At 37.3% G+C, this 144,179-nt stretch overlaps 1 protein-coding gene across 1 annotated transcript; it reads left to right on the top strand.

The window, feature by feature from the left end:
- The first annotated feature begins 69,146 nt into the window (after nt 1–69,146).
- LOC113234010 lies at nt 69,147–143,372 on the top strand. The gene is made up of 2 exons (XM_026469237.1): nt 69,147–71,999; nt 143,268–143,372. Exons 1-2 carry the CDS (start codon nt 69,147–69,149, stop codon nt 143,370–143,372), a joined length of 2,958 nt encoding a protein of 985 aa, XP_026325022.1.
- Nucleotides 143,373–144,179: the final 807 nt, after the last annotated feature.

Below are 144,179 nucleotides of genomic sequence, written 5' to 3'. Positions count from 1 at the left end.
GGCTACCAATACTTAAACTTTACAAGCATTCCCTATCTAACAAATAAATGATTTATGATTCTTTTTTTGAGTTAGCTAATCTACTTACTGTTATTACTTTCAACATCGACTTTCACCAAGGGTGTGCCAGTTCTATTATTGGAAGTTTCCAGAACTTGTAAGTTTGTCACTTTTCAAGATAAACATTTCACAATCAGCAGTTGTAGATCATAATTTATGTCCGTTTGTTCTCGTCAAACGAAAAGTTTTGACATAAATGGTAAATATTAGTTTCCGGATTTCTCAGCGAACCGCGCGGCACGTAACTGATAGAGTAACACCGACTCTAAGCAACATGTGAAGAAAAATATGAATTCAAAGAACCGTTCACGTTGTTTTTAGCTGCAATAGAAATGTGCAGAAAGCACAGTATTGCATTTTTTTTATAATACCAAGTGATGGGACGAACAAGACGGCAGCTTGGCGGCAGAAATAAGTAAGCAATGGATAATGCGTGAAAAGGATTATATCGGTTTCGATCCATGTCACAATATAACTAACTTATTCGCATGCAGGCAGATTTATGAAAGACAACCTAAAACCTTACATAAAACTAAAAGGACACCAGTGTCCTTGGGATAATAAATCCACATGTGATCATACGTCAAAAGTGTTTTTATCATAATATGAAAGTCATAAAAATAACACGGACTACATGAAACAAATTCTGTAATTTTGCAGATGTGTCTTTATTCTATCAAGTCGCAGCTTAAACTTAAACTCTAAAGTCTATTTTCATAAGCTTTGTTCTTTGTGTGAGTAACCACGCGTCACTGAGTGCGCAGTATTTGCGCTGCGCAGTTGTTTGCGCAAACCTCTTTGTTCCAGCGGCCGCCGCTGCTCGGGCGCTGGTCAAACAAAACAGTGACTAACGGTGGCTAATTAACTACGTATTAGTGCTTACACATTCCACCTGCAAATTGACTATGAAAAGGCTTAGCCCTCTGTTATTTAATTGTGTATCTGTATTTTTTACGAGCCCTGTACCCCACCGTAGGTGGGGTCGGGCTCCGCCTGCGGCGCGTGGTCGGGTTCAGTTTACGGGGTGTGCTCATGCTCTTCGGTGGCACAGCAGTTAGTACTATGGGCGCTTGATGAGGAGGTCGATTCCCGATTTGGGCCAATTTAAGAAACGAACATTTCTAAGTTGGTTTTGTTCTGAGTATTCTGGATTATCGTTGTTTTGGTGTTCATACTACAGGAAATTCGGCAGTAGTGTGGCATTTTTTCCCCCTAAATACTTCTCTTTGGCATAGGTTTCAAGAAAATGGAATCTAACAGATATGGTTGAGATACAACAACGCTATAATAAGTATCTCATTTCCACTACATCGGGAAGTATGCCTTACATTTTTATAATTGTGAGATCTTGTACTCGTAATCTATTACGCCGTCGTACCTATATATATACCTCCATACAAAGGCGTGCGGATGCTTCGGGCTTCGCCTTCCGCGGTCCTCGGCCTGCGGCATCGGCACTTAGGACTTTGTTTTAAAAAACAAAATTTTCACCCCAAATTATGATGCCATGTCATTGTCAGTCGAATTAGAAGAAATTTGTATCTATCGCCAAAAACAGTTTGTATGGTAGCCATATTGAAAAATGGTGAAAAATAAATTTTTACCGCTAATTATTATTAAACACTCATAAAGACCCCGACATGTCCATTTTCAATCGAATTAGTGCAAATTTTTATCTGCCGCTAAAAGAGTTTGTATGGCGGCCATATTTGAAAATGGCGAAAAACCAATTTCGACTACAAATTATTATCTGGTACTTCTAGAGGCCTCCGCATGCCAATTTTCAGCCGAATCAGAGCAAGTTCGTTTCGGCAGCCACTTTTGACGAAAAAAACACTTATGTGACAGCCATATTAAAAAATGGCGAAAAGAAACTTTTGACCCCAAATTATAGTTAAGGACTCCTAAAGACCCCTGCATACCAATTTTCAGCAGGATCGAAGCAAGTTTTTCTTCAGCCGCCATTTTGAATTCGCTTTCTTGTTTTTTTTTAACCCAGGCAGTTGACCACTATTAATCTCTATGACATTCCTTAGAGCACCTGTTACCTATCTCTAATAGTTTCTGTGACAGAGACTTTGAAATTTGTATGGCGGCCATCTTATTTATTTGAATTTCGTACATTTTTTGCTTCCGGCGGAAATTGACCAGGGTGTACCTCATAAAAGTGCACAAATATTCCCTCCATATATTATAGTTTTTGCAGGCCGTTGATCACTCTTTTATATTTTCCACATTTAGGTCTTCTCATATTTGATTCTTTGCTTTGGATTCTATTCGCGTACAACGGTATAATTATCTTTTGTCCACCATATATAGTGAGTAAGAACTTGTAGCTATATACATATGTGTGTGTGTATTGTATATGTATATATATAATGATGACCTCTGAGGGACAAATATGGGATTTTTTCTAAATTGGTTCTGGGGGCCTACCATAACCTTTCTAAAACAGTCTTATTTCAATGTCAGCATAAAGTAAGCTTATTGTAATAATACTCATTTTCGTACCATGACGAACCTATCAACTAAGTTATGTATTATTGCTAAAGTGACTGCAAGAACGAATGATTTCCCAATATTATCTATTCCTTACTAAAAGTAGGAAAGAAATAACGCTATATGAAGTGTATAATGCCATCTCTTTCTTTTTTGATGTTCCGAATCGTATTATCGTAGTATAATGTAAACGTACTTAATATTATTTACATTCAGAGAATTTTAACTACCAAAAAAAGAAAAGTATGTAATAATGAAATCTATTAAAATTACGTTGTTCCATAGTGTCAACTGTTAGTTTCACTTAGGAGCATATAGATGGCGCTGTCATAATTTTACAAAATAAATATCGATTATGCCACGAAAAGTCAATGTAAGGTTAAAATAATATTGTTTTAATAGGTTGTGGTAGGCCCCCTGGTTCAGTGTGGCATGTGTTGCAGACTTTTTTACATGTTAAGGTCGGCCACTCTTTACGTACCCCTCCACATTCGCTCTATAAATTTATGTCGTTATTTCCATGACCAAAGCATCAAAGCATTTCCATTTCTATCGTGGTGAGTACGTCATCTCTCACACCGCAGCAGTATCTCAAAATCAAACTCATATATATCTTCATTTCACAGGTCTGCTTACAATGTTCCACATTCTGTCTTTGAGACTCCATACAGCGCAACGCTCTCATTTTACACAGTATTCACTTTACTTTCATACTTTTTCTACCATGTCCAAAATAGCTTACAGTGTATCAGTATTGAGACTAGCATACCGGGATGCAGAGCCAGATGCGTCTTATTTGACACGTTTTGGCTTCCCCTTTTTTTTCATGATACCTTGTGATGGAATGACTAAGTAGTGCTCATGGTGATAAGCGACACGCTTACCCATAACACCTACAAAGCCATTTAGAGATTTAAATCGCAAAGATCTGAGGGGCACTACCATCATCCTGAGACAGAGAGAGAACAAGTCTCATGTGCCTGAAATTTCACAAACTTCCTTACTCTTCGAGGCCGGAATGCAGTAATGCTCACATGACTGCTTGGTGGCAAAAATAGGTTTGGCGGCAGTACATCTCTGGACAAGCTCTCTCAAAAGGAGTTGTACAGTTTTTTTTTAAATTGATTGACTATCTCTTAATCACTACTCCATCCCTGTAGCAAAGATAGGATCTGCGATAGAGCGAGCTCGCCCAGAAAGTGCCTATTCAGTCGCACCTGGAAGATACTCTGGTTATATGTCGCAGGTAAGGAATTCCATTTCTGGGATATAAAAATGATGAAAAGCGCTTAGTACTCGGGAAGGGAATAACGGCCAAGTAAGGATAACATCCCGATGTCTACTGCTAATATTCCGGCTTTTACTCTTCGTTCATCATCACAAAAGCCTTTACACTTGCCAACTCTTGTTAATAGACTACCCAATACACTTTTGTTTTTCATTACGCTGTTCTTCATTCTGTCTCCATTACTATAGTAACGATTAAAAGAGATGTTTTATTCAATTTTATGCAAAATTCGTGCCAAAGTTTTACTATTCAATTTAGAGAACCCTTTGGCGGAAAAGTTTTAAAATAAACATAGCGATCCCGTAGATACTTTTGTTGTGAGACCGATATGCTAATCGTGGGCAACTTGCTAGACAGGTAACAACGTGCGTAGGCTGTTGGGTGAAGTTTGTCCTGAGTCCATGCAAGTGTTGTGATGTCGACGATCTGTCGACTTATCGATACCTAGTGCAGTTGCTATTAAGGAAGGAAATGATAATTTACCACGCGCTGGTAAGATGTGGATTGATAAACTTTTTATGGCGATCTACATACGTAGTCGAGCGGCTTGCACACCGGTTTTCATGATGTCGCAATCTCTGGTTCCGGATTTGATCCCCAACCGCGTCAGTGTAGAAAAACTAACTTTTCTATATTCTATCGGGTCTGAGCGTTTGTGGCATTGTGATATTATACTTGGTTTGTGGTATCGTCGTAGTTTCCAATTCCCATAACACACTTGTGTGCTTTAGTTACTTCGAGATCGGAGCAACGTATGCGATGTTGTCTAATATTTATTTTATATTTATTTTATATTTATTTTATATTTATTTGCATGACTTTTTTTGTTATTTTCATTTACGTAAGCGACCATAAACAATAAGCTTGTAGCCCTCTTACTATATCGGAATATATTAGTATTTTGATAATCTTTATCGTATTTTTTCTTTTTTTTTTAAACTTAGTTACAAAGAAACTACTAGCCGCGGTGCTGACAGCGTTGGCAACCAAAATATAATTTTAAGTCAGCAATTTTTTTTACCATACACGTATTATCTAGTATGCTAAGGTTATAAGCATGGGCAATCAGTCACACGTCACTATCCTGTCCACGCATAGGTAATGTAATGTTTGTGCTGGCAGCCGAATACCTAATTTGTCGTCATTTGCATTAATGCCCTGTACCAATATTACGGTTATTAGCATCACTACATATCTAAGCACATTATAAGTAAACACAACACTATCCGGGTCGTGTTTAAAGGCTATATTTGATTAACACTAGCTTTGTGACATTGTTAGTGAACTATGATCCATATGATCTGTACTTAGGTTACAAAGTTGAGTGAGAAATTAAAGTTCTTGACAGGAGAGAAAAAAATTGCGTTAAAAGGGTTAATTTAGTTTAAATTACGATATTTAAATTTGTTGCAGTGTATTTTAAATTTGTTGTGGTCTATTCTTTACGTTGAGACTAAGTAATTAGTGTTATAATGTGGGACACAACATTTATTGTATTTATTTTAATGAATAATAAATGAACTTAAAAAAATGGCCGACAATTTCTAATAAACACCTTTTTACTTTATTTTTTGAATAGCTTTATTTAGATAGAATAATATAATTGTAGCTTTTGCGAAACATGGATACCGTTAGTGCATTCCATTCTTTTGCCGTATGCATCACAATGGAATATTCTTAACTTCCTAGTAAACCGCAAGAGGAATGGTCCTGCACATACTTTTCAAAATGCGTCTATTAGAAAAAACTGCCCGCTTTTCAGTGGCTGTCGAGACGTAGAGCTTCAATTTCGTATGAAAATAGATGCCGATTTATTATTTTGAACAATTATTTTTGCTCAATTAATGGATATCTGGTAAAAGTGAGTGGTTTTAAGACTAAAGCGATTCCATGTCATGGAACTCCTACACTTTCGATTCAGTTTGACAAACCCCGGGCACTTGCAAATGAACTCCATTTTCTATCCAAAATGATGCAAGAGGCTATTGAAATAAAAAAATATTCTAATCAACAGGACTTTTCTCCGCACTCAGCACTCAGCTTGGGATCCACTACTTCCTCTGATGAAAAATTTCGACTCCCGGTAGGATCAATTTGGAAAATGACTTTTCTAAATTGGTATTGGTCCGGGTTTTCTGGGAATCGCCCCGGAGTGAATTCCGTTGCTCTGGTACGGATTTCCTAGTTTGACACTAGACAATTGGTGTGGTTGTGTGGCCGTTGTGTGGAAGAAATTCCAACGTGATAGTACATTATTCAAAAACTAGTGGTGATACTGAAACAAGTCTCGTTTACAATTCTTATAAGTTGAGTGTCAAGTGAAACTTTGCACTTTACAGAGCAAGTTGTTAAGTCGTGGAGATCGGTCGTATCCGAGACATTTTCTTTTTGGATTTATCTCTCTGTAATTGACAAGTTCTGCATTTTTAGAGTTGCAAACAGGCAAATATTGTTTTGTTCACATAAAGTTATTATGTCAAGGCTTGCGCTGTTGTTTCATAAAGGAAATGAAAGTTTGTTTTCAGATCTACTTCGTGTATATTTGTTTTTCAATCAAACCAACGTTACGGGTCATTTACAAGTTCACGGCTGACTGAGATGGTAAAGTCACCAGCCAGTTATAAATGTCTATAATTAATACAAACCACCTTGTTCTGTAGTGTAGTCACAAAAGTGATTAATTAAATACTTTATTTTTAATTTACAATAGAGCATTCCGATTTACGCTGCTAAATAAAATGTTTTGGAAAACGTACTTTCAAAACATTTTATTTTACTACGTGGTTTTTACTAAACTAATAACTAGCTGTAGTGTTATGTCTGCTTGACATTTTTCATCAGAAAATACTGGAATTCCCTATTGAAATTGGGACATTTTTTGATTTCGAGAGCGTCTCGAAGCCATCTTGAGTAAAAAAATGGTAAAATTCTTTTATGTTAGAATATTATTTATTTTCCAATATTATAATAATTTAGAGCTTTTAATTTAAGCAATATTTTCTTTTAAATACAAAACATGTATTACGTTGATAACGTCGAAGCTGGCGGTCCAAAAACGAAAAAAAAAAAAATTTTACGATAGGCGCATTTCTAGCTTGTTTCTGGACAAAGGTCTCCCACTTGGAATTCCCGCTCTCCTTATCCTTAGCAATCTCCGGTGAGTCATTCGAGAACGCGTTTAGGTTGGTCGACGGCCATCTTGTAGCATCCACTGAGTGGCAGTGTGGTGACAATATGTCCACCTCTCGGCAGCATACGGCAGATATAAACTCCCCGTTCCATTTTCATAATTCATTTATTAATTGCAATAAGGTGGTTGATATGGTGTATATTTAAAATTTTTCAGTGCGTAAATATGAATCCTAGTTAGGGTACCGCAACATAATAAACATTCATGTTTCATAAAATGTTCTAAACGAAAAGCCTTAAGGCGCTTCCTCGAGCAAATGACCTTGAGCATTCGGGGCCCCCTTTACCGCACTACACCTCTACAATCTTTCGTGAAAAACGTGGTGGTTACGTTTTTTAAAACAAATTTTCAAGGATTCCGATTTCTAATAACAGGTGGTTCACAAATTAAAGATGGCGGATGTTTAAAATCGAAATTATTTTTCTGTGAGAAGTTTAGTTTCTGTGGGGATGCCAAAAATAACAGGCTCAGATTTCAAGATACTGCAAATTTTTCATCAATTTCAATATACTTACATATCACATGTATGTATGTATTAGATAACTTTTACTACTTTACTAGTGTTTACCTATTTTTAAAATTTGCCTAGGCTTCAACAAACAAACTCAAACTAAAACTAAAAATTAGATTTTACATTACCATATTCATAATTAATTACATTTCATGTGTCCATATCTTTAGTTAATTTACTGTTCTCTTGTGTTTATTATGAAATATAACAAATAATTGTATTTTAAAACATTTAATTATTTACTTAAACTAATGTTTTATTTTAGAAAAGCGGATTTTTTGTCTACGTGTGTTTCGTACCACAAGTAAACAAATTCCATTACAGTCACTCCCAGAAGACGCCCAGTCTTCTTCAAGAAGTCTTTGTCAAATTCACATTATTGTGAAATCAAAACACCCACTTTAATACAATAGAAATCTGTTAGCAAGCGATTGTGCGTGTCGCGGATTGGCCATGTCGTGTTTTCCTCGAGTACGGGTTTTGGGACTCGCTTGTTTTTTAGCGTCGCCTTTTGCATACTAACCAGTCCCTGGGGCTTACTACGAGGAGCTTCGATTACTTTGACAGCTCTCTACCGTGTCTATTTTTTTACATTGATAAGATGTAATTTGCACCAGTGTGCTATAACACAGATCATGCGTTTCATTAGTTCTGTAATAGAGTTCCCTGTAAAAGAATTGGCCCAGGGAAGTACTATCGCCAAGCGGTAAAATGAACATTTCTGCGTACCGGTTTTAAAGGGTAAAGGTGCTTGATAAAAGTACTTTACGTTTTTTAAAATTATTTATCCTTTAAAACGTATTACAAAACACAACACACACAACAATGTTTCTAGTCGTATTTTTAACCACTTAGGTTCGTAGTAATGCCAACTGTATCCACACAATACATATGTTCAATTTGCTAACAGAAAAGTGTTGCTAATATTTAAGTAATTTGCCTAAATAATCAATAATTAACCAAAAGGACTATACAGAAATTGGATAAATATATCTAGAAACAATCAAATTTATCACAATTGATAAAGCTGTTTTTAAGTTTACCTTTTATATTAGTGGTAATTCTAGCAGTAACTCGTTTATTAGTCGAGGAATAAGGTAGGTAGTTCTTTCGCCGTACACATTATTCGTGCGCCTCGTCCGCAACCGGTCGTACGTCTAAAGTTGTTGTTTGTGATGTTAGTAATATAGTCGACGGAGGTTGTTCGTATTTTAAAAATAACCCTGTATAGATTGAAGTCCAGACAATCTGATAACACTCGAATCAGCGTCTGTTGCCACAGCTCTAACAACTGAGCTGCAGGCCGAATCAGCAGAACATTTGGTGAATTTACAAGCATATGGGACTTGTTAACTTATGTCTTAGGATGACGGGCTGGCGGTGCTTTCAGATCTTTGCAATTCAAAGCTCTGAGTCGCACTGCAACTGTTATGGACAGGCGTGTAGCTTACCACCAGGTGCACGTCCCGTCACTTGATATTATAAAAGAAAAGCAGATCTTACGTAACGTAAGACAGAATATGGCCCCGATGTGACAACAGACACTGGTTCGAGATCAATCAGATCGAAGGAAGTGTTCTTTGTGTTTGTTCAAGCTTTGTTTTAATAATAATAATAATTAAGTAGTGAAATATCTTTACAAAAAAAAATGAACACAATGATACTAAAAACACATGAAATAGTGGTACCCTATTTGACCTACTGCCTCTCAAATAGAGACCGGTGGGCGGGTTCGGATCCGGACTCACACTCAGAGTTTCTCATAATTTATGTGCGTAACCTGCATGTCGAAGAAGGTTCACATCGTTGGAAAATGTATAAAGTCCCCAATCCGTGATGGGCCAGTGTGGCGGACTGTGCCCAAAACCCACGCCTGGGAGAAACCGGTGCTCAGCAGTGGGACGCATAAATCGACAGACGTATTAACATCATGACATTTAATAAAAGTAACATTAACTTTTAAAGATTACTTTATTTTGAAATTTGGTTTTGTCGAGAATCAAGCGAGAAAGTATTCTGTGGTTAGGGTGTCGTCGTATTGATAACGCATTCAAACTGCGTGCAAATGCGATGTCCCGCGATCGATTCGCACCAATAACTGATGCGTGAGGGCTTTAGCACCAATCCACATGTAGCTCAAGCTTAAACTGTATTTGTCAACGTGACTATGTTTTGGTATTGCCATCGACTTATCTACATAATTTCTTTTGTATTATCATAGCATTACATGTGCGAATGCTTGATGATGATCGGTTACCAAAGTTAACTGATTACTGAACGCTCCTGGATATTAGTTTGGAGTCATCACAGTTGATTGGACGTATGTACACGTTATAATAGACAGGGGCTGTGATTTGATTTCTTCTTTCAAATATTATCTGCATTAATTATTATGTCCTCATATACCTATATCTACGAACGTATACCTATGTATACGTTCTAATGATATATGTAGTTATTATTTATGTATTTACTTTAGTGATGAGTAGCGTATTTATTTAAAACGCTTTCATTACGAGATATTCTTTGGTTGCACCCCCCTTTCCAACTCTTAAATTTCTATCCTAAGGTTGCTTGGAAGAAATTGCTACTTAGCAATAAGGCCGCCTGTTGTACACTGGCTTACTCTGTGATACTTATATTACAGTTCTGTGTTGCCATTGTAATTTTAATGTGCATATCGTCATCTTTGAGTGAATGAATACCTCTTATGTGATTTGTATGTAATTTTTCAGGACGATGATGAAAATGTGGTGTAAAATGTATACGCAATAATTTTTGTAGTTATCATTTTAATTAGTTAAATTATACCTACTTAATTATACACTTTATTTATACCGTACTTATACAAGAAGTTTACAAGTTTTTCTTCAACTAAAATCAGCAAAAACAAACTATGTCACAAACGCGAATGAGTATAGGTAACCACGTGGTTAAGCGGTTTCCGTGCTGGGTAACATCAAAAATTCATATGAATATCCGTTACAGAGTCATCATCGTTGTCAACTCATTCATACGACCCACTGCTGGATACGGATCTCATCACAGGCATGGGTTTAGGCCATAGTCCGCCGATTGGGGACTTGACACGTTTTCCGAGGCTTGTGAACCTTTTTCGACGTGCAGGTCATTAAGCACGATGTTTTTCTTCATCGAAAACCGATGGTGAATTGCAGATTAAATTTCGCACATATCGCACCCCTCATGGAAGAATGGCATAAGTGAAGTTACGTCAAAAATGTTTATTGCTCCATATAATATTAATCGATAGAGTTACAAGCATTGAAGAGATGTGGGTTATATTTTTCTGTATCTTATTACTTATGCCATTCTTCTGTGAGGGGTGCGATGTACATAATTTCTAAAACTCAGAGGTACGAGCCCGGATTCGAACCCACGGTCTCTTCTTGAGAGGCGGTAGGTCAAACCATTAGGCTACCAAGGCTGCTTTTATATAAATAAATTACTCCATTACTCTTAGTTTAAGTAGTTTCCTTGGCCTTAAAATTATTGCAAGTGAAATTAGCAGTCTGCAAAGACATTAATTTAAATTAAATATAATACAATATTTTACTTTCATTGAATATCATGAATGCTTTTACTATCAAGATAAAACGCCTACCACTTAACTGAGATGGTTCCTGAGGTGGGTGCGCGGATGGGTGGAGTGACAGTTTGCGTAACAGATATGTCGCGCTGCACACGGAATAATTTCGACAAGATTTTTCTGACGATATCCAATAACAAATTGATTGTAAAAACTGCCTACCAAATTAGTCAGTTGTTATGTGAAACGATAATAAAAAGAAGCTGATTCTTTGATAATTGACATGAATAGACACATTTGGCCATTTTATTTTAAAATTTTAATATTTTAAATAAGTTAAATTTGTACACTTCGTTGTTCGTAGATTTTGTATTCATTTGTTGGTTGGTCTATGGGTATTGTTGTAATAACATCGATTGCTCGTACTTACTTGAGAAAATTTTGATGTGGACTTCTTGTTCAGTTCACCTGAAAAGAATAAAAAAGACCGTTACTTATGTATGAACACATGATGTGGATTAAAATATATTTTTCACCTCAGCAGCTCGAACAAGGCTATTTTGCTGTGTGAAATCAGTGAGCAAAATCTTATTTTGCTCACTCCGTGAGAAAAAGTAGCTTCTTGCTTTTTAAGTGGAGACTTGTCATTTAATGCGAAGGGGTCTAATACAAATTCGACATATTTCAAAATCAGTCGCTCCGTCCCTTTCACTTCATTACAAGAAAAAGGAAAAAGAAAATTATGGTTTATTCGTACTTCGATATTTAAGCTACATAGTAGACCCCCACAAAATGGCTGAACGAGTGCACGTTCGGAAACTCGTCAATTCATCTAAAAGATAAATTATGTGAGAAATACAAATACGATTTTATACTATGATAATTTAGTTTTTACAATTTTCATTAAAAATAAAGCAAGTGTTGCAATAAAAATATGCTAAATTTATAACGTCAATTAAAGATAACAATATTTACAATGTGTGATTTCAATGAATACAAGCGAGAACGTTCCGGAACGCAATAAATAAAAGCGCGCTTTCTTTTTTTTTTAATTCAAAATTTCTTATTTGCTTGCGATAGGTACTTCTTTGATAGTTAATTGGATACCTACCTACGTAATAAAATAGAAAATATGAGCGATTCCAGTGAAGACGACAATTTTTTAACTCCTCCAGAGTTAGTTGAAACTGTTAAAAATGCTGAACTAAGTTTCTTGCCTAGTAAATCTCGTGAAAAGTACCTGAAAGTCTACGAACATTTTCACAAATGGAGGCACGAAAAGGGCGCAGGAAACACTATGTCGGAAACTGTGCTTCTGTCTTATTTCATTGAAATGTCGCATACAAAACAGCCGTCAACGATGTGGAGTATATATTCGATGTTGAAAGCTACATTACAAACTAAAAATAACGTCCATATAAACACTTACGCAAAGCTGATTGCGTTTTTGAAAAGATCGGCCGTCGGCCACAAATCAAAAAAATCGAAAGTTTTCACGGCTGCTAATATTGAAAAATTTCTTAATGAAGCTCCAGATTGCACTTTCCTAGCCGCAAAAGTAAGTATTGAATATTATTACTGTTGTCGTAGCGTTATATTTTAATTGTTAATACAATTTGGACTTTGGTAGTTATGTTATCAATTTCTATCAACATAATTATACTTACCTACTTAAATGTGTTGTTTTGGCGACTTGTATTGGAACTTTATGGTTAAAAATAACGCTACATATTATGAGAAATCCACGTTTAAGACTGCTCTAAAAGACACAATACTTATTGACGTTTTATTTATGTTTCAGGTCATCCTTATCATTGGAATAAACGGAGCATGCCGCTCCAACGAGTTATTGAATCTAACTCCTAATGCCATTGAACAACATTCCAGCGACCTTCTTTTGATTAACCTGCCAAATACGAAAACAAATATAGACAGGTCGTTCGTCGTCCGTGAGGAATACGCACACGTTGTCCAGAAATATAAAGCATTGCGCCCTCCCAATACGATCACAGACCGCTTTTTCATACAATATCGTAATGGAAAATGTACGCGGCAACCGATGGGTATTAATAAAATAGGAGCGACTGGACGAGAAATCGCAACATTTTTAGATTTGAAAGAGCCGCAGCTATACACTGGCCACTGCTTCAGGCGAACATCAGCCACTCTTTTGGCAGATGGAGGAGCTGACCTCACAACGTTGAAGCGCCATGGCGGTTGGAGATCAAATACAGTGGCTGAAGGACATATCGAAGATTCAATAGAAAATAAATCAAAAATCTGTAAGCGTATTATAGATTCGATAAACCTAAAACAGACTTCGCATTCTTGGGCACAACCTAGCACCTCCAGTGATGCGAATCATACCCAAACCCGCCCAGAATCACCAACTTTTACGGTGCGGGAAGGGTCACAATCCAGCTCAACTCATAATGAAACCTCGACCACTACTCAAGTAGCAAACACTACGACGATTACTGTTCCAAATAAAACAGTAACTTTTAATCTACAGAATTGTACAAACTTCACGTTCCACTTTTAATTTTTTGTAAATTCTGTATTTTTGTAAATATACAATGATGCATTTGCTTTCATGACGTGTTTTTATTACTTGTCCCTTTAGTATATATATATGTTCTCGCTGCTGAGGTGAAAAGTTGTATGTATCACGCGAGAGCAAAGTTATTTTGCAGCTCGTATTTTTGAGTCCCTCGCTTCGCTCAAGATTCTAATTCTGAATCACTCGCTACGCTCGTGATTCAACTATAGAATCTTTCGCTTGCTCAGGACTCAAAAACAGCACTCGCACCAAAAAACGACTTTGCTCTCTTGTTGAACAAATAACTATTAATGCCTGAGTACGTCTCTGGGTGGCTGGTATTTTTCGTCTCGATGCGCACTTAAGATTTAAATTAAACTTTACGCCTTTTATGTTAAAAACGGTATAAAATCCAAAGTATCCAGTTTGATATTCATTTATAAAATACCTCTTACTTGTAATATTACCGATAATCGTCTGAAATAAAAATTATAGAATTGTCTAACCTGTTTTAATTAATAAAGACACTCAATTTTTTCTGTAGTTGAAATCGGACATACAAATTACATGGGAAGTGTCAAGTTATGTCTTAGGGTGACGGGGGAGTGGCAGTGCCCTTCAGATCTTTGCGATTTAAAGATCTGAGTTGGACTGCAACTGCTAGGAAAGACGTATCGCTTACCACCAGGCGCACGATTTGTTCGGCCCGTTCGCAGACGAGAAATTTCTCGTTTGTGGTCCCGTTAATTGGTAGTAAAAAATAAAAAACATAAATTCTGTGTGATTGGTAGTACCAGAGACAAAACTTCAAGCAGTAGTCCATAATCGTTAACATTTGCTTGAAGACTGGTCGTACCAAAAATTAACTGGTTATGAATAAAAAGTAACTTTTTACGATAAGGTCGCAAAAAGTTTTGGTAATGCGATAGACACAGGGGTAGGAAAAAGTTTAAATTTTTTATGAATGCTTGCTAAAATAATCTATAAACATGAGTTGCTACTAGTGTTGGGTCGTGACCTAAAATATAAAAATATCCGTATAGAAAAAAAATGTGAATATTTTTTTAACTTTTATAAAAGAATAACAGTATCCGGTGTTGGGGCTACTTGTAAGTAAAAATTACTTGTGTTAGAAGACTCGCTTATATGAACTTTTTTATCTATATTTTTACTTTTTTCCTAAACAACGTTTTGTAAAATTTCCACCACTTGAAATTTTTCAGATAATTATCCCACTTTCTTAAGACTTATGACTTAAGTAGGACGACAACTATGGTAATATCAATTTAGATTTGGACGATGAAATACGATTTCTTTTATACATTCACCACAGAGGCGGTAAAAAAAGTTGATTGATCCATTAGTACTTCGACATGTTTGTCAGGCTATGTATCAGTTACGGAGGGTGATTCATTCCCACAGTATAGATATTTTCTGGTATAGGGAGTAGATGGTTGATAATTTTGAGGGACTAGTTCGTATCCAGCCGGATTGGAGGAATTTTTGTTAGTGTTTGACCTTTGTATTGATAATTATAACAAACTGTGGAGTAATTTCGCTAAAAATATTTGAGTACCATGATGATGAAACAGCCTGACATTCAAAAAAACTTGATATTAGATAAATTATCTAATTTATCTAATTTATCACGCTCTCAAATTGGCGAAAGTCAAAAGTAGCATTTTTAGGAAACTGGCAAATTAAATAAATACGTACCAAATAAAAACGAATGTATATTTTTTCATATTGAATAGATTTTAGTCATAATTGACCCCAGCAAAATAGTACATTTTTAACTGCCTCTGTGGCCCCGGGTTCGATTTTCTGGCCGGGAGAAATATTTGTATGGCCTACATTTATTTCTATTGTAAGTTTGAGTGTAATTTGTGGTAGTCTATTTGTATGTCGTTCAGTGCGGGCTATGAGTGTGTGCGTTATTATTATTATATTTGGCCAATGCCATACACGTTACTTTTTTAAATAAAGTTTTGTCAGTTTTCCAAAAATGTTACATTTTCAATTACGTCAGTTATTGTTGAGAGTGTGATATTTTTTTATTTTATTTTTAAAGTAAGTATTTTTTGTTCTCCCTTTTTTACGTATTAGCTGCTATGTACCGTGTGGATATTGGTCATTCGTACTTGTTTTGGTTCTCACGAGTTAGTTTAATTTGTAAAAGTGTCAATTCGTAAGTCACGACGTAAATTTTAATTCGTTTGTGGTGAGAGTGCCGATCAATTAATATCAACCTTCATGAAGAAGGAGTGTTCGCCTCGAGGTGGTGCCCATATTGCCATATTGCGCCACACGTCGCCAACAAGTGCAATTCGTGTAAATTAGTTATTTAGTTTTATATTATATTGTTTGACAGCCGCCTGATTCTGTTATCCGGTGGCGTAGTCAAGAACATCAGCGGGCAACTACAAAATAACCTTCACAAAAAAAGAAACCGCCTGACTCTCTCTTTTGTTTTTAAGTGGTATTAAAAAGTGAAATCTTTAGAAAATTGAGATAGTACCGGCGGCCAGTTCACAGTCGATTTGTTGTTCGAAATTAGATATTTTTAAAAATGAAATCTAATACGATCGTCACTTATGGGATCGCTGGCCAGCACAACTCCTGCCTTCGGCAAACTCACGTCACGTTTTATTAAAACTTTGTAATCAGCTACCCCATTCAATACTAGTTATAATCTAAAAACTTATAGATATTACTCGAATTGAGATTTGATCTCACTATTGTAATCTGTCAAAACGGCCATCTTCGCGAGCCGGTACTGTGGTTAAAATTAAATTTGTTATGGAGTTTGTTAAAGTTTTCTTGCTTCTGTGTCTAAGAATACTATTTTATGTACGTTAATATTTAAGGTCTATATTTATTTATTATTTATTTATAAAAACACAATGTCAAGTTACAGTAACAACCAAAACGGTTACATGCTAATTACTTATACTACATACATATTTGATGCGCTAGGTTTGCTTTACAAATAGTTTGTTAATGCTGTCGTAAAAGATGTCAGCATCCTGGACCTAAGCGACCAGACAATTTAGCGACGTGAGACCACATTTCATATATAACGCACACAATCGGGGTTATGATTGTGTGCGTTATATATGAAATGGAAGGGAAACCCCGTGTCACGGGTGCCATGGACAACCACAAATTACACCCAAACTGAAGAGAGAAATAAATGTAGGCCGTACAAATATTTCTTCCGGCTCGGGAATCGAACCCGAGACGTCTGCGTGGCAGACCAGAATGGTAACCGTTCGGCCACTGAGGCAGTCGATTGTATAAATCATAGCTGCCTGATTTATATACGTAAAAATTATGTCAAATTTAATTTTCTTTAGAAAGTGTTCGTTACTCTATAAATATTCGCTTCTGTGCTTAAAACCGTTCTTGTTGTGGTATATTGATAAGTAATTAACTGGGCTTCAAAGTCGGTGGTCCGATGAGATAGAGTTCCACTGTTTATGACACCCGGCGCAGGACTTGCTTGTCGACGACGAGCGTTTGTTTACATTAGTTTTACTGCAATGAAATGAGGCCATTATGTGTGTGTTCATTTTACAGGTTTTGATATGGCATATCGCTAAAGACAAAAAACTTGTAACGACGAAAAAGAAATCCCCGATACTAAATAGTTTAATTCAAAAAGTAAAAAAGTGCAATTGACAAAAAACACACACTCTATAATATTATTAAATTCTCTTAATAAACGCTCATGGTGAAATTTGCAAGCCATTACGTCCTGCACAAAAGACATAAAGTCGACATTCGCAGGTACTCTTCATCTGCTCCACGGAACCTAAAAACAAATGCCGATCACATGTCCCCTCTTCCCCTAACCCTATTAACTACCCCAATCGCCCCGCCTCCCCCCACTTAGCAGTAATTAGCGTTAGCATGCGAAATTAACAAGTGACGCGCGGTAATGCAGTTAGAACGGGCACGAATTAAGTTATGTCCCAGAGATGTAGAGATAAGTACCTTTTTACGTCATTATTAGGAAGGGTAGGGTAATGAGTTTAATTAATAAGATGACTTGGATAAGATCGGTTAATGTAAGGGGACTTGGCAAAGTGTTCTTTTTATTTTTCAATTTTGATAGACAGTTCTTCTTATCGTATCGATGGCATGCACTATAATCCTTGCCATCGTGCTGGAAGGTTTTGCCAACCGGCGTAAAGTAGTCGCTGATTGTTGGTCAGGGTGCACCATAAGCACAAGAAAGGAAAGAACGTAGTTTGGGGTGGGATCTGTGTAGAAACTGTAGCCCCGTTCAAATTACCCGCTAGCGCTGCAGCCGCCTGGCGGCCGCGCGACAGTCGCGCTGCGGAAGTGAGACCAAATTTGCCCATGCCTTTTTTATCCAGTCGATTGGAATAACTGGCGGAACTGCTATCCCATATTGCAGGGTGTTGTTTTACATTCTCTATAAATTCTCCAATTCAATTTACATTCATCGCGGTTAATTTGAAAAATTAATATATACACCTTACTAACTGTGACTGCAGCGTGACTGTGCGGTTGTAGCGCTTCTAGAAATTGTATGAGAAGTGATATTCGCGCGGCTGCAGCGCTGTTACAGCGCGTCTAACAGCGGCTAATTTGCCCTGTATATATTAAAAGCATATAGTAAAAGCGCTCTAAGTCCACACAGCGAGGACGGCCGGGAACTGAAAAAATGGCATTGCGACTTAACAGCCCTAGGTACCACGGGCCAATCTCCTCGCAGAGAAGCTTTAATTTTTTTTATGGTGCTAATTAACGGGAGGAACAAGTCATGCATCTGGTGGTGAGCGACACGGCTGTCTATAACAGTTGCAGTACCGCTCAGAGTTTTCAATCGCAAAGATCTGAGGACACTGCTACCCTAAGACACAAGTGGACAAGTCCCATGTCTCTGTAATTTCTTCAACACCCTTACCCTTCCAAACCGGAACGCACGAATGTTCGCAAAACGCTATTATTAGAGGCTTTGGAAATCATGAGCGTCTCTCGAACGATTTTTGTAATTATAATGGTCCACACATAATCCATTTTTTTAATTGAATTTCTGAAACTGTAGGTTTATTTACTTTGATGAATTATTACAATGTTTAATTATAATTATCTTTTTTGTATCCAGTTCTTAGGTTTCCGCGATTGTTACACATAGGAAATGAAACTATTTTTCCGGTTTGATTTTCTCTAGGATAATTAAAAAATTAGATATTTTTGCACTTTACTCCCGCTACGTAGGGCTATATTGACGTACTTTTAGAGCATGAGAAGTAAACAATATTAAATACATACAAAAATATTAAAATCTATATTGCATCCAAAGCGTTTAGAATGAGAATAAAAATGGTAGTTTAAGCGCGCTTTGGCTGAGGTCCAGCGGCGGCAGGTAACAAAGGAGGCCAGTTCTGGAGCCAAGCCAACCGCCAGGTGTTGGTGTTCCGAAAATGTTCTGGAAGTTTCGTGGTATGTTGAGGATTTAGTTCGCACGTACAAAATTAGGTCGTAAGTTAGAACAGATAGCTTGAACTGTCTCCATGGCTGAACGGTCATGCTGGACTGCCACGCAGAGAACCCAGGTTCGATTACCGGGCCAGGAGAAGTATTTGTATGGCCGACATTTATTTCTCCCGTGAGTTTGGGTGTAATTTATGTTTGTCTATGTGTGTGTCTATGGCACTCGCGATACAAGGTTTCCCTAGTGTGAGAGTTACTATTATTATTTACTTTATTCTTCTCAGCTTGTTAGCTGGTTTGAACCACATTTACGGACCTAAGTCAAGTAAATGCAGTATGGCGTGTATCTACGAGTGATCCTACTTCGTCCTCTTCCATCTTCATGAACTTTCTGACGATGCGGCATGTTTTTAAAATTACAGCCTTTTGCAAGGTGATGTAGAGGCTTTATTACCTTAATAATTAAAGGCCACGGACAAGATGATTAGGAATAATGCCTGTTGTGGAAATAACAATTGGGATAACATATATTTATAATGGATTATTATTATTATTAGATAACGACTGCTGTTTTAGAAGTTGAAGTCATGTTTACGGATCTATGTTTCCCTAATAGAGTGTTAACCTCATAGACCTATGCTCTGCATTGGATCATTGTGAGTTGATCTAGAGGATTGCTGGGATGGCAATAATTAAAGATATACCACCAGAAAGTATTATGAGCATAAAAATTACTTTTCGAAATCTTTTATCTTCTAATGTCTTTTCTTTACGCCATTTTAAACAGCCTACAATCTTAATAGGCGGCAATCCGATTCCGGTTATGAATTATACGCACTTCGTAGGGCGGGCGGTAGAGGCAAAGGGCGGGCAGTTGGGCATAATGCACTTAACTAGACTCGCGAAAGGCCCTGGTTTGGGATAACGTCATTATTACAGGAAAGCAATGATTTTTGAGAGTAATTTTGAGAGGTGTAAGAGGGATAGAAGATCGACTATACGTTATGTAGGTCCTCTATGATGCTATTAATCTACATAAATTGTCTTGAGACAGGTATTCAAAACTGATCTCACACGGCGCTGCAATGTGAGTTGGAAACTACAGTAACGCCCTGCCTGTGATTGCACAAGAGGCGACGATGTCGCGTTTGACATTCGCCATACCGTTGAAACGTGTAGTTTGCCATACCGTTGAAACGTGTAGTTTGTAAAAGTTACTACACTGTAGTCTACATGCCTCTTCTCTACTGCTACTTGAAAACAAAATAATTTATATGAATGGAAACTGGTTCCAAATAAGTCCAACAGTTACTTGACTAAGTAGAGGCGTTATAAACCAGAGTGTTCTTTTAGCAGACGACCAATGTTGCGTACGTAAGACGCACTCTGTTTCCGGAATGAATACGAAAAAAATCAGCAAGAAGTAAGAAATGAATTTATTGTTCCTCAAAATATTCTCCGTTAGCGTTAATGCATTTTTTCATACGAATGAACCAATTTTGAAAACATTTATACCACTCCTCCATGACAATTTCTGATACATGTTTTTAATACTCTTCGACAGCTTCTTCAGGTGATGAAAATCGTTGACAGCGTAACTAGTTCTCAATTTTTGGAAATTTTATTTATTTTTATTTATTTTTAGTCACAAGGTGCCAGGTCGGGATTGTACGCGGGATGGCACATAAAGTCAACGTTGTTCGCCTCCAAAAATTCATTTGTCTGTCTGGCCGCGTCAGAACTGGCATTATCGTGGTGCAAGATGCTACGACGTTTACGGTTATTTTTACGGAGTTTGTCAATAATTTCCGGCAAACAAATGGTCGTGTACCAATCACTATTCACGGTACAACGATTCTGCCCAACAACGGTAGTCACGTGTCCAGTTTTATTTAAAAAAAGAAGCAATCATCCGCTTAGAGGCACTTTGCACGCGCGCCGCTTTGATATCGGCTCATCTCGAAAGACCCATACGCTCGATTCCTGCTTTATTTTGGGATCGTAACTATAAATCCATGTTTCGTCACCTGTTATTATGTCCCATACCAAATTTGACGCCTCCTCGTTGAATTTGGTAAGCATGGCAATGCACCAAGTGACGCGATCCCTTTTTTGAGCCTCAGTCAAATTGTGTGGGATCTACCGAGAGCACAGCTTTTTCACACCCAAATGTTTGTGTAGTATTGATTGTATTTGACTAATGCGTATGCCTTAAGGTGCCCGAATCTCATGTTATGTCACATGTCTGTCTGTTCACCGCAGTGGACAGGCGACCATCACGAAATTCGTCACTGATATTCACATGACCGCATTTGAATTCTGCAAACCAGCTATAAATAGTCGTCTTGCATGGTGCTTCATCTTCAAAAGCAGTTTGAAGCCGAGCGAAGCGCCGCTAAGCTGTTATATTAAATTTAAAGTGGTAAAAAATCATACAACTAAAATTTTCACGAGTTAAATCCATGGTGATGTAGACAACCAATTTTTAAAATGACGCCACAATGTAAAAACAATTGACAGTTAGATGAAACAAACTGTATTCCACAACCAAAGAGTTCCATTTTCAAATGTTGTAATTACTTTTTAAATATTGTTTATGTAAGTGGCCAGTTCCGGAAACTTATAGTGCGCCTTATGTACATATATATTGCTTAAGGATCTAGCAGTTAACTAAATGATGTAATTAGCGAAGGCTCGACCAGTAACGGTGACCCCGGGGACCCTCCTCGGACCGTCATATAAATATGTTACGAGATTACCATGTTATCTCGTTGTCGGGATTTGTTTTCATTTACGTAACTTAGTATTTTATTATTTGCAGGCAGTTTAGACACCCGGCGCAAGCGACCGGCCTGCGAGTGCACGAAATCGTTGGAACTGGGTACGGTATCTTTGGCGTAATAAGGCCATAATTTCAAAGTTACACTTTTCAAGGTTTTAAGATTCTGTGAACAAAGTTATTCAATAACATTTATCATCCTTTAATTCCGCTTTCACTTTTCCATCGTCCGGGGACTAGATGTAGCTTGGCTTCCACTCCCATGTTGTGGATATTCCAAAGACTCGCACGAAGCGTTACGCTTCCACATCTATATGGCGAACGCTTATGGAGTGGAATTCTTTGTCTACAGACATATTCCCCGAACGCTATAACTTGCGCCTTTGCAAGGCGAGAGTGAATAGGCATAGTATACCCATACATACATAGTATGGGTGTGCATGCTCCATCGTCGACCTCATCGTCACTTTCCATCAGGTGAGTTGGAGGTCAAATGCCCACTTATTCTATTATTAAAAAACATAACAAATAGAAGAGTTATGAAATGTCACAAGATTATGTCCATAATCAATTTTTTTATCATAGTAGTTAAGTGACTGAACGAATAAGTCATGTGCCGGATGGTAAGCCACATGCCTGGCCATAACAGTTGCAGTGCCACTCAGAGCTTTAAACCGCAAAGACCTGAGGAGTACTGCCACTGCGCCTGTCACTCTGAGACATAAGTTTACAAGTCCCATGTGCTTGTGATTTCACCAGCACCACTTACCTTTCAAAACTGAAACACAGTAATGCTGACATCACTGCTTGACGGCAGAAATAGGTCAGTAGTCCTATGTGCAAATGTACTTTTGATCACACGTGGCGGTGTTGTACAAGGGTACGAATTATTTGGTGGACTGAAAGAATACAATTTGCACAACGTCAAAAAATATATTGAGGTTTTTGGAATTTGGTCTCACATTTTATATTCCAATTGATTGCACAATCTCATATAATTTATAGGTCGTACTTCATTTACCGTCATTGGCAGCCGTCGCCGAGTGCAGGAAGTGCCACATTTTTAGGCAAATGACAATTGTCGCAAATCTCGCTTTTTCACACTCAATTAAATGCACAAATTTCCTTCGACATATTTAACCTTTTGTAGCTAGGGTTGTCTCTTCGTAATTTTGTAATCCTGCAAGGGGTGTGAGGCGTTGTGACGCAATCATCGAATCCATTTAAAGTCTTTTTCTTGTTGTGAATATTCGTTTATCTGGTATACCTAATACAAGTTACCAGGTAAAGTTCCACGTAGACTTTTCCAGTTGGACAAGACCAGCGGATGCCTATCAATAGGTAAATATAAATAAATACATACATATTAAACAACATCAACATACGTTGCTCTGATCCCAAAGTAAGTAAGTAGAGCACTTGTTTTATGGAAATTGGAAACAACGACGGTATCACAAACACCCAGATTCGAGACAATGAAGAAAAGTTAGTTTCCTACGTTGACCCAGGCAGGCATGGAACTCGGGATCTCAGAGATGGCAACATCATGAAAATCGGTGTACAAGCCACTCGACAACAGAGCTCGTCAAATAGGCGAGTTGATGGTGTGCCATTTTTTGTTTTGAAGGAGATTTTGCAGTTGGATGCTGATGATCTTGGCTGAGCTATCAGACAACAGTGCAAACCGAGGGCTCATAACTAGAATTCACCAGAAGGGGTTGCTGTAGAATCTGCGTTGCACACGCTGAGCTGGGGATGTAATTTCAGCGTAATCAGCGTAATGAGGCGTTCTTCAACGTCTCATTACAAAAAGCTGAGTGGTGACCGTTTTGGTAACAAAATTAATGTATGATTGTGTTTGTTTTGTATTATTTATTGTAAAATGTTGCCAAATAAATTATTTTTCTTTCTTTCTTTCTTTCTTAATTTAGTGTACAGTGTTCTGTAATGGGGCGAGTGATGTGGTCGCCAGGGTTGTAGTCAAAGGGATTGTCTGCCACAATATTCGGATCTTAAAATCACGATTCAGTATTTTGTATAAAATGGGTCAACGCCATCTAGCGGATTTAAAGGTAACGACAAAATGGTCACTGTTGGTTATGGCAGTCTATTGTAAAAAATAAGTTTTTTACAATCCTTCAAAACAATAATTTTTAGTGCAGTGTGCATCAGTGATCAGTGAATAATATTGTACTGCATTAACTACGTCACAAAAAATGATACATTTTTGCATACGTTAGAAAATTAGGAACAAACATAACGTACATACAAAATATTTGGTATCAGCAATATCCAAATGACAACAGGCTTACTGGCGTGCGTTTTTTAGTTTAGTTTAGTTTAGTTAGTAGTGCGTTTTTTTATCAACCGATACACTAATAGGACATGATAATTGTGTTCAAATTTTAAAAACTTCTCCAAAGAGTTGCCACAACCCTATTAATGACAATAGCAGTGCATAGATTGCATTACGCGATACACATCGCGTTCTTAATGCGAATGCGACTGCGAATGCGATCAAAGCGAGATGTGCACAACAATACCGCATTAGCGTCCTTTCACGCGACGAATCGTCTTAAATTGTAGCGCTACTGCAGAGATTTGTGGAGACCACGTATCCATTTACATCAGCCGTTACGATATTCAAATTCAATTCAAATCCCGAACAACGAACAACAATGACTTGAAAATTACAAAACTGATTATGTATTATAAAAGTATGGCTGTACTGTAACATAAAACATCTGTTATCTATAAGCTGATGCCATTAAGGCGGAGTGCTCTAGTCTTTGTCAAATCAATTACTACATTATGTTTTAAAGCTTAAGTATAAGTAACCAGTAGCGAAAAGGGAAAATTTTAAAGGGTATTAAATAGGATTAATATAGCACGTCTGCCGGAAATGCTGCAATGCAAGACATTCGTTTCGGAATCAAGTTCTTCGTCGTATAGGGGCATTACCACACAACTCAGCAATTATGCACAACGGAACAAAAGAGACCATTAATCAAAGAAACATTACATTAATCATAACCAAATTCTTGCCTAAAGGTATATAAAGCCGTATATATATGCGATCAAACGTTAAAAGTTTTTTTTTAAGAACACCAAGTGACGGGATGTACAAGTCGTGCGTCTGGCGGTAAGCGACACGCCTATCAATAACAATTGTAGTGCCACTCAGAGCTTTAAATCGCAAAGATCTTAGGGGCACTGCCGCTGCGCCCGTCACCCTGAGAATAAGTTGACAACTACCATGTGCCTGTAATTTCACCAGTGCTTTTATGACGGTCATAAACATAATACTTGAACTTGAGCTATGCCGATGATACAGTGCTCCTCAGCCCTTCGATCAATAGTCTGCGAAAGCTACTGGCGCTGTATGAGCAGTATGCTCAGAACTACGGCTTAAAATATAATGTCCCGAAGACAACTGGTGGTCTTTAAGGAAGGGGTCCGGCGAACGTTCCGCCCGTGTTTTTAGATGGTGCAATTCGCAAGTGGAGAGGGTGAATAAATTCAAATACCTTGGGCACGTGCTAACGGAGAGTCTAGTTGATGATGACGACATAGAACGAGAGCGGCTGTAGCCGTCCGGTGCAACATGCTCGCGCGCAGATTCGCGCGGTGTAGTAGTGATGTCAGAGTGACGTTGTTTAGGGCATATTGTTTATGGTTAGGTTGTCTAAACGCGCGATGAGCACCATTAGAGTGCAGTATAATGATGGATATCACATTCTAATGAACCAGCCGAGATACTACAGCGCATCGAGCATGTTTGCCGAGGCCGGAGTTCCTGATTTTTTCGCAATAATAAGATCTCGCGTCGCCAGCTTTTGGAGCCGTCTCCGTGCGTCTGACAACAGGATTCTCCGTACTCTCTGTGAGCATGTGCACAATTCCTTTTTTAAACACTGGATTTCCGTGCATCGTGATGGAAATAACAAATGACAGGCTTATCTTATAAGCGGTTTGTATTGTATTTTATTTTTATTGCTCTTGCTTTTGCTTGTGCTTTTGTTTTTATATATAATTGTAATTTATACTTAATATGGGTATATGCCTGTCAATAATGAATTATTATTATTATTATTATTATACGAACTAGGTACATTATCGTTATCGTCTAATTTCGTTCGAAGAATCTTTAAACCTCTCTCATGAAAAGTTGTCATTTTTGCAGATGTGGCCATCACAGTCAGGGTGTGAATTATTTGCTATTATTAGGCACAAATGAAGAAGCAATGGGCACGCGCATTGCGACCGCAGACGACATTTTTTGCGGGCATTAAGTCTTGTTCACGCGCCCTCTGCCTCGCTTCAACCCGCTTTGTCCGACACTCTTATTATAAATATTACAATATGCGAGTGCCACAAGAACAGGGAACAAAATAAATGGCGTAGTGGGCGTGGCGGTTTTACTGCAATTTGATTCTTTGCATTTTCAATTCAATTATTTTGAGTGAAACGAAACGTGACTATATTAAGTGCTTTAAGTGTATTGTGACAGTTTCCGTCTCAATGCGAATTGTGGTCTCGAATTCGCCTTGTGAATTAATAATGCTTTTAACTTATAATATTTTTATATTGTTTTACTAAAGCAAACGTAAGGTGTTTGTTGTATGCTTGTACAATAAGGTTGTAACAATAGCACCCCTAATGGAAGAAAGGCTTAAGTGAAATTACGTCAAAAACGTTTATTGCCCATTAGATACCGAAAAATGTAACCCAGATCCTCTCCAATACTTGTTAATATATCGACTAGTATTGTAGATTTTAGAGTTACAAGAATTGGAGAGGATGTGGGATAAATGTTTCTGTATCTAATGGGGCAATAAACATGTTTGACGTAACTCAACTTAAGTCATTCTTCCATGAGGGGTGTTCATGTCTTCTGCAAATGGTGCCTAAAAGTTTTCTTGTTATTCACATCTTGGTGTATGGTGTATGAAGGCCAGCCACCATTTACAAATAGAATCTAATTAACAGAGATAGGAAGATAAATACACTTAATTACCGTGTCATACCAATATACTACTCTGTAATATCAACACGCCATTTTCGGAAAAGGTAACAATGAATTTTTAATTAAATTTTTATTGAATTGATATTCAATTTTTTTTTTGTGAAATTACTCCACTACTTTGTTATAATTATTAATACAAAGATCGAACATTCAGAAAAAATCCTTCGATCCGGTCGGATTCGAACCGACGTCTTCTTGCATACCGTACTAGACGGTACTATATATACCAACTAAGCCACGGAACGAACCAACGGACCTCACGAATTTTTCTATGTGCTTGCGTCGTGTCTTTGTACTTGGCTTTTTTCAACGACTTTTTAGTCGTAGCGCCATCTATGAGAAAAATCTGTCAAAAGATTTCTATTTATAGGATGCAACATATTTATATAAAAATAAATACTAAATTAACATTTGCTGGTATGCAGTACAGGAGACGCTCAGCCTATCTATATAATAAAATTAATAAGCCCGCTGCACCAAGTACCAAGGAATAAAGAATTACATATATTAAAAAAAAAACCTATTATGAATGCAAAAACATATGTAAGTGGTTGAAATTTCTTAATTATGAGGAAGTTCAGACGCTTCTGAAATCCATACTGTAGTATTCTTAAATATACACTCATACACATATACCTGTACACTCACTATAAATTCCCACAATAAATTTTAACGCTACGCATATAACTCAAAATACACTACGTGACTTTGTACTGCATTCTCTTAATAGATAATAAATATTAAACCCCATAAATATAAAAAGTTATTTTAGCTCAGCTAATTACCAATATTCAATTTAATTTAAGGTTTGAAATGCTTAAATATTTTACATACACTATGATTATACATTAGAAAGCTATGGTAATGGAAGAGCGGACTCCCCTATCACAGGCATTGCTATGCTTAAAAGGAGACGCCTGATGATGATGATATTGTAAAATGTAAACAGTTAAAAAAAAAATATTATTATAAAAAAAACGTAAGGTGCGAACAAACCAGCGTTCCCTGGCTTAGTTGGCTCGAATCCAGCCAGCAGATCGAAGGAATTTTCTCTGAGTGTTCGGTCTTTGTATCAATAAACTGCGTTCGTAGTTGAACGGTTACCATGCTGGACTGCCACGCAGAGGTCCTGGGTTCGATTCCCAGGCCGGGAGAAATATGTATGCCTTACATTTATTTCTCTCGTGAGTTAGGGTGTAATTTGTGTTTATCTATGTGTGTGTCCATGGCACCCTCGATACAGGGTTTCCCTGGTTTAGGGCTATGAGTGTGTGCGTTATTATGTTATTATTATTATAACAAACTAGTGGAGTAATTTCACAAAAAAAAAATTGAATATCATGTTGGTGAAATATCCTAACAGTTAATAAACTTAGTTACAATTTTATATATTGTTTTTACAGGCCAACCAAAGAACACGCCTCTACAGTGTGTTCCAAAAAGGCTTTATGGAGAAGTTTAGGTAAATGTACTTTGCCGATTCAGAGTTTTGCTCATAAGTAAGGAACATTTTTCACTCGTTGCTGCAACCGTTGAACCCAAAGTTAGCGTTAGTTAACGCGATGTTTACGAGCATGTTCATTGCTCTATTAATTTACTCGAAAGCTCTTCGGTAAATTCACGCGAACGCTCTGACGCACTCTGTTTTTAATTTATCGTACACAAGTACTTTCTGATGAGTTCATTGTACCTTAGCTTTCATTTACGTATAATAATGTTTTTAAGAATTAAATATTAGGAGGTACTTTTAGGTACTAGGTGGAGGAAGCCGTGGTGGTCTAATTGTGTGACTTACCGCCTCTCAAGCAGTGGGTTCGAATCCGTGCTTGCATCCCTGAATTTGTGTGTGAAATTTAATTTATAATTAACCATGAGCTTTTTAGGGGAGGAAAACATCGTGCTGAAACCTGCATGTTGAAGAAGGTCAAAAATCCCCAACTTGCATTCGGTCAGCGTAGCGGGCTAAGGTCTGAACTGGTCCTGAGAGGAGACCCATACCCAGCAGTGGGACATATAAGTGGGTTGATGATGATGATGATGAGTTTGAGTTTCGGGTACATTTTATTTGGTTTTTAATTCGGGTCTCAATCACGTATAATCCGTGAAACGAAGCGAAACGTCGCGGTAATTAAAATATGTAAGTCCCGAATAAAAAATCAAATAATGTGTGAAAATCGTTAAAGTTTAAATCAAAGTATCGGGTAAATTTGTTAATTAATAGATTCTGGTGTTACTTTGGGAAGTCATGGAAGTAAATGAATCGGCTACTCCGCGAATCCAGTGAAACTTTCATCGTGCAAAATAGCTGCGTTTGTATTGAATTTTTTTTTAAATAAATAACTGCATGGAATATAAAAATACCTTAGGAAATGTACTATTTTTCCGGATTTAAATCGCGTACATTTGTTTTTACAAACAAACCAACGTTTCCTCAATATAATATATAATAATAATAATAAATAAATAACGCACACACTCAACATAGCCCCGCACTAGGGAAACCCTGTGTCGCGGGTGCCATGGACGCACACATAGACTACCACAAATTACACCCAAACTCACGAGAGAAATAAATGTAGGCCATACAAACATTTCTCCCGGCCCGGGAATCGAACCTGGGACCTATGCGTGGCAGTCTGGCATGGTAACCGTTCGGCCACGGAGGCAGTTATATGGTATATAGTTTCCTAGCCAGTTAGCTACCGTGGGCAAATCTTTGTTTCAGAGAGCACGTGGTGTCTGCGACAGTAATCATCTGGCAGAGGAACTTCAGCATATAAAGCAAGTCCTACCTGCGAATAAGTTGAAGATTCCACGCCAATGCCGCAGGCCCCGTGTGATACCGCCAACAGTCGAGCGAAGACCTGCCATTTTACCCTACGTGAGAGGTGTTGCAGACAAGATCGTAACAGTCCTCAGGGTGCATCTGTCAAGACCTATTTCAAGCCCCTGAGGAAGATTTCTCAGTTCCTGAGACCCGTGAAATGTAACATCCCCTTACAGGACGCAGGAGTTTACAAGCTTGACTGTGAGTGCGGTCTCTCTTATATTGGACAAACGAAGCGAAGTATTTGTACCCGCGTCAAAGAACATATAGCTGATGTCAAACACCGTCGCGTAAACAAGTCTGCAGTCTGCGAGCATGTCATGGATAAACCTGCACATTCAACGAAGTTTGACAAACCCCAGGTCCTTAAATTTAAAACCAACAGGGAAGATGGTTTCTCCGTAGTTTGGAATCCAGTATTTCCTCTGATGAAAAATCCCAAACAGACATACTAATTAATACGTTTTAATTTATTCTAATTTCCATTATTAATTCATAATAAATTTAACTTAATAAAAATTCATATTGTTACAATGAAATAATTTGTAAAACCATGTAGCGTAAATTGAATGTTTCTTTGTAAAATTAAAAATAAGGTATTTAATTAGTAACTTTTATAATTATAGTGAAAAAATAGGTTTGCATTAATATTAGACATAACTGGTTGATGACTGTACCACCTCAGTCAACCGTGACCATGGGACCTGTAAAGAGCTCGAAACGTCGTCGGTTTGTTTCAAAAAAACAAATATACGATTAAAATCCGGAAAAATAGTTTCATTTCCTATGTGTAACATTCGCGAAAACCTAAGAACTCGAGATAAAAATATCTTTCTTCGACTTATTATTTCCAACTTTTTAAAACCTCTCACTAGATGTCACTGGCGGCGCGGAATGGCCAAAAATCCAGTACAAAGATCTTTAACAAAAACACATAGGAGAATTTCGACAACTCGATGATTTGACTCGTGGCTCAGTTGGTACGAGCAATACTACGGTACAGTATAGTCGTAGGTCCAACTTCCATTGGGTCGAAAAAAAACTTCTATGTGTTCGATCTAATCGTAATAAAAAGTCGAGTTATTTCACAAAAAATCTCAATAATACGTTTGATTAATGTTCTAATAGCGATTTTTCAAAACAAACAATGGAAGTTCCGGCGCGAGCAACTTGTAAGCAATAGGGAACATACTAATAAATAACTGAGTCAGAATGATACTGCCATGAATCAGAACGAAGATAAAGAGCAAACAAACATTTAATGTCTTTATCCAGACCTTGGTGTCTGAGCAGCAGAGCGGTTAATCGACTGACAGGTTTACGGGCAGCACAAGTTAACGGTTATTGTTATAGTGTGTTCGCAGTTTCATAGGTATTCCGGACAATTAAGCCGCCGAGTGCTGACACAAATTGTCTATTATAATAAAAATAATAGCGACAGACAACTGCACACATTACTCGGTCTCAAAGAGAAAAGTCACAGGGAATTTTGAGAAACTGGTAGTACCAGTGCAACGGAATACACCCTGGGGCACTACTGGTTTTAATAATAATAAATAATAAAAACAAAATCTCTCTTTGTTGCCTCCGATATTAACAAAACAAAATTATAAAAACCTTAAAAAATAACTACACTTAAGATTCATTCATTTTATTTAAGAGCCATGCTCTTGTCGGTGTAGCCTCCTCCACTCCTCACGGTCCATAGCCAACTCCTTGACCTCCCTGTAACTGCTCACATTAACCTTTCTTTTTATTTGGTCACAGAATGCCATTCTCGGTCTTCCTCTCTGTCTCCTTCCTTCCATCTTTCCCTCAACAACAACCGTCAATAGTTCGTCGTTGCGCAACAAATGTCCAAACATTTTTCCCCTCCTATTCTCTATTGTCTCCGTCAGGCCTCTCCGTTCCCCAATCCTCTCCAGAACGTCCTCATTAGTCACTCTCTCGGTCCAGCTTATCCTCTCCATACGTCTCCAGCACCACATTTCAAATGCCTCCAATCGCTCTCTGTCTCTCTTTGTGATGGTCCAGGTCTCACACCCATAGAGTGCAGTGCTCCAGACATAGGCTTTCACAAATCTTTTTTTCAGATCCAACGGTATTCCTGATGTGAGAATGTTTCTTTTATTATGGAATGCCTGCTTCGCCATTGCAACTCTGGTCCTTATGTCTGTGGTACATTTAGAGTCCTCTGTAATAATGCTACCAAGGTATTTGAAATGCGGAACCTGCTCCACTGGAGTATCATTTATATGAATAGGGTTAACTCTGATAGGTTGTTTTGAGACAACCAATATTTTGGTTAAGATAATAAGTAAATATTCAGTCGCGGCGCCGGTTTTCAGTCACCCCCTGCTCCCTGAGATGAAACGCTTGAGTATCGAGGGCAGGGCTATAATATTATATATTACTTATACTTCCATATTTCTGCCGCCATGTAGTAATGTGAGTTGGCGAAATTATAGGCCTTCAGGACTTGTCAACTTATGTCTTAGGGTCATTCATCCCCTAGTTTGTCACCCTTAGAGATGGAATATTTCCTTCAAATTTAAATGGGATCAATACTGAGGTACCCTCTTTCCGACAAAAAAGAATCATTAAAATCAGTTCACGAATGTCACAAATTGAGAACCTCCTTTTTTCAAGTCGTTTAAAAAAGGAATTAAAATATAACAAATGAATGACACTGAATGAGATCCTTTTAAAATATGACAACGTGAAACTGGCAAATTTTATTGCATTTTTCGTACTAAGTCCACTGTGATATACGAGTGCGTCCACGTGTGGTGTCTAATAAGTTTATAGTTATGATGAACTCAACTAAAGAGAGGTGGGATTGGATTAGTACACTTTAGCATACCTTTGGAGTTATGCATAATTAGGGCGCGTTCAAATTAGCCCATGCCTTTTTTATCCAGTCGATTGGAATAACTGGCGGAACTGCTATCCCATATTGCAGGGTGTTGTTTTACATTCTCTGTAAATTCTTCAATTCGATTTTCATCCATCGTAGTTAAGAGCTCTCATGCCAAAAAAGTTTTGACGTTGGCTCCGCCCAAATTTGTGAAACAAATATATGCCTGAAGTTCGTGACATGCGACAGGAGATGTTGAATTTTGCGCATTAAAACTACCAAATTCGTTTTAGCGGAATAATTTTAAAACTAAAGGGATTAAAAAAATATCCGTAGTGACAGTTGTAGATCATTCATAAATATAATTAATTATCTAATTTTTGTCCTAATAACCTGTAGCATTTGCAGGATAAATCGAAAAAATGTGAAAATTAGAGGTCATTTCGTGATTTTTATCTATCGAGGAAACTTTATTGTTTTATGTTTCTGATTAATGTCTATGCTTGAATAAATCGTGTAGTTACTCAGACAATATTTTATTTTTAACTTTAAAGTGGATATACCCCTCTAAAATCAAATCGAAGATTAGGAATTTTTCCTCTGCTCCCTCTTAGTTTGAAAAACTGCAGCTTGTGAGGTTGCAGTGCTTCCAAAGTTGTTTGAAAAGTGACAGTCGCGCGGCTGCAGCGTTGCTGCAGCGCGTCTAACAGCGGCTAATTTGAACGCGCCCTTATTTATTTATGATTCTCTAAGTAATGTACCCATGCTCAAAGATTCGAAAAATTCCACACCAATATAAATGTAGAAAGATTTAAAAACAGTCGTCCGAATCACCAGGACATTATAAATTAGGAAATGCAGCTGTGAAAGAGTTGGCAGTCAGCGCTTAAATGATGGATCGGCTGCGCCCGCGCTGGCGGCGGCGTCGGCGCTGAGTGTTGCGGTAATTGTTTATGATTGATCTTAGTTTCATTTCATTTGTCTTTGTAATCATTGTAGAGGAAATGTCTTGTTTGGATTTATGTGGGACAATGACGATATACTTTCGGACAAAGCGTGATTCGGCAATGGACATAAACAAGTTTAAATTACGGTACAGGCACATTGGTTTATTACATTTAATAGTACATTGTATATTAGGGGCAGTAAATAAGGAATTACGAACGACACTCTATTAGGAGCCCGAAGTCGAAGACTGATAGCTTTCGGAGTCGAGTGAAACATACAATCTTTTAAAGTGTAATGACATTTGCACGTAAATAGAATGATTGCATGCAGGCTAACTTGACTAAAATGCCCCAAATAAAACCCTCGGAACTTTTTTCTTCTTATTACAGCCATGGTCGGTTGCGATTTAAAGCTCTGAGTGGTACTGGAATTACTGCTATGGATAGAAATGTCGCTTATCACAAGACCTACGATGTGTTCGTCCCGTCACTTGATAAAAAGTATTAAACTTATTTTTGTCTATTGTCTGTCTTTTTTGAGGATGGAGTTCATTGGACAAAAGTGTTACCCGCTTACAAGTAGCTAGTGATTGCAGTCGATAAATATTCTATCGACTATCGACTGAATCTTGGTTACGCTTATGAAATAAATAGCCGAACTCCTTTCATTGGAATTATCTTCCGTCCATTATTCGCCCAACAGGTTCATTTTGGAAAATTACATACGTATACTAAATTTACGTACGCTGCCTGCATGTTAACTGCCACCATGGCCGAACGGTTACCATGCCGGACTGCCACGCAGAGGTCCCATGTTCGATTCCCGGGCCGGTAAAAATATTTGTATGGCCTACATTTATTTCTCTTGTGGTTTGGGTGTAATTTGTGGTTGTCTATGTGTGTGTCCATGGCACCCGCGACACTGGGTTTCCCTAGTGCAGTGCTATTTTGAGTGTGTGCGTTATTATTATTATTATTATGTATGTATAAATATTTGGTATTTAGATATAAATTTTTTTTTTTAATATGTAATAGACACACGCTTGGCCACAATCTCACCTGATGTTAAGCGACGATGTGACCGACGATGGGACGCGTTTGCCTAAAAAATGCCTATTCACTCTAGCCTTGAATAGCCCCAAATTGTACTTTTCGGGAAATACAGATGCCGGTAGAGCATTCCATTCCTTTGCCGTACGCATCAGAAAGGAGGAGGCAAAGCGCTTAGTGCGAATAGGTGGAATATCAACGACATAAGAATGGAGTGCTCCGGACCTTCTAGTCGACCGAAGGAGGAACGGTGAGGGCGGAACCAAATTGAAAAGTTCCTGCGCACACTCCCCGAAATGTATCCGATAGAAAACCGACAAGCAGGCTACTTTTCTGCGATGATCGAGATTTTGGAGCTTCGACTCCACAAGAGGATTATTGTTAATAAGTCTCTTTGCTTTACGCTCCACCGAGTCCAAGGCAGCTAACTGGTATTGGTCAGAGCCGTCCCAAAGGTGGCAGCAGTACTCCATACAGGATCGAACTTGTGCTTTATACAGATTTAAAAGCTGTTCAAGTGTGAAGTACCGCCTGACCTTGAAAAGTATGCCTAGTTTTCTGGCAGCAGTTTTTGCCAAGCACTCGATGTATCGCCCAAAGTTGAGGTTGGATGATAAGTCCAGACCAAGTAGCTCAAGGTGGTCCCTTATCGGCACGCATACACCTCGGAAAGTCGGAGTAAGGTGTAGGGGACTCCGTTTTGATGAGAAAAGACACGCCTGTGTTTTAGCCGCATTAAACCTGACCCTGTTAGCATCTCCCCAGTCGGAAGCAGCTTTCAGACTCAGGTTCAACCGGGTGACCATCGCCTCTCGCTTACACCGGATCTCTTCACTGTTGTCTCGGGCGTCTGGCACATAACTCACCGCCACTGTGCTGTCGTCTGCGTACCCAAAGATACCGGGCATCAGCAGCAGGTCGTTGATATGCAGCAAGAATAGAGTGGCGGAGAGGACAAATCCGTGAGGTACACCGGCATTTATACCATGAGGAGCAGACGAGTAACCATCTACAACTACACGGATTGACCTATCCTTCAGAAAATCGCCTATCCATGTGCAAAAGCCAACAGGAATTCCGTAAGCTGGAAGCTTGTTTAACAGGCTATCATGCCAAACCCTACCAAAGGCCTTTGATATGTCGAGAGACACGGCAAGCGATTCACCGCGTTTCTCGACAGCCTCGCTCCATAAATGTGTGGCGTACGCAAGAAGATCCCCAGTAGATCGTCCACGGCGAAAACCATATTGTCGATCACTGAGGAGATCGTTATCTTCGAGGTATCCAAGGAGACGGCTGTTCAATACACGCTCCATAGTCTTACAGAGTATGGAGGTGATTGCGATAGGTCGATAATTAGATGGGTCGGCATGGCTACCTTTCTTAGGTACAGGCTGTACATTTGCAAGCTTCCAGGATTTCGGGACTTGTCCAGAACTCATAGAGAGGCGATACAGGCGAGTCAACACCGGAGACAACTCGGGTGCACAGTTCCGCAGGACAATTATAATAAAAAAAAGAATAATAGGAAAACAGGAAAAAAAAAACAAAAAACAAAAAAAAACAGGAAAAAAAACAAACAAAAAATTTCTTTGTAAAGTGTTTTGTTTTGATATTTTAAATTTTGTTGATTCATTATCGGTGGCGTCCACTCCGTTCATCGGCCACCATAGAATATCAACGTTGCGTTATTTTGCATGCACAACCCTGACGCTGAGTGGTGACCATTTTGGATCTCAATGTTTAATATTAAGACTTACTTTGTGTTACTAGTAGAGATCAAATAATATATATTATTTGCTTTCTTGTTTCTTTTTCTAAAGTTAGCAAGTTCTAAAGTTTGTTTATAAAAAATAGGAGACATATTTTAAAATTTATCATTAGAATTTAATATACAATCAAATCCGTTATTAAAATGTGTATGACTCAGATTTGATTTTGATACCAATAGACCAACTGTTGAATAAGAATAAGGGATACAATAACGCCATTAGTAATCATTAGAACGTTGCAACATTCACAATTCAGGCATTTTTGGCAAAATTTTGCCTACTTTCACAATTTATCGATAAAACTGTTGATAACAATTACATGACTGTTCAAAATTTTCCGAAAACTGGCAACCCTGCAAATGTCATTTTACGCCGTCTTTAAAAAAGACTGTGAACGCATCTTTAACGTTTTTAAGTCCCTGGTTAGTGACCTAAAAATCTTTAAGTTCACAAACAATGGATTATTTTCTACGCTCGATAGTGGGCAATATGCATTGACTTACAAATAAATGGACGACGGGTCTAATACAAAAACCACGAAAAAAATGTCCCAAGTCAACCTATTCAAACGTAGTGACATGTAAAGGAATATGAAAAAGCTAAAAGGTTGAATTTAAATTGAAATGTCATCGCAGTACTGTCTAATTTTGCTTGAACAAACGAAGACTACAGCGTGAATGACGCTCTGTATACGATTTTAACGCCCTATAAGTTCGGACACTTTTTAGCGCGGACCCGACGTCCATATAATTGTAAGTCAATGGCAATATGGTTGATATGGCATTTAACGTGTTATCAAATGGCTGTCGGTTAACTGTTACGATTTCCAAGTTTTAATAAAATGTTAATATGACGGTTTGGAATTGGCATTCCCCTTACCAGACAGACCTGGGGAATTACCAGACGTTCTAATCTTGGGCATGATTATGAGTATTTACAATGTTATTTAAGATACTAATATTTGGTATTACACTTTGGATTGAAGATGCCAGATTTCATATTGAAGATTTGGCTTCGTCTTAACAAAATACAGGGCGAAGATAAATTGAAATCTAAGATTTGGCAGTATGGCTTAGACGCCTTAGCCTGTCCCGGAGGACGAAATATTTTACTTTAAGATGTCAGACGCAAAGATATGCGGAGAATAGCATCGGGCCGCTGAGTGTACGGAAGGAATACATTGTATCGCTAAGAACAATATCCCTTGTGACATTTAGGTGCATATGTACAGTAGGTACGTGAAGCAAATATGAAGCTGGACCGCGGCGCATCCGCCGTCGCTATAATTAACCACCGCAGCATCCGCTGCGCGTGCGCCGGTCGGTCGGTCGCCGGCAAGTGCAAGTGCGAACATGTACCGCACACCGCAGCTAAACTGATACATAGGTAGGTACCGCTGGTCATCCGCCGTTACTTATTAAATTTAAAAAATTTCTTTAAAATTATACATCGAGTAACAATGAAACAATGTTGCCATATGGTTAACATTTATTAAATTTTTTGTGAATTTTGAGGACGTTGAGGTTTTTTAAATTCAACTATTATTTGTTATTGTAAATCTTGAATAGTTTACGAACGCACCCAAATTATAAAAGTAACTCAGAGATGGCGCAAACAAAAGAAACCAATTAATTACTGATTATGGCTTTATGTTACTTGGGAGTGCTTACATTATTATTTTTAGGATTTAGGCGTATATAATATCTTTTATAGTTACAATTTTTAATTAACAAACGAACTTATGACATGTTGCAAAGATGCAAACTTTTGCAGCATAAATGTAACTTTTCTGGTAACGAAACGTGATTTTCGACTCAAGGGTCCTGGCAACACTGCAATGAAATTAGGGATATTGCAATAATGTAATACATTCCACTGCTGTGGTTAGGTCTGACACTGGTGAGAGAAAGGAATGAGTGAGACATTAACATTGAATAATGTATTTTTCTTTTTTCTGTTTTGATTGTTAATTAGCGTAGGTTTTAGTATCTCCACTATTTAGGATTCTGTCTGACTTGAATGTTGAGTACAGTTATAATTTGGCACAGCATGCCTGCTCTATTAATTTTTAAGTGTTTTCTTTTTTTTCAATTAAAAAATAAATACTAATAAAAAAATAAAATAAATTTGAGGCTAGAGTTTAGGCTGCATTTTGTGTTCTGTTATAGTTAATTAAGTAAAACTCCACTTAGGTCTTCTAATCTTTATTTCGATCAGCTCCGTACAAGCAAAAGAGAAGAGAGAGTCTATCTTACGCGGGCTGTCAATATGACAGTCGTCATAGGAATGTCCCTACTACAACATTTTGCAAATTGAAGGATTTTTGTTGTAAGTATGGCATTAAGTTGAATTTAAATATCAATCGTATAGTGCAGCGAGATGTCGATCATACATGTCTTCGAAGAATTTCGCTAACAATTTTCGATAGAACATTTTTCTTCACAACAAAAGCGTAAACACAAGTGATAATTGTTTCGTCAAATTGCCAAATTGCTTCGAAAACGCTTACAAATATTGGTGTCTCAACGGCCTATAAAATTAAAATAAACTTATTATTAATGTGCGTACTGTATCAAAGTCCGTAAATAAAATCGTGCTCCAGACAAGAATTAGTTAGTGTCATGTCGTAGCGGGTATGCGCCGCGCCTCTGCACAGTGCACCACACGCGGAGTGTCGTGTCGACTGACAGATTGCTGCATCGTTTGCAGATGCACATATTATTATGTAGACGAGTAAATATAGACTTTCATATTTATGGAACTCTTGTAATTGGTGTTGTTAATTGGCTGAAAACATACCGAGTTCTCGGCCTATTAACACAACAATTGTGGAACCTTTCTTTTTATGTGATGGAAGTGTCCAAATTACAGGGTTAATTTTAAAATATTAACAACCGGATACGGATGTCAAAGGGTACCATGTCGTATTTATTGGCAAATAATTTTATATTTAATTTTGAGTAAACAAGAGACATTGCTAGGCATTCTCAGTTCCTTAAAACCATACACTCGTTTCTGATTTTTCCCCACTGACAACTTTAACATTATATAACATGTATTAAATGCAATGACGTAATAATTATAGGTGCCCAATAATAAATAGCAGCAGTTGCAATAACTTGTACGTCGTCCATACAGTTACAATGTAAATGATAACAGACAGCGACCAACTGGGCAGCTACACAAAACTCATCTACAATTGCCGTTTGTACTGCTCTTTTTCAAACTTGTCGAGCGCGTAGACAGCAGCACTAGCCGCATATCAATTTGCAGCGCTCGCGTTGGCCTAGGCTCGACCAATATGTATTGTAAGAATACTTGTTTACTCTACAGTCAACAGTACAGCCAAATACTTCTAGAATGGTAATTGAAGTGCAGAATATGCAGACAACAAATTCAAAATCTCATATCTATCATCCCGGATGTTCCCATATAACAATGAATATTGATCTACTTCAATTAAACATTTTAATCATACTTTGATTACAGTACACTGTACAAATTACAAACATAACAAAAAAAAAACAGTTTCAACATTCAAGCCATACATTTGCATGTCGATATTGACTTATCGATGATTATGGTCCAACACTAAAGAAATCCGCTATTTGTGGTGGACATTTTTGGTTTAGGTAGAGACGTTTATTCCGTGGATAGGGCAACTCCTTTCCTTTATTTTTTACCATCCTCTAAGTTGTAAGGTAATAAGTTCAAACGTCAAGCGTCCTCTCCGACGACTCCCGCGTTTTGCACAGAGTTATAATCGTATAATAAAAGTGACTTTCACAGTATTTATCAGTATAATCAATCAACAGCTGCTCCCTGCTTCACTCGCCGGAGCTAACCTCTCACAAAACCAACCAAAGACAACATCTGTCCGATCTCTTAAAACAACCCACCAACGTGAGTTTTCAGCCTAACCCATCCAAAAACCCTAGTTGCCAAAGTTGCCACTTTTTCGTTTAACATTCTCTATTTATTTATTTTTATAAATGAATGAACCTAACACTGGTTTAGAGCGATCTATTTTGAATGAAAGCAAAATCTGACGAGCTAGTAAAAGTCATGGAACAAAAGATATTGTTTATAACGTTAGTAATACCAGTCCTGCGAGGGTAAGCATTTTACAAATAACCCTGCATATATAATTATATTAATTGTTTATTTATATATCGTATTTCTAGCAAATCTGATTCGTTTTCACGCTCTAATCCCGTTTCCAAATTTCATTGTTATAAGTTTGGTAGTAGAGTAACCAAGCTGAAGGGCAGTGGACCGGACATATTTGTCGAAGAACGGATAACCGATGGACGAAACGAGTTCTTGAGTGGAAACCGCGACTCACGAATGGAGTGACGATCTGCGAATGGCTGCTGGCAGCAGATGGATGCGTCGAGCCGAGAACCGGGCGAAATGGCGCACATTCGGATAGGCCTATGTCCAGCAGTGCGATATGCTGATGATGGTAATGATCATGTTATAAGTCTTCTTCATTATTTATTAGTGGCTTGTTTCGTGTCTATCACAATTCCGCCAATGTCACGTAGGTAGCCTCTCACATGTTATAAGTTTCCTCATTATAAAGACAAAAGTCAAAAACCTTGTCTGAAACGTTAACAGCGAAAATGTCTTGAGAAAAAAAAAGAATGACGGATCTGTATTCTGTTATATACAAATCGGCCTACACTTGATAAGGAGCCTGATCTCGGGCTCAATGACGTGTATTAAGAGACCGTATGAACTAAAACGTCATGTCGGGTAGAAAAAAAAGAAATCGACAATCGTTGCACTGCAATGTATCACTCAACACCATGCGTGCCAGAGTTTGTTTTGCCCTCCAAACACATAAGATCATTGCTCCAAACGTTTTAAGAAATGCAAACGCTAAGACAATTTCCTTTTATAATTAATATGTTTATTTTAAAATGTTCGGAAATGTTCGCTTTTCTTTTGAACAAAGAACACGTCAAGAGTTTGAGTTTTGCCACACTATAAAATTAAAAACAACTCACTTCCAGGCCTAATCCGCGAAATCTATATGTAAACCCATTTTTGCCTCTACGTTACACTTTTAAACATTAGACCTTTGCATACATCGAAGTGACTAAAGAAAAATGTTATGCACCTAAGTCGTTCACTCGTTTTTTTCAGCGCAAAAACAAACACAGCGTTGTTTTTTAAATTCTGTTTTAAAAAGGTTTATGGTTAGAAAAAATATTTCAAAAGTTATTTGAGTTTATCAGCGCAAAAGCGGTGTAACCCTAATTTAGTTTTTTTTCAACAATATTGATTTAAATGATACTAAAGTACATAATTATTTTATAATTTGATGCTATTTTCATGTATAAAAAATATTTAATTGTTAATTTTTATATCCTTTAATAAATGTGAGTTGCACCATTTTTGCGCTAATAGCCCCATTCATGCACACGTTATTATGTTTGCATTCCTGCTTTTTTATAAAAAAACAATGGTTTGTTTTTGTGGTATTTCCTTGCATGTATTAAGGAAAAGCTCTATTTAAGACGCGGTGGAAATAGCAACTGCGTGACTATTATTAAAGAGCTTCTAGTTTAGACTCATCCAGCAATTATTTACATCCTGCACCTTGCAATAATGTAATTTTTCATTTCGCACAGAAATAGTAAGTGTGGCCCCAAAATAGATCCTTGTAGAACACTTACGTGTTTGCGAACGGTATTGTGGACTTTGAACTTATGCACAACGTCAGGGTCACGTTCTGGGCGGCGTGAGCGCACAGTGATCGATCACTTAACGCTGCCGCTGCTGTTGCTAACTTAAATACATCCTAACTTATGACAGTATTGCTACGTTAAATGACAACATAAAGAGAAAGTGCTGTTTTTAAGCTGCGCTATCCGGTTAACGATCGATTTAATTTGTACGTTTCTATAATAAGATTCCGGTTGATATTGAAAATTTGCCATTTATGACATCTAGAACTATAGTGAAGCAAAACCTTTACGCTAACGGTTGTTATGCAGCTTATGCTCACTTGGATGACGAAAATTCGTGGTATTGACCGGTTTAGCTTTTGTGGGCAGTTTTGGTCTATGATATTTGAAATAAATGTTGTAAATGATAAATGTGTACAAATTAGTAAGAAACTCTAGGGGTTATTCTTTGTAAATAAAACAAAGAGTAACCCCTGGTGCTTTTTGTTTTATTTACAAAGAGTAACCCCTACAGTTTTTATCATTTACAACATATATTTCAAATATCATAGATCAAAACTGCTTGCATAAGCTAAACCGCTCAATACCATGAATTTTCGTCATCCAAGTGAGCAAAAGCTGCATAACAACCGTTAGTATAAAGGTTTTGCTTCGCTATAGTTCTAGATGTTGTAAACGGCAAATTTTCAATATCAACCGGAATCTTGATATAGAAACGTAAATATACATAATAAAATATAAATATATAATATGAATATAAATATGCATTTGAATATACATATTTATCATTACAATATTTAATTTAAACATCTTAGATCGAGACTGCCTGCAATAGCTAAACGGGTCACTACCTTGGATTCTTGTCATCCAAGTACGCAGAAGTTGTATAATTTAACTTTAGTATAAAGTTTTTGTTTCACTATTGTTTTAAACCTCATGAATGGCAAATTTTGAATATCAATCGGAATATTATTATAGAAGCTTATACATTGGCCCTTAAATGAATTTGGGAGTTTGTGAAGACGATTGTCAAGAACAGCTAGTTTAGTTTTATTCCTCGTATTAATGTTATATCTGTTACTATTTTTCATAAAAAAAATAATATTTTTTTTACATAAGTAACTTTTCATAAATGTACTGTGACGTTAGTATAAGAATGTTAATCTCTTTGAACTTATCTATCAAAGACACTCAGGGGTTTAGACTTTAAATTGCCCTAACCGCATGTTTCTCACGTTTCTGCAGGACAAAAATTCATGAAGAGATTGATGGGAGTAGAGGAGGCGAAGGAGGTTTGTCAAGACCGTAGTAGGTCTCTGTCTGGTAAAAGTCTCTGTCTACCAGTGGGAGACAAGCGCGAGGACGTGTGTGGTGTGTTTGTTTAAGTATGAAATAAAGATATTTGAATTGTATTAAATTTGCAGACCAATTTTGATGATTGATTCTGTGTGTTAGTGAAACAAGCAAAATTTGAAATTTGGGACAGTTTTAAGTATATAGGAAATAAAATTATTTTTCCGAATTTAAAACACGCATTTTTTTTTTCAAACAAATATACGCGATATTTATGTATTATAGCGATATTTCGTATATTGGACAAACGAAACGAAGTATTTGTACCCGCGTCAAAGAACATATAGCTGATGTCAAACACAGTCGCGTAAACAGCGTAAACAAGTTTGTAGCCTTCGAGCATGTCATAGATAAACCTACACATTCAATAGACTCCTCTGATGAACAATCCCAAACAGACATAAGACTGCAGTATTAATTAATATGTTTTAATTTATTCTAATTTTCAATTTTTAATTAATAATAATTTTTAATTAATAAAAATTCATATTGTCAAAATATAATAATTTGTAAAACATAATGTAGGGTAAATTGTAATGTCTCTTTGTAAAATTAAAAATAAAGTATTTAATTAATCACTTTTATAACTATAGTGAAAAAATAGGGTGGCATAATAGTAATTAGGCATAACTGGTTGATGACTGTCCCACCTCAGATAACCGTGACCAAGGAACCTGTAAAAGGCCCGAAACGTAGGTTTGTTTGCAGAACAAATATACGCGAATTAAATCCGGAAAAATAGTTTCATTTCCTCTGTGCAACAATCGCGAAAACCTAAAAACTCGATAATTTTAAGTACATTTTAATTACGTATGGCAATGGCAAATATGAATTATGTAAGACACGTCCTTTACAATGGCGGTTATGACTAGACTGTACTGTGAAATTTATGAATTTATGAAACCAACAGATATGTATTATACACAAAAGCTACATGTATTATATGTAACTAGAGGTTCCTATAAGTGGAGAGTAAAATCGCAGAAGGAGCCGAATGACCAGTTAACCCGTCACCAGGTCGTGCGCGCGTTATCAAGATCGTTAGCGCGTGATCGATGCTCTCCTGCGTACGCGCACGTCTCAGGACGACAAATTGCTTCCTTAATACTTTTGTTAACACTGCTCACAGGACAGATTGGGTTTTATTTATAAAGAAAATTCAATGTCACTGTATTTATTATACGTAGGATATACTCTCTAGATTGCGTAATTTGATTTTGATAAAACAGGTAAGTTGTTATTTTAATGCCCGTTGTTTGCGTTTCCATTATCACTAGCAAAATGTATTTCTACCAAACATTAAGAAATTCAATTAGAAATTAAAATCAAAGATATACTATAGGCCTTTTAAGAAGGCTCAAGGTCACTCAGCGTGCTATGAAGAGAGCGATGCTCGTATTTCCCTACGTGACAGAATCAGAAATGAGGCAATCTTTAGGAGAACTAAGGTAATTGACATAGCTCGAAGAATTGCTCAGTTGAAGTGGCAGTGGGCGGGGCACACCGGACGATGCTTAGTGGGTAGGCAGGTGGACCGACGATCTGGTAAAGGTCGCGGGAAGCCGATGGATGCGGGCAGCGCAGGACCGATCGTCGTGGAGATCGTTGGGGGAGGCCTATGTCCAGCAGTGGGCGTCGTGTGGCTGAATGATGATGATGGTATACTGTGAATGTTTTAATTGAGAAACAACTGTATTACTACTAATTCATCAAAGAAATGAAACTGTTTCGATATTTGCTTCTTCAGACAGTCGTTACCTTAGGACCTGTAAAGGACCTGTAAACGTTGGTTTGTTTAAAAACAAATATACGCGACTTAGATCCGAAAAACAATTTCATTTCCTATATGTAACAATCGCAAAACCTAAGAACTCGATATTATTCATGTATTAAAATCAACAAGTTCCACGTTTTCGGATAAAGCCAAACCATTTCTCCCTTCCTGACGTTTAGAATGCCATTTCAGTAACTCAATCGCCATTGAATAGCGAACGAAACAATGATCCAATCGTGAGCGCAGCACTCGATAAACCTGTCAAATATACTTGCTTGATTAAACCTCAACTAAAATCACATAAATATCAACCCTAGCGAAATGCTTTCAAGGTTTGATGTTCACTGTTGGGTTGTGTGGTGTTAGGATCTTCTGGAGATGTTCAGAGAAGTTTGAGGTGTGGAAATAACAAGCGGCCGGCAGCGAATGTAAACTGTGGACTCAATCAAAACGTGACTCCTGAACGGACGGTGCCGTAGAGCATGGGACGTTCTAGATAGGAACATTATTATTTATGATTGAAGCAATATTGTATTGCGATAGCTTGGCAATTTTTAGCAAAGGGAGAATTGGTAGTTCAGTGAAAGAAGGTTAATTTTAAATTGAGGGGTGATGGTTGGGGATTCCAATTCCTTGAAGATACGTTACATTAATGATTATTAATAAGAAAGATCCAATGCTTAGAAAAATTCATTCGATTCGAACCAGCACTCTCAGGCAATCCATGCCAGATGCTCTACCAATTAAGCCACGGAACGAACCAGCGGACCATACGAATTTTTCTGTGCTTGTTGCAGATCTTTGTTTTTGTTTTTAACGACTTTTTTGCCGTAGCGTCATCTGTGAGAAATTTATTTCTTCACTCATCGTTGACTGGAGATGTCGCTATAATTATGTTTTTTTTAATGAAATTGCTCCACTAGTTTGTTATAACAATTACGCTATTATATTACGTTTGTAAATATTAAATTGATGGTGACGGAAGAATATCGTAATGAAACTTTGCAAGTATACGAAGAATCACAACCCTTAGAAAACGTGCAAGGTCCCCGAAACCTCTCAAAATCTCGTTTTAAAGGAAGCCTTTTGTAGCATATGCGACTTGACATACCTATACATTGACTCGTGTATCTATGCGTGGGTACACCCAGTCAGAATCAAGATATTCATTGGCGAGGACGAGGCCATTGTTACGTCATGCATAACGGTGTCGAGCCAGTGTTCTCAGGGACAGAACCAAATATAAACACCCTTGTGCTGCAGAGAGACGTGTAATGGGTTGATGTTGATATCGATGTATTGTAACGGGTGTACAGTACACCGACCCGATAAATATCGGATAAATTCAGTCCGATAAAAGATATTAATACTACATGTCTAAACGTTTATAAGTCCATGAACAAAAGTAGATGTCCAACACGGGAGCGATCTATTTTAGCTCCACAAATAAATACTGCATTCCGAATGCAATCACATATGGTGCGCTGTATGTAGCCGAAGCCACCGTTCTCGATTATGCTACTGCGTACGTATTTAGATTTTTCATTGGGTTTTGGTTATGGAGATAGATAGGATTTAAATCATTGTTATTTTAGTATGTTTGATATTGAGTCTCGTCTGAAGGTAAAGCGATTATCTCGACATCTGTCTGTTAATCTGCATAAAAATAAAAGTTAGAATTAGTTCGGCCATTTAAAAGGGAAAGTTGCCAGTTTCCTGGTGCACGATGCCCCAGGGCGCGAACCTCGACAAAATGTTCTACCTTTAACTAAATGGGTTAATCTGAAAATTTTTACTTCGTTCGAGTTCTTAGGTTGCCTTGATTACTATACATTAAAAAAGAAACAATTTTTTTTAATTTTTCGAAACTGTTTTTGATTTTTCAAACAAACAAAACGTTTTGGCTTTTACAAGTCGCATGTCATGGCTGACTTCTATTTCTTTTCTTCTATTTTGGGCATATGTTATATTATGTTATTATCCTTTACTTTATATCCTTTATTTAATGTCATGTGGATAGCCTAGCTTGCATGAGTAGAAAGATATAGCAATACCTCTATCTACATCAAAATAAATACTGAATTAATAAACATGAGTTAATAATCTGTGTTTTATATTCTACATAAGTTTCTTTTGTCTTAAATCATTAATGATAATATTAATGTTTATTACATTGCGGTATCCTACTAATACTACTTAATATTTTTAAATGTACGCCATATTTACCACATGATTCTAACAAATGTCATATTTATACTTATGCCTCTTGATTATTGGCTTGAATGAAATTGACACATTTGGTCATTTTTTCTAAACTACAACCTAGCTCGGATTATGTATAAATAACATCTGTGACGCGAAGATGGCAAACGATTTTGTGAAGAGGGACCGATTTCCTTAAATCAGCCACTTACTCTACCTTCAACGCTGTGAAGAGAGACAAATGTAAGAGACTTACTGTTCTATATAAATCCAAGACGGCGACCATTCTGCTCCTGAATCTACGACTAAGAACAAAGAGAGCGTCTATTTACCCGTACCATGTGAGGATGTGTCAATTTCTCAACGTAATGTGCTAATACAGGATGTTTTACAAACAGTCGCAGCACCAGTGGCGGTCCCTGATGGACGCTCATCCATCACTCCCGATTGCATTTGTTGACAGCCCGGCTGGGAACGGGGCCCTAGTCCAATCAAGTCTGACGTATTAGGCAGAGACTGGCTCTGGTGTCAGGTAAAACAAATGAGAGACTATCATGGTTGATTGAAAACGTTTACTATAATTCACATGGTTTATAAATGTTAAAATATGCTCAAAATACCACGGATTTTTGTCATCCAAGTATGCTGAAGTTGTATAGTAACCTTTAGTATAACATTTTTGTGTTTAAGAATAGTTTTAAACCTCGTAAATGGCAAATTTTGAATATCGATCGGAATCTTATTATAGAAGCGTATATATATTAATAAATTTGAGACTTTGTGAAGACGACTGTCTGTAAATAAACTGCCTGTTCTTACAGGCAGTTTATTTTTATTCTCGTATAATTGTTACGTCTGTCACTATTTTTCATAAAAAAAATTAATATATTTCTTAACATAAATAACGTTAGTGTAAGAATGTTAATCTCTTTAAACTTATCTCTCAAAGACTCTGGGGCCCAGATTGTAAATTGCCCTAACAGCACGTTTCTGCAGGACAAAGATTCTATTAATATCGGCATGTCATTAAAACTTGCTTTCTTCAGATGTAACTTTAATTTTTAGAGTCGTATAATTCTTAAGTGTCAAGATTGGTGTACTTTTCACCTTGTACCAAGCTATTGTAAAGCGATACAAGCAGTCGCGGTAACTAATACACAGGGTGACCCACTGCGGGGCACGGAGGAAAAGCGCATTAAATTTTCTAGATAGGATATTTTGGTTCCTGCAGACATTATTTATTTATAAAAGTGAGTTAAACTGTATTCAAAATACTTTTTGAAAGTTGTTTGCCTCATCCGGGAGTCGAGCCGATTAAATGTTGAAAAAAATTGCATTTTTATAATGCCGATGGAAAGGAGAATGATGGATGGAATAAATTCCTTTTAAGTAGCAGTATGTTAATTTAAAGGAATACCATTTTAATTAGACAATTTATTCAAAAACGAAACAAACTCGAAACTGTCAATGTATCCACGGTATTTGCAACTAATTTATCATATGCGTGAGTGATTCGTGCATTCTAATTTTCAATCATTTGATAAGTTCGCTGCCTGTAGATTTTCTTATCTTGTTACGATGGATATTCGAAATATAACACATTGCCAAATTGCTAATAAAATAAGGTGAAGAAGAAGAAGAAGGGTCAACTATAAGATATAATCTTTATAGTTGACCCTTCCGATCGGCATCATAAAAATACAGGACACTTTTTTTTTATATTTGGTCGCTTTGATAACCAGACAAGGCCAGCAACTTTTTAAAGTCTTTGAATGCAACTGACAGTACTTTCTCTTCGTGTTCCATAGCTCTTGGGCACCCTGTATGTACGTTATCCAAGTTGAAATACGATCTATTAGTATTGTTGATGTATGTTGCCAAATAGAATTAATTCCATAATCTCGTCCATAAATTGACTTGAGGTAAAACATCTAAAATTAGCACCCGACTGTAATTTCCGAAAATACCTCGACAAAACAAAACACGGTGAGTCAACGTTAACTTTAACAATTTGAGCAAGTAACACGATCACCGCGTGTGAAGCTAAACCAATAAAAAACATTGGGGCCAATATTTGTTCAGATGACTCGCTATTCCATAGTTTCGTTTCAAAAAAGTCAAGTTGCCACTTGAATAAATTTTTTGACGCCACAGCGAAGCTTCTTTTACTTTGAAACAGTTTGTTTTGCACTCTGAACTAAAATGTTACCTAGTAATAAAGTAGGGAATGTTAAGTGCCCGAGTGAAGCGTTGTTGAGGACTTAGTCTGTTGTTACTATGTACGAAGTATTTATTATTTGGGAAATTGACTGCAATTAACACTTTGAACCTAAAAGCTTAAATAATAATGCATTTTCTTTCATATTTTAAAAAAGACCAATGAGAAACTGTATTGCGTCACGGAAGTGTTCAAACAGGGATTCAAACTTCAGTACGTGGGACTATTCAACATTTGTTTTATGGCCTAGTACGCACTACGTCACTACAGCAGGTAATGTGTTAAACTCGGGTGACAGTGATAAACCATATATTTAATAACGAATTTACTTTTTTTTTTCTTAGTGTACTATGTGTGTTGTTTGCCGACGAAGCTCTTTCTGTAAATTTCTCAAGCATGTCAATGTCTTGCAATTTGTTGATGCTGTGATCGCACGAGTGTGACCTGCCGAAGAGGCTGTTTCTGCAATATTTTTAAGTATCTCTTCATCTTGCGGTTTATCGGCATGTGATGCAAATGATGTTCAAACTTCAATAACCGCTCTCTCACATCTTGGAAAGATTACCAATAAAAGGCAAAAAACACCTTTTAAATAATCTACCATTACGAGTAATTTCTAGTTATACATCAAGAATAAATAGCAAAACAATACAATAATTCCACGACGTTAGAGAGAGGTATTTTACACTGTATATGCGCTTACTGACTGGTAATTTAGGTGGGTATACTTTGGTATCCTAATAATGGTTTGGTCTACAGCCGCTCAAGTAGAGGCCGTGGGTTCAAATCTGGGCTCGCACCGCTAAGTTTTCAAAACTTCATGATAACACGTGCGCTTCGAAGACGGTTCACATCGTTGGAAAATGCATGAACTCCCCAACCCACATTGGGCCAGCGTGGCGGACTATGACCTAAACTCTCGCCTGAAAGGAGACCCGTGCTCAGCAGTGGGTCGTATAAATGGATTAATGTTGATGATGACTCTGTTACGGACATTCATGTGATTTAATGGTGTTACGCAGCACGGAGATGCGCTGACATATGTTGTTGTCCTTTCTATAGTAATATGTACTCCCGGACACATAATTCGAGTCACCTTGCATTTTTAATATTAAATACCCTTAGCTTAAGCGATGCTTGATTGATCAAGAACTATTATGCAACTTTGAAACGCATATACTAAACGTCATTTCCTTAAGTCCTTATTGAAAATTTGAATTGAAAAAACCGGACAAAACTTTTTCTTCGACGGTAAATATATTTTTATATTCTAGCCCTTTAAGGATAGAAATGCAAGATGGCTCGAATTATGCGAGCTTTTGATAGACTCAGAGTTCAGTACAATAATGCATTTCGCGCTATGCTGCGGCTGCCCTGGCGGTGTAGTGCGTCTGGCATGTTTGCCGTGAATAGAGTAGACGATTTTTTCGCCATAATACGGAAGAGATATTGGTATTTTCTTGTGAGAGTGAGCGATTCGGCCAATATAATTGTAAGAACAGTATGCGATGCGTGCTACTTTGTAAGTGACCACTCCATTTTTAAAATTTAAATAAATTAATTTTTGTTATACTATTATTTCTAATGTGAATTCAATTCAATTTAATGTAATTCTCAATTATTTACTTCATTAAAAATTATAACATTCGGTAAATAAAATTCAATTTAATTGGTTATGTAATGTAATGTTACGTAATGTAATTAATAATGTTAAATTTATTAATGGGTGTATACCTAAATAAAGAAACATTTTATTTTATTTTATTATTTTATTATTTTATTTATGTGTCCGGCAGTGTATTTATGAGGACATAATAATTAATGCAGATAAATTTGAAAGAACAAATAAAATTACAGGCCCTTTGTATTGTAACATGTGCACACGTCCAATCAACAGTGATGACTCGAAACTAACCCAATATCCAGGCGTGTTCAATAATCAGTTAACTTTGGTAACCGATTGTATACATGTGCGAATGCCAGAATATTGATGTAATCCTGTCTCCAGCAGCCTTGGTTGATTGCTGATTGTGTTAGGCATTCGTTAGTGGACCGCAAGCGTACGTTGCTGCTGTTCAGTCGCTGATACAGATGCCAGTGCAACGCGTTTGCGTTTAGAGCTGTGTTGCTGTTGTCGGTGCAATAGAACGCGTAATTTGGTAATCAACATACTTGGTTATACAGGGTGTAAATTTGAGACGGGGCAGCAAGGCCCCAAAGTTGAAAAAAAGTGTTAGTTTTGTTATTCTTAGTTTCCGTAACTACCTAGAATAACTGATTACTAAATATGTCCCTACAAAATGTACCGTAAAAAGATTTTTGCGATTTCTGACATTTCGAGTACTCTTACCTCAGTTGGCCCGTAGAGATTGCTGATCCTTACCAGAGACCGAATCGAATGGTATAAAAAAAGTTTTGTAAAAATAGCCTTTTATCTTGCTGACTGTACCATTGTTTCAAAATCTATGAATGCCAATAAAATATCTTCAAAATTCATGGATAATCTTCTAGAACCGTTTTTCTGTAACTACAACGATTAAGGTAGCTGGCCTTGTTGCCCCGTTTCAAATTTACACTCTGTATAGTCAATAAATATATTATTCTGTTTAAGGCGAGGAATTTCAATGCAAGCTTAGATTTTAGTTGGTGAGGTGTGGGAGAGAGAGGGGCGCCTCTGGCGGCCCGCAATCCACGCGCTATAAATTAATACGAATAAAATGACTGACGGGCAGGGACGGGAGGTAGCGGGCGGTGCCGCTGGACAATTTGCAAGTTTTGGGATAGATGTGAATTTAATAACTAATAGGGCTTAAGTTGAAAACCAAAATTTAGCAAGTTCTCTGTAGTACTTAAAGAGAAATATTTCCATATAAAAATTATGTACAAAGTTAGATATTTTATTCTTAAATAATTCGTTTTATACTTTTGTTTTAGCCTGTTTTCAAGATTTTACATGATCGGGTAAAGTACATCCTATCGTGTAACATATTAGCGCATTCTTTAACCAATATCCTTAGGTGTATCGTATAGTTTTTGTAAAACCGGTATTTAATAGTAAATACGTAAACTATATGTTTGTCTCCTTCGGCGACTACCCTTAAATAAAGTCAATGAAGAACGGACATCATTGGTAAGTAAAAAAACTAGACAATTTGCACTGATTGACTACTGTCCTGCATTTTTTATTATAATCATAAAAGTACTAAGTCTACTAATGATGGTTCACCATGTTACACAACATTTTCGTATATTTTAATAAACGTGAGACTTGCAAAGATTGTATTATTTTGAACAAAGTCCACTGTGACCCGATAGACCGTCCGCCTCCTCGATTACAGAAATGTGCCTAAATTGAATTCCACGGCTGCAGCCGTCAGCTGTCGTCAGCAGCGTTGGTCATTCCCACCAAAAACCTCGCATTTACTAAGTCAATTTTTTGCTCGCAACTCTGTGCCCAAGTGTTAGGACGATTCCTGAAGGAACCCAATAAGAGGTTTTTTTCTGATTCAAACCATATTGTTGCGGAAGTTTTGGTTATTTTGAAGAAATTGTAAATCTTTTTGGGATTTTTCTTATACATTAACTATCTATTCATACTTTTGTTTCATGAGTACAGTTCTATGTAATCAAACGATGACTTAAGTCATTGGTAAATAAATACCACTTGAAATCGTTACATTGTACTACTCATTCTTAAGGCAGATTACCCTGAAAAAAATAAAAAAAATCTCTAAGGGTTGCTCTGTGAACACAAGGAAACATTTTAACATATTTATTATTTACAGTATTTATTTGAAATATCTTGACAGATAACAATATTAGCGGTGTCGGACTTTATATCTATACAAAATTGCGACTCTTGAATATTTTTTTTAAATCTGTTAAAATACACTGAACATACGCCATTTTGGGTCGAAGTAGCGGACCTTCTTGGTAAAATGAAAATGTAAACTATTTATTTATTTATTTATTATTTAAATATCAAATAAAAAAAATAAATCGAGAGGTGAGTGTTTGGATTTTATCGTTTTAGATAATAATATGATAGTGTATGATTCAAATGTGTGTATTTAACATATAAAAACCCGTTTCATTGAGATTTAATATCATTATATAAATAAATAAATAATAAGTTTATTGCAAAGATACAGAAATCGGTACGTAGTTGTGCCTATCCCTACGGGTAGTTACATCGTAAAGTTCGTCATATTTATTGCCTTAAAATAACAAAAAACAAGTACAGTAAATTAATTAAATATGGTAGATAGAACACTGAAAGTAGATGGTATAATTTGGGACACATTCATTATAATTATTGTAATTAATGTATCACTAATTAAACCATTTAACTAATTAATTATAAAAATTATAGTTGCATTGTTGGATAAGACTGTTAGGTAACAATTGTTATATTATTATTATTGACAAAAAGACCGAGCACAAAGAAAAAATCCTTTGATATGACTGGATTCGAATCAGCATCTGTTGCTATGCCGGGGACACCGCTTTTAAACACTTTTGAAGTTACATTCAGTTGATTTATTCAAAGCGTCCTTCGTCGTACTTTATTTCACATTGAGAAGCGCGTACATAATTGTAGAATCCCTTTTCAAATAAAAACCACAAGAAAGGTATTGTGTTCAATTCCAAGTTTTTTCTTCAAATACTGGCAGATATTTCATAATAAGCCCAAAAATGGTACCAAGAATGAATATGTAAATTTTGCGGATTAAAACATAGCATGTCGACAATAGTGACAAAATTTTTATAACGCTGTTAGAACAGTCTGTCATTTCTTTACACTCTGTCTGTTTTGAAGAAGAAGTTCATAGCGCAAAAGTGTTGGCCGGTTGCGAGCAGCTACTGATTGTAGTCGATATAATTATTCTATTGACTATCGACTGAATTCGAATTGAGCTTGTTTCATACGAATTAACCTCGACCCAAATTTACTAAGCACATGTTCATTTGATTTGTCAATGTTTGTCAGTTCATACACATATACACTATACTTAGAACTATGTTTATGAAAAATACGAAGAGGGGACATATTTTAAAGATTTTCATTTTAATTCAATATAAATGTAGATAACCAAATCCGGCACATCTTGTTAAAATGTATATGAATATCGACACTAGTAAACCAACTGTCAAAATAAAAATACAGAGAAACAACAACGCAATTACTAATCATTAAAACGTCGTAACATTCAAAACTCAGTAATTTCTGGCAACATTTTGTCTTAAATCACAATTACAAACAGTTAAAGATACAAATGATTTAAATTGTATTCTTTCAACTCGGTACAAAACGTGTTGTGTTTTTTTCAAACATGATCAAACAAATACCTATCTTAGTTACAGACATTTACAGTGTAGAATTCCACAGTTTCAAAGAAAAATTTAGTGAAAACGACCATCTGGAAGAAGGCGTATTTCGTATCTGAAGAATCTCGGGACATGGTTTAACCTGAGCACAAGATCGCCCTAATGATAGCCAACCACCGGTAGGAGATCATACCTCAAGTAGAATTTGCATATACGGAGTAAAATTGGACAAATACAAATTTCGCGTGTACGGAGTACCCCAAACCAACTGACCTATTATAATATTTCTTGATGCTCAATCTTTATATATAAATAATAGAAATGTTGCAATTGTTGTATTGTTAAAGAGAAGTGTGAACATAGTCACTTGTTATATCTTTAAATTGACGCTACCTAAGTCGTTTCGCAACGAGACGATGAGGTCTAAGTCCAACAAATGGAGGTCAGAGAGGAATGAGCGAAACAATAGAGGGCACATAGTGCGACAGTAATGCGAATTAGATGCTTGTTTATGTGGGAACATATTCGGCCCCGTGTCTCGACTGCGGACCCTTCATGCGAGATGTCACGGTGAGGTGTCAACTGCTGCTATTTATAGCGATTGTCTTGAATGAAACATAATAGTTATCATTTTAAATATTGATATAAAGAAATGAATTTCGAATCAAGTTCACCACTAACGAACGCCATTTAATTTTAGTAACTAATTCTTATATTCGTCGCCATTGGCTAACGAATTCACGCTCGATGTGAATAATGAGTTTTCGTCATAATAACGAATTGTGAGTTACGTCAATTTATGTTAAAGGGTCGAATTGTCTAAAGGTGACAATATTTTCGGGTTAGTTTTAATTTTGTTCCATGTAATGCTGAATACTTAACAAGACGTAGGCTGGGGTTCCACCCTTATGTCGTGGATATTCCAAAGATATGCAGGAAGCGTTACGCTTCCCCATATATAAGATTAAGGTCGAATTTCCTGCCTGCAGACTTATTCCCTGACCGACTATAACTTGGGCCATTTCGGGGCTAAAGTGAATAGATATTAATTAGGTGTGCATGTTTTACCGTGGACCTCATTGTCATTTTTCATCAGGTGACATGGCCAAATGCGCACTTCATCATCATCATCATGTCAGTCGGAAGACGTCCACTGCAGAACATAGGCCTCCCCCAAAGACGCGCACTTATTCTTTTATACAAAAAGTTGAAATTTGTGATGTAATTTATTTTTGAAGATTTATATTTTGTAAATCACTTACTTGTTTGGCTAAGATCACAATATACAACTCGAGTTTTTGGCAACAGGAATAAATAGCACTAGAGTTGTTAACATTGCTTTCGTCTCAAAATCTTGCTATGAAGTTTCTTCAAGGCTTCACGCATGCAAATATTGGAAGTAGAGATTGTGTTTTATTTGTTGTCACTGTAGCTGGCAGCTATCACTGGCAGACATGGAGATATGAATTAGATATTGGATATTAGGGGATTGTAGGAATGTTACGTAAAATTCATATTCACTTATGCGAATACATGTGAGTGTGTGCTTGCTCCCTGGTCGTATGAATTGCTATCTACGTAATATGATACGTATTTAACATATATGTACATATTATACACTATAATCTCGTAGCAATAGAGCTCCTTGTTCGTTGTTTGTCCAGGTAAGTACTGCATCCTTACTTATTTCTGCCGCCAAGCGGTAATGGGAGCTTTATTGCGTTTCGATTTTGACGGGTAACGATGTTGTTGAAACTACATGACATGGGACTTGTCAACCCTCAGGTTTTTGCAATTTAAAGCTCTGAGTGGCATTGCAACTGTTATGGTAGACGTGTCGCTTACCATCGGGACTTCTTTGTGCGCTTGACCACTTGATATTATGAAAAAAAGCTTTAAGGCTTCTGATATTGTTGCAGCCGTTGAAGCGCTTAACGCTAACTTACGAGTTATCGCCCATTGGGCTGAGTCCTTTGGCTTGGTGGTGAATCCCAATAAGTCGCAGGCTATGATTGTGGGAAATGGGCGTATGCGTGGCACATTGGATCTAAATTCTGTTCCACTTATGAAGTATAACTCCACGCCTATAGCTTATGCATCCACTGCAACTAATCTTGGTCTACTTTTAGATTGCAATTTGGCTTGGTCACCTTATATTAATCAAGTCAGTCGAAAAGTCCATTTCTCCTTGCACTCGCTAAGGGTCTCAAAAACTTTTTACCTTTTAAATCTAAGATCTATTTAGCCCAACCTCTTATTTTACCCTTCTTAGACTATGTTTATTTCTGCTATTTGGATGCTACAGAAGAGCTGCAGAAGGGCTGCTGCCCGAACGGTTGCAAAATTTATGTATTAGGTTTATCTTTGGCCTTCGTAAATTTGACCGAATCTCACACTATCGTAGTCAACTCAAGTGGCTTCCCTTTCATCTCCATAGGAGTTTACATATTATCTCGGTTCTCTACAATATTCTTCATAACCCTTCGTCTCCCGAGTATCTGAAAGAGCGTTTCAGCTTTCTCAGGTCTCAGGACAAACCCCATCGCTCTCTAGTTAGGTCCCAGTTACCATTTCCTTCCTTCAATTCCGGTTTTTATTCGCACTCCTTCACTGTTCATGCTGTCAGACTTTGGAACGCATTTCCTATTTCTGTTCATGAAAGTACATCATTAGCTACTTTTAAATTGAGAGTTAAGGAGCATTATTTATCGACTGTTCCATCCATGCATTTTATGGGTATTATATTCTGAAATATGCATTTATCTACTTTATAATAGCTTTATATTAAATATTGTATTACATAATTTTGTTTTTTTGTGCACGTAAGCCCGTTATTATATTTATTTTGTCCTGTATTTAGGTCTGCAGGAAGAAATTTGTGTTTTCCTTTTATTAAATGTATGTAAAATGTATTATGTGCTTTTTCTGTGCAATAAACATTATAAAAAAAAACTCATCTATAGCAAATTGTACGTTCTACAACTGATTACTAAGGAGTGGGTTTAGGTGGTAGTCCACCACGCTGACCAAATGTGAGTTGGAGATTTGACATATTTACCAAGGGCTGTGTTCACAAATATAGTTCACTTAGAAATTAAATGCAAGGTACATGCGGCCAGAAGGATTCGACGACCTCATAACTGAAAAGCAGCCGTTTTCCCACTAGACTACCACTGCTCTCACTACATATAGCAACAATAAAAAGACTGTGACATGTTTGAGCCTCGACAGACAGACATATTGTAATTGTAATTAAATTCGTGAGGAGCGCGATGTGACGCTGACGGAATTGAGAGCATTTGCTTTAAATTACACTGAATTACGCATTAAGAACCGTGCCAGCCTAATGGTTTGACGTACCGCCTCTCAAGCAACAGCCCATGGGTTTGAATCCAGCCTCGCACCTCTGAGTTTCTCGGAATTTGAAATTGACCTTAGGCCAGAGTGGCGGACTATGGCCTAAACCCTCGTCTGAGAGAAGACCCGTGCTCAGCAGTGGGACTTATAAATGGGTTGGTGATGACACTGAATAAATTTTATAGAAAAGCTAGTGCCTGAATCGAACATAATTGGGCAAAGAAAATCCGATCGACTTCGCTGGCTAGGGCATGTGGGAAAATTGCTTTAATATAGTTTCCTTTCCCAATCGCGTGACTGCCAACAGCTCGTCGTCCATCGATTGCGGTATAACAAACCACACTCGTGAATGCCTTACCGTATCACCGGTGGATACTGCTATTAGCGACCACAATTCGGATCCGAATGGGACTTAGTGCACAAGGGACATCCGAAGTGGCTCCGAATTTTCGAGTTGTAGTGCACAAAGGCGTTGACTGTAGTAACAGATATTGGGCAAATTACTTATTTGCCACCTTACCCATTTCTGCCGCCCAGCGGTAATATGAGCATTACTGCGTTCTGGTTTTGAACGGTAAGGGTGCTGGGGCTTATGGGACTTTGAACTTATGTCTCAGGGAGATGGGCACAGAGGCAGTGCCCCTCAGATCTTTGCAATTTAATGCTTTGAGTGGCATTATGTATAGGCGTAACTGTTATGGATAGGCGTGTCGTTTATCATCAGGCGCATGACTTGTTCGACCGATCACTTAGTATCATAAAAAACAAATTTTAGGAGCACATAATTTCAGTTTACCACTTTTTGAGTTAATTTGAAATCTTTACATTAATCAATGATAATTGGTTAATCTTAGGTAGGTACTGAAAATTACAAAGTCAATGTAATATCTATACGAGAAAAAGAACTACGAATTTGATTCAATTATTAGGAAGGGATCCATGAAAAACTTAAATTCTTATGTTTACGCCGAAGCTATATAATAATAAACTTTGTATAAAGTTTTGAATGAAAATGACATGAATTGGTCACCTTATGAAGACGACAGTCAAGAACAATAAATATTTGTACATGTATATCATTTACAATGTATATTTCAAATATATATACGAACACTCTCGACGTTGAAAACGCTAGATTGGTTTACTTCAGCTACTTTCATAGTTTAATGACATAAGGCATTTTGATTTGGGGTAATGCCGTTGATATTAATATAATATTTGTCCCGCAGAAACGTGCTGTTAGGGCAATTAGCAATCTGGGCCCCAGAGAGTCTTTGAGAGATAAGTTTAAAGGTAATAACATTCTTACACTAACATCATAGTACATTTATGAAAATGTAATTTATGTTAAGAAGAATAGTAATTTCTTTATGAAAATTAGTGACAGACATAACATTCTTCATCAGTTTTCATAAGGTCACAAATTCATTTAAGGGGCAGCCAATAAGATGTCGCGGTTGATATTCAAAATTTGACATTTGCAAAGCTTTTTTTTTGTATGAGACCAAGTGACGGGATGATCAAGTCGTGCGCCTGCTAGTAAGCGTCACACCTGTCCATAACAGTTGCAGTGCCTATAATTTCACCAGCATCTAAGGCTGTTCAAACTTATTAAAGTACTGGACACAGAAATTTGTGCAATTGAACACAGAGGAAAGGAAAACAAAACAAATCAGCAGCTGATCGAACGTCGTTGTATTACAAACGAATCTATTTATTTTATTGTGACATTTGTAACTATGATTTTAATTTTATTTAATATTGACAACACCATAGACATTAATAGTAAATTAGATATAACAATTTTGACATACATTTTAAGGTTAAAACATTTAAATTTCGGAATAATGTGACAACTACGCCATGGGTAAATGACGAGTTATTGGAATATACGCGTAAACACAGGGATTTACATGAGATCAAGCGTCAGTATCCAAACAACCCAGTAATATCAGAGTGTATCATGATATATTATAATCTTATTAAATCTGAGACGTTACGTACCCAGCAAACCTACATTGAAAAGATGTTGGCAGGAAGCAAAAATCCATCCAAGGAAATATGGAATGTAGTTAACGACGCAATAGGCATAAAAACCAGAACAACAAACATCAGCATCAAAGATTTATCGTCTCAAATTGACATACCAATAAATGCGGTTCCAGACACATTTAATTCACACTTTCTAAGTGTAGCCTCCAAATATATAATTGAAAGTGATCTGTCTCTGTATAGGCAATACATCTGCAGACATCTGCACAATACAGTGCTAACTTTCTCTCCGCCGACCATTACACGAGGCCTTATAGATAAAGTAAACAGTCCATGTTAAAGACCCGTTCAACTGTTGACAAATATGACATATCACTAAATATATTGTTATATATATATATGGCGATTTATCTCAGACATTTTCTTTATTAGTATTATCTTTGACACCGGTGTGTACCCGCATGTGCTTAGGAGTACCAGGGTGTGTCCTATCTTCAAGGGGAAGTTTGACAAGTGTGATGTGAACAATTACAGACTAATAACGATTGTTCCTACTATAGCTAAAATTCTGGAATCTATCCCATCTTCCCACATAATGGGCCACCTCGAGGACAATGAATTGTTGACGGATAGGCAATTTGCATATCGGCAGAAGATGTCTACAATTACCGCGGCACATAAAATATTTGACTGCTTAGTTTACGGTCTGCATGAGAACTATAAAATGGCGAGCATATTTTGGGACTTGTCCAAAGCCTTTAATGTAATTAATCATGAACTGCTGTTGGACAAATTATATCATTATGGAATACAGGGTAATAACCGCAAACTTCTCACCTCGCCCTCGTTCTCATCGTTTCGGAAGCAAGTGGTAAAATTATCCTCGAACGGTAATAGACTGGAGTCCTTAGCTGGTAGTGTGAATTCCCCAAGGGTGTTTCCAAAGACACGCTATTTCTATTATATATAAATGACCTTCCTACTGCCTTCACAGCCGGCCTCTCCGTACTGTTTGCAGATGACACAACAGTCATAGTTAGCGCGCGCACGTACGTACAGCTGGGAGAGAGAATCAATGAAGGGTGTGAGCAGCTCCAGAGGTGGTTTTCATCGAATGGGTTGCTGCTGAATACCACTAAATCCAACATCATGGTTTTCTCGGGTCGAAGTTCCTCCGCGTGTAGCAAGCAATCCTTGGCTTCACTCTGAACTCGAACCTTAACTGGAAGTGCCATGTTGACAGACTGAGTGATAGACTGAGTGGTACAGTCTTTGCGTTGCGTAAAATGAAATTGCTCATTTCTGATTCTGCATTAAGAGAGGTCTGTTTTGCACATATCCACTCGCTGATTGTCGTACGGTTCACTCATATGGGGTAACTCCACGGATGCTAATAGAGTCATGCTAATGCAAAAACGTGCCTTTCGTGTATTGGTTGTGGTAAAACACAGATATTCCTGAAGAAATCTCTTTGTAGCGCAACGCATAATGACGCACTACTCACTCTACATATTCGAAATTATAATATACGTTAGAAATAGTCTTTCTTCATTTGGTACTGTAAATGTTTCGGGCATCCCACTTCGCCGTACCGGTCATTTGAGAACAGTCCCGCGACGCATGGCACTCGCAGAGAAAAACCCGCGTGTTATCGGACCTATGAGCGTTTACCCGCTACTCTCAGATTTGAACCGTCTGACGAAACATTTAGGCGCCGGCTGAAAGATCTTTTATTGAAAAATCCTTTATACTCTGTAAATGAATTTTTGGACTTAAAATTGTAACGATATTGAGTATTTTCTATTTTATTCTAATTTTTACCGCATTGACATACTCTTGTATAATTGTTATCAACCTATAACGATCCTTGATGGAGAATGATATTATGTGTAATTTAATGACAACAATATTATATAATGAATTGTTAATTTTCTAATTATTGTGTATTTTTCTTATAATTTTCATTTTTGTCTGACGATCTCCGTCCGACATCCGTCCGAAACAATTACTGTCAAATAAGTAATATTCGACAAAATTAAAAGACAAGTATCCAGTATGAAGCTTCATTCGCATCACGCGTCTTTTCATTTGGTCAAGTATTGCTTATTTGGCAGTAATTGTTTCGGACGGATGTCGGACGGAGATCGAGAGTAGACCCCCTGAATGGGAGAGTGTCGAGCTGCCAAAAGAGATATTTGGGGTAATTAGTAGCAATAGAGCTCCTTGTGTAAGAGTTCGTCCAGGGCACTGCCACTTTACCTATTTCTGTCGCCAAGCAGTAATGTCAGCATTACTGTGTTCCGGTTTTGAAGGGTACACAAGGGTGCTGGAGAAATTACAGGCACATGGGGCTTGTCAACTTATGTCTTAGGGTGACGGGCGCAGTGGCAGTGCCCTTCAGATCTTTGCGATTTAAAGCTCTGAGTGGCACTGCAACTGTTATGGACAGGCGTGTAGCTTACCATCAGGCGCACGACTTGGTCGTCCCGGCACTTGATATTATGAAAAACAAAACCTACGGATCCAGTGGGCTGTCCGAGATATTGTTGGAGGGATGGAGTCGCCAAAGACCTAAAGTAGCTGAATGTGCCCGGAAGGTCGGGTTACCTATCAGTAGTCAGAAATGACATTTTCCAGAAATAACGTTTGGTCGAATTTTCATAACCTCGAAAGTAATTTTGAGAGGAAAATGTTTTTTCTTTTAAACCTAACTTAACCTAACCTAACCGAACCTAATCGTGTCTTTGCGATAAACATTCAACATATCCTGAAAGAACAACTGTTTCATTATAATTCGGTTTTCGCTGTAATGAAAATTCGAACAAAAGTTATTTCGGATAAAAGAAATTTCGACTTTGTGATAGGTTACCGAAGCAGAGGCCAAGATCTTGCTTGCTGAGCCTGTGAGGTAAGTAAATAATCTGAATTAAAATACTGACACGATTTGTTAAGTTGAGGTCGTTTTGTTGACATATTGACTCGGCCAAGAAGCCCGTGCGGTAATGAATTATAAATAAATAAAAACATTAATAAAAATATATAAAATCTATTAAATGTAAAAATTCTGTCTTTATCTAAAAGATCTCAAGGTCGTACTCACATTGATATTCGGTCGGTTGTATTCATAATTCATGGTTATGTTATTCCATTCAAACAATTTTGTAAAGCGAACCCTGAAGGGGCTATTTCGGGCGTGGATGAGGACACATCCTTTTTTTTTTGTTAATCCGGGGGAATCTGCTTACAGATACCCCACCCAACTGCAATCGTGTTTTACTTTGTAAAGATGTGTGGTTTGGAGTCATCATAATGAAATAAGACACGTTTATGATTTACCAGTTCTGGGTGTATTTCATGAATTATGTACTTAAAACTTTCCCGCCTAATTTTAAAATGTGCGCTAAAATATTAGTCGCAAAATGACAACTGACAATATAACATTAAAAAATGAAAAAAAAAGCTATTTTTTTGCACAAAAACCGCACGAAGTTTCAGCCAACAATTACATGTACTTTTTTTAAATTTACTTTTTTTTTGCAGTGTTCCAAACGTGAGTTGCGGCATAAACATAATAATGTCTCAACTGTAAAATCGCCGTTCATTGTTAATAATAAATACTGATAGTATTATCTATTAATTAATATTTTCTCTAGATATATTTAGTAAGGTTTGCATATAATAAACATTTATTGCATCCTCCAATTATTATTATTTTTAAGTGCCACGTCATAATTGGAAAAGATTGCTATTTAGCAATAAAGCCGCCAGTTTTATCCTGTCTTTTGTTTGATTTGTTCTGTGTGCATTATAATAACGCACACACTCAACATAGCCCGGCACTAGGGAAGCCCTGTGTCGCGGGTGCTATGGACACACACTTAGACAATCACAAATTACACCCAAACTCACAAGAGAAATAAATGTAGGTCATACAAATATATCTCCCGGTCGAATCGAACCTGGGACCTCTGCGTGGCAGCCTGTTAACAGTTCGGCCACGGAGGCAGGTGCATTAAAGAGATAATTTGATTAAAACAGACAAGATTAAAAATATTGTTTGTCTGTGGTCAATTTGTTACGGCTGTGTTGTCGCGAGGGACATCAGTATCCGCGGCGGGACATGAAAGAATAAATTGCTTATTGTTCCACAAAAAAGTTTACCTTTAGTTTGACTTCAAAAACGGAGACAATAAAGTGATAATAAAGTGAGCAATTACAAAAAGTATTTTTTTAAGGAACATTTTACATAAGAAATAAAACAAACTATCTAAGTCATATTTTTGAAATCTATTTTATCAGTTTTCCAATAAATACTTTCAGAATTTCGTCGTTTTATAGTCGAGAGTACGATGTGTCGAGAGCTATACACGGTCAAATGTCAGAATTATAATTATCAGTGACACGACACATGACACGTGAGGAAGCTGGTATTCAGTTAACGTTATCTTTTACGCCGTCTCATCGCGTTGTTTATTACTACCGGGTCTGTTTTGGTTAATTTGCAGCGCTTTAATTTCTACATCGTTTCGTACATTGGACGAAGTGAATAAACATCCAAAATAATTAAATAAATAAAAGCGACGAACAAGAAACCAAATTTTACGCTTTTAAATTAATTGTACGTTGATTTATAATTGATTCAGGCGTTATTTTACTAGCTACGAATACACCCCCAATAGAAAAGTGACAAAATAGAATTAAAAAAATAACGTACGTGACACGAGCCACATATATTATTCGCCTTGTACCAAATATGACAAAAGCTGTATTTGATATGAAAAACGATACGCTAGTTTTACGACGAACGTTATTTTTGTTTTGTTGTTTATTTATTTCACAAATGTTATTTTTTGAGTTTCGTCGCTTTATTGACGAAGATGCGAAACATCTACTTTTCGTGAATTATTTATGTAAGGCGTGAGCGATAATAGGCATTATAAAGGCATGTTTCGTAGTCAATCTCATCGTCATTTTCCATCAGGTGAGATGGATGTCAAATGCGCACTTATTGTTACAATAAATAAATATAATCTCAGTACAGAGTGTAAAAAACACCGACCTCAAAAATTCGCGGAATTACATCTATTTGTCGAGTTTTATTGAAATCGGATACCGAAACCGGATTCATCCCCTAGTTTGCCACCCTTAGAGGTGGAATACTTTCTTCAAATTTAAATGGAACTACTATTAAGGTACCAACAAACAAAAACTTTCCAACAAAAAAAGAATCTTTAAAATCGGTTCACTGGCACCCTTACAAGGGTAAGGGAAGTGTGTTCCGGTTTGGCCTTCCAAAGCAGCAATGCTCACCTTACTGCTTGGCGGCAGAAGTAGGGAAGGTGAGCATTAGTGCCTTCCGGTTTTGAAGGGTGGTGTTGCAGGCACATGGGACTTATCAATCTATGTTTAACGGTGTCAGGCGCAGTGGCAGTGCCCGCTCTGAGTAGTACTGCAACTGTCATGAATAGGTTTGTCGCTTACCATCAGGCGCACGACTTGTTGGTTCCGGTCACTTGATATCATTAAAAAATACTGTAGGTATATTTTCTTGACACTGGTATAATTCCTTTAATTAACTATTGGATTATTTACTTCAAATGTGTGTTCCAGCTGGCCTTTACGAAAAAATAAATAAATTTGTGACTAGAAGTCGTGGAAAGCTCGCGTGTGGTGTCGTGTTACCGGTTAATTGCATTGCCTGCGCTCGCGCCGCGTGTTAATTTATTAATTCATTACTCGCGTCACTTGATCCGTGTTTATGTTGTGAAACTGATATTAGGAGATTTTCACTTTGAAGTTTTGTCAGGAATTCTGTAGGCGTAGTATTTTGGTTTTAAATTTCATCATCATCGTCGTCTTCAACGCATTATAAGTGCCACTGCTGGACACGGGTCTTCTTTAAAAGAGACAGTCTAAGCGGTAGTCCACCACCCTGACCCGTTGCGAGTTGGGTTATACTATATATACATATACGATTTTTTACAGATTTTATTTTGATGTTATCATTCACAGTGCGGGTTTCACTTTGCATTCAAATAAATACTCACTTTATTTTATAGATGTTAAGATCTATATTGCATTGCTATCTCCAAAGCTCACGCTACGTAGCTCCTTCAGCAGCTGTCTATCTTTCAAAGAAATATACCTTATTGTTGAGAAGCTAAGTAACAATTTTTATCGCCCGGCAGCATAACCGACGCGACTTTGAAGTGCGTTCGGTGCAGCTCGACGCCGTTCGCTGCTCTTTTGCATTTTTTGGTTAAAAAATCTACCCTTATCTCATACAATATAACGTTTATGTTGCATTGCTCGTTTTAACGCATCGCAGCGCCTCCCACCTGCGGGAGAAATTAAAATCATAGTATCGTGAAACCATATAAGCTGTTGTGGTCCCGGTACATAAATCTGGTAACCAAGAACAAATAACTAATTATAGACCTATTTCGTTACTGCCAGCAATATCTAAAATATTAGAAAAACTTATTAACAATAGACTTGTCTTGTATTTGGAGAGACATTCCATATTATCTAAAACACAGTTCGGTTTTAGATCTAAATTATCGACATCTGACGCCGTGCATCACCTTACGAATTTTGTAGCAAGGGAACTAGACAAGGGTAACAAAACTGTGGGTATTTTTCTAGACCTAGCGAAGGCTTTTGATACAGTTTACATCCCTGTGCTGTTACAGAAGCTTGAATCGCTTGGTATAAGGGGCATACAGCTTAAATTACTCGAAAACTACCTGGAGGACCGATCCCAATGTGTTAAAATAGGTGACATTCACAGTTCTGATCTGAAGTGCACTTCATTTGGAATTCCTCAAGGAAGTATTTTAGGACCAACACTTTTTCTGATTTACATTAATGACCTTTGTAACCTAGATTTACAAGGTGGAAAGATCATATCCTATGCTGATGATACTGTTCTACTCTTTTCTGCAAACTCTGACAAGGAGGTATACGACTATGCACGGCGTGGATTCAATATAGTAAATAACTGGCTCCAACATCATTTGCTAACACTAAATACGGATAAAACTTGTTTTATGCAATTCCATATGCGGAAATCAAAGTCATTTATATCTAACCCTAAACTATATGCTCACCATTGTTTTGACCCTACTAACAACCTGTGTAAATGTCCAGACATTGCTATTACTAACAAGATAAAGTATTTAGGTGTTATATTAGATGACATCCTATCCTTTAAACACCATATCGAAGCACTAAGCGCCCGACTCCGTAAGTTAATGTTTGTGTTTAAAAAACTACGCGTTTCTGCTGATTTTAAAATAATCAGGCAAGTTTATTATGCATTATGCCAATCATTAATTACTTACTGCATTACATCATGGGGTGGTATAGCTAAAACTACTTTACTAATCATTGAAAGAGCCCAGCGAGCTGTCCTAAAGGTTTCTACCTACCGCCCTTTCCGTTACCCCACTGACCTTCTGTATAAGTCATGTAAAGTATTAACTGTAAGGCAATTATTCATTAAGTCCACAGTCCTCAAACAGCACGTATTGCTCCCATATATTACTGAAAACACTAATAAAAGACGAAAAGATATTGTCTGCCCCAAAATTATATCATCAAAACATACTTTTATTTCAAGATTTTTTGTGTTTCTTGGACCATTTTTGTACAATAAATGAAACGCCAAATATTCCATTTATAATTTCTGTTGCTTTAAGGTAAAGAAAATTCTCCAAGAAGCTCTTCAAAATTTGTCCTATGAGGATACAGAGAATTTATTTATTATCGTAAATTAAATGTTGTCTTGTTTAAGTGTACATTTTTTATTTTATTTTTTTTTATTGGCAATTTATTATTTAATTGTTTAATTTTATTTCATAAGATTCTCATAAAAAGTATTTATAATATTAATAGTATCCACATTTATAATTAGTAGTACTTTTTACCTGAAATACAGGAATTTCCTAGTTCAGGTACATGTGTTATTTTTACATTAAATCGCATAAGTAGTCTTTAGTTTTCTCTGTACATTATGTTACTGAATAAACAAAACAATATAGCCTGACAGAGCTATGGTTGATCTCTCAGACGTCTGTAATAAAGTACATAATAAAGGAGACACTCATAGCCCCGCACTAGGGAAACCCTGTATCGCAAGTATCATGTGAGTATCCACTCACATAGACAACCACAAATTACATCCAAACTCACGAGAGAAATAAATGTAGGCCATAAAAATATTTCTCTCTGTGCGTGGCAGTCCAGCTTGGAAGCCGTTCGGCCACGGAGGCAGTTCCTTGTACATCGTCATTGTATCGTATACACCACAATCACTCCGTCAACGACCTCTGAATGAGAAACAACCGGCCTTCTATTAAGTGACCACCGGATTTCGTTATGTAGTGTTGCATACGAAGTTTTAATAATAATAATAGTAATAATAATAATAAATGTTATTTTTTGAGTTTCGTCACTTATTACGATACGGCACGTATTGTTCGCCGATTCTTGGACCTGAGTCCCTGACCCCGGCCGACTATGCCATAGCCGGAAAATACCGCCTCTCCCATTTAAAAATTCAAAATTAGTCTTTTAGGCCTTGGGAGAGGCGAGAGTTTAAAATAAACATAATAATAATAATAATAATAATAATAATAATAATAATAAAACGGCGTAGGGATGTGACGACCTCATCGCCCACTGGTGGAACGGCACAGTGAATATCATGTCACTTTACCGTTTCAGTAGTGCAAACAGTCAGCGCTTGAGTTCATTGATGTACAGAACCGTGTCAAGGAACTGGTCTCAGCGTTAAATAGGGTAAATAACGGTCTCCCCGGGGTAAGTGAGTGAAAGCCCCGGGTGTAAAATTGCTCATCGTAAATGATGGAGCACAACAGTTACGATGAGCGAATAGGGCCGCTTCCCGGGGGTAATCGCCGGGGCGCGCCTGGAGCTGGGGCTGGGCGTGGCAGTATGCGGGCCCCCAGCCGCGGCAGACTGGCCCGACCATCCGGCCAGTCTACTCACGATCCATCACCACCAGTTGGCATGGTATCGGCAGGGGCTGGGGCAACTCGGTCCCAGCAATCGGTACCCGCCTCTGGTGGAGTACGGCGCCGCATGGCATGGACGATTGATATGAATAAAAATGCCATGCGGGCCTATTTTAGGGCCTCAGGTTCGGGAACCGGACGGACAGGTTATCGAGCAGTAATGTACCGCGAATTTCTTCGGCTGGAGCCAACTTTGACCGTCACAGAACAAAACCTGGCGGACCGGGTTCGGTACCTACAGCGCTCAGGACTTTTTAGCGCTGCCGAACTCGAGCAATTACGATGCGAGGCTGTTCCTCCACTGGAAGAAGAGCCACCCAGGCTGGAGCGCTCTCCTGTTCCCAGCAGGGAAGTTCACAGGGAACCTAGTGCTCAGCAGCCGGATACGGGTGGTACTGAAAGTGATTGGGGAACAGTCGCCCTGGATTTGGAAGCGTTGAGGAGTAGTCTGGAGGAGACGATTCTGGAATATCGCCACGTGCCTCTTGAGCGAAGGCCACGGCTGCCTCGAGTGCCTCTCAGTATCAAGGTTCGGGATGCCGTTGGGGCCATTAACAACATGCTTCCCTCATTTTTAGAGGAAAGCGCAGACCTTTGGGAGACAGACTCAATTCTCTTCGCTGCCGCAATGACTGTGTGTCAATTTGTCGGCGTCAGGATGCCGCCAACAAGACCCGGCGGTAACCACCAGGTTGGCAGCACTACTCCTAGGACTAGTACTAAGCCAGCCTGGATGAGGCGAATTGAGGGTCGTATAGCATGGGCCAGGGTCCTCATCGGCAAACTGACTAGCTTCAGATCAGGCGTCACAAGGCCGAGAGTGATGCGCTTTGTCCGAGAAGCATTCCCCGGTGAGAACATTTTTGTAGACTCACCGGAGTTTGCACGAAAACTGACAGGGCGCATTGATGATCTGAAGCAGAAGATAGCTGCTTGGGGCAAGCGGATTCGGCGATATTCCGAAAGGGTGAAGAGGTATCGGCAGAATCGTCTCTTCATGAGTGACCAAAAGAAGTTTTATAGGACACTGGAGCGTCCTGATGTGGTCTTGACGGGTGAGCGTCCGGACAAAGCAGAAGTGGTCGCCTTTTGGCGAAGGCTTTGGTCGCAGCCCGTCGATCACGAAGAGGGTCCATGGTTCGAAGCGGTCGAGAGAGCATGTGCAACCATAGCGCCTATGAATCCCATCAGCATATCCGAAGAGGATGTAGCGGTAGCGGTCCGTAAGGCTCCGAACTGGAAAAGTCCGGGACCGGACGGACTGCATCATTATTGGCTGAAGGGGTTCTGGTGCTGCCACGCTACTCTCGCTCGTCAGTTCCAAAGTGCCCTTGAGAGTGGGACGCTCCCAAACTTCTTAACTACTGGGGTCACTCATTTAGCTCCAAAGAGCGATGCTACCGTGGATCCATCACAGTATCGCCCCATAACTTGTCTTTGTACAATATACAAGACTTTAACATCTGTTTTGAGCTCCAAGATAAGTCAGCACATTGTTGATAACAGTGTGATGTCTGAGGCTCAGAACGGATGTAGGGGCGGTAGCCGCGGTAGTAAGGAGCTGCTCCTCATCGACGCGGTCGCTGGCCAACTTGTCAGACGCAACCGTCGGAATTTCTCCGCTGCCTGGATAGACTATAGGAAAGCGTTCGACTCGGTGCCCCACTCATGGCTCTCGAGGGTCCTCGAACTGTATAAAATTGACAGTGCAGTTCGACACTTCCTCGGGCAATGCATGGGATGTTGGAGAACGATCCTGAGTCTGGACGGTCGGCGGATGACGGATGCGGATGACCGAATAGAAATAAGGCGAGGTATTTTCCAGGGTGACTGTCTGAGTCCACTGTGGTTTTGCCTGGCCCTGAACCCTCTGAGTACTCTATTGGAGAGGTCGGGCACAGGCTTTCAGTTTCGGAGAGGTGGGCCGCGAATGCCTCACCTTCTCTACATGGATGATCTCAAGCTATACGGCCCCACAGCTGACAGATTGACGGAGCTGCTGACAATCACCAACGATTTCAGCAGTTCGGTTAGGATGGAGCTTGGGATCGATAAGTGCGCGGTGGTCCATGTTGAGAAGGGACGTGTCATGCATTCTAATGGCATTAATATTGGCACCAATCACCTGCGGGTACTCTCCGAGACTGAAACATACCGGTATTTGGGCATGTCGCAGACCATCGGTGTGAAGGAAGCAGACGTGAAACAGGGTGTGTGCGAGGTTTTTTGTGGGCGCCTGAAAAATGTGCTAAACAGCTATTTGTCAGGCGTTAATAAGATCCGAGCTTATAACTCCTGGGTCATGCCTGTTCTGATGTACACATTTGGCGTGCTCAAATGGACTCAGACGGAATTAGATGCTCTGGATAGACGAGTCCGCACGACGATGACCTCTCACCGAATGCATCATCCGAGATCGTCAGTTATGAGATTGTATGTCCCGCGGAAGTGTGGAGGTAGAGGCCTATTAAGTGTCAAAACCATGCACAACCGCGAGATATGCAGTCTCAGAAACTACTTTTTGACGATGACGGATGACGTGATTCGTGGAGAGGTCACATGTGATAAAGGGCTAACTCCCTTATCGTTGGCCAAAGAGGAATGGCGAGACCCGGTGGTGCTTAGCACCTCTGACCGCGAGTCCGTATGGAAAGAGAAGGAGCTCCATGGGAGGTTCTTCAAGGTACTCCACGAGCCTTTTATGGATCGTAAAGCCTCCCTACATTGGCTGCGTTTCGGGGACCTCTTTGGGGAAACCGAAGGTTTTATCTGTGCAATACAGGATCAGGTTATCAAGACGAGGAACTATCGGAAATATATCCTAAAGGACGGCACAGTAGACATTTGTCGGGCATGTGGCCGTCCCGGAGAGTCACTTAGGCATATTGTTTCCGGTTGTTCCGCTCTTGCTAACACTGAGTACTTGCACAGACACAACCAGGCAGCCAAAATATTACACCAAGAGCTCGCTCTCAAGTACGGACTAGTGCAACAGAGGTTGCCATATTACAAGTATTCACCGGAGCCAATACTCGAAGATGACCGCACCAAAATCTATTGGGATCGATCTATTATCACGGACAGGACTATTCTTGCGAATAAGCCTGATATTGTGATATTGGATCGATCGCAGTCGAGGGTATTTCTTGTGGACGTCACCATCCCGCATGACGAGGGTCTCGTGAAAGCTGAAACCGAGAAACGCCGGAAGTATCTCGACCTGGCGCACGAGATCACCGACATGTGGGATGTGGCCTCCACTGAAATAATCCCAATTGTTTTGTCCGCAAATGGGTTAATTCCAGTAAGCCTTTCTAACAGCTTGAGGCGGTTGGATTTCTGTGGCGTGTCGCTTCCAGCACAAATGCAGAAGGCGGTCCTGCTCGATACGGCACGTATTGTTCGCCGATTCTTGGACCTGAGTCCCTGACCCCGGCCGACTGTGCCATTGCCGGGAAATACCGCCTCTCCCATTTAAAAATTCAAAATTAATCTTTTAGGCCTTGGGAGAGGCGAGAGTTTAAAATAAATACGATAATAATAACGCTCACAATCAACATAGCCCCGCACTAGGGAAACCCTGTGTCGCGGGTGCCATGGACACACACATAGACAACCACAAATTACGCCCAAACTCACGAGAGAAATAAATGTAGGCCATACAAATATTTCTTCCGGCCCGGGAATCGAATCTGGGACCTCTGTGTGGCAGTCCGGCATGGTAACCGTTCGGCCACGGAGGCAGTTAAACACTTTTTGACAGAAAAGGACATTGTTCAGCAGGTCTGAGAAAGAAATGGTTCGAGTAGCATTTCAATGGATGCTACTAAAAAGACAAATATGATTTACTTCAACAAAAAGCTCTGTTTCGTATACAATAAAATGTGCTTACGGATTTAGTAAAACACAAAATCAGCATTTGTTCCGTTATTTCAAATTGCCAGCATAAGCTTTTTCACTCATCGACCGTGTCGTAAAGTTAGGGACAACACCCCATTGATCTGTCGTAAGCACCGAGACCCGACGTAATGCAGAGGCTAAGCCTCTTTAGTGTCCGGAATCTTGCCAGGCGGGATGAAGAGGCTCCGCTATACTAAACTACGTCCTTTACGAGTTCAAAATTGATTTGTTTTCAGCATTTGATTTTTAGCATGAAGGACTTTTAGTTTGTGTTGAGTATCGTCTTATCATAGGTGTAACGTAATTATTTTATGTTAATATTGCGTCAGATAACCAATTCTACTTGGACTCAAACTAAGCCATTTCATGTACATGTATGAGTAAGTTATCAAAAGGGCTCGGCTCTGCAGTGTACGCGATTAAAAAAATAAGGAAACTTTCAGACGTCGAAAACGCTAGATTGGTTTACTTCAGCTACTTTCACAGTCTAATGACATACGGCATTTTGCTTTGGGGTAATGCCGCCGATGTCAATAGAATCTTTGTCCTGCAGAAACGTGCAGTTAGGGCAATTTACATTCTGGGCCCCAAAGTATCTTTGAGAGATAAGTTTAAGGAAATTAACATTCTTACACTAGCCTCACAGTACATTTATGAAAATGTAATTTATATTAAAAGGAATAGTAATTTATTTATGAAAAATAGTGACAGACATAACATTAATACGAGGAATAGAAATAAACTAGCTTTTCTTGATAGTCGTCTTCACAAAGTCAAAAATTTATTTAAGGGGCAATGTATACGCTTCTATAACAAGATTCCGGTTGATATACAAAATTTGCCTTTCACGAGGTTTAAAACTATAGTGAAACAAAAACTTTATACTAAAGGTTATTATACAACTTCTGCGTACTTGGATGACAAAAATCCGTGGTAGTAACCCGTTTAGCTCATGGAGGTAGTCTCGATCTCTGATGTTTCAAATAAAAGAAAAATATTGTAAATGTTATTTACAAAGAGCAACCCCTAGAGTTTCTTGCTCATTCTTCTCAGGGGAATCTGCCTTACGAATGAGCGGTAGAGTTTAACCATTGTGACGATTTCAAGTGTAATAATGCTTACCTATGAAATAAAGATTTTTTTGAATTTGAAATTTTTTTAATTTTACTATGAATACCAGAAACAATTTAGAAAAAATGTTTCCCAAATGGGTCTTCCGAAACTTTTTATCTAGCGCCCACAGTTTTAACCGCTGGTAGATTAAGATGGTCTAAATATTGTGGCGCTGGTAGTGTGTATTGTTGTTAAATACAGATTTTTTCTATGATATCATGCGAGACGAAGAAGTCATAATAGTAAGCCATACTATCCATGACATGAGCTTTAAATCGAAAAGATTTGAAGACTACTGCCATTACGACAAGTTGATAAGTCCTATGTGCCTACAATTTCACCAGCATTACTCCTTGACCGCAGAGGTACGTCAGGTACTTCCCTATTGCTATTAAAAAAGGGTCGAAAATAATAAATAAGATAAGCCATTTGTGAATTTGGATGTGTAAAACACATTTACAGTACGACCAGCTGCGGAAGACGCTAGACGATGCAGACACTTATGCGATCATACGTTACAAAATACTTATTCTAGTGAAGTATATATTATTATTCGTTGTCAGATTAAGTAGTGGGCAATCGGGAGTACTAAACCATAACTTTCCACACCAGCAATAATCAAATGACGGTCCGAGCAGTGGAGAAACGCCTTAAGTTACTTAAAATTTTCTACCCGGACACAGATGGCTACACTGCGGGCGGTGCGGTGCGGCGAGAATGCCGAAACAAGGCTTGTGAATGGTTTTATTATCCGGTCTTGACCCAGTTCTGCGAAGCCACGTGCTTAATACTGCACTGGATGAAGAATACCTGGACATGTTGGTATTATCGATCTTATAGCATTACTTATGGCCATGATGTATACGCTTCTATGTATATTTTACTTTATACAAAAGATTATTGTGCAGCTTCTGCGTATTTGATTGGCAAATAATCCATGGTAGTGGTCCGTTTCGCTCTTTCAGGTTGTCTCGATATATGTATAAATGGTACTGTGAACAAATGTCTTTTTTCAAAGAGAATTTCTTAATCATTTTTCTCGGGGGAATCTGCCTTATGAAAGAGTAGAGTAGCCTGGTCTAAGAAGACGCCTTAAGGTTTGAGACGGTGTAGAATGAAAACGAAAAGTGTTAGAAAATCAACAATTGTTTTAGTCCCCTACTAGATGGACGGATGACCTGGCAAGGGCGGCGGGTAACTGATGGATGTACGACGCGTCCGATCGGCTGGTCTGGAAATCTTTTGGAGAGGCTTACGTTCAGCAGTGGACGTCTTCCGGCTGACATGATGTTGATGATGAATTAATAAATTAGTGCAAACAACACAGATTGTATTGAGAGCATTTAGTCCAATCTTCACGTGTATACATCTCTTGGCAACTTGGGCACCTGCATATCTTTCTGGTAATGACATTTTCTGTATTTTTTGTCTTATTTTTTGTAATAATTCAATATTATAAAAAAATAGTGAAAGAGTACACGCGGACTCTTGCAACATATTTAGTTGGGTATTTTTAGGCTTACACACTTCACCAATTTTAGAACAAAACTACTACTAACCCCCATATGTTGCAAATAATCAGAATCCTTTGCAGTTTGATCTCCAGACGTGTTTTTTTAAGCAATTTGGTACAAAGTGAGTTTTCAAAACATAATTATGTTTAATTTAGTCTTTGTGACAATTTGATGATATCAAAAAGTTTTAAGCAAATACATAAAAATGTTCAGAATTACGCAGATTAAGTTTGCAATGATTTTTTAATATGTTTCCGCACAACGATCTCCATTTCCCAGCACTACAAAATGACACTGAAGTTAGTTGCGTATTGTAAACAATTTTGCGGCAATCGATATTGCGTGCTCTTATCGGATGTGTCTTCCTAGACCAGACAAGAAAGACAATTTTTTAGTATTTTTTTAAATTGGTAATTTTAGAACTCGCTTGTCACCTGCAATTTCAACTATGTAAGCAAATACTTGCTTCTTTCTGTAGCCTGTAGCAGTGTCCTTAAACTCCATTGAAACCCATATCACCTGTGGAATAGCCCAGTGGTACGTGCAAATGTTTTTATTATCCGGTCGTGACCCGGATATGGCCGGCTACCACCTGTAGGGTTCTTTGATTGGAAAGCGAGGTTCGTTTTATCGCACGTTTACGGCCTTTCAAATGGCTCGTCGAGTATGTATTTAGCTTTTATTTTAGTGTTTCTGAGTTGAACACTTTTAATTCCACCATTCGATATTTACAAAACAGTTATGTTATTCTGGTCGTGACAAAATAGTGAGTTGCTTTTTAGTGTACTTATTAGACAAATAGATGCACTTTTATTAAGAAGAAGACATATCCGTTTTTCGTCGCTAGTGCAGATGTCTCAGTGTGTATTCTGCCTCTACACAATATGCTGAATGAATGGAATGAATGAAATTTAATTTTTTGCACCTAGTATTGAGTAGTAGTCGAGCTCCTTGTGTAAAAGTTAGTCCGGGGAAGTTTTTTTAAATTAAATGCACTTGCTTTTGATCACCACCTAGATCTGGAACAAAAATAGGATCTATGATGGAACGAGCTCACCCAGGAAATGCCTATTCAGTTGCACCTTGAAGATACTCGGGTTGTAAGTGCTCGGAAATACAGTCGCAGGCATAATAAAAAATGATGAAGAGCGCTTAGTATACCTGAGGAGTATATCGACCAAGTAAGGATGAAGTACCTATTTCTGCCATCAAGCAGTAATGTGAGCATGACTGTGTTCTGCTTTTGAAGAGTAAGAAACTACTGGGAATTGGGACTTGTGAGTTTTATGCATCGAGTATATAACCCCCTTTTCCAAATCTTAAAATTATCTATAACTATCCTAGGTGGTAACGCCAAATAGTTTATGTCTGAGCATATTGGATCTCCTTTTCCTTTCCCATCCCAATCCTTGCTACGCCAAAGCCCCATAAATCGCCGTGACTTGAAAATAGTGTGTGTGATGTTACCACATTCGTACTGAAAAATCGGCATACGGATCATGTCATATTTTGGATCAATTATCCGCATCTGCGTCCGGCATTAAGTTGACCAAAGAGCACACTTTATACGCCTTAAAACTGTTATATCTATAAACAGTCTTAATATGGTATAGATTTAGATAATAGTTCTCTATAAATGGTTTTAGAAAAAAGAAATTGTTCTTATAGACTTATTTTACTCAAGTTAAAATTTTAAAACCTTCTTAATATCAATCAACTTAATTAAGTGTAATCTCTCTTAAGATAAGATTAGTAAAATTGTTCTAAACACATCCAATAAAGTCTATTAATACTTTAAAAACTAGTGTTCTTAAGTTTATTCTAGATATATTTAGTTTATAGACATTCTGTGATAGCGCGTCTTCAGTAGATTTCATTTAAAAAAATACTACAATTAGGGTTTTTACTCTATTGGACGTTGTAAGAGTTCATGCAAAATGGATAAAGTAAAGAATATTAAAATATCTGGTGGAGATGGTGAACCTTGGATATTAAGTCACATCAGCGTTGCCAATGCCAATTGTTCAAAATCCCCAAAAATCACGGTTAAAATCCCCAAATTTGAGGAGAGCAAAGTTCATATTCCCCACAAATTCCCCACATCTCGAGTTTTCATTATTTATTAGAAATACATCGCTTAAAAACATAATAAAGAATTAAGAAACTCAAAATGTAAATCTTTAAAAAAAAAGTAAAACTAATTATAAAATTAGATGACCTTAAATCGTTTATTTATTTTAATTGATTCAACATTAAATCCGTAATCAGTCTTTGAAAAAAAAAATCATTTTTCTTTGCCTTACAAAATTAAGTAAATTGATTATTTGTTGTGCATTTGGTGATACTATGTTAATGTTAGAAATAATCAATGAGTTTCGACCTATATTTAATATTTGAAGTTGACGAGTGGTAAGTTGTGGTGTGGAAGTTGGTAGTAACTGCTCGGCTTTGTTTATCAATAGCTGATTTTGTTTTGCTTCATACCTGGACTGGCCTAAGCGGGAGAAAGAATCGCGAACTCAACACGCACCGATTGGTAATTTTACAATTTAGAACCAAGTGGTCTAATAATATTTTTTCTATTTAAGCTGCTTGTTAATAATACGAGAGATGTGCGATGTTGAATAACACGTCGATATAGTCCATCACAGTGTTTCTAACAGTAACGATCAAACTAGCGATGCATCAGCAATTGATAGATTAAACGAAATGATAAAATGTTAGAATCCCCACATTTTCCTCACATAATCCCAATCCCCACAAAATCCCCAATCTAGTTGAAATTCCCCACAATTTGGGGAATTCCCCACAAATTGGCAACGCTGGATACAATAGTCGTAATATTCTTTCTATTCTATTTAATATTCTATTTCAAGTCATTTCGCGCTTTCTAACCGATTAAACATTCCCCGAAAAAGTCAGAAATATTATATTTAATTTAGCCATGTTGCAATTTTGATAGTTTATATTTTGTAGGCCATTAAACTTGAAATCTATTAGTATTAAAAGAATTGCGTCTTATGTTCGTAACGCTTTAGTATTTTGGTTTTAAAATAGCATTACTAAGAAAACTAGACTCATATCATAGACTATACATTATCTAAAAATTGCCTACAAGACTAAATAAAAACTGTCTACATTCTACAAATGGTCTTTTACTAGAATGCTAAAGGGTTACTTGAGAAAAAGATAAGAATCACTCTTAAGACTACCTACAGATAGTTTCTCAAAGCACTCATGTGATCTACTAATAATGTTGTGCCCACTTTTACTTTAAATTATCTAGAAACCTTCTTCGAGATGTCTTGAGGGAATTCGAATTGAATTAAATTCTATTAGATATCTTTTAGTATATATTTAGATATGGGTGTGCTGCTTGGGTGTGTACGCAAATTTTCTTATGATGGTGTTATCGGTGGTCGCATGTAAAGAGGTGAAGCAGTACGAGCCCTTCGACGTTTTGGATATAAAGGTCACCAACCTTTATATCCAAAACGTAGCGCGGCTTCCCTTCCTTTTGCTTTGCGAGCTCACCTATCCCACAGCTCTCCACGAGCTGTCGAAGGTTTTTTTTCTTGTTATAGCGTCACCACTAGGTTTGTTTAGCATTTATATTACCTGTTGTATACCTATATATGTATATTGTTACCTTGTTCTGTAATACTTACTTTACTGTTCTATGTTGATTTTGTATTTTTTAGTGAACAAAAATAATATTTCATTCATTCAGTCATTCGTTAATATTAAAATGAATATCACATACTCTGTTATTTTACTTTTCAAAAAACTCTTTACCTAAAATAAGCAAATGTATTTAAGTGAGCAAAGAGGTCAGACAGGCAGAGGAAACAAAACACGAACAACTTCAAGTTGTTAAAAAATGCACAAACACTCGGTTCAAGTCCTCGACGGTGACGGCGAAGAGTTGAGGGGTGAGGAGAGGGTGAGGGAAACGGCGGTTACAGGTGGCCAGTTACTCAGAAGTTTACGGGCTGTTTGTTTTTAATATAATATCTGTTTTGACTTTTGTATTTGATGTCAACAGAGATGAGACTCGGTAGATTTTATATAGTACAAACTGTTGAATTGTAATAGTATAGTTTACGCATTCTATCATTGTAGTTCTAATAAACAAGCCACGTTAAAATCGCAGAGATTTCTATCTGCGAGCTCTTTAATGTCTGTGCGTAAATAACTAAATATTTAGTTGTCATAGCGTCTGACACGGTTTGCCAGTAGACGTTGGTTCGAATCCGGCTAGATCGGAAGAGTTTTTTCTAAGTGTTCGATATTTGTATTATAACGATACTAGTGGAATAATTTCACATAAAAATAATTGAATATCATGTTAGTGACACATCCTGACATTAAGTAAACTGCCTCCGTGGCCGAGCGGTTACCATGCCGGACTGCCACGCAGAGGCCCAAGTTCGATTCCTGGGCCGGGAGAAATATTTGTATGGCCTACATTTATTTCTCTCGTGAGTTTGGGTGTAATTTTGGGTTGTGTATGTGTGTGTCTACGGCACCCGCGGCACAGGGTTTCCCTAGTGCGGGGTTGTGTTGAGTGTGTTTATTATTATTAATTATATCGAAATATTTATGAATTTCCTATTTTTTTAGTATTTACTACCTCCGGGGCCGAACGGTTACAAACGGGGTCGATTCCCGGGCCATAATGTAAGCAAGTCATTAAACAACAAAACGGTAATGTGGACAAAGAGGATGAAGACCCAGCATTGTTGACTTTCATCCTTCACCAATAGCTATAGTAATTGTACAGAGGCTGTTTGTGTTACATTTTATGTAACAGTTGCAGAAATTAGCATAGAATTTTTTAATAACCTTCAACAGAAGTTTAAAAGGGTAAGCTACCAGACTGGTCGTAACACAACTGTGGGCAGTTCACGTTAGTCACAGAAAGGTCGGAAGCGGCCCTTCGCAGGGCGGAAATTGTTATATCTCTTCCCATTACTGTGACCCGCTCATTTACCACACTTTTATGTTGCACGGTTGCCTTTGTTATGTTAAGAATAAGAAGAATGATAGACGGCCGTTTGTTTGGCCGTTTGGACCTCAGGAACGTGTCCTGCGGCAGTCTATTGGGGAGACGCATAATTATCTAACATCAAAGTGTTTATGATTAAATGGACAGTGTTACTATTTATTTAGGCCCATAGTATTGGAAGAAGCAATTTGTAGAGCGATATGACTGCTCCGTGCTATTCTCGGTTTGGAAAAAAATAGTTTAAAATAATCCCAGTGCAGAGTACTAAAAAACCGACCACAAAAATTTGTGAAATTACATGTATTTGCCAAGTTTCATTGAAATCGGTTACCGGAAAGTGCGCGAAACCGGGTTCGTCCCCTAGTTTGCACCCTTAGAGGTGGAAGATTTTTTCAAATTTAAATGGGACCACTACTCAGAGTTACCTTCTTTCCAACAAAAAAATAATCATCACAATCGGTTCACAAATTGTCAAACCGGAGTTGTCACGTAACATACATACAACAAATTACCTCCTTTTTTGAAGTCGGTTAAAAATGAACATTCTTACACTAGCTTAATTTTTATTACGGCATAATATAACATTAATACAAGGAATAAAAATAAACTGCTCTTGGGATGTTGTCTTTATAAAGTCTGAAATGTATAGGTGTTGGAGATTTCATTCAATTGTAATCCTGGCTGTCTGCTCTTTGACTTTATGTCACCTTTTGTCATTGTCAACTCTGCTAAAAGTATATTTTATATCCTGAATTTGTGTTTAAATTCCATTAGGTTATGATCCCGCACAATTAGAACAACGTAATCCTCAATATGTCCGGAAATTATTATAATAATTTTTCTCAAGAAAAGTTACGCGGTCGTGTAAATTAATAATGGAAATTTGTCATGAAAAATGTATTAATACAAGAAGATTTGTAGACATGTAGACATGGTTATGAGAAAGACGACACCACAAAGCCCGAGGTTAGAAATGGACTTGATGAGTAAACAAAATCCAAAATTTGTTTGAGCGTCGAAAAGTCGTGCCTTTGTCATTTGCGGTGACAGCTAAAGATGCTTGGGATGCACTAGAACGTGCGTATGATGACAAAGAACTCAGTTCGAGAGTGTGGACACTTCAGAACTTGTGCACCGTTAAACTTGAAACTTCACTAACATGGAAGCTTATGTAAATGAGGTATTATAACGCAGTAATTGGCGAACATGAAAAAGCCAATTGACGATGAGTTTCTGGGTGCAGTGATGCTGAAAGTTTTATCGACGGAATACGAGCCGATGATCATGGCACTAGAGCATTCAGGGGCTGTCATATCGTCTGATCTGGTAAAAACGAAAATGCTTCAGGATCAATGTTGGACTATTACTCGTGGAGATTCGAGTGAGTGCTTGTATTTAACAAGAAAAAGCGCAAAAGGGCAATGTAAACGATTCTGTAATAAGATTCTATAAAAATATGCAAAAGCTGAAGCTGAAATACACGTTTCGGTACTTAAATGTGAACAAATATCTGTAATTTACTCCCCGAGGTTTTTACTCATTCTTCTCAAGGAAATTTATACCTTATGGATGAGTAGTAATGATTTGACGACCTATGAAATCAAGCTACTTTTTATTTGAATTAGAATTCCAAATGTACATACGAGCGCACGTCATGAAGAAGAAGTTTGAGTAGCTTGTTGGTTATTAATATTAAAATATAATAATATATTTTAAACATAACTAAATTTTCCACCCTTGTGTAATAAGGTCACATCTGCAAAATGACAATGTTTCAAGAGATTGAAAGATTCTACGAACGAAATTAGTCGATAACTTTTTGTGATTAAATAGGAGTGGTATAAAATTTGACATATACATAATTTGTTTCACGTAGTTCGGTATTATGGTTATGAGTTTCATGTGATAAAAGTACTTTTGTCCATATGTCACATATGCTTTTGTATGCTTTTTGGCATTTAGGACAAGTGTTGTTGTCGTTGAAGGTTTTGTAGTAGAAAGGCAAATTTCAGGCCGTTTGTGACTTGGTCGAACGGCCGCCTATTCCCTGAATGGGCGAAGGCCGTTCGAATAGAATTTCTTAAGCCCACGTAGCATCAAGCAACGATGAAAGGATATGAAATGTAATTTTTCACCTGTCTCTTTTGTTTTAAATAACCTTCGTCACTTGTTTTTGTGTTGTTATTGTTGTTTACTTTAGTTGTTTCGCCGCTTTCTTGGAAGGATTACTTAAAGTTATAAGAATAAGAAAAACTATAGCGAGGTGCGGCTCTGAAACCAACGTTCAAATGATTTCTTTGACTGACTTATGACATTGTTTGTAATGTAATATTTGAATTGTATAGGTTACGAGAAACTATGGTTTGGAGAATATTTAAGTACTTCTATTCTATTTAAATGCTTTACTTTGTTTAAAATCCATTGAAAAAGCTACGGTTAAAGCTCTAACTATTAAGCTCACTCATACTGACAATGAGGTTGAAAACGTGCCCAAAAGCACACAAAACGTGAGCAAAAGCGCAAGTCATTCGAAATAGAGAATTATAAAAGCCAGCAAAAGCAAACTTCATGAACCCTTTTAAGCTTGCTTTACACTTTACAGTTAGGCAACAAAACAAATTTACGTGTAATGGGCGCGATTAGCACGTGACGCATGACGTGGGCCCTACGCGGTAATCCATCATGCGATGGGTCATCGCCCTTCGGCCCTTTGGGCCGGCACCCTCGTCATCTGACATTCCACTACCGCCGAGGAGCTGAAGGCAGTGGCAAGCGGTCAATTTTACTTGCTAAAACGGCGTCTCGTAGCGGTGAAAGGGATGAGCTTTAGAGCGGGGCGGCTGGGCGGAAAAACACAATTGTTATTTGTATTCAAAGCGCCTTTATTAAATAATTAATAACAGCTACAATATTTCTATTCTTAACACCTATATCCTTGACGTTGATTAGTTGCTTTAAGTTGTTAGTTTATTTTATTATAAACCCTTATTTTTGTACGGTCAACAGCATATCAAGCTGTACACTTTTGTTCAAATATCGCTTCCAGAGCAACACGACAAGATCTGTCAATGTGTAAATTCATGTGCTGCCGTCTGTACATCATGTATGGCAAAGCAACCCCTCGTTGAAAATTAGTCGTGCCTAAGTGGTAATATTGGTGGCTGATATTGGAAGATCTATCACATATCGTCATCGTCTTTTTGATCATCATATTAGTTTGACTTAAGTTGGGGGCTTCACTGCGGGTTCATCACGAGAGAGAGGTATTGGTACTAAACATTAACAAATGTACATAACTTAGACATTTAAACAATAGATACATGCCGCCATTCGAATTTGAACCACCGATGCCTTAACTGGGATGCAATTCTGCCTTTCTTTCTCCTTTCCCGCTGAGCTACCACGTCAATTAATTTTGGATATCAACCGTTTAAAATATTATGAATCCTAACTTTATTAACCTGTACCATACATGTGCAACGTGAACGAACGCAATCGTGTCATAGAGAAGTCGTCGTTTGTTCGACTGCAGGAAGGGTCAAGTCTCATGGTGGTCGTGACAACCTGAGTGAACTTCCGCTACAGTGGTCACTGCGGGCTAAAGTTTTGTGATTAGTGCGTGGCGTTGAGGTTTTATTGATGGACCAGAGACTAGCGGTGACAGCACAGTGGGAGAAACATTTTTTTTGCTTGCCTCACCTATGATGCCGATCGACATGATTAATTATAAGTATTAATTCCTTTTAAGTAACATAGTGTCTTATTTAAAGGAACTCCGTTCAATTATACAAAAAAAAAACTTGAAACTGCCAAGGTTTTGCCAATTGCACTTGCGATTGCAATTGCAACTCCATGGCACCAGCGACAAGGGGTTTCGCTAGTGCGAGACTATAAAAAAAAAATCAAATATTTTAAACATGATCCATCTTTCTTATAATATGCCCTTTTGTATTCTTGTATAATTCTCAATCTGTTGATAAGTTCGTTGCTTTTTTATTTATTTATTTACATGTTGCGTGTAGCCTCCATCAATGACCAGCGGACTGATTGAACAACATTAGGAATTTCTGTTACATATAACGTACAGACAGACCGTAAATATACTTTTGTACCGCCTTATTTGTAATTGGTAAATTGTTCCGAGCGTAGGCAAATATAAAAGTATAAGCAATGGTTATATCAACATAACTCTCGCAGCAATGCGCATGCTAAAACACTACATCTACAATCTCAGTACAGAGTACTAAAAAAAGCGACCTCAAAAGTCATTCATCCCCTAATTTGCGACCCTTCGAGGTAGAATACTTTCTTCAAATTTAAAGTGGATCAATACTGACGTACTCTCTTCGCAATAATGAAAGAATCATCAAAATCGCTTCACAAATGCCCAAGTTATCGCGTAACATACATACAAAAAAAGGAACATACAGTCGAATAGAAAATCTCCTCTTATTAAAAAAAACTAAACCAGTGTTAGTGCCCTTTTCGAAAGGAAAATAACATTTACTATTTATGCACTTTGACATGAATACCATGAAAATATACCACAAATGGATGGATGTATTTAAGTTTTTATAGATTAAATTTATCAAAGCATTGGTTGATAGCATGCAGTTTTCATTTTACGATTCGAATGTAGAGAAAAGCGTAGAGTTAAGGTAAAGGTGAAATGAAAAGAAGTAAAACCCTCCAGTGCCGTCTGGCTCAAGAGAGGGCTAATTAACACTCGCACACGAAGCGATCATTGGAGGTGCAAATATTACATACAATATCATAGGCTTGATACTTATACGCTTTCTGAGAGAACAATGCGGTAACAAAATGGGAAATCTTCACAAGTGCATAATATTTTTGAAAAAAAAGGGATGTTGCCCAAACTCGTATTGGCTGAATCAAATAGCGGAACGGATCAGTTGTGTCCTTGGTGGTAAGTGCATGGTTACGTACTATATTGAACTCCGATTTGCTGTATTAAGATGTTCTAGTTCTAGTTTATTTTGTTGACGAGGTAAATTGTATATGGTATTTTGCTGGCATTTTAAGTCAGTTAATTACTAACCCGACAACATCAAACATCAAATCAAGTATCTTTATTTCGTGGGTAATCAAATTGACACTTAAAATCATTGACTTACAAATAAATGGACGACGGGTCTAATACAAAAACCTGGAAAAAAATGTCCCAAGTCAACCTATTCGAAATTTAAATTGAAATGTCTTCGCAGTATCGCGCTGTCAGTCGAACAAATGGAGACTAAAGCGGAGTTTGGCGCTCTATATACGATTTTAGCGCCTTACAAGTGCGGACACTTTTTAGCGCGGACCCGACGTCCATATAATTGTAAGTCAATGCTTAAAATCGTTACATTAAACAATAACCCACTAGTCCTTAGCAGGTCAACTTAAAGAAGAAGAAGAAGGAAAGAAAATGTTATTCAGTACTATTCATTTCAAATTGTACTTACAAAATAAAAAAATAATTAAAACTAAAATTAAGATGAGCACCACGCAGCACATTTCACCTGAGATGAATGTTTTTTTTTCTATCATCACAAACATCCAATAGCTGGAAGTACACTATGCGTTCGTATCATCTGTGTAATCATTGATTTATAAATATTACAACTACAATTAGCCTAATGTATCCCACTGCTGGATAAAAATTTCCTCTTGATCCCTCCACGCATCCCGATCCTGAGCTTATAAATATTAGACAACATAAATATTAGGTAACATCACATATGTACATTGCTCTGATCCCAAAGTAAGTAGCTAAAGCACTTGTGTTATGGAAATCAGAAACAGCGACGGTACCACAAACACCCAGACCCGAGAAAATATAGAAAAGTTAGTTTCTAAACTGACCCGGCCGGGTATCGAACCCGGGACCTCTGAGATGGCGACACCATGAAAACCGGTATGCAAGCCACTCGATCACGGAGACCATCTAAGTAATTTTAGAATAAACTTTTCTAATTAGTATATTTTTAACACGAGCTTTTTGTGATAAATTTTGTAAAACTTCTGAAACTTTTTTATAAAAACATCTTTTAATTTAACATATTTTACATTCTTATAACAATATTTTATTTTACATTTTGTATTTACAATTTTAACAATATTACATTGTTACTGTGTGTTTTCTGTGTCGCGATCACGAGATAACATACTGTAGGATAGAGTCGCTATATTGTCCTTACAGTAAGCGACACGACAATCCATAACAGTTGCAGTGCTTTAAATCGCAAAGATCTGAGGAGTATTGCCTTTGTGTTTGTCACCCTGAGACATAAAGTAGATAAGGCCCGTGTGCTCGTAGTTTTACTAGCACCTTAAACTTTCAAAACCAGAACGCAGTAATGCTTACACTATATGAAGAAATAGATATGGTACTACTCTTCCACAAGGAGCTCTTCCGCTAGTAAAAGGGTTTCATATTTTCCTTTGCGTTATCTCTTTGTTGTATTTTTTTCGAGGTTCCGGTTAATCTTCTATTTTATTTATTTAATGTATACCGTAACTACGTAAGGCAATCCGGGAATAAATCAAGTTCGGGCCGGGTCACGTCGCTGCAAACCCGGATCGGGCTTCAGGCCGCGTTTCGGGAGGATTAAACCACTTAAGATTTCTCTATTTGTGTGTTTACGTACAGTAATTGTACATTTCTCTACTGGTATTGAATAATCTGGGCTTTGTACAACATTCAGAATGTTAAGACTGGAATTGACATGGCAACTTATACTCAAGATGATAAAGATTTATATTTGAAAAAACATCATTTTAAACGTATTAATTATATTCCAAGTGACGCAACTCCGTTTTAGTGTATTCAATTAGTCTTTGAATAGGTTCAGGCAGTGTGCCTGTTTTTGCAAATGCTGTAGTTTGTATTAAGCCTCCCCCAAAGCAGAGCCCAATCTCTCAAGAGGAAATCACACCATTGGACGTGACTCGCTGGTTGACCGGCTCTCCGCATTCACAAATAAAAACAAAATATTCAAAGAAACACACAAAGTGTTCGCAACGCTTCTATTTGTCCGACCCCTTCGATTTGTCAGCGAGAAACGTACATTTAGCATTCGAAGGTAAAACCGTCCCATATAAAGTTAAGGGTGGCCATAGGGGGCTAGGAATGGTTGATCGGATATCTTTATTGTTAACATCGAATATGAGGCGGGAGCAAATGTTGCGATTCTAATCATCAATATTGTTAGAATCGAGCTGATGCAACATTAGCTCCAGTCTCATCGCCACACTAGTTTTTTAAAATGTCTTCTTCTTCTAATAAAATTTAACGGAACAGTTTCATTGTATTTTGGTGTTTTAGCTTAATACTATATTTCAACACCACTAATTTTTAAATTATTAAATGTTGTCACAAAATTAAATGTCCGTGTAGACACGGAAGCGCGTGTTAAATTGTTTTCCGAGTAAGTTATTATTCCTAAAAGTATATAAGGGAGGAGAATTAGTTTTCTAAAAGGGACCCGTTGCCAGTCTCTGGGGCACAATGCCTCAGGGCGCGGCCTCGAATAAGTTTTCTACTTCTAACAGTTTTTGTCTCTTTTGTATAAGAAGCACATTAGTTTATTTTCTTTAGTAAATGTCAAGAAAATATTGAAATTTTTTCGTGATATTACCTTTTTTTATGATATCATGACGGAACGAGCAGGTCGTGCTCATAACACGAGTTTTAAAACGCAAAGGTCTGAGAGGTAAGGCCACTGCGCACGTCTTTTACCAGAGCCGTTACGTTTCAATACCGGAACGATACACTGTGAAACATACACTATGATACACTATGAAAACGAACTGCTTGGCGGCAGAAATAGGTATTATGGTAGTACTTCCTTGTATAAGCTCTTTCGCAAGAAGCTCTACTGCACCAATTACGTAGTTATACTAAGAAAAGAGAATAATTTACGCAATGTCTTTAGTTGGCAAAATTTTACAATGCTGTAGGGAAATCTTAATTAAAATTTCATTGTCCGACTGTAATATATGTATAATAAATAATTAATGAGTATCTAATAGTGAGAAGTAAATTTGGGTTCTTACAGTGATGTCATACGGTTCAATTTTGAATTCCATAATTCACCGCTCTCGATCTCAACTCTAGTGAAAGGACACAAAGAAGTGGAGAAAAGAGGGGTTGAAAAATATCGGGTTTAGCTGAGAAATTGGTGAGAATAAAGAGTTATGTTTAATGTCAAACGATTCCACATCCTAGAGGGCTTAAAGGCTTTATTTGGCAGTGGTGAGATGCATTACGACATGTTGACAGGGAAGGGTAGGTGCGTAAATTTATGATGAAGTTAGTTTAATTAATGTATTCACGATGAAAGAATGTCTGGGAACGTCATCTGGCGAGATGGAGGTCAAATGCACATTTTTTACGATAAAAAAGATATATATGATGAATGAATTGTTAGCTATTAATTATGAGTGAAACATTTAGTGAGATTTTGAAATTGTGGAATTGTCAAAAGACGATTTGAAAGTTCAAAAAATTACTGAATGAAACCGATGAATTCATATGTTTGTTTATAAGTAAATAACTAAATATCATGAAACAATATAATAATTATATTATCCGCAGAGGTCCATTTTAGTATTTCTTTGAATCTTCAAATCGTATTTTGTCAATTTCACCAATCTTTGAGTAGATAACGACAGTATTTCATTTCAAGTGCGATGTTGTTTTTAAATCGATTGTAAACACTTTAATTATCAATCTTTGGGATATCTGTGGTAAAATAGACTTTTTGGATTTTTTATAATTATTGGTGAGATACGCATACATAGAGGAGCAATGTTTCAGAGTATAAGAAAAAAAATATTTGCTTAAGAGTCTATACAACCTTCAATAGCTTTGGTTGATAACACTGAAAGTTAAATTTTTATTGAATTGATATTCAATTATTTTTTGAGAAATTACGCCACTAGTTTGTTATAATTATTAATACAAAGATCGAACACTCAGAAAAAATTCCTTCCGGACCGGAAAAATCCGACCGGATCGAAGGAATTTTTTCTGAGTGTTTTTTCTGAGTGTTCGATCTTTGTATTAATAATTATAACAGTGAAAGTGTTGAATGAATTACTTTGGAAAAAATATGTAGTAAAATTGTGGATACACACTGATTATTATTACAATTACGGTGTGAAAACAAGATTCTTTAAATTTTCACGGTAGAAGAAAAACACAAACGTACCTAGAAATTTTACAAGAAAACGTATTAACGTGTTCAATAGGTACTTTACATATACCAATGATTTTTTTTATATCAACTGAACTGAATACGACACGTATACTATACGATATACATCTTTCAAACGGCTTCAATTTCATTTAAAAAAAAACAATTCTGAAATAAAGCCATTGTCTCTGCCGTTCGACCCAAGCAAAACGAACCACCAAATATATACTTTACCAAAATTTGCATGTAAATCTTTATTTACACAAGTACTTAATTAAACTGTCTGAGAGACTTCTGCGCCTTTATCATGAGTTTCCGGTGACAGTCGTCGTTAGCCACCGTGTAAACTACTTCCCAATTTTGTATGGCAAATTAAATTATACAGCGCCCCTAGTGGTCATAAGAAGAAACAATATTTTGTATACAAACATTTTACGCAGTCGCGTTACGCGTACGCTACAATTGTCACTGTAATCTCATGGTAGAGACACTGACCACATGTCTCATACAATAAAAAGTATGCTAAACATACCTATTACCTACATTATATTTCTTAGAATACATTCGTGTCATCAGAAAAAATGTATGACTGGCTAGATTTCGTTTGAAAATGTGTCACGGGTATTTTCAAATGTTTGCTAAAACATTTGATAGCAGGAAATGATCCACACCAACGAAATACCAGAGTTAACTAAGTTTCTCGTGCAATAGTTGTTGGCAAACTATATAATGCAGGTAGGCACTAGTATGTGGCGGTCTACCGGAACCACACCTCATTTCCTGTATCTTCGGTAGGGAAGCGGCGCGGCGGAAACGTCTAGCTATTGTTACAATATGTACCGAGTTTATGTTCGTGTACACGTTGTTTGATTGGTATTAGTATATAGTCAAAGTCAAAGAATCAAAGTCAAAGAATCATTTATTTCATAGTTAAATTTACACTATTACAATTTACACTTGAAAATGTCACTTTTAAGCTACTGCTCGTTCACTACGCTGACTTCCTTGACAAGAACGAGCAAGAAACGCTAAGCATTGCTCTTTTCAAATAAACTTAAATGCTATGGAATACACTTTGAATCAAATTTGTGTGCAATGTAGAGCCATGTCATCTTTCCATACACCTTTATATGACACGTAGTCTGCATTTTTGTAATATGACATTTCAATAAAAATATTTTCAATGAAGTTGTTGAATTTACGAAATGATAATCTTAATATGAAAATAATAGGGAATAGTTGGAGATATAACGCGATGCAGCAAAAATGGACTTACATACGAATTAGTTCATCATCATTTGCACGTTTACACGTCCCACTGCGGGGCACGGGTCTCCTCTGAGGCGAGAGTTTAGGCCATGGTTCGCCACGCTAGCCAAATGCATAGTCGCAGTAGAGTTCCTTGTGAAAGTGTTCGTCCAGGGAAGTACTGCAACCTTACGTATTTCAGCCGCCAAGCAGTAACGTAAGCAATACTGCGTTCCGGTTTTGAAGGTCATATGGATTTGTCAATTTATGGCTCAGGGTGACGGGCACCGCAGCTGTTATAGACAGGCGCGGTGCCACCAGGAGCATTACTTGCTTGTCCCGTCTCTTGGTGCCTTAAACAAAATTCGACGTAATGGGAACAATTGAAATTGATTCATGATTAATATGTACAATAAATTACCAGTGTAGTGTACATGACTTAGAAATGGCCGCATTCAAGTCAACACTAAAACCTTACTTTGAAAATCATCACTGAGTATTCATTTTCCTAAAAAAATCATGATGTAAGACTCTACATTACTTATACGTGTATAATTTAAGTCTGTCTTTTTTGTAATGTAGTGTAATTTGACTTACCTATAGTCAATGTACTGTGACTATCTTGGTGAATAAATCTTATGACATTTTTTTTTATAGCTCCGCACTAGGGCAAACCTATATCGCGGGTGCCATGGACACACACGTAGATAACCACAAATTACACCCAAACTCACGAGACAAATAAATGTAGGCCATACAAATATTTCTCCCGGCTCGGGACTCGAACCCGAGACCTCTGACTTCAGCACGTTTACTTTGACTTAGCGTTTTATTAAAAAAACTCATTAAATTGTAGTAATTAATTAATATTTCCTTCAAATGTCAGTGAAGCTCGCGCGACGTCAATTATATAAGTATATTGCTCTATTTATTCAGCGCTTTGTGAGTATCAATCCTTTCCTCCCCCATGCATGACAAGTATCCGCGAGGGTTAAAAACTTTTCGAAACTTAATATGAAAGGGATGATCTTTTCCCAATCTTCATAAAAGTTTGTCATAGTGTGTGTGTGGCGCACATACTGCAGTCGTGGCTTACTGTCACTTTTATTATTTTTAACCAAAACGAAATTCTGGTAATATCGTCATCTCTAAAATGTCCTTATTCTCACTGAATGACACCCAGACTCGTATAAACTCTTAAAGCATAATATTAAAAAAATAAAAAACTTGGTATTAGCAGACACAAATAACACATTTTTTATAAATATGTGACCACAACCGGATTCGTCGCCCGCGAATGTCAAATTACTCGCGATAAATTTATTGTATAAATAAAACGGAACATAAAGACTAAAATTCAATAATGTGGATCCATTTCACACTGTTGTAATACAAACTCACGTGTACACTTGAGCAAAACCAAATGTTAGAATATCTTATCTTATGATTATTGGGTTAAAGTTGAAAATGTTATATGTTTTTTTGCAAGATGTAAGCATCTGTTGGTGTTGGGGTGTCTGGGAGTATTTTGTGTAGGATTTTACGAGCGTATAGCGTTACATAAAAAGGAGCAAAAAGGCGACAATAATTTATGTGTCAAGACGCAGCGTATCGTGCGGTTTAAATTATACGCCTAGCGGATCTAGTAATGGTGGGAGAAAGTATGCTTTTCAATTGAGAAGTCGTGGGTTCGAATCCTTATTGCGGCCTCTAGCTATGATTTTAACCGATTTCAAAAAATGAAGAGGTTCTCAAATCGATTTTATTTCTTGTGTATGTTACGCGATAATTTGGGAACTGATTTTAGGGGACTCAGCGGTAATACGGTCACAAATGATAAACGTATTCTAAAACAATCTAAACTTCTTCTTCATTTAAACTTTTTGCAGTTATTTAACCCATAAGTAAAAGCTTAAAAAAGCGATTGAATAAAACTGCATGTCATTCACAGTGTCAAAAGCTTTTAGTCACAGCGCTGCTTTTGAAGAACAGTGTCCCAATCCAAAATTGATCCTTTTTTAAGCGATTAATGAGATTTATTCAGAAAATATTAAACTTTTGTTGAAATTGGAATTGCAAGATTTTCATCGGTTACAATTGTTTATTCTGACAACACGTACGTAGACTTTGTGCGGTAGACGTCTCAATTTTTTAAAACCATCTTCGTGACGAAGTGCATGCTTTTGAAATAGGAATCTATTTTCGAAAGTCATCGACGTTTAGATACCTAAAATTATATTGCTACGACCATAAGTACTGCAGCACATAAGAAACAAGTACAGATATCCTAATTAAGTAAGTCCGAGCCACTGTGATATAGCATTAGATATAATACATAAGTATAAACATTGATTGTCTATACAATCAGTAAACAAATCATATTTGCATCGAGACATCGAGTATATAACCAGAAATAGAGACGAAATAAGGGCCATATATTCCTGGTAATACATTAGCGATATAGCTCTTATAAATATTCACTCTCGTTTGCAATGAAATATAGACAGGCCAACTACTGACCTGTGTGTACATCTTCGTATATTCCAAAAAATATTATATATTTATTGTAATAAAAGTAATATCTCTAACAATGACGTACCGTTCTATTCGGTGGTGTGGGAAAACAGCAAAACATCTAATTACAAAACAAACGGAATCACATTTCATCGGTAATTAAATATTAAATATGTAATTTTGCAATTTTCGTCCATTATAGCAAAGCTCAAGTTAAACTGGTCGATTTGAAGTGAAACACCCATTGACGACACCCGTCAATTGTTTCGAACTCGGGCTGGCCAATCAGAGCGCAGTTGTCACCGTTGTTGATATGGCAGAATAGTTTTCAAACAAATTAAATGACATTTCGCCTCTATTTCTGGTTATATCGAGTATTCTGGTTATATACTCGAATGATGCATCGAGATGCATCGAGAGGATGTGTTTGCATTTCGCTTTTAGTCCTCACTCTGCACCACAAGGGATGCACATTACGATTCGATTTTAATGAAGATCGATTCCATTGCATACAATCTAGCAATTTTTTTTGGTCCATTCATTTCAATGCGATTTTTAAGCGAATTGATTCAAAATTAAGGCGAATGGAATCGCCTATATCGTATTCATAATTTATGTAAAGTCTTATCTTATTAATGATTTCATCAATGACAGAAACGAAAATAAAAAGAAGGACAATGCTTTGGACATTAAGTTATATTACATTATTTTTGAAAAGTTTAATTAGTTGTAAAAGATTGGTCTGTGAAAAGTAAATAAAATATTTACATATTATTATGGCAATTAAATACTTAAAGGTGTTTTATTTATTAAACATTTTGAAACGATTTTTTCTATATCGATTCAAAACTATTACCATCCGATGTGTGCATCGATTCAGAGGCATTACGATTCAAAAAATCGATTCAAAGCAAAAAAATCATGCATAGGGATGCATGATTTTTTTGCCTGCTTGCACAACACAACTTACGCAAGTACTCAAGCCGAAATTCGACTGCGCCATCTTTAAGCTTGACTAAATGTAACCGCGAAATTCGCCTACATCTTGAACCAATGGCCAAGGCAGTTCGAAATGCGGAGCAAGGGGGTAGTCGATGTTTGCATAAAGTTCCGATGTCCGAGCCGACGACGACGAGGCGAGCCAGTAATAGACAAGTTTATCCTGACAGCGGAAACTTTATATGTACTACACGCACATATTATGCATACGGTCACGTATATAAAAGTATATGCATAGTTCAAGCTTTGAGTTGTTGGAAAATAAAGGTGGATTTACATTTGTCTGACGTGTCGTGTCGTGACGCGTCAGACCGGTATCGCTGTCACGACACGACACGTCTGACAAATGTAAATCCGGCTTAATCATTGTGGACACATTTTGAGCAAACAAACGAAAAATTGTTATAGTTGAGTTCTTAATATTCGAGATTGCCGCACATTAGAAATGAAACTACAGTTTTTCGCCTAAAATTGCGTATTATATTTTTTTTTTTTCCAAACAAACCGACATGCTCTTCTTCTCTGGTTCTTTATTTCTTTGGTAAATTAAAAATAAGATACTTAATTTAATATTATATAGTAGACATAAATAGTTGATGACTAATAACATCTCGGTCAGCCGTGACCATGCGACCTGTGAAGAGCTCGTAACGTTGGTTTGCTTGGGAAAAGCAATATACGCGATTTTAAATACGAAAAACTAGTTTTATATCCAATTAAATTGAATGATTTATTACTTTATTTTACATATATACTACTTATATTATTCTAATGGGTCACAGGCGACGGAAACAAATTTCGCGACCGTTAGATATATGTTTTATTTACATTGAGAAACTACATCGTAAAGCAATTAGGAACGAATGCATTTGTCGAAATGCAACAAGCCGCATCCTATGCAAAAATATAGACACATTAGTAATATAAACTATTAATTCATCATCATCATCATCACCCGATGTATACATCCCACTGCTGGGCACGGGTCTTCTCTCGAGTGAGGTTTTAGCCATAGTCCGCCACGTTCTCTGATTCAATGCGGGTTGGGAACTTCACACTTTTCCAAGGGTTGTGAACCTTCTTCGACGTGCAATGCCTTTCAGATTATTTAAAGCACCGTCTCGTACTTCAACTGTTATGGACAGGCGTGTCGCTTACCACCAGGCGCACAATTTATTCGTTCTGTCACTTAGTTACTTATTATTATTGTAAAGGTTTGTTCAAGTGTGGGAAGTCAGTAGTTAGTAGTTTAATATTGAAGCCTTAGCCAACAGCACCTTGTTTTGTTTTAGGTAGCTATTTTGTTATTAGGTTTTACTTAATAAATTTAATGTTATTATTGTGTGTGTCTATTTTAGATTCTTACTAAGATAGGTAAGTAAGGTAATATTCCCCGGCCGACGGGGAATATTACCAGGAAGCCAGGCTCAGGAACCGGCGAACGATACGTGAAGCGTCACACCACAGAAATTCAATCTGTCATCATTTAATAACAAATTTTATATTATTATAAAAAAAGTACATTTGTAACCCCTACCAACATAATAGTATCCTCCAGTAGCTCTTATCCACATTGAACAAGATATCACACATACGTACACAACGTCGCCTTAGTGAAAACCCCCACTGAGTACTTTTACACATTGTAATTATTTTTTTTATTTTCAGGTTACAAAAGACCCACGGGTTTTTCAACAAGAACTTTGTTTTGTAAATCAATAAATTTAGATGACAATGATCCAAATTTTTATTGTATTAAAAAAGTAAGGTTTGGCAATTATGAATGAAAAATGATATCTGATAAAAGTCCACCACCACCACCACAGTTACAGATGTCGATTCTTTCATCAAAGTTTTTAATCACTTTTGGTCAAAATGGAGGGTCTATTTCGTTAATCACCTCACGAATTTTGAGTTTTAAGGCTACAATCGATTCGATTGGCTCCGCATAGACTCTGTCTTTAACATAACCCCATAAAAAATAATCCAGCGGTGTTAAATCACATGATCGAGCTGGCCACTTAACGGCTGAATTTCGTGATATTATGCGATCGGAAATTTGGTTCGCAATAAATTCATTGTTTCGGTGGCTGTGTGATTGTGCCGTTGGCATTGGGTCGTTTTTTTTCGAAAAATTTGGCTGGAAATGCGGTTACGGTCAATGGATTACACTATCGGGAGATGTTAACAACTTAATTTTGGCCGATGCCACAAGTCACACAGCCAATTTCTTTTCAAAAATGTTTCGCGAGAAAATAGTAAAACTGTCAAAAAGTTCCCAAAATCAGGGATAGATGGCACGTTTCACTAAAATAATTTGTGCTAAAAATAATAAGTGACCAGTGCTATAGTCTGTGGTATGTTATAAGTTAACTCAGTTTTTTGTTAAATTTCGTCACGTCACAAATCCACTTCAAGGCTTCTGTAGTTTATTTTGATATATTAATACACCCAATAAATTACGTAACCTCCAAAATTGCAAACAGGTATATCTTTAATTCCTGACGTCTCAGAATAGTCAATTCTATATTTTCACATATTTTTCATAAACAGACGTATACAAATTGTGTCAACAAAAATTTTATATGGGAGTTTGCCATTGTCCTTTGAAGTAACTTTTTGTTTTTAAACATATAACAATAGTGATTAGTTTACTTGACAGATATAATCCTCAAGAAAGATTATGCCGTAGTATGTTTCATAAAAAAACTCTTTCTAATTGTTACTAAAAGAAACCTAAACTACAATTTCTCTGAATATCCAGTAATGAACACCAAAAATTCACTAATTAATTAAGCAGTAATCGACACTCACCACTAATGAATACCCAATAATTGACACCAATAAGAAACGTGTTACTATGGTAGAAAATTGGGTCCTAAATCTAATTAGTAAATGAATTGAAAAAGAAGATGTTTAACACTGCTGCTTGTCGCTCACTGGCTCCACCACTTTACGAAGACATTTTGCTAAGCAATTGATTACTGCTTTTATTATTTTACTTTGATTTTATGTGAACATTATGTCCCTAATAAATTTGTACCTATCTACTTTAGTAGCTGCGGTCTAAAATGAAGGAGAATTTGACTTTAGTTAACGAGTGTACTTAATGAACACCACACTTTTTCCAAGCAACATGTATTACTTAGGTTAGCGCTTACTTAACTTTAACACAAGGCTTTTTGAACAATAAACTATTATTATTATTAGACTTGAAACGATCTGAAAACTGCCTTTGACTGGAATTGAGGCAACTGCTAGCGTTAAAAAACCTACTGTACTATCTCGACATAGGAAGGTAGATAGAAGGTATTTTCCACATGATATTTTAAGGCGGGAAATGAACGTGCCCATAAAATATCCCCCGCCCTTGTACATTGGAGCAGAGTAGCAGACAGGTACATGTATTAAACTCGCGAAAGGGTCGTTGTGTTTTTATACAGTTCTTCATCATTTCTATGAGTTGTTACATGTACGGAAAAGTGACGTGTTAATTAGACAATTATGTAAAAATATGACTGAGAAGATATTACAATGGTCTGAAAAAATAAACTGCTAAGTATAATAAAGTCACCAAGAAAGAAGATTCTACAATTCGCTCAATTCGCGCTCCACTCGTAATGCTACAGGAAGTGAATATAAACTGACATTTTATTTAAAATTTGTGGCATGTAAAAAACCTTTGTGTAATTTTACAATAATTACATAAATTGAAAATGACTGCCGATTTTTTTCAAAACTAAACACTGGTTATATTACAGGTATGTTTACAAACTTAATGAAATTTTGCCAAAATTACTATTACGTCATTGTTGCACCAAATGAGTGAATTGTTGAGAGTGTGTGGCGTAAAGTGTTTTACTTTAGTTACCATTTATTCACATTACAACAAAAATCTATCTAATTCAACAACCTAAAAACGTAGATACTATTAATGTAAGGCAGGAGGAGAATACACTGTGTAGAGCATACGCGCATACACAGGACTGATTTGCAGCTCGTCCACGCTGTTCTCGATAAATAAATATCAGTACTTTATGAAAGAATTCCTCTAGGGTATTCCCGCTGCCAAGCAGTAATGTGAGCATTACGGTGTTTCGTTTTTTTACAATAACAAGCGGCGGGACGAAGAACTCGTGGAGCCGGTGGTATAAGCGGCGCTCCTATCCTTAACAATTGCAGTGCCACACAAAGTCGCAGAGATCTGACGGGCACTGCTGCTGCGCTGTTACCTTGAGACCTAAGTTAACAAGTTCCAGTAGCCTGTAATTCCACAGCACCCTACAAAACCGGAACGCAGTAATGCTGACATTAGTGCTTGGCGGCAGAAATAGGTAAGACGGCAGTACTTCCCTGGACGAACTCTTTCTATCTAAAAAACTATTTAACATTTTATTTGCATAACTAGTAATGAACATTTATTACACAATCAACAGTAATTAACCTTATACAAGTAGTTTACCCACAAATTAATTTTGGTTTAAAAGGTTAGGCCGTAGGCCACGGGCAGCCGGTGGGATGAGCAGCGCCGTACTCTGACGGGGACAATAGGGCAGGACCTCTCGCTACCGGGCGTGGTTGCCGCCATGCTCGGTAGCGAGGAGTCCTGGGAGGCGGTGGCCTCCTTTTGCGGAGAGGTTATGTCGCAAAAGGAGGCTGCGGAGCGGGTGCGTGAGGACGCGGCGGACGCGCACCCGCTTCGGCGCTGACGTACGGGGAGTGAGATCCCCTAGTGAGGCCAGCGGGCTCTGGACAGGGACTCCGCAGCCTGCATTGCACGGCCTCACTCGTGTGGGGGCCGGATCTCCGTTGGCGTTGAATGTGCACCGACCCCACGGCGCCAACTCAACCTGTGTGAGGTAAATCCGGGGGGTTTTAGTGAGGTAGGCCCTCCAGTCTGGAGGGAGAGTCCCCACATAACCCCTGAGTCTCCCTGGGCTCAGGGGTACCTATAAAGATTTCCCTCCAGTAAAAAAAAGGCCGTAGGCCACGGGCCGACGCGGTTTGGGGATTTTACGCTTTTGTAATGGCTTCATTTAGGTAGATGTTTACTTTCGTCGTTAACAAGAGTTATTGTTATTTATTATTGACAAATCTGCGTAACTTAGTTATTAAAATCATGGATACATGCCGACGATGATGTTCCGCCTTCGCCCTCTCGTTCGCGAAGTAATCATTCTCCCGCTGCGCTACTTCCGCTTTATTTGTCAATATTCTTGCGAAATTAAAACTGCCTTAAAGATAAAGAAATTTTTTATTGCTGCAAAAAGCAAATCTGTAGGCGCCATTATAGGAATTTGTACTGCAATCATTTAGAAGGTTGTTTTCATTTGCCATTATATTAAAATTTTCAGTACATTTAAGAATCTAGACGTTATTTTTTATGAAACATAGACACGCTTGGCCACAACCGTAACTCATGTCAAATGTAGTACGTTTGTCTAAAGATACCTTTTCATTCTAGCCTTGTGTCGGGAAAAACAGCGTATTTCATACCTTTGTCCAGCATCATTAGAAAGCGGCACGGCTGCATACACCTATACTAGCTTAACACACTGTATGTACATAAAATTATGAGATAAAATAAAGTTTATGTGCCGATGGCGTATTGAAGTGAATAAATATATGTTATAACAATACTAGGCTACACTTATTAGATTTTGCAGCCCTGGGTCTAACGACCGTCGGTGAGTTACCAATCAATGTTATTGAGCATTGAACTTCGGTCCTTCAAGCCACTCTGTTTTCATTGTGATCCGAGAACTTTGAGGTTATTGCGTTTTAAATATTGCGATTATAACCTTCGATAATAAAGTAGTGATTTTCAAAATTTTTGGGAAGTTGTTTGTTTCGAATAAAGTGGAAGGAAAATCTTAGAAAAACCGACGACATCATCAGGAATAGTAATGCTGAGAAGAGGTAGAGAGAAAGAGACGTTTGTTGATATCAAAATGACGGGTTTGTATCATTGCAAATGGCGACGCGGATAAGAAAAAAATATTTTTTTACGATATCAAGCAACGGGACGAACAAGTCCTGCGTTTTATGGTATGCACGTCTACCCATAGCAGTTACAGTGCACTCACAGCTTTAAACCGCAAAGATCTTATGGGCACTGCCGTTGCACCCGTCGCCCTGAGACATAAGCTGACAAGTCCCACGTGCCTGTAATTCACCATCATGTAGGCGCCCTCTTGGGTAATTAAAAGCAGTGTTTTCAACGAACTCTAGCCGCCGCTCTAGCGGAGCGTGGTCATAATAAACACATTTCAATTTAAATGTCACGGACAGCCCTTTCTATGCAGAGCGTGCATGGAGAGGGAGGAAACGACCGCTCATATCTTACTACAATGCTTCGGTGTGGCCAACTACAGGACCGAAATATCTTGAAGTACCGATACTGTTCTCGAAGTATTCAGCATACCTGGGAGGAAGCTGAGATTCCTGGAAGAGTTCGTCAGGAAACTACTTTCAAAGTAGGTGCCTAGATGTCGAGTTGTGGATACCAACTCATTTCACCATACCATAGTTTAAAAGAGTTTCACTTTTGAGGTACTTTGAGAACCTTGAACAATTTGTGTGTAATACAGTGGGACTTATATTATACTAAACTTTTATTGTAATTGTTTGATGAAGTCGAAAGCAAGAAAAGAGAAATCACGGCACGGCAATGGAAACCGTATCAACTCTCGAGTACTGTCCAAGTCCTTCAGACTGAAATGATTTCAATTTACTGCAGCGGCCTTTTCGTGAGTTTATTTTTCTTCGAGTGTCGCGACGTCCGTAATATTCTAATTGAACATTTGAGTCGCTCCTGAGTCGTGATAGACCGTTTGGACGGTTCCACTCGTCGATTGGGAAATTGAATTTTTCTACTTCCATTTTAATAAGATTTTGTCAAAGCAATGCAAATACGTAGGTTTTCAGTTATAGCGTCTCCGTATAAATTGGTTTTGGAAATCAATTCATTCTACTGAATGCATTTTTTAGTTATCGTCTGCTGATATAACAGCGATGGTAGCGCAGTGGGAGAATGGTTGCTTTACAATTAAGATTTACTTATGACTATAATTTGTAACTTACACATTATACATTTGTAAATATTTAGTAAAAACACCTCTACTAAAGGCCTCTACGAATGAAACATCATTACGAAACCGTATGTCGTAGATTTCGACATTCGGTTTCATTTCGATTTCGATTGTCGTAGAAGGGTTCACAACTCTTGATGTGAAGTCCCCAACCAGGATCCAGGTGGATCAGCGTAGCGGGTTATGGGCTAAACATTAGTATGCCCAGCGTTGGGACGTAGAATAATGTTGATGATTGACAAATGTGTAGCGAAAATAGTATAGGGTTTTTCAACAAGAACTTTGTTTTGTAAATCAAATAAAACTATAAATTTAGATGACAATGATTCAAATTTTTATTGTATTAAAAAAAGTAAAGTTTGGCAATTATGAATGAAAAATGATGTCTGATAAATGTCCACCACGACCACAATTACGAGTCGATTCTTTCATCTTCTTTTCCTTCTTCTTTAGGTGCCTCTCCAACTGGTGAAGGTTGGCAATCAGCTCAGCATATTTATCTTTACTCCTGGCGAGGAGGAACAGTTGGGCGGCGATCGCTATCCCAGTTCACTCTCGTATGTTCCTCAGCCACGATTTTTCCTACAACCAGCTTCCCTTTTACCAGTGACTTTTGCCATCATTATCAATTGCAGAAGCTCGTATCTGTCATGTCTAAGTACATGATCCAGATATGCAACTTTTCTCTGTTAGTTTGCAAAAGTTTACGCTTTCATCTTTTCGATTCTTTCATCAAAGTTTTTAATCAGTTTTTGACAAAATGGTGGGTCTATTTCGTTAATCACCTCACGAATTTTGAGTTTTAAGGCTACAATCGATTCGATTGGCTCCGTATAGACTTTGTTTTTAACATAACCCCATAAAAAATAATCCAGCGGTGCTAAATCACATAATCGAGCTAGCCACTTAACGGCTGAATTTCGTGAAATTATGCGATCGGGAAACGTGGTTTGCAATACATTCATTGTTTCGGTGACTGTGTGACTTGTGGCACCGTCTTGTTGAAACCACATGTTAGTGATATCCATATCATCAATAATAGGCCAAAATTTTATCCAAACTATTATATAATATTTTATTTTATCGGTATCACCCATTTGCTAACCATTCCCAAAAACAGTTTCTCATCAGTATCTGATTATTTCTTTGTTTAAATCTGCGTTATCTACATTATCCTAGATTGATCTAAGCTTTGAGTCAAGTACTCATTGCCCTCTCGGGCTTTCGCCGCACCGTGAGGGCCGTAAAGGGAATCCTGCTTGTGCCAAACGATTTATTGCTCTAAATATTCTGATTGCCTTTTTAATGTGTTCTCTTTTGTGATATATTTTTGGGAAATTGGATTGTTAGAGTCAAGACGTGAAGATTACAGATGGAGGAAAGTGACATCCGAATGGTGGTCAAGAAGTACTTGTTATTATAGAAACGTGGGATATCCTGTAACGAAATCGGTAAACATGTGGTCTGTGGGGTAAACGATATTGTCAAAGTGAGACTATCGCAAGATCATAGTGAATGGTACAAGCCAGAGCCTATTTCCAGCAGGTAGACCATAATCAATAGTCACGTAAACCTTCTCCAGGGAGTACATTTTTAGTAGCAGTAGAGCTCCTTGTGAAAGTCGTCCAGGGAAGTACTGCCACCTTACATATTTTTTGCCGCCAAGCGGTAACGTGAGCATTACTGTGTTTCGGTTGTGAAGGGTGGGAGTGCTGCTAAAATTACAGGCACATGGGATATATCAACTTATTTCTTAGACAGGAGTAGTGGCAGTATTCCTCAGATTTTTGAGAGTTAAAGTTCTGAGTGGCACTGCAACTGCTATGGACAGACGTGTCGCTTACCATCAGGCGCTTGTACGACGACGTTTGTCCCGTCCCTTGGTATCACAAAAAAAAGGTTTGATCTGTTTTCCTACACGGTTAAAACCTGTGATAATATATATAAAATAATAAGATTTAGTGTTACAACGTTACAGATTATGTGGTAAGAATCGAATGACTTCCTATAGTGGCGACAAACGATCTTCCAAAAATTTGTCACCGCTACATAAATATAAAAACGAAAAAAAGACAAATTGATTTGGACCAAACTTGAGAAAAAATCGTAAAATATTTTAAAGAAAATAATTGACAATCTGTCTGTTGACAATCTGAAGTTTTATTCGAAATCAAGTCTTACTGCAAAGCAAATAGAAACCAACGATTCAGAAAAGAAACGTCTACCAGAAATCGTCCCGCTCCCGCCGCCCGCGCCGCGCCGCCCGCGCCCTATCAAGTGATTGAGTGCGCTGCTGGCCAGCAGTGAGAGGACTTCACACATTTTCCAAGAACTGTGAACTTATTTCAACTTTTTTCTATGTTACCAAGTGACGGGACGAATAAGTCATACGCCTGGTGGTAAGCGACACGCCTGTCCACGACAGTTGCACAGTCCCTTTTTCATCAACACCTATAACTTTCTACGCAGTAATACTCACATTACTGCTTGGCGCCAGAAATAGGTAAGGTACTTCCTTGGACGAACCTTTCACAAGGAGCTACGAACTCACATACTGCTACTAAAACTTGGTCAACTTGCAAATTTCATCGCAAGAATTTTCTATAAGAATACAATATATTTATTGGCTGAAAAATATAGTTAGCAAAGAAGGTGTGTTACAGTATATTATATGAGATCGTACGTTCACCAAAACTTGGCATGCGAATATTATACATATTTCATATTTCACTCTTGACGTAGCAGGCATTTAAAGTTAAATTTATACAATAGATTAATAATAAATAGCATAGTAACAATTAGAATTTAATTATAAATAAAAAAATAGGAAGCAAAAAAATAGCATGCAATAGCCAAATCTTACATTTTATGTTATCAAATAAAAAAATCATCCATACAGTAGTAACATTGAATAACTAACAAATTATGCAATTTGATTTTAAATAGCCTACAATTTAATACTTTTACGTACAAATACCGTCTTATTATAAAATTCCAAATTAGGAGTCGTATTCCAGAACTCTACTCAATACATAAGTCAGGACTTGAGTATTGCAGTGAGCACTGAAAATCATACTCAAGTCCTTGCCATTAGGGTCGTATTTCCAGTGCTTGAAATCATACTCAAGTCTGCTCAAATCCTGACTTGAGCATTGAGTAGATTTCTGGAATACGACTCTTAGTGTTGTTTGCGCCGTATTTCTATTTTATTTCTTATGTTTCTAGGATATTTACTTAGTTTTGACTAAATTAAAGTTATCAGATTAGATTGACAAATACACATGCCTCTTAAATTGATGGTAGGGTTTTTTAAAGTAAGCTTGCTCTTGCTTCCCTGCACCAAATCACCAAACATGGCCCCGACACATTTCCTCTGGGTTTTAAATAGTTGCAAGTTTTTATGCGTCTAGGCGTCAGGAGTATATCCGCCATAGCTCGTCCGGCCTTTTTGTCCTCAATCTACAGCACGGTCAACTTCGTAGGCAGTATCCTAAGGCTTCCGCCAACAAACTGCGAGGTGACGTGGTTAAATGAGTCCAGAAACGCCTGGAACCAGGCCTGCTCCAACGAAAATTCTCCATCCGATCCCAAAATTCAAAGGAGCTGGGATAATATACCGTGCAAAAGGACTTTAAATGACTTAATAAATCATTGCACCCCAATAGACCGAGTGCGTCTGGAAGCGGCGTCCTAGTGGGAATCTGGCCACTGGTTACACGCTTTAGGGTCCCAGTGCCCTTCTATACAAAATATATCTTATTATATCTGTACAAAATTGTATCCAAAAAAATAATAGACTGTCTGGGAAACCCAAAGGCCGGCAGCGACCTTGCCCAACGCATTAGCATAGCGATACAAAGGGGGAACGCTGCCAGCATCTCCGGCACCTTGCCGCGGGGACCCAATTTTATTCATATAATTTAAAAATCCTAGTTTTACTTTCAGGTATTTAAGTTTTTATTGTTTTTTTTTATCTTACCTGTATATTATCAAAATAAAAATAATTATTACTAGTTTGTTATTATTATTGGTACTAAGATCGGTCGTTTGATGACCAAGAATAATTTCCTTTGATCTCATTGATCCCACAGAGTAAAAGAGTAAAAAGTAAAAAGCTGTAACATTGAATTTTTATCTGCCATCTTCAAGGGATTATTATGTCGTGATCAATCGCAATTCAATTTAAATTGACTCAATGGATGGCTGTAAAGGAGATTATATGATACTCGCTTCACGATTGTTCCTTGTTACCTTTATTTACGTTCTCTGATACATTTGTATAATCAAGTTTCATTACTACACGTGTGTCACAAGTTTTCAGGAAATTAGTTATATTCCGTAAAAATTTGCTTGATTGGATCTTGTAGGTCCGCAAAATTAGGACCACGTAAATTTATAGCAGCGTCTTGCAAATGTTTTTTTTTTAAAAACGACAAAAAAAGCAATTACGTATTTTACATCCAATCCTAACATGCGATAACGAAACTCACTAACCATTGATAAATAATTATTGTTGGAGTTAACATAACGTAGTGTCGCGGATGCCATGGACACACACAAAGACAATCACGAATTATACCCAAAGACACGAGAGAAATCAATGTAGGCCATACAAATATTTTTACCGGCCCGAGAATCGAACTTGGGACCTTTGCGTGGCAGTCCGGCATGGTAACCATTTGGCCACAGACGCAGTTAATGACAGAATGTCATGTGAATGATTTGAATTTTTTTTCATTACACATTCAGTTTTAGTTAAATAGTTATTCTATGTACCATACGTCATTTATACCGCCCTCTGCCGGGGCACGGGTCTCCACTCGTTTAGGTCAATGTCGCCGCCTAATGCGGGTCGGGGACTTATTCAATATTTTATCATTACTTAGGTACATTAGGTATCAGTTACATAAATACGGAAAGTAAACTGAAAACTAACATACAGAAGCCACGCCTATTCGCCATTGTTCGTAGACCGAGCTCTATTAATTAATTATACGACTATGAGTTATTTATATTAATTTAAATATGTCATGATTTATTTATCATCGACATATTTTGTCATGGAATATTAATTTCACTGACCGTATCCCATCACTGGTTTATTAACATCGACACGGTGTCATTCTAATCGAGCTAAATGTTACGGAGTGTAGTCGCATATACATATATATATTTATATGAACGAAATAACGATTGGTGACGAGATAGAATATGAAGTTTGAATGACAATGGTAGACCTAGGAAATTGAGTTTAATGAAAACATTTGTAGAGCTGTAGAGGTCCTTGTGAAAGAGTTCGTCCAGGGAAGTACTGCCACCTTATCTATTTTTGCCGCCTAGCAGTAATGTCAGCATTACTGTGTTCCGGTTTTGAAGGGTAAGGGTGCTGGTGAAATTAATAATAATAATAACGCACACACTCAATATAGCCCCGCACTAGGGAAAACCCTGTGTCGTGGCGCCATGGACACTGGACTTGTCAACTTATTACACGGAATATAGCAGGTGTGGGTCGGGCGCGCGTCGGGTCGGGAGTACGGCGGTTGTAATTCCGTGTATTTATATGGACGACAACACACCACGCGCTGGCGCGGTACAGGCGTAGGTCTGATCCTTCATCCGCTTGTGTTGTCCAAATACACGGAAGTCAACCGCCGTGCTTCCGACCCGATAGGTGCCCGACCCGCACCCATTCCCTATGTGTTTCACGCTAAAGCAATAACGAAGCAAGTTTGGATATAAATTATGTCAGGAATCGGAGCGGTGAGAGCGGGAGGTGGGGGGACCAAGATCGGCCTAGTCAAAGTGAAGTTTTAGCACGCGTTCGCATGAGGAAAATGCTGAACAATATGTATACTGCAAAGCTTTTTTTTGTGCTAAAACCCCGGGGTATAGCTTATCTGGGTTTTTATATCAAACTAGTTGGTGCCCGCGACCTCGCCTGCGAAGAATAAGTACTTGCTGTACTATACTAATATTCCCAGTTTTATTGGTTCATCATACAAACTTTCATGTCCTATTTCACTCACTTTAAGATTTATTTTTGCGACAAAAAATAGCCTATGACCTTTTCCTAGATCACATTCATCTTTATACCAAAATTCATTAAAATTGGGTCATCGGTTTAGGCGCGAACAGGTGCTTTTGTGGAGTATAGCTGTCGACAGAAACTCTCATCTCCCTCAGGATTTCAGGGTTAGATGAAATGATTCAGCTTCGTCAGTTGGCTTTGCCCAATAGACAGATCGCTCGCGAACACCTTGGAGCCTTTGTTCCGCTCCATGGCCTCTTTAATACGCTCTGTATTAAATTGACGTATGTCGCTAGTCAAAGACTTCGATATCTGCCTATTTAGCAGCTTGTAGTGACTTGCATCCTCTGAGTTCTGGAAAGTATAGGGGAAAGTGGAAGAAAATTATGCTGACACCATCTAGCGTGAGATAAGGACAGAAAGAAGAACAAAATATTAGTATCGACTCCAACTCCTAAGAATACGTAAGCAAATACCACACATTTCATTTGCCATTATTAATCATGACAAGTAAATATCACATAAACATGGTACAGTACGGAATGAACGGATGGTGCGCTGGCGCCGAAGACAGCGAAACACGAGTGTCGACCGATTTATTTATCCTGCAAGAACGGCAACGCTTCCGGCGACGACGGACACATATTAACACCGCATGGCATTCAGATCATTCTATTGCCACTGTTTTGGTATGACCAGTCAAAGACAATTATTTTATAATTATTCGCTTAAAATGCTTAACCAGCGCGAGGAAATTTAGAATAGAACTGGGATAGAGAAGGGAGTATTGTACGCCAAAAAGCTTATGTTGCATTTCAAATTAAGTTTCGCATATAACTTTTTTGTAGCAGTAGAGAGCTCCTTCTAAAAGAATTTGTCCAGAGAAGTATTGCCACCTTACCTATTTCTGCCACCAAGCTGTAATGTGAGCATTACTGCATTCTGCTTTTGAAGTGTAAGGGTGCTGGTGAAATTAAAAGCACATGGGCCTTGTCAACTTATGTCTCAGGGTGATGGGCGCAGTGGTAGTGCCCCTATGATCTTCGCGATTTAAGGCTATTCCAGACTGTAGTGCTAGTTTGTATATGTTTATCGCCCCAAGAATAATTTTGTTTTATATCCATTTCTGAACTAGATAAATAAGAAGTACAAAGAATGAAACAAGTAAGTATGTGGTTCCTGAGTATATGTACATTATCTCACGTGTTTTTTCCGCTCCCGCACAATCCATTAGACAAATATTTTTTGCACATTAGGGGCCCGCTGTTAAGAAGATATTCTCAGAAATATTATCGCGAGCATGCGAAACCACTTGACTCGATAAATCATGTGTGATCACAAAATCGTCCCATTGGGATGATGACTAAGAATCGAGAAGTGGCGGAATGTTCTGTAGACTGTTTAAAGTCTTGTGTTGTTGCACAGATGCTTCTGTCTAGCTTTTTCTAGCCTCATAGAGAATAGTAAAACTTGTGCTTCAGTAAGATTCCGGTGGGTATTCAAAATTTGCCATTCATGAGGTTTAAAACTATAGTGAACAAAAGCTTTATACTGAAGGTTATTTATTAGTTTCTGCGTGCTTGGATGACAAAAATCCGTAGTAGTGACCCATTTAGCTTATGAAGGTAGCTTATCTATAATGTTTGAAATAAGTGTTGTAAATGATAAATTTATACAATTGTATATTTAGATCTATAAACAGCAACTCCTAGAGTTTCTTGCTCATTGTTCTCAGGGGAGACTGCCTTACGAATGAGCACTACCTGGAGATTAATCAATATGAAAAGTTGAAGTGTAATTTGCTTACGTATGAAATAAAGATGATGTAAGTATGAGTTTATTTATCTGCAACGGAAACGTAATGGTTTTAAGAGAGGCTCAATTCCAACCTACAAAAGATAACTTTCGGAGTCCTGTGTAATATGAAAACTACGTAATAATAATACGTACTTATTGAAAAGATTGTAAAGAGAAGGATAGAACTGAGTCTATATATAGACTCAGTTCTAGATAGAGGGCGCCACCAGTAGATAGAAACGAAATATAACATTAATTTATTTCTTAATTTGGTTCAACAATGGTAGATCAGGTTCTCCAATTAAACAAATGTGCTCTTGTGTTGGGAAAGCTTTATAACCACAGACATATATCTAGATAGACGCCGCGAGTGTACGTACTTCGCGTGCCCTAAGTAAGTCAAATTCACTTACTTGCCGTTGCTACACTTCAGAACGCGCTCGACCGTTATCGTAGATAAACACCAGTCGAAAACCCGAAAAATGCATAATTGTGCCATTATAAACTGCAAAAGCACCATGACTGTGGATAAACAGAGACGTTTCCTTCCGCGGGCAAGTGATTTTGTAATCAGAAGATGCCTAAATAATTTTAAAAACACTTATTTTGGTTTTATATGAATTTCGAGAAAACAAATATATCTATATATATGTCTCTGTTTATAACATTCCTAAGCTTAAAACTGAGAATTTATAACAAATCAGTGGGTTAATTAAATAAGGTAATGTGTGTATAAACTAAGAGCATAAATATATGTATGTGAGTATATGTGAAAACGAGGGTGTATGGATAGGCGATTTTTATAAATTTGGACTATGTGCAGCGATAATAAAGAAGAAATTTGAATTTTGAAAAAGGGATTTCTGTACTCGCTCCGGCGTGAGCCAGGGAAGTAACCTGTGCCCAACGCTATTTTAAATAATGGTAGACGACCTCAGGACGTGTATTGGGGGTGCACATTCTCTATTGTTTGCAGACGACCTTAAAGTAATGCACCCTATAGATCATTGAATCTTGAACATTGAGTACGTTTACTTCGTTTTGTTCTTGTCAGTCCTTTTCCTTTTGCGAAATCAATGATTAAAATACATAAAAATTGGATTCAGTGTTACGACGTAACATTTTGTAAGTAAGTAAGTAAATATTCAACAAACAGCACTGACTTACAAATAAATGGACGACGGGTCTAATACAAAAACCACGAAAAAAATGTCCCAAGTCAACCTATTTAAACGTAATGACATGTAAAGGAACATGAAAAAGCTAAAACGTTGAATTTAAATTGTAATGTCATCGCAGTACTGTCTAATTTTGCTTGCTTCGCTGTCAGTCGAACAAATGAAGACTAAAGCGTGAATGACGCTCTGTATACAATTTTAACGCCCTATAAGTTCGGACACTTTTTAGCGCGGACCTGACGTCCATATAATTGTAAGTCAATGATAAACAGCATATTCTTATGTAGCAAAATATATGTATGTTGATAGGATCATTTCTGCGCAACTACATAAAGTTAATTTTATCATGTGTATGCGCGTACAGGCATTCGAGGGTGTTCAAAAACATGGATAAAATATTCTACGTAAGACAAAATATGTGTCAATCACTGCAGGAGATAATACTAAGGCGGAAGAACTAGGGCTGAAAACTAACTTTAATTCTTTCCTGAAGCAATAAATGTTAAAGTGACAACACTAGGTTTTTTAATAAGTACTGCTTCCCAACCAATAGTTTCACTTAATTTATAACATTGCTAACATATACTTAATAACTTTGGTTTCCGTGAGTAGTTAAATCGAATTGCATGCGTCCGCGCAATAAAATACATCAGCCGGTTGCAACCACAGTGCATTATCATTGAGTAACGTATTCGCGACGCGGGTGGTCCAGTGGTTCGATCACCGGTCCAGACTAACTGCTCTACAATCGATGCGAACACACTGAGCTATTGTTGTTATTGTCGTATACTATGACCATTATCAGTCTTATTATGAACTATTTTAAAGCTGTTTTAAAGTGAAAGGCGTACGTGAAGGTACTCATTCGCTCGTTGTTATTGAGGTTTATTAATCGTACTCTTTATGGTTATTTTTATGAGAATAGTATATGTACTGTCGTGAGCTAGCCTCAATTAAAAGTTTAATTGCAAATTAGCACAATAAATGATAGTAACTGCAGTAATTAAAACAAACAAACGGTTCATAAGATCGAATAAAAGCCTTTCATATTGGACGTTGACTAGAAAACGTATAGCATAGTGAACATATTATTAAATAAAAAGTAATTCGCTTGTGATGGTTTATTTCTCTAGTCAGAGTACAAAAGGAAAAAGACCCGACACAAAATATTATATTCTATTTATTTATACAAATTTCTTCTCGCCAAAACCGGCAAACATCATTAAGGAATAGCAGTTTTGGCGGTATTGGCTATGACCAACATTAATACCAAAAGATGACAAAAAGAAAGTTATGATGACACAGTCTATGGCATTAAGAAATATTCATTGGCAATACCGATATAAAAGTAACATGTCATATGTAATTAAAATTTCTCAACAATAACAACTTTAACTATAATATTTGATTTCATTGTGAATAGGTTTAACACATTCTATGTAACAGTTTGCAAAAGTGATACACTTCAATAACCATATTTATTCGAGTATGATACAATATACAATGTAGTATGCAAAATACGACCTGATCATGATTGCAACCTAATATATTATTTAGAAGACAACATTTGCGTATCAAATGAACGTTCTAATAGGAACATAACCAACGACGCGTGCCCTATGCGAGTTGGGTATATCACAGATTGTCCTAGCGTTGTGCCCTTCTTTTAGTTAGCGAGAGGTGTACTACTAAATTTACGTAGGTAACTTAAAATAAAAATGGAAGATAAATAAATGCCGTCACAACAATCATCCCAATAGACGTAAGGAAGGTGGTGGTCCAATGACCGGCAAGAAACAAGTGTTCGACATTTTTTTTTAAATTCATTTCTAATCAGATTTAGGACTAATTTTTATTCTATCATAGTAACACTTTTTTACAGGCAAGTTTAATTACTGGGTGTTCATTATTGGATTTTTGGTCTTCATTACTGGAGATTTAGAGAAATTGATGTTTAGGTTTTTTTTAATAATAATTGTAATAGCTTTTTTATGAAATTTACTACAGCATAATCTTTCTTGAGGATTATATCTATCAAGTAAACTAACCACTATTGATACTATGTTTAAAAATAAATAAGTTGTTACAATTTCAGGACACGCTTTTCGTCATTGGTGCAATCACCCAATATATTTTATTTATTTATTTAAATGCTTAGTTCGAACAAATTGGCCTTAAAAAATACGTCTACAGAAATGCAAAATGCGTTTCGTTAGAAAAAGTTGCTGGCGGTGAATTATCGAAGTTTTAGTCTGGCCGTTTCAAGACCAAGCACAAATAAGACGTCCTTAGCTTGGCTCTTTTTTTGACGAAAAAAATCTTGAGCACTCCATGTATTTTAAACAAGACATGCATAGGGACGGTAACATGTAACGTAAAATTTGTCGATATTTGAGCGATATTCCACGAATCTGGAGATTTCTTATAAAATACACATTTTATTTGTTTTTTTTGACTGATTGAACTACATGAGTACAATGTACAAATGATTGTAGGACTGTTTATATACATAAAAAAGTATGATATGTATGCAGTAAAACGAACACAAATAATAAAGGCGGACAGAAATAAATAATAGAATTTCATTATGAATTTGAATCAAATAAGCAAGTGTTAAGTTTTAATGTCCATTTTACTACATTTCTGTTGTAGTAAAAAAAAAATAAACTTATCAAGAATATAGTATAAGGTCACAATAATAAAATGTTTTTAAGTTTAACATTACGGTAAAAAACACTGTAGCATGGACAATTTTTATTACCAGTAGCAAGATATAAAAGCTCGTGAAAACGTCATTGTATCGATAGTGTGACTTCTCCTCACTATCAGAAGTAAGATCAGATAAGAGTAACTACCTGCGCGCGCGCACATGTCGCGCCAACCGACCCTGTCGCGTTGTCTCCGCGTCGCCAGCGCCACTTCACATCGTTGTTGTGGAAAAAACATGTCCCAGCATCATGAGACTAATTGCTTGGTTGATAGAATTATTATTTTCTTGGATAATTTGTGTTGGTAGCGGGATGAGTGAACATGAGTACGTTTTACATAATTTTAAATATATTCCTTTATGCTTTATTAAGATTGCATTTTGCATAATGCACTACCTCTATACGTGTCTACCTCTACATCATCATCATGATCAACCCGGTTATACATCGCACAGCGGGACACGGCTGTCTCCTAAGCTAACAGTTCTGATCACAATACGTTAAGCTGGGGACTTGTCACGTTTTCCAGGTGGTTACCCTCACCGTTAGCGAGATATATTGGTTTGCTACTAAACATTTACAAATGTTCGTAAATGCCAAATTGTAGTTTCATGGCGCCGCAGGGATTCGAACAAAAAGAAACAGTTATCCAACTGAACTACCGCCGTTGCTTTACGTTCTACATATTAACAAAAATCACACTCAAGCCAGACCCACAGACGAACGAGAAAGGCAGGACATTTTTAGATGAAGAATAATAATATACCTTAATGTTATTATAATATTATAATTATAATATAATATAATGAAATTTCAATTATAATGGTTGTAGGCTATAATATAATATCGGCCAGCTGCCTCAAGAAACCCAAGGCAGCCTTCGGGATGCTTCGACAGGCTTCCGAAGATCATTCACCCAAAATATTCTCCTTAAAGTATGGTTTATGAAGAGAGGCTAGTTGCGAGCATTACGTCCCGACGGTATGCTTTCGGATAAGGTTACCGCCGCATAATTATCGTCAGCTTGCACTTGCATTTATGGACGTCGAAGGATTAGTTTGCCATGTCGACCCAATCAATGGGTGCCAGGCCTTATGCTGCTGTCGCATAATCTAAATTTCGATCTAAATATGGCTTTTTTCAAGTGCAATTTACACAAGCTGTAAATTTTACAATATTTGGATTTGTTTTGTTTGTTTTGTACTTTATTAGCACTAATGTAATTAGACCGCACTTTCATTTTAAGGTTGTAATCGTATTAGTAAATTTAACAAGCGATCAAATTAATGTAAGCTTAATTATATTTTCTCGAGGAACATTAATTAAGTTGTTAACTTGAAACGTAAGTGAACTAAATTGAGAAAATTAATAAAGACTTACCGAAGTTGGAGTTGCTCGAAACAGTTGACGCTCCCTGAAAAGATATAGATATTATGACAATATACTCTCATAATATATAATATACATTATATCAAATAATACAAGATTTAGCTTAGGCATTAGCTAGTTAATTAGACTAACTAATTATTTAATGCATGGTCATTAACAAATTTCTTTTGTACGTCGAGCTCGTTTTTTATACCGTTTTGCAGGCGAAATAGAGTTGAATTTAATAACACAATTCTTAACGAGCATCGAACCCGAGACCTCTCTGTGACAGATCAAAATAGGCGATTAAATCTCAAATGTCAAGTTTCGTACGTACTTTGACAATAATGTAATAGCTGCTATCTTGTGGTCTTTTTGAATATTGTTACAATTGCATAGCGAGTTTACTTGGAGCTTGGAAACAGTGTTAAGAATGAAACAAAATAAGCATCTGAAGAAGCGGAGTTACGAGTGCGACATTTCTTTGTATGAGACCAATCTCATACAAAGAATTGTCGCACTCGTAACCCAAGTATAGGTACTAGTATAGTATTCTATTATCTGTGGTATTAGTATTGGTGTAGCAGTTAGTTGCTGTATGTTACAGTAAACGCTTTAAATAGCAAGGTTTGAGTCGTAAAGTTAACATGTCCCATGGGTCTGTAGTTTGAACAGCATCCTCACTCTTCCAAACCTTATAACTAAAAACGAAAATTCCTGCGTTTCGGAAAAAACGGAACGCCGTAATGCTCACATTACTGCCTGGCAGCAGAAATAGGTATGGTGGCAGTACTTCTGTAATTAATTATTTCATAAACTATTTTTACTAATCTAAAACAGCGTGGCCGACATGCGAATACGTGCTGTGTATGCACAAGCGCTCTACACTTATGTTTGCTGAGCTCGCTCCCCTGCCACGCATTAATTGTAAGTTTTCATATTGTTGAATTAGATATTTACATATTTTTTTGTGGTGTTGTGAGTAAATGGTTTAAACCATGCAAACTAAATGCAAAATGTGAATCAACATTAATGTATCTTTTTTATTATAAGTACGAAAGACAGAGAGAGATTGGAGTTATTGATTTGTGGTGGTGGAGACGAATGGAAAAAATAAAATGGATTGAAAAGAGCTCGAATGAGGAAATTTTTGAGAGGATAGGGGAGGAGAGAAGTTGTTTTAATGCAATGGAGAAGAGAAGGTGGAAAATGTTTGAACATTTGTTGAGAAGATCAACTGAACATCTATAGAGAGATCAAGGAACTGGCTATGAAACGTGAGAAGTGGAGGAGGCTACACCGTCAAGAGCCAGACTCTTGTCTTAAATAAGATGATGGAGTTCCAAAGAAAAAAATAGTATACTTCTACTTTTGACGAAGATAGGTATCTAAATTCAAATTGGGTATTCACAAAGCTATAAGTTGGAAGCGGGCGAGGTGTTTGGCAACGACGTAAGATTGTTTTTACGAAATAGCTTCTTCCAGTCGACCATATTTGAAAAGAAACTTTGACGAAAAGCGTTGTAAACAATTTCAATATTAATACAACGGATGCTCGCCAAGAAGCGATTAATAATCTGGCAGTTAATAACTGCTGAGAGAGAAAAGCGCCATTTTAGAAATTTATGACTTCTCAATGGCCTCCGGCGCTACCCGCGGGCGCTCGCTGCCGGCGGGTGTACAGTTGTACACTCACTTCCATTTATTTGTATACACAGCGAAATTCATCATCGCCTACCCATTAGACGTCCCACGGACGGGCACGGGCCTCTTCTAAGGAGAGAGCGTTAGTCCACCAGTGCAGGATTCATCACGTCATCATGTTTTAATTCACTGATATTGAGAAGTATACCTAATATACATCGTCAACGTTCTCCGTTAACCACTAGGCTAATACCGCTCCAGCGATATTACAATTGAATAATATCTGGAAACGCCTGCATTATTGTTATAATTTTTACGCGTTTGTGGCATCTGAACGAGCCCAAATATGAGGGTCGTGTGATCCGGGAACTGGTACTATACAGTGCCTGAATTTTTAAATGACAACATTTTAAATTCATTGTTTAATTTTTGACATTTGTGTATTTATTTTGACGTTATTCTTATTACTAGTATTATTTCGACAACAAATTATTACTATGTTATATTTAAAATTGCCCATATAACTATCACCGCGTTTAAATGACCGACTTATTAAGTCTAAGTGTGCACGCCCACATAATTGAAAAATAAGCATGTTACACGTGGTTTAGTCTGTCGAAGTGTATTTGAGTGAATGTACAATACACATTCATTTTTATGTACTCGTATAGGCATATATTAAGATCCCTAATACTTAGTCGGACACAGTGAAACTATGCCTATTTTGTATATGTCAGCTCCTATACAACCCGTGTTTTCACAAGTATGAATTTTACTGAATGAAATGTTAAAATTATTGAAAAAATATTTTATATAGGAAATGAAAACTATTTTTCCGGATTTAAATCGCGTATATTTGTTTTTTCAAACAAACCGACGTTTCGGGCCTTTTACAGGTCCCATGGTCACGTTGTCTACCCAGGATGCTGCGAGAGGCCATTGAAATTAAAAAACATCCTAATTTCAACAGGGAAGATGGTTTCTCCGTACCACCAGTTTGGGATCCAGTATTTCCTCTAATGAAAAATCCCAAACAGACATAAGACTGCAGTACTAATAAATATGTTTTAGTTTATTCTAATTTCTATTAATAATTAATAACAAATTAAACGTAATAAAAATTCATTCAATAAAATAATTTGTAAAACTTAATGTAGCGTAAATTGTATTGTTTTCTTTGTAAAATTAAAAATAAGGTATTTAATTAATAACTATTGTAACTATAGTGAAAAAATAGGGTGATTTGCATTAATATTAGACATAACTGGTTGAAGACTGTACCACCTCAGTCAACCGTGACCATGGGACCTCGGTTTGTTTGAAAAAACAAATATACGCGATTTAAATCCGGAAAAATAGTTTTCATTTCCTATGTGTAACAATCGCGAAAATCTAAGAACTCCATAAATATTGTATAGTTTCAAGAAGATATTTCGTAAGAAAACCGATTTAAACGTCGCTACGTGTGTATTATATATATTATCGCCGTGACTGTATTTGCCGCGAGGCGGGTGCCGAGCGGCTGAAAAAACGGATCAATCACAACTTGGACGTTATTAAGAGTATAATGTGATGTAATCATGAACACCTTGAACAAATTCCGAGCTATACGCCGCTGAATATACTTAAAGTATATTCAGTAGTACAGCGAAGTGAATAGGGTGCAAATTACATGTTCTGGTGATGAATGATCACCAAAGAACGAAGGCGAAATTTTTGTTTGAAATTTTTATTTTTTTTCTGGTGATAGTGCTCTGGTAGTCATAGTACAGGAAACTTCCTAGTTTCTACGAAGTTTCCTGTCCTGTGGAGTTGTCAGATTATTTTAGATTTTCGAATTCTCGAAGATTCTCGATGAGAGAGGTCCTAAAAGATAAATTATGATTTTAAAGGGGAAAGACGGCATTCTTCGGCAATGACACAGTCAGCCGGGGTCAGGGACTCAGGTTTAAGAACTGGCGAAGGAACAAGATTCCGTATCAAGCTATATCTACCGCTTTCTGCATTTATACTGCACACAGAAATCCAACTGCCTCGAATTGTTATCCAGGCTCTGTAAAATTTTACGGATAAAATAATTTACATTATTTTCGTGGCGGACATATTCCACATGTTGGTGAACGCTTGCGCCAGATCGAGATACTTCCCAAGTTTTAAGCTTCGATATTCACAAGATTCATCTCGTGGGTTGGTATAATCCACATGATCCTCGACTTCGACTGGTCCTACGTCATTATGCCAGTTAGGGAAGTACCTTCCGGTTTTGAAAGGTAAGGGTGGTGGTGAAAAGTAATGTCAGATAAGACTTGCCAACTTGAAAAAGGTTTATTATTATTTAACAAAACAGTATTATTCGTACAGCAGTTTCCCTGCGCCGAGGCGCCCTCTGCACGATTTAAGTCGTCGATAACATGGATCGCTTGGTTGTAATGTGCTCGGTCACGGAAGGCACGCATCGATGCCGTAACTGCAATTCCACTTCGATTGATTGGGAACGAGTCATTTGACATGTTAATTGTCGTTCGAGAATACATATGTACAGTCAATAGCATACTTAGCTTAACAACTGAACGCTAATTGCACTTATGATAAGAGCGGCGGGTCGAAGTATAAAGTGCCCGCTGTACAGTTATATTTTCACTGTGATTTGATCTTGACTTTTTAATTTAATTTCTTTCTCATAAGCAGAAAATTTTATCTTTTCGATTAACAAAGGTTTTCTTCAAAAATATTTTTTACGTTTCAACATACAAGCACCAAATGCTGCAAGTCACGTAACTTAAATTTTTTATGAAAATATCACAAAACATTTTCCCCTCAAAATCGCAAGTTCGTCCTTTTGTCACAATCATAAAAGGATAAAGGTCTCAATCTACCTGTACTTAAAATTAAAATTAACTGTATTTTTTGTGTATTGGATTTTTTGATGACACCAAATGACGGGACGGATAAGTCGAGCGCCTGGTGATAAGCGACACGCCATTACAGTTGCAGTGCCAATAAGATCTTTAAAACGCAAAGATCTGAGGGGCACTGCCCGTCACCCTTAGACATAAGTTGACAAGTCCCATATGCCTGTAAACTTCATCAGCACCCTTACCAACTGCAACTGTTATGAACAGGCGTGTAGCTTATCATCAGGCGTACGACTTATGTTGTGTACAATCTCGAATAAAGATTGGTACAGTCGGCGTTGTAATGTTAAAAATACTTAACAAATATTTTTCCGGTGTTTGTTTGTTACTAAAAATATATTTGTTACTTCTCACTTATGACAACATTGTTGTGATGCTTCTATGCTGAGCACGGTCACATTGGCACAGCATCAAAGTATACAATCGTCATAAACCGTGGATACACGTAAATGTCGGGTGCACAAAGACATTTTTGTTCGGTTATAATATACTTTTTATGATTGATGTATTTTGTTATTCTGTTGATGAACGTTCTAATTGTAATTGCTGAATCAACAATACCATTGAGCGTGAGTTACATCTGTCCACGACCGTCGGTGTCGCGCACTGCGCAGGCGCTAGCCACCCTAAATCCACGCGGACGTTTTGATGGATCACCCTTAATGACAAGCTCGGAAGGGGCGCGCTAGAGCGGCCCACGATACGGTAATTATGATATCGATAATTGCGAGCGAACCACTCAACAACAAAATTAGTTTTAATAATTTATGCTAATTTGATATGTTCGTTTTTGGATTAGCTACTGACGATGTAGATCCTTATACAGGATGAACAATAATACTCTGCAAAGATTATTAATACAAAGAACGAACACATAGAAAAACTTTTACAACCAGATGGGACTTGAACCCACGATTATACAGCACCGTAGTATCCATTGCTCTTACTAACTGAGCTACGGGTCAATTTATCGAGTTGTAATTCTCCCGTGTTTGTAAAAGATCTTTGTACTGGATCTTACGGCATTCTGAGCCGCTAGCGACATCTAGTGAGCGATTTTAGAACTTTCTTCATCGCAGCCGCGATCTTTGTAATAATAATCATAATAAATACGAACACGAACAAGATGCCAGGCATCTAAGATATGGGGATGGACTCTACTCCTTTGGCGGGAGGTGTGATGATGGAAACGAGACGGTGCCTCCAGTTCCAAAAGTTCCTCAGAGCACTCCCCATTGTAAAGACAGTAAAACACGCACAGAGAGACTACGTCTCTCCATAAGCTAAGGGGCTCCATACCGTCTGCGAGTTTGTGACCATCGACAATACGAAAAGCTAGAGCTGGATGGAGTCAAATGGGTCAGTCTGGTATTTGGGAGTTCCTGCCAAGAGATGCGAGTAATGCTCCATATGGGGCCGTACTTGTGTTTTATACAACAAAAGTCGGTGACCTGTTGAGAAATACTGCTTCGCTCCACTGAGCACTTCGAGCTTTTTGGAACCCAGTTTGGCTTAGCTTTCCAAATGACCCCGGAACTGGACTTCGTTCGTGATGTCGAATCCAAGTATCCCACTACTCTTAGGGATGGTAAGAAGAAAAGGGTAAAAGCGTTCTGGAACTTAGGCGCTATTACAAGTGTGTATTTTTAACGGTGAACGCGTGTCTTTGCGGGGTTAAATTTGACAAGATTCTGTCGGCCCCATTCTGAGACCCGCTCCAAAGAAGTCTCGATTATGGACACAAGTTGCAATCTATTTTGTTCCACTTGCTGATATGTATTTGTACGACCTGTATAATAGGCAATACTGGTACTGTCATCCGTATAGCAATGAATGTTACTAGTTAATAACATATCGTTGATATGCAGAATGAACAAGATTGGCGATAGCACAGATCCTTGCGGAACGTCGGCGCTAATGAGCATGGTGTCCGAGCACAATCCGTCCACAGCGACTTTTAAGCTCCGCTCAGACAGGAAGCTAGCGATCCAAGAGCACAGATCTTTTGGAAGCCCGTAATATGGCAGCTTCGATGGAAGTGCCTTGTGCCAGACCCGATCAAAAGCCTTAGCGACGTCTAAGTTCACGGCCATTGCTTCCCTTTTGCTCTCGATGGCAGCTGGTTATTGGTGTATGAGATACACAAGAAGATCTCCAGCACTGCGACCGCGGCTATATTAATAAGAGATGGTTAGTGTGTGAACGGAAAGTAATAGAAATCAGGTAAATGGAGCTCTGTATGCCCTTTTGGGTAGCCAAAACGTGTCAAGAAAGTGCGGGTTCCAACCCTGATGCACGGTAGCGAGTATTGGGTGTGACAGAAGAAGCATGAAATTAGGATAAATGCTATTAGTATAAGACCTTTGAGTAGTATGTGCTCTGTTAGTGCGTCTTCAAATTAGGCGTTTATAGAGCCACTGTGGCGCTGCAGCCGCGCCACTACGAAAAAGTAATAAGAGAATAGTGAAAGATTATGTGGTCAAGTAGAAAGGATGGATGTTAGTAGATTTAAACGCCGGAAGTGGTAGACCCTCGACGCACATGTCTCGATCATATCTCGTAAAAGTAAGGAATGTTACGTCGTGCGGGGAGGCTCCTTTTGTGCACCCTCGATTGTTACTGGTCAAAGAAGAAAAGGGCTATTGATTATTGAAAACAAAGCACGTTGACTGACAAAAACTACTGTTACTTGGTTTAATACATGATCACTATGAAAATGTGATTTCTTAGTGTTTGCAAGGATTGGGTGACACTTTATACGTACTTTTCCGTATTTAGTAAAAATGTGTTAACCACACTTGACACATAAAGTAATAGTTTTGTTGATATATCGAATTTTGCATAAACCATTTAATTAATAATCATAAATTTGTTAACTTAAAAATATAATAAACTGATCGTAATGTTACTTCATTATAAATCTTTTGATGTATAATTGTCCTGTAAACTCCATTAATTAAATGAGTAATGACAAATAGTTGCCAAAAATCTTTAATGCTCAATATCTCGAAACTGTCCTTTTGTGGGTTAACTCATTTATGCAGAACAGGGGCCTTACCATGAACTCTTATTACGATTAGTTTAGGACCTAAAATGAATCGTTGTGAGACAGCGCTACATGAAGTGTCTATCACCATCCCGCTTTTTTGTCGTAATGAACCTACACTGAACTGTAATAAGAGTTCATGGTAAGGCTCCTGCCCATTTACAGTCTAGCTGCAACATGTATTGCGTGTGTGTGTGTGTGTGCTTGATTAGCAATTAAGTTTACGTTTTATTTTAAATTGAATTATTTTGTCACTTATATTCTAGAGATCGGACAATAAACATGTCTCTTTAAATCAATATATTTCACTCTATCATCTACTTTCATACTAATATGAGATGGCGACCCATACCAGTTAGCTTATTGTTTGTGAAGCAAAACTGATCGCTGAAGAAATTGGAATTTAAAAACCATAAACATGAAAATTACAAGACAGGAAAATTATTGAAAATTTAACAACAAGAAAGAAAAAAGAAGAGAAAATTTGACTATACATAGACAGAAGAAAAAATACTGAAGGAAAAATATAGAAGTAAAATTATAGAAGAAAAATCTCAAAAGACAAAATATGGGAAAAAAAATATTATGGACGAAAAAAAATTTAAAAAAAAGTCATTGGAGACAAATTATAGAAGATTGGTATGAAAAAAGAAGAGAGAAGCGTACGAGTGGTGATCAGGTTAAACCTTATAATATGAGCTTTCCAAGAGTGTAAACCTTGGACATGCAGATTTCATCACGAAGGTATCGCTACTAAACATACACAAATGTACATAAGAAATGAAAAAATAGGTATATTTTCGCCACAGGAATCCGAAAAGTCGATCTCTTAATGAGAAGCAACCGTACTTTTACTGGGCTACCACTCTGCTCTTTGAAAAGGGAAAATGGAATTAGATTGTAATGACTTGATAATAAGTTAATTATCTAATGATATTATCTCTAGTGGTAGATTCTCAGTATTAATTATCGTCGGTTAAATTTTAAAACCTTGTAACTTTGTTTTTAGACGAAATCACTTTTTTATTCTTCAAGTGTAATATCGCGCAATGAAAGTTTAAAATATAGTTTAAACATCTTTTACTTCTAAAAAATCTTTATTTATTTAAGCACATCAACAGATAGTACATTGTTACTTTTAACAAATTGTATATTGTATTTCCGGTCAAAGTCTGATGTAATGACCCTTTACAGATATGCTCAGTACGAACCATGAGCAAAAAATAATATTAGGGGTTAAAGTATGAAATTGCCGTTTTATTGCAATAGGTTCTTTGAATTTTCATAGAATCTTCAGGGTTTGAGGTTTTCGAATGAAACTTTTTTCAAATGGTTTCTGTGATTTTTTTTTTTTTTAAATTTGAAACATTTGAATATCGACTTTCAATTGTTTTTGTTATTCAATTTAGACAAGAAAGATGGATACTGCGAAAATTCGAGTGATTTTTGAATACGAGTTCCGACGCGGAACTAACGCGGCAGAAACAGCCCGCAATATCAATGCTGCGTTTGGAGAGGGGTCTACTAATGAACGCACCGTGCGATTTTGGTTTAAACGCTTTCGTGATGGAAATTTCGACTTAAAGAACGAGCCACGAGGAAGACCGCCCACACAGGTGAATAACGATGAATTAAGAGAGATAGTGGAAGCCGATCCTAGTCAAACTACCCAGGAATTAGCGGCATGGTTTAACGTTACCTTACCCACAATATTGACTCACTTGCGTCAAATCAATAAAATAAAAAAATACGAAAAATGGGTGCCTCATGATTTGACTGATCTGCAGAAAGAAACGCGTGTTGAAACTTGTGTTGCCTTGTTGAACCGGTACAGAAATGAAGGAATATTGGATCGAATTGTAACATGTGATGAAAAGTGGATTCTTTATGATAACCGGAAAAGAAAAATGCAATGGCTGACCCCAGGTCAAATGCCACAACAGTGTCCTAAAGCAAAACTTACCAATAAAAAGGTAATGGTAACTGTTTGGTGGTCTCAGCATGGTGTTATTCACTATAGTTTTCTCCGATCTGGTCAAGCAATAACGGCAGATGTCTATTGTGCCGAACTCCGAACCATGTTGACAAAACTAGCAGTAAAACAGCCCCGACTCATGAATCGATCTTCACCATTATTGCTCCACGACAACGCGAGACCTCACACAGCACGAGAAACCATTTTGACCCTTCAGGAACTGCAGTTAGAAACCATTCGTCATCCTCCGTATTCACCAGACCTTGCTCCAACGGACTACCATTTTTTTCGTGATTTGGACAATTATCTACGTGACAAGAAGTTTTCTTCCCAGGAGGCAGTACAAAATGCTTTCACACAGTTTGTGCAGTCTAGATCGTCGGAGTTCTATCGCAAAGGCATTAATAACCTTCCCATTAGATGGCAGCAATGTATAAATAATAATGGCAACTATTTTGATTAAATAAATTTGTTAAAAATTTAAAAAATAAACAATTTAGATTTTCAGTACAAATCGGCAATTTCATACTTTAACCCCTATTATTTACTTAACACGAACATATGAAGAGATTAAAAAAACACAATCAAATTAAATTTGACAGCTTATACACAGTATTAGTACTCCTAAGACTCTGTATTAACAAGACCTACTAAGTTTTCGAGTTTAGCCAACGTTATATGTTCTGAAAAACATTTGGGTTGTAGTTAAGAGATACTGTGTAAAAAAGTAATCGTATGGAATCGATACATCTAATTCGAGGCATTGACACGTTCCCACCCCTATCAGCACCGTACGTGCGTCCCCCGCAGTATGAGCAGCACTCGGTACAATTGTATTAGACGCCCGCTCCTGGTTCCCGTGATGCCACGGCTCTCGTCAATAATATTTGCTCTTCGACTACGTATTGTTGCGACGTGTTTCATACCATTGTATAAGTTGATTTATTCAATATCTTGTGGAGATTTTGCTTTATTCGTGCAGAGTTCTCTAAATTTTGTAGCTTAGTTTACTTTTTATTGTTATTGCTGTGGTAGCCTAGTTGAAGAACGTTGGCTCATTTGAGAAGTCAACTGACTTGAATTCCTAATTTACTTACATTTGTAGCGGCACCTTTCGCTAACGATGAAGAAAAATTTAGTGATATGTTAAAAAAGAAGAAGAAGAAGGTTCTAAGCCTTTGGAAAACGTGAGAAGTCTCCAACACGCATGGGCCATTGTGGAAGATCCGTACCTAGCAGTGGGACGTATAATGAGTTCATGATGATACCGGGAACTTTGTACTTACTATTTATATACTTTTTTTTTAATCACACTTTCGTAGCCCTCGTAGCACTGGGAAAACCCTTCATCGGGGGTGCTATAAACCACTTATCAAACTCATGACAAAAGGTAAATGTAGGCCATACAAATATTTCTCCCGGCCTGGAAATCGAACCCGGGAGCTCTGCGTTGCAGACAAGTATGATAACAATTCGAAAACGAACACATTAAGTTATACGTTTCTATTTTTTGTACCAAATTCTGTACACTTATTGATAACAGTTAAATCAATCTCAAACGTGCATTGCAATCGTAGCTCGAACTGCAGTTACTGAGATGACAAACTGCAGTTTCAATAACTCCATAATATATCAATGATTTCCAACCAATTTCTGGAGCGAGTAAATCATGCTACGTCGGTTGCGACTCTAAATTACGGTATTAACCGATTGTACGGAAGGCAGTTCTGCAATCGCTGGCAACCGCGACTCGCCGCGCGTTTTATGGCCCCCGGCGGTAAGGATTTGCCACCGCAATTGATTGGAGCACGGTTATTACTTTAAATTGTTTGTATAATGTAATGCATAAAATAGTTTGGATCGCTTTTGGTGTCACGTACATCATGTACCTACCGCTTATCTACATACACGTACCCACCCAAATATCGCGTATATTTGTTTTTTCAAACAAACCGACGTTTCGGGCCCTTTACAGGTATTTGTACCCGCGTCAAAGAACATATAGCTGATGTCAAACACCGTCGCGTAAACAAGTCTGCAGTCTGCGAGCATGTCATGGATAAACCTACACATTCAATGAAGTTTGACAAACCCCAGGCCCTTGCAAAAGAAGTTCGTTATCTACCCAGGATGCTGCGAGAGGCCATTGAAATTAAAAAACATCCTAATTTCAACAGGGAAGATGGTTTCTCCGTACCACCAGTTTGGGATCCAGTATTTCCTCTAATGAAAAATTCCAAACAGACATAAGACTGCAGTACTAATTAATATGTTTTAGTTTATTCTAATTTCTATTAATAATTAATAATAAATTGAACTTAATAAAAATTCATTCGATGAAATAATTTGTAAAACTTAATGTAGCGTAAATCGGAATGTTTTCTTTGTAAAATTAAAAATATTGTATTTAATTAATAATTATTGTAACTATAGTGAAAAAGTAGGGTGGTTTGCATCAATATTAGACATAACTGGTTGAAGACTGTACCACCTCAGTCAACCGTGACCATGGGACCTGTAAAGGGCCCGAAACGTCGGTTTGTTTGAAAAAATAAATATACGCGATTTAAATCCGGAAAAATAGTTTAATTTTTTATTTACTTTTATTAATTTTTCTTACCTGTAACTTAATATTCATTTAAGAAAAAAAATTGTAAATTAATTTAGTAAACTGTAAAAGTATGATCGAAATCAGATAATAATTATTTTAATCCATTTTTACTTTAGCTTTATACTGTATCTTCCAAATTTTAAGCGTGAAACATACAGAAAGCGAGTGCGAGTCGGGCGCGAGTAGGGCGCGGGTCGGGCGCGGGTCGGGCGAGGGTCGGGTCGGGACCGCTGTGGGTCTAATTTCATGTATTTATATGTGTGTTGTTGTCCATATAAATACACGGAATTAGACCCGCCACGGTTCCAACCAGACCCGCACCCGCTCTCTGTGTGTTTCACGCTTTTATGTAAACTTGAGTTTAATCTAATTCCCTAGTACATTCGGCGGAATTAGAACTTGGCGACTTATAATACATGCAAGCTTTTGTCTGTTAAATACGAAATAAAAAAATATTTGTTAGATACAATGTAGGTAAATATTGAAAAACTGTAATTGTTGGTAACTGAATGTAATGTTTATGTGACTGTAACTAAACTCTTCCGATAAACTTTTATGAAGTTTGGGAGAACCTTATCTTATTTGTAAAAATGTCTAAATAAACTGAAAAAATGTGTATCTCTGGCACCTGTCGCTCAAAAATAAGGATTAATATTAAATTCTCTAGTTAGTAAGTATTTCATTATATAATTTACCTTAAAAATAAATTATTATAACAATCCTTTTTTTAAGGCCTTTATTTCCCTTTGGTAGTGTGTCTCAGTGTAAGTTTGTATTTATTTTTTGTATTTATTTCTCTCCACAAACATAACAACTGAACATGAACAAAAATAAGATAGACAAAAATAGTATTTATATTATGTTTGCAAAGGACAGGTACCTAAGAGGTAGCTTGTAATATAGGATACCAAGTCTCTCACCACAGACAACTTTCTCTTTCTCTTAATACTATGATTGCAGAGGTTAAAATTAAGTTTAAGGTTAAGGTTGTACAATAGTGAAAAAGAAAACAAAATTTAAATGTATGAACTACACTATGAATACAGTTTGAAAGTTTGTAAACTATGTGTGTGCTCATGTGTGTGCGTTTGAGTGTATGTGTGGGTGTGTGTGTGTGTGCTCGTGTGTGGTGTGTGTGTGTGTGTGTGTGTTTGTTACTTTGTTTTTTGTTGTTGATTACTTTGTTTGTTTCTTTTATTGGTTAGTTTCTTGATTACTTTTATATTTGGTGGTACTGAAGATTTGACTCCTTGACATAATTACAAAATACACATTGTGTACTTATTCCATTACGTGATTACAAATAAATTTAAAAAAAAACAAAATTAGTTTCATAGTATAAGCGTATATGATAAAAAATATATATTGAATGTGAAAGAGAATACATTGATGGTTTGCGTTGAAGGTGCTGGGTGTTCTGCATAGTGCCTTCGAGTGAATTCTGATGCTCTGATACGCATAGTTCAGATAATGAACTAGTTTGAGAACAGGTAATTATTGTGGCTGTCTGCAGATTATTATTGTTCATTAATTTAGTAGTCTACTGCTACTCCTAGTGAAAGATTTCGCCCAGGAAAGTACTGCCACCTTACCTACTTCTGCCGCCAAGCAGTAATGAATATTACTGTGTTCCGGTTTTGAAGGGTAAGGATGCTGGCGAAATTACAGGCACATGGGACTTGTTAGCTTACTTCTCTGATCTTTACGATTTAAAGCACTGAGTGACATTGCAACTGCTATGGACAGGCGTGCGTCACTTACCATCAGGCGCGCACGACTTGTTGTCTTGTTTTTTATAATATCAAGTAACGGGACGAACTAAGTCGTCTGCCTGATGGTAAGCTACACACCTGTCCTTAACAGTTGCAGTGTCACTCCAGAATGCTCTTGCAAACCCTTGAGCTTGAAATCGCAAAGATCTGAGGGGCACTACCACTGCGCCCATTACCCTGAGACATAAGTTGACAAGTCCCATGTGTCTGTAATTTCGCCAGTATGTTACCAGTAAAGCTGACATTACTGCTTGGCGGCAGAAATAGGTAAGGTGGCAGTACTTCCCTGGATTCACTCTTTCGGAAGGAGCTCTACTGCTACTAAATAATTTATTATTATTATTATATTAAATAGGAGAGTTATAATTTCACATATACGTAATTGGCTTTATTGTTTTTTACGACTTTATGTGTCACTTTTGACATATGACATGTGACTTCATTATACCAAGGGTGCGATTTGTAGTTTTCAATATTCTGGAATGAGTATAAGCAACGTTAGATTTACTATTCAGATTTTTCTTCTGAAATAACTCCACTAGTTTTTTACGATTATTAATTCAAAAATCGAACATATAGAAAAACTGAGCTATAAGTCAAATTATCGATGTACCGCAATTCTCCTATGTGTTTTTGTTACAGATCTATCTAGTGGATTTTTCGGCATTCCGCGCCGCCAGTGACATCTAGTGAGAGGTTTTAGAACCTTCTAACCGCAGCGTTAGATTTGTTCAGAAGTTGTTATATTTTTTGTTAAAATTGTCACGGCACAATAGCCTACTTTGAGTGAGAGAGAGACAGAGAGAGAGAGAGAGAGAAAGTTTTAGGATAAGGTTGCTCATTGCTATTGACATTAACAAGTTATCGTTACAGTAATCACTGACGTGCAAGAGTACATGGTTTTTCGTCTTCAACCCATTAAGCGCTCCACTACTAGCCGATCCTGCCGCCGCCCTTAGTTAAAAGGGCGCTTGTGACAAAAAGTCAAATCCGAGAAAATAATGTTCAAAGAAAAAAAAATATAAAGACACTTGCTGCAAACGCAATATAATAGGTTTACATTATTCAACTCACTCAACTCAATTATCAAATTGTTAACTTTTTTCCTTTCCATTTTAGTAAAAAAATGTTCGTAAAATACTCAATACTAGGTAAGATGGCCGCAAGTAACAAGTACCTTTTCAGCTTAGCATAATTACAACACTATTGTTAACTTTAGCGTAATAATAAGACGAAAGGGCAGCATGTAGTTACAATTTCTTTTCAATGTGTCGTAGCTTAATATTTTTTAAATTTTTATTACATTAAATAAGAGGTAACATTTTTACTTTATTTTAAATTTATGTAACTGTCATCTGGGAAATTACCATTTTTCGGTAAATACATATGTATATGTACAGCTTTAACTGAAGATGATAGAAACTTAAATGTGACTTGCGTCTTTTCATTTACTTAAATTATTGAAATGTGTAGTTAAAACCAAATTATGTATCTAGGCAATTACGGCTTTTTACCAATTTATTTTCTAAATGCGTCCAATTAACTTAGTTTGACCATAAAAGTGTGGGTACTTACGCTCTTTCTCTTACGGCAACTTCATACCTAATCTATCTAGGAAAAAAAACAAATTTTGTGGCAGATTTGTCTTTTTTTGCTGATCACGGCAGTACATGTAACTCATTCTTTTTAAAAGTGTCACATGCGCCCTTTCAACTTACGGCGGCAGAATCAGAATCTGTCATGCTGGCCCAATGACGGTTTGACTCACTTTTTCCAAAGCTGGTTTAGTCAAGCTGTTCCACCACCGATAGGGAGAGTTCTTGCTATTAAACATTCACAAATGTACACAGGGATTCGATATCTATCCGCTAGTTTCCAACCTATCCGCACAGGCGATGGTGCGCCAAATAATATTAAAATTCCCTGGTAGATATACATATGTATATTTTTAGCGAGAGAGAGTCTGGCAATACCGCGGTTCAGTGGCGTGGGAGCAACAAACAAAATTAGATATTCGCTCAGTGTCGTTGTGCTGATTGATCGTCAGATTTACGTGCCCGGTGTTGCCAGCGCGCTCACAATTCTGCAGTTTTTATTCATAGAGAAAGGTTGACGACCTTCACCTTGTTGCTTCGTGTAAAATTGCGGGCAATCCTGGAGGGTGCTGTCTGTTTTATTTTAATTTAAAAACGTGATGAAAATTAAAAAGTAAAAACTGTTTGTTCGCGGAAAAGAAAGAATCATTCATTGTCATATCGTGGTGAGATAATAGCGAATGCCTCTGCCAGAAACAATCGTTGATGAACACGCACAAATAGCTTTTTACGATAAATTTCTAACATCATACACGAAATAAACAAACAGTAAGTAAAAAAGTACTAGAGAATATTTACGCAAAGAGTCCCAAAACATATTTCAGAAATATGAAAAGGCAACATTTCCGTGGTGGGTAAATTGTAGAAGGTTATTCCTCTCAGGACGTTGAACCCATCCCTCATAGCGTAACATATGAGTCTGGAGCGTATTTTATTAGCTGCGTTGCGTTGAGGAATGACCGTTATAAGAGGAATATCAATGGCAAGGGGTTTGCATGTGAAGGAGTTTAAGTAGCCAAATGGTTCTCGGTAGTTAACAATAATAACCAGTTTTAACATGTCTCAATAAGAGGTAGCATGTGGGAGGACTATTACTTCTTCATTAAAAGCCCGATACAAATTAATGTGGCGACTGGTATTTGTGATTTTAATTTATAAATCACGTACTATTTGTTGTAAATGTTTACTAGCAATATTGTATTTCGAAGATGGTTCATAACTTTCAGAAAACCTGTGTAGCCACAACCCGTATTGGATCAGACTAAGGCCTTAAGTACCTTTGATGACACACATGCTCAGCAGTGAGATGTATAATGATGATGATGATTGCAATAAAAAAACAGTGGTTAAAATCGACATAAAAAAAATCTTCATAATTTTTTACCATCCTAAATAGATAGTAGCTAAATAGGTCTTCAATTTCCTCAGCGAGGCGGCGCCGGCCGGCGCTCAGATACAAAGTGTTCAAAGAAAAAGGAAGAGTTTGAAAAGAGCAATTGAAAGCGGGTCTTAGAGAGGGCGAGAGGTGGGGCCGAGGGGCACGGGGAGAGTTGCAGCTGAAACAACGCAAACAACACTACTTAAGCGATGAAATATTGAACAGGAAAGGGTTACCAATAGACGCTTAAATAAAATTTAAACTTGAATTATCTTTACGACGATAGTGCGTGTAATTTGCTTGAGGGAAACTAAGCATAAAACCATTCATGAGACCAAAACAAACATCGTACGAAATAACCTAATGTGCGCCAAAAACCGCAAATAATATAAGAACCTGGAGCATAATTGAGAAAAATATAGGTAGACAAAACACTCAACATTGCATATTATATCATTATGTATTATATGGTACCTTACCAAACCCCACTTAATTGATTAGTAAAACAAATTCAAAAATTAAATTTTACATGCAGTTTTTAGGTTGCTCGACAGCCCTAACAATCTACCATTTTCAATTTCCAATAACAATGCACTGGCACAGCTTTAATGCCGTCGATACGAGCTATCATTAGTGCCTTATTAAAATAGTCAAGGGGAACGTATCACAGCTAGAGGCAATTTTTAGGAAGAATTGAACAAAGTCAGTTGTTTATGGCTACGAAATATAGACGGTATGAAACGAAAGACTGTTTTTTATTTACGACGATTTAAGTGAACTTTTTGAGCTGGAGAATATTCTAATAGGAATCATACACTCCATTGATTTCGTTCTAGCACAATAATAAAGCCAAAATCGGTTTATAGCCTTTGCCAGGTACGTAGAAAAAATACAGTTTGTGTTTCATAAAATAATAATGATAAGTAATGATGTTAGCTATTAAGCTACGTTTGTAACATCATTACTTATCATTATTATTTTATTCAAATTTAAAGCATAATTGCTTTTGTATGCATTTTAATAATATTACAAAAGTGTAAATATGCTAAACTATGTTTCAATGTTGTTTTCCTGAATATATATCTAAGAATATATAATAAAGGACCCAAAAGTGTCCCTTGCGGTGGTCCCCTAGAAGTGGCGTAGTATCTTTAATTATATCCACCTAATGAAGACCTTGCCGCTTTGTGTGTAGCCGGATAGACAAACCGACTATTTGGCAATTAACTGGTACTGGCAACTTGTTATTAAACGACTGGAATCGAATTTCGCCTTTGTCAAATGCTTGTGTTAAAGCTGGTCTGTTATTAGATGTGGCTGTTATTTTGGGATTGTTAATTATTGTTTTGATATTTGAACACATTAGTCGGTTTCAATAAAGCATTACTATACCCATCCATATAACCGAGTATAATATGACGTATCGGATGTTTATTTTTATCGGACTTACTTAATTAAAATGTAAAAGTAAATATTTTATTTCTATGTCGATTACATTGCCGAGTAAAATGCTATGGTTTTGCTAATTTGTACAGGCACTTGACTTTGTGTAGGAAATGTAATTTTCCAAAAATAAAATGTAGTCTATATATTGCAACTTAGAAGTCGACGATATATCAAATTTGTGCAAATATACCAGTTTATCTTATTCATGAAGATATAGAGTTGATACAGGCAGCAAGGTCTATTCATGTTTGGTTATGTGATTCAATAAGCTCATGAAGCTGCATTTTTTTTTATAGTATCAAGTGCCGGGACGTACAAGTTGTGCGCCTGATGGTAAGCTACACGTCTGTCCATAATAATTGCCACTCAAGAGCTTTACATGGCAAAGATCTGAGGGGCACTGCCACTGCGCCCGTCACCCAGCGACATAAGTTGATAAGTACTATGTATAAGTGCCTGTAATTTCACCGGCACCCTTGAATATAGTAGTCTGCAAAAGCGCACAAACAGGCGACCTAACTGCCAGTTTTGTTGCTAACGAGCCTATTAGCCCTGTGTCCCGCTAAGTCTAGAATAATTGTAAGTATCAGAGGTACGTATATACCAATACAGATGTATGTAGGTATATTGAAGGTGGCATTGAAGGATGGTTTCGTCTCGCCGTTGGGGTAAATAAACTCTGCGGTGCACATAAATAAGCTTCGAGCCCTGACTCAGAAGGGTAGCTTGAATAAATTTAGATAGGTTCTTACCGATTCATATATATTTATTTTTACATGAAAAATTTCGTAAGACTTTCTACATTGAAGGAAAAATTTCACTTCTGGTGTTTTTAAGAATAAACTGAAAATAAAACTCTATTTCATAAGTAATAATGTCATTCATCATTCGTTCAGCAAACAATTTTTTTGCGAAGCGCAATCAAATATGTGACATTAATGAGAACTTTTAATACAAATAACACAATTTTTAATAGTTGTCAGACACGTATCATCGTACACAATGTCTAATTGTTTGTCAGTTACCAATTACTGCTCATAAACAGCCATTGGCTTAGTTTCATAACAAAAACAACCATGGTGCCCCCCCATCATAAACGCAAATTGTGTATTATCCCATTGTTTTCTACGTCTAACATTTTTATATTTGTCCAATGTTTTTGTGCGTTTATCATTTTTATTCAGCGCGTGTCGTCGATACTACAATGCTCGATCGGCCTGGCGTGCAGCCAATTCCGGTTTGTATGCAAAGCCTTACCTTTTAAGATGAATGTTCATATTTTTCTAGTCATGAATGCATACACATACAAAACTACTATACTAAATTCATTTATTACAACTAAAGGTTTTTCCAAACAACGAGGTGATTTAGATTAAAAAGATGATTCTTTTGAACTTGAACAAAAATAGACGTAGTAAAGCAAAAAGGATTCAATCCACAAAATTATCATCAAGTGAGTTATATGTACCAAACGGTTTCTAAAGTCTAACCTCTTAGATCAGCAAAAAAACCCAACATGAACATAAAAAAATATCCCTGGAGTTACATACATGGTAGTGGAATACAAAATAACTTGATACTCGTTTAAATAAGATAGATTTAAAAATAGTACCAGGACTACATGAAACGTGGAGCACCGTTCAGAAATTAGAAAAGTTCTCATCAGAATGAATGCTCGCCCGATTGCAGGCTTTCACGTATTGCTACACGGCTACGGCGGTGGCGGCGCTACGCCATTGTGCTACGGACGCTACGAATGTTGCTACGTGCGGTTTTGTAAGCTATTCAAATTGGAAATGAATCTGTTGTCGTTTCAGTTTGTAGCGCCACACTAATGCTTTTACATAATGTTGGTAATACAGTAGGTAATAATCACATAACTGAAAAAAACACGTGATCACTTTGAATTTCTTACTGCCTTTTACTGTTTATTTCATGTGATTTTAAATAGGTGTAAATATGAGCACAAAAAACTAAAATAGATTGTGTTTAATCTAAAAATAAAATAACAATATTTATCATTAAAATTTATCTCAACCTTAGTTTAATTTTTTAATAAACTTAAGTTGTTTAGCAAAATTTTAGCATTTCTTAACTGCAATGAACATTTGAAATATACGTATGTGTAAACACCAAATGCTACGGCAATACGTACGGTGTCCATTTTAATTCTAGTTTAGATAAGCGTATCTGTCGCATATTATTGAAGTTCATAAAGTGATTAATATCAAAAAGAATAATATCTCAGCTCTGACATTTTCATCGTAATAATTCAATTTTCACGCGCCCTTCTAAAGTTAGGCTTACGTATCCACTATTTGTATCTATTTAGAAGTACATATACAGACACAGGTATTCTTGTAGCGGGACCGATCAGACTTTCTTTTATTAAAGCTTGCAATCGTGTGTCCTGTCTCTACTACGCAATCGACGGAGTAGAAAGTTAAGAAATTTTATTGTATTTATTTAAGTTACGATCAACAACAAAATACGTGACCTATCTATACGTAGGTACTGAAAATCTTTTTTTGGTAGTTGGATGTCGCTCAACGTTAAGAAACTAAGACACTGACAGTTGTAGATATCATTCCGGTTATATATTATTTAGTCATTTGAGTTCCTTAAATATGTTTTTATTGCCTTTTGCATAATTTGAAAAACTTAATGGATTTATTTTACCCAAACTTGTAATTATGGCGTTTAAAGACCCTAAAGAATTGTTTTAACAATGATTTCGCCATTGTTCTAGTATGATATTTAAATTAATTTAAAAACTCTCTGTGGATTATTTTTCAGGAACGACGACACAAATTGCCTCGTTTAATTTTCCACAAAGGTCAGTCAGTAACTAAAAAGGACTGTATAACTAGATTCAGCTTAATTCCGTCCATTCCAAAGTTCCGGGACGCCAACGTGTTGCAGTTCATGTGGATAGCGAAGCGATAAAATTGAATTTTCTTTTAAATTTTTACAAAGCCTTGGCGAGCATCGATCCCGCCACCAGACGGTAGAGAGGTGGTACAGTTTGTGGTTATGTTGTGGCCATTCGTGTGCCTACATTTAATGGTCACGTCAACTACTGTTTGTTAAGTACAAAGGTGTTCAAAGTACGTCACAGTTCACAGTTTCTTTGACAAAAATAGTCGATCTCAGTTCGCGTCCTTGAAGCCTACGGTGACTAAGATGGTGGCTGCTATTTCCACCAAAGAATCAGTAAGCACTTCAATTACCTGGTCTCAAATGAGGAATGCAATTTAATCTAAGGTCCTACCCAGAACATCCAGACCAGAGCCAATTCAGTTCATTACCCAAATTGCTCCTACCCGGAATGGAATTCGGGATCTTCTCATCCAGCGTGCACATTGCAAAACGTTTGCCTACCGAAAGTTTCGCTCTCTTAAGGGGAAAAGTTTTTAAAAATTTTCTACTTGCAACTGGGTGAATCAAAGAAAATTTCATTTGTTGTTCTTTCTGGTCTATTAAGAATATTTTCAATGTTATTTGCTCCGTTTAATTTCATGTAAATACATTTTCTTTAAATAAATGCAATTATGTTCGTCCCCTACCCACCTGCCTTAGGTCTGGTATTTGACTCCCCGTCGTATGAGTTTTGGTTGACGTCACAGCGGTTCTCTGCATTTATGCACTACTAGGTACTCTTTGGAGCTCCAAAATGTCCTCCGCCAATGTCAGTAATAAGCAGACAGCAAAACGACACAAAGCAATCAATAATAACAGTGTTAAGGTTAGGTATTTCCTTGTAAATAGTAGTAATGTCAATAGTCTCACAAGACCATCCACATGTTGTCGGAACGTAAAATTATGAAAGATTGTTTACATATTTACGAACATTCATCACAGTGGAATTCCACTAAAACTACCTGTAAGTAATGAAAACAAAACAATACTCGACTTTAACAACTTCTTTACCTGGGTGTATAAAAAATTATGTGAAATATAACATCGATTCGTGTTCGAATGTTGAGAAACTGAAAGGCCGTTACAAATATGTTTGTAGGGTTGATGGCTAGGGTCGCGAGATTGATGTATCGACGTGACCCGAGGGCGGCTGACCGATCGTTGGCGAATGTGATAGTTTTATGCCGAATATAGGTGTGCTGGTCAGGCGAACAAAACAAAAGCGGATCAGTGGAAGAGCAGAACGGTCGAGTGACCTTTTTACTAGCTTGTACGTATCGTCTTTATGTGGAATAATTTATAGAACAATTAGTTGACGGTTTGATTTGGGAAGAATCGATCTGTGAGAGGCATTTGAGTGTTTGGACGGAGCTGTGGGCCAACAGACAAGACCTTTTCATTGTGAAAATATATGTATTTACAAGATATAAAAGAGCATCCATATATAGACTATTAAAATATTACTCCTAATATTATTATGGACCCTATGTAAATTTCATTTCAAAATATACACAAGTCCAAAATTTTCATTAAACACCCGTACAGTTGTCCAAAACGGGTAAATTAATACGTGTATTGGGTTCGACAGTATGTAATGCCTCTTGAAATTGTTGATTTCACTTCAGACAACTTATTTAAAGATTAAAGCGTTGGCTTTCGAAGAAATTAATATTAATATAATTTAATTGAAATATTTTTAATGTGACTGTAGAATAATAATACAAATGTAATTTACAATTTTTCATGACTTGTAAATGTAAATTTTCCCAATAAAGATTGTCTATGTCCATATGGGCATTTCTCCAAAGCCGCAATTTTCTGTGTCCATGCACTAAACTCTACTTATTTATCAAAACAAAAATCTACAAAAAAAAAGAGAGTACAATATAGGCCGAAAGCTAACTGGAGAGCACAAAATCTTCCCAATAAACCTTTCGGACCTAATGGAAAAAAATCCGAAAGGTCTAAAACCTAACAACGTTGGCGTGTCCCGAATGCAGAATCCAACACAGTGTCATTTTTCTCAAAATTGAAATCGTATACATATATCAATATCCGACTTTAGTTCACGTACAATTAATTAGATGAAAGTACTTTTAATCTGAATTTCACAATAAACTAGACAACAGTTTTATCACAATACCAAGATTGCTGCGTGTCCCAGACTGGTGGTAGGTGGTTCTTCTTTGTTTTTTGCAATAATAATCCCGTTTGTACCGTGCGTCATTCAAAAGCCGCCCTGTAGTTAAACTGTAACTCCAATACGGTTGAATTGAGAGACTGGCGTTTACAGTGCAACTTGTTTGACGGTGTATTCATAATCGCACAATGACAGAATAATTAGTGTTTTATGAATTAAATATTTGCAAACTACGGTGTGAGAGATAGAATATAATAAAAAACAATTAAACAATTCATTGACTAATAAAATGTACTATACAGTGTCCGAATTTTTAGATGACAAATCCCTAGCCTAGCCTAACAATGAATGTTTAATTTTTGACATTTGTATATTCATTTTGACGATATTAAAATTATTATTATTATTAGTATTATTTTAACACAAATCAATTAATTATTAATTAAATTTTATTGAATTGATATTCAATTCTTTTTTGTGAAATTACTCCACTAGTTTGTTATAATTATTAATACAAAGATCGAACTCTCAGAAAAAATTCCTTCGATCCGGTCGGATTCGAACCGACGTCTTCTTGCATACCGTGCCAGACGCTATACCAACTAAGCGACGGAACGAACCAGAGGACCTAACGAATTTTTCTATGTGCCATCGTCGTGTCTTTGTATTTGGTTTTTCAACGACTTTTAAGTCGTAGCGCCATCTATGAGAAATCTATGAAACATTTATCACCCAGTTAGTAACTTTACAGCTACCAGTCCTGGCGAGAGATGTCGCTATTCACTGTATTAATTAAATTTTTATTGAATTGATATTCAATTCTTTTTTGTGAAATTACTCCACTAGTTTGTTATAATTATTAATACAAAGTGAGTGTTCGATCTTTGTATTAATAATAATATTATTATCAGTCATACTAAGCTTCACTTGCTTTAACAGTACAAGTATTCATCGCTATGTTTTTTTTTGCACATGGACAACAAAAAGCTAACAATCAAATCATTGACATACAAATAAATGGACGACGGGTCTAATACGAAAACCACGAAAAAAATGTCCCAAGTCAACCTATTCGAAATTTAAATTGTAATGTCATCGCAGTATCGCGCTGTCAGTAGAACAAATGAAGACTAAAGCGGAGTGTCGCGCTCTGTATACGATTTTAGCGCCTTACAAGTGCGGACACTTTTTAGCGCGGACCCTTATATATATTATTATTAATACAAAGATCGAACACTCAGAAAAAAATTACTTTTACAATTAATTATTATCAAAGGTCATTTGGGACTGAAATCACTCGATAACCTTTTATGATTAAATAGGAGCGTTATATAATTTCATATACACATGATTCGTTTCATGAAGTTTGTGTTATTTTTATAACTTTCTTGTGATAACAGCACTGTTTAATAAGTTTACGAAGTTTAAATGTAAGAAAGAATAAATATCAAAAGTGATACATTTTCGAATGCACTATACAAACTTTTTCATAATCGCTTACTGGAATATTTTATGCTGTCGTCAAATTTATGGAACGCAAACTATTTCATAATTCTTACAATTAATTCATAGTATCGGCTTGCTTGATTAAAAATCGTGTACATCGCTGTTCTCGGGTCACACCCGCGAGGTGATGGCTTACCATTCGTAATGCAGGTGGAACGAAGTGCGGCGGTAAATCACGGAAAGGGAATAATTTCACCGCACCGACGCCGTAAATCAAGGAGACGCCCTGCTAGGGGGCTCTGAGTCCTGCCCTGGAGGGGGGACACCTAATACTACTGGGAAGTAGGCCGAGGGTGCATGCGTAAAATGGTAATTATAGGTCCAAAGTAATTCCTTCAGCAACAAAAAAATTCTCTATAAATATGTTAATATAGCACGTGCTTCGGGTCGTGTGATTTTGATATGAGTAAAACTGTAAATTGCAGTCGAAATTCCACACGAGTGTGTTTTTATAAATAATTCATAGCGCAACATAGCGGTCTTCGTAAACACTTATTTAATGAAATCTCCTTCAATTTGTTCCCGAATGTCGCGAAGGATTTGTCCGGACGTGGGCCGGGCGGTTAATCGCTCCCCGCGGTACCTTAAAAACGAAAAAGCATTTACAAAGGGCGAAAAAAACAAATTTTTATCTGGTCATGCTCGCCTGTGCCCTGAAAAAGCTGAAAGCGTCTCTTTGTGAGAAAAGGTAAAATCGCTCGCGGTCCATCGGATTTCACTTAGGTGCGTTTGCGGAGACCGTCATTAATAACCCGGAAGGCGGCTTTGTAAACGTACCTCGAGTGTAATTCGAAAAGTAGATCCCACATTCAGACCTTTTCTTATTACATCGGCCACGGGAAAATGGAGGATTACACGTATTAGGATCGTGAGACGATGATTAAGTTTTGCGGTAATGGATTTTAAGCACACATGTGCATGTGAGAGAGTTTTTCGATACTCCTTATTGCGGACCATTCGTGTAGTAAGGTCCCATCTGCGAAATGACAACTTTTCAGGAGAGAGGCTTAAAGACGCTACGAACGAAATTTGTCGATAAGATTTTTATGCTTAAATAGAAAAAGTTTAAAATTTCACATATACGTTGTTTGTTTCATGTAGTTTTTTTTACACACTCGACATAGCCCCGCACTAGGGAAACCCTGTGTCGCGGGTGCCATGGACACATACATAGACAACCACAAATTACACCTAAACTCACGAGAGAAATAAATGTAGGCCATACAAATATTTCTCCCGGCCCGGGAATCGAACCTGGGGCCTGTGCGTGTCAGTCCGGCATGGTAACCGTTCGGCCACGGAGGCAGTTCGTATTATTCTTTATCACTTTCGTGTGATAAAACACTTTTAACGTATGATATATATATCGATCATATGTGGCATTATTATTACCAAAGTTACGATAAGTGGATTTGATATACTGCCACGAAATATTTGTATGTCCTGCATTTATTTCTTTCGTGGTGTAATTTGTGGTTGTCTATGTGTGTTTGTCTAGTAGCAACACCTCTTGGTAATGATTAACAAGAGTATCTTGATGAAAACTATACTTGAAAGAAGGATTACGACATATGGAACGTGTGTGGTCTCCAATCATCGTCATCATCGCCGTGAGATTGTGTATGAGATTTCTGAACACTCGTTTGAATCTGTGAATTAACACGCGTGTAAACGTGAAACTATTGCACCCTTATTACCCGATCAATAGAGCGATAGGGTAGGTGGGACAGGATTTAAGTTTGATTGGACTTTGGTAAAGCAATTAGTAAATGTTCTTTGTTCTTTATAGTACTAGGGATATTAGAATAGAATTGGGAAGGAAAACATTCTAAATGAAAAGAAAGTAACCTGAACTTATTTAAAAATCCTTGAAATGAGCGATTATTAGGATAATATGATTGTTTCGTTCATGACTATATTATTATTAAATTAATAATTTTCATGATCACATTTATATCGAGTTCTTAGGTTTTCACGATTGTTATAGATAGGAAATGAAACTATTTTTTGAATGTAAATCGCGTATATATATTTTTTTTCAACAAACCAACGTTTCGAGTCCTTTACAAGTCCCATGATCACGAGTGACTGAAATGGTGAAGTCATATCAACTAGTCATATCTAAAGATAATTTTTACCTACGGAAACAAAGAAAGAAAGAGAACCTATAAGAAAGAACTGAATATATTTCTTAGTGTTTAACAATGCAAATCTAAAACTTTGTACCCGACGTAAAACCACTCTGTATTTAAAAATTCCACACATTCATACCACATCCTTTTTCACATATAAATATGTAATTCTTGAAAACCAACCGTCCAATTTTTCCCCCTCTTTATCTGCACACGCAGGCGAAGCCGCGGGGCAGGCGGTTCATTTTTTAGTCGCCATCTTGAATTATTCACACGCGAGTCGAGTGCAAAGTTGGATCGCGGGTAAAGTGAAAATGTTGGATGTATGATTTATGTAAACAGTGATGGTGACGTCACTACTTACCATAGTTTCGGGTTTTTGAACATGTAATCCACAAATTACTCGACCTTAAGGTACACGATTCTATGTCGGTGCTGCGAATGCTATTGTGACTTTTACGAGTGTGAAAGAAGGAGGAAAACTTAATTATGATAAGGTGATTTATTGTCTTCCAACATGTACAATGTATAAGTAAAATGATCGTACATAGAGCTTAGATACGAGGGGCAGGAACCCAATTTTGGTAAATCCTGTGCTGTGGCACACCTGCCCCCGCCTCTCGGTAATAGCACAGATATTAAACAAAAATAGAGTTACTTTATGCTAAATATAGACAAAAAGCCTTATTAACCACCTAGAATCATAAACAGGCTAAATAATTAAACTAAAAAAAGGAAAAAATGAAATAACATTTAAACATACTTTGTAAACATATTTAAAATTGTTCTTTAAATTAGTTCTACTGACCAGGAGTCGAATCCTAGACCTCAAGTGTAATTCAGTATTTAGTATTTATATGCAAACAAGTAAGTACTTAATAAAATTTACTTCAAGTGCATGTTACTTTGTTTTCATTTCTTTAAGTCTATATGTACACCCAATAGCTATTGACTTAAATATACAAAACAAACAAAGCAATAAACACAAATAAAAATAAGAGAAATAAAAACTAATCTGCATAAAGAGCCCAAAACGCTGGTGTGTGAATCAACAAAACAAATATCCAAAAAAATAGTTTATTTCCAAAAAAAAAAAAATTTAATTAAGGTTTACAAATGCCAAGATAGTTAAATCGGTTAACTTCGAATCTTAAATTAATAAAGATAATAGAAAAATCACTCGACCACATTCGTTCTAATCAGGGCAATAGGATTGTAGCGTCGGTATGTGTCTCAGAAACAAAAGAACCCGCCGCGCAGGCTCTGAAGCTCGCAAGCATCGCGCTCCATCGAGCAAAGGAAGCTTAATCCTGTACTGTTCTTAATTTGTTACGCGTAACAAGAAAATAGAGGGTTGGAAATGTGTCCATTATAGCGCAGAAACAAATGTACAAGTTGAATTTTCTTGTTCTCGTACATTCAACAGTTCGTTACTTATAATATTCAATGGTGGATCGAATTATTATTTTCAGTAGCAGTAGAGCTCCGTGTGAGAGAGTTCATCCAGGGAAGCACTGCCACCTTACCTACTTCTGCCGTTAAGCAGTAATGAGTTCCGGTTTTGAAGGGTCAGGGTGCTGGTGAAATTACATCAGGCGCTTTCCAATTTTTGTCTGAGGGTGATGGGCGCAGAGGCAGTGCACCTCAGATCTTTGCGATTCAAAGCTCTGAGTGGGCAACTGTTATGGACAAGCGTGTCGTTTACAATCAGGCACACGATTTGTTCGTCCCATTACTTGGTATAATAAAAAAAGCTACCTGTAAAAGAGTCCGTTTAAGGAAGTACTGCCACCTTACCTATTTCTCTGGCCAAGCGGTAATGAAAAATGAAAACAGTTTATTTCTGTTTTTTTAAGTTGTTTTTACACAAGGTTGGAACTTCCTAGTAGGTGTCATCCACCTGTGACAGGAAGTCCCGGTCTTCCGTTATCTTTTAGTTGTATGAAGTAAACTATTCATTTCTAAGTTACAAAACTAATTGCACTAATTATAAAATTTAGAAAGATGATGCGATATGCTAAGCTTTAACGATTCTACAAAAAATGTTGTAAATGATGAATGTAAACCAAACTTAAATTTAAACTTAAATAAATTACAATAATTGTTGTAAATGAC

This window comes from Hyposmocoma kahamanoa, unplaced genomic scaffold (genome assembly GCF_003589595.1).
Source record: "Hyposmocoma kahamanoa isolate Upper Pololo Valley unplaced genomic scaffold, ASM358959v1 81, whole genome shotgun sequence".
NCBI classification, from domain to species: domain Eukaryota; kingdom Metazoa; phylum Arthropoda; class Insecta; order Lepidoptera; family Cosmopterigidae; genus Hyposmocoma; species Hyposmocoma kahamanoa.
Note: the sequence above shows the minus strand (reverse complement) of the source record. Positions and strands in the feature narration are given on the sequence as shown.

Bases quoted from the DNA above. Each gene is read 5' to 3' on its own strand.
- LOC113234010 (XM_026469237.1), top strand. From the start codon at position 69,147: ATGGAGCACAACAGTTACGATGAGCGAATAGGGCCGCTTCCCGGGGGT. The intron at 72,000-143,267 runs GTACTCCACGAG...CGTTCTAATCAG, and splicing joins TCCATGGGAGGTTCTTCAAG to GGCAATAGGATTGTAGCGTC.